Below are 144,179 nucleotides of genomic sequence, written 5' to 3'. Positions count from 1 at the left end.
TCCATCAACTTCGGCCCCCTACTTAATACCAATTCCAGAACGTAGACGCCGAAGAAAGCTTGTAAAAACAGCCGAAATGGTTCGTTCAAAGCCTGTCGTCCAAGATCTTCTTGCCGACATTCCAACTGACGCCGAAGCCGCACCAGCGCAAACAATGCTCCCACCCAAACAAAAGAGAGTAAAAAGGGCTCAGCCTAAGGCCAAGGCTACAGATGCCGAAGCTGAAGATACTGTGCCTATTTCAAAGCTGGCAGAAAGCAAGAAATCAGCCTCTGTCTCCACCAAGAGATCTGCTGAGGGTCAACCCTCAGGGTCTACACAAACAAAGCGGCCAAGGTCATCGTCTGCGACGACCTCGGCTTCAAAGAAGCCCGACGTCCCATGGGCCCCTGATCTATCTCTGGAGGACAGGCCCATTATGGCTAGCGAGAGTGCTGACGACATTAATGTTGCTGTCGCTCTTAGCACTGCTCTCCTCCTACCGAATGACTTAGAGCGAAATGCCAGTTTTAGTGAGTATGAAAATTATGCTCTTATGCTCCAACACTCTGCTCAAGTAAGTATTTCTGTTTGTATTTATGTTTCTTCCTTCTTTTTCTTTCTGAGAAAATTTTCTGATACTTCTGTTTTCATTCAGGCTATCCAACATGCCCATTCATTTTCAATGCAATCCTTTGAGAATCGTCAAAGATTGGTTGATATGAAGAGGGAAGCAACTTCAATGAAGAGAGAATTAAGGGCCCTTGAAGTAAAAATGAAAAAACTAGAGGATCAAGCCGAGGCTGCAACGAAGAACCAAACCTTAGCTCTTGAAAAGGCCGAAGCTGCTGAAGCCGTTAAAAAAGTAGCTGAAGCCGAGAAAAGGGAGGCCGAGGCTCAGAAGGTCCAAGCGCAAAAAGAACTTCAACAAGCGCTGGCCACCAAGGAGGCCGAAATCAAAGAGGCCGATGAAAAGGCCTATGCTCAAGGTATGGCCGACGTTGCAGAAGACTACAAGCTTCAAGTCAGGCAGGCATGCAACAGGGGATTTTCCCTTGGTTGGATGTCCTTGATAAAGAAGCTTGACCTTCCTGCTGACTCGCCATTGCGTCAGGCCGATGCTATTCCGTTACCATTTCCTCCACCTCCTCCTGCTGGTGAGTCAGAGTCCGAGGCCGAGGAGGAAGATGAAGAAAATGATGATGGTGAGGCCTTGGTGAGAAAACCCAAGAATGCTGCCGAAGTCAAGTCCCCTCCTCCTGCTGAACTGGTTATGGACTTAACTCAAGATGAGGGGGGTGATAATGCTGAGGAAGTGTCCAAGGAGTCTGTTCCAGGGTGTCTATCATCTGACCTCCTTCTGACTGAAAGAAGTCTTGACACAACTTTGGCAGAGATAGATGCCGAAATACAAGCGGAGAAGGTGGCCGAGGAGATTCCAGCTGAATCATCCGAGGTTCCAGTTCCTGCTGCTGCTGATGTTCAAGAGTCTTGATTTTCCCTTCTTTTTTTCTGGATTTTGGACTTTGTTTTTTCTTTCAATTCCCGGACAATGTATATTCCTTCTTATGGCCGATGTGCCTTTTTCAGTATGTATTTGCAACTGTTCTTGCTATGGATATGTCAATCTTATGATGTTCTGTTGTTTGCTTCTGCGTAGTTCTATACTTAGAAATTTTTGCTTGTTTTCTGCTTTCTTTGTGCAATCTTCTCGGGGTTACATACCTCGGGTATAACTGCAAAGCTTTTACTTCGGCAAGATACTGACCTGCAAACCTTGTATAAATTTTGATAAGCACAAAACATATACTACTCAATGTATACTTTTGCTATCTTTTTTTTCAAGTTTTCAACAAGTATTTAAATAATGATTTCGTTCTAATCTACTTGTAAATTGCTACAAATTTCAACAAGCGTCTAAACAGTATACTTAACCTTTGCTTCAACCCGTTAATTTTCTGTATACCTCAGTGGGTGATCATACGTCGGCTTAACATAAACTTGTAAATTGCTACAAATTTCAACAAGTGTTAAGCATCTTCTCTAGGGTTTAAACAACCCACATATTGCTATGAAAACTTAAGCAATAACCTCGGCCTATCTTCGACTTGTAAATTGCTACAAATTTCAACAAGTGAAGATAAGGAATCAGCTTAATTCCAACTTGTAAATTGCTACAAATTTCAACAAGTGAATTAAGGAATAACATCGGCTTATCTTCAACTTGTAAATTGCTACAAATTTCAACAAGTGAAGATAAGGAATCAGCTTGATTCCAACTTGTAAATTGCTACAAATTTCAACAAGTGGATCAAGGAATAACATCGGCTTATCTTCAACTTGTAAATTGCTACAAATTTCAACAAGTGAAGATAAGGAATCAGCTTAATTCCAACTTATAAATTGCTACAAATTTCAACAAGTGGATCAAGGAATAACATCGGCTTATCTTCAACTTGTAAATTGCTACAAATTTCAACAAGTGAAGATAAGGAATCAGCTTGATTCCATCTTGTAAATTGCTACAAATTTCAACAAGTGGATCAAGGAATAACATCGGCTTAACTTTGAGTTTGATATGCCTTCAAAAACGTCCATGCATAACTTTATCAATCGATCATGTTGAAAGGATTCTGAAAAGATTTTATTGATAACATCGGCCAAACAATGATGTTTTTCTAATGATAGAAGAATTTCAAATTACAAGTATTCCAAGGTCTGGGCAATGCTTTGCCCTCATTGTCTTCAAGCCGATATGCTCCATTGCCTAATACTGAAGTAACTCTGTAGGGTCCTTCCCAGTTTGGGCCAAGCTTGCCCTCCCTGGGATCCTTCTTGTTCCCGACGACTTTTCTTAGGACTAAGTCGCCAACTTGAAAATCCCTTGGATTAACTTTCTTGTTGTAAGCTCTGGCAAGCTGTTGCTGGTATACTGCAAGCTGAATTGCAGCCTTCTCTCTTCGTTCTTCTAGTAAATCCAGGTCTCGGGCTAAGAGTATGTCATTGGTGCCATTCTCTACTCCCTGGGTTCTGATCCCTGGGATGCCGATCTCCAATGGGATGACTGCTTCTGTGCCATAGGCCATGGCAAAGGGGGATTCTCCTGTTGATCTTCTCGGCGTAGTCCGATATGCCCAAAGTACGTTGGGCAGCTCGTCCACCCACTTTCCTTTTTGCTGCCTGGAGCCTCTTCTTTATTCCATCCAGGATTACTTTGTTGGACGCCTCTGCTTGCCCATTGCTTTGAGGAAAACTTGGGGTTGAGAAATAGTTCTTGATCTTGAATTTTGCACAAAAGTTTTTGATAAGTTTGCTGTCGAACTGTGTTCCGTTGTCGGCAACTATTGCTCTTGGAATCCCAAATCTGGTGATTATGTTTCTCCAGATAAAATTCTTGACATCCACATCTCGGATTTTGGCAAGAGGTTCTGCCTCTATCCATTTTGTGAAGTAGTCTGTTGCTACCAGTAAATACTTTCTTTGCCCAGTTGCTTGGGGAAGTTGTCCAACCAGATCCAAGCCCCATTGGGCAAACGGCCAAGGGCTGGATACTGGGTTTAGGTCGGCAGCTGGCTGATGTATCAGAGGTGCAAACTTTTGACATTGCTCACACTTCTTTACATAGGCTTCGGCATCCTTTTGCATGTAGGGCCACCAATACCCTTGGGTAATGGCCCTATGGGCTAACGATCTGCCCCCAGTATGGCTTCCACAAATTCCTTCATGAATCTCATAAAGAAAATCTTCAACCTGTAAAGGGTGTACGCACCTTAAAAGTGGTCCAGTGAAGGACCTCCTGTAGAGATGGCCTTCTGCTGTTAGACTGAATCTGGCCGATTTCAGCCTAATTTTATGCGCTTCTTTATGGTCTGTTGGCAGCTTTCCCTCTTTTAGGAATGCAATGATTGCATCCATCCAACTTGGTCCAAAGCCCACGCACATTGCTTCTTGTTCGATGTTCTGTTTATCTATGCTCGGGGCCGACATGTAGTCGATCATAATTGTCCTTGTTTTTCCAGTTTGAATTGAGCTGGCCAGGTTGGCTAACGCGTCGGCGTGGGTGTTGTCATCTCGGCTTACTTGGAGTAATCTGCAGTTCTGGAATAGGGCCGCCAGTCGGATGACTTCCTTTGCATATGCCGACATTCTTTCGTCTCTGGCTGCAAATTCTCCTGTTGACTGGTTAACAATTAATTGTGAATCACAAAAAACAATTACCTCGTCTGCCTCTGCTGCTGCTGCTAGCTTTAGTCCTGCAATTAATGCCTCATATTCCGCTTCATTATTGGAGGCTTTGAATCCCAGCCGGATGGACTGTTCTACAATTTCTCCATCTGGAGATATCAGCAGTACTCCTGCTCCTGCTCCTGCTCCCTGGCTGTTTGAACTTCCATCGACAAATAGTCTGAATGAATCGCCGATGTAGATGCTGCATGGTCTGAGCTTTTCTTTCTCTTGCTGTTTTGTCTTTGACTGGGTTTCTTTTTGTTTGTCGGGGTGATGCTTATCTCGGCTCGACGGAGCCTGAGGTGTGATGGCTTCAGGTGTGAGTTCTGCGACGAAGTCGGCCAAAACTTGGCCTTTTATTGCTGTTCTTGGCCTGAATTTCAGGTCAAACTGGCCCAGTGTTACTGCCCATTTTGCTATCCTTCCTGTTAAGTCTCCTTGATGTAATAAGGACTTCAATGGGTGTTCTGTTAGAATCACAATCTTGTGTGCCTGAAAGTAATGGCTCAATTTCTTTGAGGCCATTACCAAGGCTAGCATTAATTTTTCCAGTGGAAGGTACCTTGTTTCCGCGTTAGCCAAAGTCTTGCTTACATAATAGACAGCCTTCTGCTCCCCTTTTTCCTCTCGGATTAGCACTGCACTGACTGCGTGCTCAGAGACTGCTAAGTATAAAAATAATTCCTCCCCTGGGACTGGGTTAGAAAGGACTGGGGTTGTGGTCAGGTACTTTTTCAGGTCGGCTAAGGCAGCTTCACATTCTTCCGTCCACAGGAAGTCTGTGGCTTTTTTCACCAGGTTAAAGAAGGGTCTGCACTTGTCTGAGCTTCTGCTGATGAATCGGTTCAGGGCTGCGGCCCTTCCAGTGAGCACTTGAACTTGCTTTGCCGATGTTGGACTCTGTAGTTCCAGGATGGCCTTGATTTGGTCTGGGCTGGCTTCAATGCCCTTTCTTGTTACCAGGTACCCTAGAAATTTACCTGACCCAACTCCGAAGGCACACTTCGAGGCGTTGAGTCGGAGCCGATATCGTTTGAGTATGTCAAAGACTTCTTTTAGGTCGGCAAGATGACCTTCTGATTTCTTGGTCTTTACGACCATGTCATCGATGTAAACTTCCACCGTTTTGCCAATCAGGTGTTTAAACATCTTTTTCACTAACCTCTGATAGGTTGCTCCTGCGTTTTTCAGCCCGAAAGGCATTACCCTATAACAGTACAGGCCTTTCGGGGTGATGAACGCGGTTTTCTCCTCATCTGGAGGGTACATAGCAATCTGGTGGTACCCTCTGTACGCATCTAAAAAACTCATCCTTTCATGTCCCGAGGTGGCGTCTACCAGTTGGTCGATTTTGGGTAGAGGAAAGCTGTCTTTTGGGCAAGCCTTGTTGAGGCTGGTAAAATCTACACAAACCCTCCACTTGCCATTCTTCTTTTTTACTACTACTGTGTTGGACAGCCATGTCGGGTACTGAACTTCTCGGATGGCCCTGGCTTCAAGGAGTCTGTCTACCTCCTCTTCCACTGCTTCGACGTGCAATAACGTCGGCCTTCTGGCTCGTTGAATCACTGGTTTTGCCGATCTGTCGACGTTCAGACTGTGGCAAGTGACCTCGGGGTCAATGCCAGGCATTTCATAGGGTGTCCAGGCGAACGCCTCTATGTTTGCCCTTAAAAAATCTTCCAGTTCCTTTTCCTCTTCTCTGGCTAAGCCGGAGCCGAGAAGAAAAAATCGTTCTTCGTCGCCCTCCTGGACGAGGATTTTCTTTAGCGCCTCTTCGCTTTTCTCGGCTGGTTCTTTCCCAACATCTTCCAGGACTTCTATGTCCTCATCTTCAACTTCTGCTTTCTTTGGCTCCCGTATACTACAGGTGGACTTTATTGCTGCCATGGAGCAATTTTTGGCTTGTAGTTGGTCCCCTCTGACTTCTTCAATCCCATGCTCTGTTGGGAACCGGAGTAGTTGATGCAACGTTGAGGGAACTGCCCCCATTGCATGCAACCACGGTCTTCCAAGGATGATGTTGTATGGTGAGGGTGTGTCAATGACCAGGAATTCTGTCCTGATCTTCTTAGTGCCGGCTTGTACCTCCAAGCTTGTTGCACCCAGTGGCCATGTCGGCGTTCCATTAAAGCCGACCATCGGGCCGCTGGATTGCTCTAGGTCATCGGGGTGAAGTCCTAGCTCTTTGTAACATCTGACGTACATGATATCACAGGAGCTGCCTTGGTCTATTAGGATGCGTTTTACTTGGCACTCCCCAACCTGGAGGGATACTACCAAGGCATCATTATGCGGATGTTGGACCAATTCTAGGTCGGCTTCGGTAAAGGCTATCATTGGCCCTTGGCATTCTTCTGGCCGATGTCTCTTGTCCCCAACTTGGTAGATATGCTGTAAATGTCTTACCCTCTGGGTTTCTCCTCTGACTTCGTTTTCGTTGACCCTTGAGTGGATCACATTGACCACCCTTGGTTCTCCTGCCTGTGGTAGCTGCGCTGGGGGAGGGGGTGCTGCTGGCGCTTGAGGCAACCTTGCCTGTTCTTCCCTTGTTCTGGCCTCATCGACCAGGTCCCTCAGGAGGCCTTGCCTTACTAGGTCCTCCAAGTGTGCTTTTAAGGCTCTGCAACCTTGAGTTGGATGCCCTTCTTCATTGTGGTAGGCGCAACGTCTGCCGACGTTTCTTCCCATGTATTCCCCTGGTGCTCTTTCCGGAACCCTGAAATATGGTTGATTTCGAATCCGATCCAAGATTTTATGGATTGGGATCCGGAATACCGTGGTTACCGCCTGTTTATTTCTTAATTCTATTTCTTGCCTGGTGGGTCCATTGTTGACTCGGCCTCGCTTTGGCGAGCCGTTTCCCTTTTCTTGCTTCACCTCTTTGTTTCCCGACATATCTTCCTCGGCCCTGGCGTATTTCTCAATTCTTGCCATGAGTTCTTCCATGCTTTTTGGCAATGTTTTTGCCAAAGACTTCCGTAGTGGGCAGTCATCTTTCAGGCCGTTCTTGAAGGATACGACTGCTACTTCCTGGTTGCATTCAGGTATTCGGTTGAACACCTCGTAGTACCTCTTCGCATAGGCCCTGAGGCCTTCTTCTTTGGTGATTCGTAGAGCCATCAAAGCATCAACCCTCAGGGGTTGCAGCTTGTTGGTCACGAATCTGGCCACAAACATCTCGACCAAGCCTTCCCATGTCTTTATACTTCCTTTTGGTAACTTGTGGAACCAATCAGATGCAATTTCCCCAAAGGACGAAGGGAATACTTTGCAGAGCAACGGCTCGTTTCCGCTATATAGTGCCATTGAATTTAGGTACAACCCAACATGAAAGTTCGGATCTGATTTACCGTCATAGATTTGAAACCTCGGCATACTGAATCTTTTGGGTGGTTCAAATTTGTCCAGTTCCGCCGAGAAGGCTGTCTTTGGTTTCACTGGGGAGTTTACCTCGGCTTCTCCATTCTGTTGCCTCCTCTTGAGGTAGTCCCTTAGGTCTTCCTTGCTCCTCCCTGGAGCTCGGCTGTCTCTGGATTTTAATCTTTTTGGCACACTGCTTTCGGCCTCGAGGTGGGTCCGTTTGGGTCTTTCTTCATGGGTTGTGTCAAAGTGGAGTATTTGCCCCTGAACATGTCGATGTTCTTTGGGGTCTGGATTCTTCATGTGTTGCGTCCTTCGGGACTCTTCTTGCCTCGGCTTTTCTCGCCCGACTTCCCTGGAAGGCCGGTGAGAGTGCCTTCCGCTCCTGGTATGCTGAGGAACCTCGGGGATTGTTTTTCTTCCGCCCTTTTGGGTATTGGTCGCTGGTATCGGCGTATCTTGCAGCGGGTATGGTGGCTGCATTACATTGTTTTGCATCATGAAGTTGACGACTGACTGAAGGTCTGCCAACTTGTCCGCCAATTCTTTTACTTCCTCATCCCTCCGTAGGCACCTGTCCCTCCATGTCTGGAGGTTATCTTCATTGTAGTACGTTCCTTGGTTTGTTCTTTTTGACGTGTCGCCTTCCAGGTTTACGTCGTTTTCCCTGTGGCCCTGGCCACGGGCTTCTGAATTGTGGTTGTCTCCTTCAATGTCGAGGCCAATTGGTCTGCCATTCCCAGTGGGAGCGTCATCCCCAATATTTTCCTGTTGTCCGTTAGTGGCCATCTATTCTTCCTTCGTTCCCACTGACGGCGCTAAATTGTGTGGGTAAAAATCTGACCACACTGCCCGTTTAGTGATCAGCAGCAAAGCACCGGCAGAATAGATGGCTCCAACAACCTGTAACAGAAAGGAAAAGCTCCGGCGGTGGTTCTTCCACCCGGGGGCACTCCGACGATCAAGTCAGTATGTTTCTCAAGAATAATCAAGTATTAAACTGAATACTCAAAGTATGAAGTACATACCTTAGACCCACGGGGGTGCCTCTCTTTTATAATATACTTAATCCAAGTCCAACTAGAAATATGACTTCTGTGTACCCCAATCTTAGTACTTACTCTGGACTCTTTAGGAGATAGAGATAAACTCCCTAAGAGGTTTATCCTTATCTTAATTAAGTCCCCTCTTTGCTTCAGGACCCTTGTCCCTTATCTTCGGATTCCGACATCTTCGGAGATGACCTCGGCTTATCCGAGATTACCTCGGCTTAACTACCAGGACACGTGGCACCTCGGCTGACACGTCGGCGTCACCATGCCACGTGTTGGTATTCAGAAAATATGTCCCCCACAGTTAACATTTGCCAACTTGAAATTTACTTTCTCAATGATGCGTTCTCGTCATTTATTTGTAGGACACACAACTGTCTTTTGTCCATTGAAGTTGATACGACGGATTTGTGATTAATTATAAGTCTACCAAATAGATTATAAATAAAATTAAAAAAAAAAAAAGAAAAGAAAGAAGAATTGCATCATTTTTTCATTTTATATATGTAGTTTTTTAAAATCAATAATTATATTTTTCATAATTTTCATTTTCACTTCTATTTAGTAACTATTTAATTTATCAATTAGTGTGTTTCTTAGGTGTAGAGTATATATAAAATTAGTGTGTTTTGGAGAAGGAAAAAAAAAATGATCTAAGAGGCTTTAGGAATTCAAAAGATTAATTTAAATTTTTTTATTTTAATAGTTAAGAAATATAACTGACATAAAATTATTGGCAGATTTAACCGTTTCTATAATTTTAAGTTTAAAAATATATATATTTATACATAGAAAGTCAAATAAATAAATTTAACAATATCATCTAATTTGATATTTGAAAATCTTTAAAATGAAATTCTAAATTTAATTTTAGTATTATATAATTTAAAATTATAAAAATATATATTTCCAAAATATTATTCATTTTTTTATAAATATTTCGAACTAAAAAATATGTATAATTTAAGACTATTGACTTGTCTAACCATATCTAATTTTCAAATTCAAAAAAAAAAAAATGTACATAAAATGTCAAAAAATAATTTTAGCTATATCTTTTTTGGTTAGGTGGCAATTTTTTTTAACTATGTCTAAGCTATATTTAATTTTAAATTTAAAAATGAAGTCTAAAAAAATTTGAATCAAGTATAATTTTAAATTATTTTTTAGCTGTAAATCATAATTTATCAAATACTAAAAAATTTCAAGTACACATGCCAAAATCTTATTGAAAAAATAAAAAAGTTTAAAATTTTTAAGTACAAACTTCCAATTAATAATTACAAATATTTTTAAAAATTGACTTAAAATTTTCACTTCAATAAGTTCTATGATAAAACAGGCAAATCCATAAAATTTACCAAACAAATTATTCAAAACATAAAAAACAATGGTCTACATCTATTGTGAGTGCAGCTGACATCTCACTAATTTTAAACCTATATTATACACCCACTTTTATGATAAATTTTTATGATCCATTATATTTATATAATAGATATTAGTTGATTTAAATTGATTATTATAAAATATTTTTACTAATTGTCCAATCAATTTTTCTTCCCCCGGTCTACTGTTAGAGTTGGAACATGACTCATGATATGACTTGACCAATTTTAGATAATTTGTATTTATTTATATCTATGACATCGATTAGAATGTGGATTGACTTTTTAGTTATATTAACTTGCTCATTTGGGACAGGATTTTTGCTTTTTTTATTTGTGTGAGAGAAAAAAAAAAATGAAATGATTATGAGTTGAATGTGACATTTTGTTTCATTTGATTAAAATAGCTTATTTTGTCTTATACGACTATTTTAGCCCAAATTATCTTCCCAAACGAGCTCTAGGGTAAAAGGGTGTTTTCTATCACAAGTTACTCTATGGTTTATCCAATCTACAAAAAAAAAAAAAAAAAAAAGAAGTAAAAAAATCACAGTTGCTCAAGCTCTCACCAAATTAAAAAATATGATATTCAATTATTAAAAAATTTCAAGTTAGGTCAAGTTGCTCTGGTTGAACTTGCCAAAGTTTGCTACTTCAGCAAAGGGAAAGGAAGTTACATATAGTTCTAGGTTTGGCATGACCTAAAAAAATTAAAAAGTCAAAAAGTCAATATTCTATATAAGTCACATCATCTTGTTTAAGTCACATTACTTTTCTACCACATCACTTCAAACCAAACCTATATAATATAAAAAGTTAAAAAGTACACTTATTTAAATCATCCCAAACAACCCCTAGTGATAACTTAAAATTTGACACTTAAAATGCATATCATTATAGTAAAATTGTGAGTCATATTTAGAAAAAATCACTACAAATTGTCAATTAATTATCTTTACTTTTTAAGTGACATTTCATGATAAGTTAAAATATTATCAAAAAAAATCAATTTTCAAATAGGTCCAATTATATAAATGTCAATCTTTTTCATTTTCATATTTTGCATACAAAAGTTTAACTATTTCTATTATTTATATAAAACTTATGTTATTAATTTTTTTTATATTCCGTTCATAGCATGGGCTTACGCTAGTTTTATTTAGGCTTTGTTTAGTATGTCATATTTGGATTAAAATAGTTATAAAATGACGATATAGACTTTTTAACCAAATCATAATTATTTTATTTTTTTTCTTACTTCTTCCGTCCCAAAATATTAGTCCCTTATTTCATTTTTCATTATCTGAAAATATTAGTCTCTTTTTAAAAATTAAGTGCAAAAATAATATAAATTTTCTATTTTGCCCTTCTTTTAAATTTATTAACATAAAAAATACAATTATGACATTGATATTCCTTAAAAAATGTACTATTAAAGGGTAATTTTGAAAATTCAATTTTTTTAAAGTGTAATAATTAGTATTAAAAAAAGTTGGACTCTCTAGAAAAGACTATTATTTTGAAACGAAAGGAGTAAATAGCAAAAAAAAATTAAATTAAAAAATTAACTCATACCCTAAACGAAGGCTTAAAGTTAAACTTGTTGGGTTGTTGTATCCATTCAAGTTGACATGGCAAGAGTACTCTATCGTTGTTACCAATAAATATGGTTCACCTCCATTATTTAAAGCAGCGGTGATTTGTATCACTAATTTGTATCACTAAACTATCATTAATGAGGTGAAAAATCAACCAAAAAAAAAAAAAAAATCACAAGAGCAAAAGATCCCATCATGTGAGACCCATACCAACATTAGAGCTATTAGTGCTCTTCTTTTAATGGTCTCACTCATTTTTCTATTTAGGCTTGGTTTGGCATGTTTGAAAAAAGCTAAAAAGTTAAAAAGTCACTATCATATTTAAGTTATATCATCTTATTTAAGTCACATCATTTCAAATGCAACCCAAACCCAACATGAGTCTGGATCCTCGGCCACCCAATCCTGCAGCCACCCTTGCGGCACCCCCAAAACGACGTCGTTTTGGGGGAAAATTTCAAAAAAAAAAAAAGACAAACAGAACCAGAGGAAGAGGAAGGAAGGAAGGAGAAGGTAATGTACCGACCTGTTTCTCTTTCTCTCTCACTCTCCGCCGTCCGATTCTCCGACGTCTCCTCCTCCGCGTCTCCTCCTCCGATTCTCCACCGCCCGATCTCCTCCCACAACCCCCAACTTGATTCTTTCTCTCTCTCTCTCTCTCTTTCACTTTCTTCTGTTTGATGTTTGTTTGTATTTGTCAAATTTGAAGTTGGAGTTTGATGTTTGTTTCTTCTGTTTGAAGTTGGAATTTGAAGGTTAGTAAAGTAAAAAAATTGCAAATTTGTTTTTATGCATTTTGAGCCGAGAGAGATTTGGATTCAATGTGAAAAATGGGCAACTTAAAGGTGTGAAAAAGGGGGCACTTTAAGTGTTTGTTAATTTGCAGCAAAGAAAAAGTTTTAATGGTTTGAAAAAAGGAACTGAGAATTGAAGAAGAAGAAAGGAACTGAGAATTGAGAATTGAAAAAGGTTTTAATGGTTTGACTGTTAATTTGCAGCAAACGGTCAAAAATTTTTCTTCTCTTTGATTTTAGATCTCAAATCTTTCATAGAGATTCTGAAACTTCGTTTTTCTTCATAAACCCTGCCGTTAGTGGCGAGACCGACGAACCCATCTTCTTCTTCCCCTCTTTCTCTTCCTCTGGTTCTGTTCGTTTTTTTTTTTTTCTTCTTCTTCAAAACAACGTCGTTTTGGGGGTACCGCAGGATTGTGCGGCCGAAGATCCGGACTCAACCCAACCCATATTTCATAAAAAGTCAAAAAATACACTTACTTAAATCATCCCAAATAACCTCTAAAGTCAAAGTTGAGAGCTCTCTCTTTCGTGGGTCCCTGGTAATATGTGATTGTTAGAGAATATAAGTGAGCGGTAAAAGAGATAAAATATTAATTATTTATGTTAAGTAATTAAAAAATTGTAAAAAAGGTAGGTGTTTTGAAAAATTGGAAAAAAATTAATTTTTTGACTTTTTAAACTTATTGTCTTTTATGGATAAATTATGTGAGAGGTGATGTGACTCAAAATGGATAAAAAGTTGAAAGCTGACTTTTTACCAACTTCTCAAAAGACTCCATAATACTAGTGATTGTTGAGAAGATATGATATTATATAATTTTTCCTCTTTTACTAGTGGCCACGGGGTGTTTAGTAATATTATTTTAAGTCAAAAATAGATAATAAGATAATAGAAATTAAAAGTATTCATTTCACAATTTTTGAAAAATTAATTTTTTAAACTTATTTAAGTTAAATCTACATAATAATAAATAGAAATTCCATTAAATAATCTAATATAAAATTTTAAATTAATATAAATTATAAACTGTTTGTATAATCCCCTAAACACCCCAATAGCTTTTCATTTGTAAATTCAGTGTTTTAGGAAGATGATTAAAAATTAATTTTTTGACTTTTTAATTTTTTTTTATACTATTTTATGTGGGAGATGATGTGATTTAAAATGAATTAAAAGTTGATTTTTTACTTTTCACACATGTCCCAAAATGGCCCCTAAATTACAGCTACACTCCTCTGTTTGTAAATTAAATTACACTTACACTTTCTCTATATTTTGAAAGCACACTGACATTTCTTTTATTTTTGGAAATATTACTATTCTTTCCTATTTTATTTTTAGTTCAATAAGACAAAACATCACAATCAAATTATAATCATTTTATTTTTTTCTCACAAAAGTCAAAAAATCCAAAAGAGTCTATCACAAACGAGGTTTTTTTTGCCCCAAACTAAAATAGTTAAAAAGTTAAAAAACCAAAAAATCAACCCACATTCCAAACGAAAGCTTAAAGTTAAAGTTTTTGTGTTGTTGTATCTAGTAATGTGCGCAGTGCGGATCGGTGCGGTTTAGAAGTAAAATAGAAATCGAACGGCGGGTGACAGATTGATAATAGTGTCAATAGAAACTATAATTTTTCTTATAAAAAACTGACAGTTTGATTGGCAAATAATGGTGATTTTGACTTGGCAGTTCGGATGGATTGACAGTTTATAAAAAAAACATAATTGAAATTACAAAACTTGAATGAAAGAGTAAAAATATTTAATTTATAAATTAACTATGATGATACAGTTCGTTCCAGGTGGAACGGGTCGGACTGATCCACGCTCCTCGAGCCTATGTCCGAATGACCAAGCCCACCAGAAGACCTGCACAAGAGTTCAACGGGGAACAGGGAGTCCCCTAGTGAACCCTCCGACGAGCAAGTTAGAGAGAGAGAACTTGAATGTGTAGATGGATTAGAGATAGAAAAACTTAACCTTCTTCTTGTCTTCGACGTCTACTTATATCCTTTGGTAATCATTACGTTGTCCGTTCCAACCTGTCACCTTGGCCAAAAGTCTATGCTCTAGCTTACCTTGTTCAGAGTGAAGGCGTTCTGTCCCGACGGAGAGGGGTTATCGCAATAAATGCTGTAAGGGGCCTCATTAATGGCGATGTGCCGTGGCAATAACTTTGCAGATCTTTGTCTGCTGATGTGGCTTGTCCCTCTCTTGCCATGTGTCTTGATGTCATTGGTTCTTATTGCTACATGGGGCTTCAACAGTGCTGGGTTTTAGCATTTGAGTTATGTATTGGGCCCTAAATGGTGGGCTATAATCTTTATGGGCTTACCCATGTCAGTAGTCCCCCATTCCCAAGTGTAGCTTTAGTCCAACGAAGGGAATAATAAAGAAAATGAGGGTTGTGAGAGACTGTCAGGATAAAGGCCGACCGAGAGGGGTGACCGACCATGAAGAGGGCCGACCGCGTAGGGTAGCCGAGTGGAAAGACCGACCGCGAAGGGTGACCGACCGTGAGGAGGGCCGACTGCGAAGGCGACCGAGTGCTGGGGTCGACCCTGAGGAGGGGTGAACATGAAGGGTGGCCGAGTGGAGGGACCGACCATGAGGAGGGCCAACCGCAAAGGTGACTGAGTGGTGGGGTCGACCCTAAGGAGGGGCGAGCATGAAGGGTGGCCGAGTGGAAGGACCGACCGTAAGGAGGGCTGACAGCGTAAAGTGGGTGGTGTGGCGCGGGGCTCGAAAGGCGGCGGGTCACGTGTTGAAGTGAAGTGGAATAGATAGGGAAAGGGAAAATGGCAGTGGATCGTAGTCGTACAAGTAGCAGAATCTCGTAGTGGGGGGGAGAGGTTAGGCATTGGGCAATAAGTGAAATGATAGGTCATTATAGGGTGTTGAAAAGACAGTTTTGGCGGATTTTTGAAAATTTTCAAACTGGCGAAATTTAATTGTGACCCTTGGAATATAGGCAAACCTTGGGCTTTTGAGATTATCCGTTTTACGTATTTCTTTGCAAACAACCAAAATATTCCAAGTGTAAACTCCTTCGTTGCTAGTGATACACCCCTGTAACATTTTGTGAATTTTCTTACACCCGCATCCGAAGCCATTCGCAGACACACCACAGAAATGGCGTAAGAAGAAGCTGCAACCGCAAGGGTTGATTCATTAGGGGACGACGATGCGGTGGATTTGGAGGAGCAATACCGTATGGAGCGTGGGAGGGAGAGGAAGCGAGTCAGGCTGTGCGGGCTCGCCCTAGGACAATGATCTCAGCCGCGAGACCGATTAGTCAGGTGGAGCCGGACCATTGGCACACCAAACCGGACAGATCCGTACTGACAGTGGAGGAGCTGGAGGGAATAAGGAAGAAGTATCAAATTCCCTCGGAGACAGGGCTAAGATTGCCCAAATCCAAGGAGAGGGCATCGGATGTGCGGCCGGGCGAGTTCAGCCTGTACGAGGAGGCGCTGTAAGGGGGTTTGAGGCTACCTCTCCCCCCGGTGATGGTGGAGGTGCTAAACAAGTTAGGGGCAGCGCCAAGGTAGCTGATGTCGAACGCCTGGAAGATAGTAATGGCGTGCGCGAGTGCCTAGCTGCAGGCGACCGGGGGGACGGCAATGTCAGTAGACGAGTTCTTCTCCTGCTACAAGGCCTCCGGTCAGCAAGAGACCTGGGTGACTCTGCAAGCAGTGGCAGGGCGAGGGCTGGTGGGGGGTCTTCCATCTTCGGTGAAGGGGTGGAGGCCGAGATGGTTCTTTATGACGGCGAACGGTGGAGTTGGGGTTCACACGACGTGGAAGGTGCCCACCAAATCGGTCGATCCCAAGCTAGATAAAGCGGCGAAGGACCGAGTGAAGAGGGTGAGGGAATGGAGGGAAGAGAAGGGGGTGAGGTAGGACGAGCTAATCCTGCCTTCGAAGTTGTTTACCCTAAACTTGGGGCCGCAACCGTTGGAAGAAGATCCGACAAGGGAGGAGTTAGAGAGGCAACGGAAGGCAGAGGAGGAGGAAATGAGGTTGTTCGCCCGAGCGAACAAATACAAGGAGACCCAACTGGGGCTTGCTCCGAAGCCGATCGTGAGGGAGCGAATCCGACCGCACCCCAAGCCGTTGGGGGAAAAGGACTTGGGCAGTTTTGAGCCACGACCGCTGTGACAACCCTCACCACTATTTACTGATAAACCACTAATCACTGTTAAACTGAGACTGATTATGATAATTGACTGAATTAACTGAAATCACTAAACTGATTGATTGACTGTGCTAGTTTGAATGCATATCTATCTGTTGACTGTTAAATTATCTGTTCGTGTTTTATGCTTTAAACTGCAAATTGAAGGCCTTATCAGCGGCCGAATCTGAAATTGATTAGTGATATGTGTTAATCATAATTCGTGTGATTTTATGACATATTTATTTGAAATGTGATTTGGTATGATTTAATTAGATTAAATAAGGATAAATTGCAATAGTTGGCTTAATTACCAACATGCCATCCTAGTGGGCCACTACACCAAACATATTGAGACTTGAATACACTTAGACACACATTTGCTCAGCCATTTGTTTTCCTTGCTATAGCCGACTAGAGAGAGTGATAGGAGAGAGAGCTTGATTTTATCCCATATTTGCTTGGAAACTTGGAGAAATTGTAGGAAGATTGCAAGAATAGGACTTCCATACCTTAAATTGAAGACTTAGGTAAGGAATTCAACCTCTTAATTATGTCTTTAAGTTGGTTCTTGCATGGTTCATGTCATATTGAAGAGCTAAGTCATGAATTGGTTCTAGCATGTTGAATAGTAGCTCAAATCATACATGCATGTTGCCATTCTTGAGTTTTGAAGTTATTGTTCATGAGATTGCTTCATGCATGTTCATCTTTTGATCATAGTTCATGATTTTACCATGTTTTAGAGGAAATTGGCTCATTAGAGCATGTAATTGAAGCTTTGAATTGGTTTAAACTCATGCATGTCATGTTTGAGTTATGTTCATGAAAATTGGTTTGAAATTGGATTTAATTGAACTACCTTTGGGTTTTGATTTCTCAAATTGATCTTTGAAACATGTTATATTATGGGTTTTGAAGAGTTTTCTAGAAAATTGGCCCAAGAGGATCGAATTTGGTACATTGAAACTTGTTTTTGAGCTTGAGGTTCAAATCTGGAAATTCCAGATTTTGGACTCACGCTCGAGCGGAGTGTCTGGCGCTCGAGCTTGAAATTCGTGCATCCAGCACTTTACACTGTTTTACAGTTCGCTCGAGCGAGGACTTGTGTCACACGCTCGAGCGGGTATCGAACGCCCAATCGAGCGTGATTTTCACACATCCAGTACTTTTACTGTAGCTTGCTGCCCGCTCGAGCGGATTTATTCACGCTCGAGCGGAGACCCTTGTCTGCATGTTCGCTCGAGCGTATATAAGCACGCTCGAGCGTAACCCCTGTTTTCTGGAAATTCTGAAAAATGTTTTTAAAGTACATCTTTGCATCCTCATTCCATCCTAGGCATTCCTAGGCCTAGTTTAAGGCATCTTAATGAGGATATTGATGTAGAACCACACCGAGTCAAGTTAGGGATTAAGTTATTATTTTCCCAACTGTGTGGCTTAGTGTGTGTTCACTCTGTACCTGTGTAGGGTTGGCATCCGGAGACGCGTACTAGCTTATCTGTAGCCCAGAACTCTGTGAGTGACAATATTGTAAAGATATGTTCGAAAATGAATATTTTCTGAATGATCAATTGAACTGTTTTCTGAACTGTTTACTGTTAACTGAATGAATGTTTGTCCTCTATTCTGAACTGTATTGTGGCATCCTAAGCAACTACTGTTACTATTACTGCTACTGTTACAGAGATCTCTGTCGGTTCCCATGTTTGGAACCATTACTGATGGCCATCATTGACTGTTCGGTCTTTCAAGACCTACTGTTTACTATACTATTCTGCTAATGGATGTACCACATATGACTGTTATGACTGAATGACTGATACACTGAATCAATTGACTGTTTTCAATACTGAAAGGACATTCATTCTTAACCTCTTTACGCATTATGTTATTCACTGGGCTTTAGCTCACTGCTCATATATATATGTAGGTGTACAGGCACCGGACCGTTGCTAGAAGCGTCAGGGTAAACTCCAGTTTTGTCAAGCTAACTTTTGTACCTCACTTCGAGGTTCCTAATCTGTTCAAGCTGAGGCTGCTTGGGGAGTTTTAGATTTCCCCTTTTTGCTTATAATCTGTATGGCTTGAATGTTACTGTACTGTACTGCCCTAATAGGGATCAAGTCCCTGTCTTCAATGATTGTATATATTGTACATGTATGTATAGACTGTTCTGTTATTAATGTGAATATATATGAAAATTCTTTTTGCATACAGACTGTCACAGCTCATTGGACATATTTTAATTATTGTATTGGCTTCCGCCAGCCCCTGTACTCTGTAATTCTATTTGACTGTTAAGCAGGCCTTTGGTAATCTCGGATTACTGGCCGGTTACGGTGCTAAACCCATAGGGGCAGGTTTGGTCGTGACAACCGCCCCCAGTTGATCCGGTGCAGGAAAGGGCAAACAAGGAAGGGGAAGTGTTGAAGAAGAAAAAGAAGAAGATGAGGGGTGTCCCTGAGGGGGCTATAGATGTGCTTGGATCGAAGAAGGCGAGGGTCAGTGGGGAGGACACCCCTATGGCGGAGAAGTCAGGGGAGAAGGGAGTGGGGGCTACCCTAAAAACGGTGGTTGTCCCAGAGGTGCAAGAGAACAAAGGGCAGGGGGACCAGGAGGAAGAAGAGCGCATGAGTACCATGCCCAAGATGCAAGTGGAGAGTGGGTCAGTTGGTCCTGAGGGGGGGTGGAGCAGCAGCCCAAAGGGGGTCCTGCCCCCCGAGCAGAGAGGGTCAAGCTGAATACTGCCATCTACTATGCTCGCGTAGTGTCTGGACGACTGGAGGAAGAAGAAGGCCCAGCCAGGACAGCTGCAGATCGCCTTTTGGGGGTAATGGACGAAGCAGTCGTGCGCTCGGTGGCCAGGTTCAATGAGGCTGAGCTGCTAAGCGGGTTGTGCTCTGCCCAAATGGAGGCGACCACCTTATCAGGGGCTCTGCTGAGAAAGGCGGCGGCTGCGAAAGGTGAAGTGAAGCCTTTGAAAGCCAAGTTGGAGGATGCGAAGGCCCAACTTGAAAGTTTGAGGAGAGAAACTGCTAGATAGAGGAAGACCGCGCGAAGTGTGTGTACTAAGGGGTTGGAAGAGGCCCAAAAGGCCAAGAAGATGCATGTGTTGGCGACGGTGCAGGAGTACTCAGCCGATCGAGCCAATGCTGAGTTACTGGCGGTCAAGTTGGAACTGGAGACGGAACGCCAGAAGGTGGTGTTGCTCGAGTTCCAACTGGTTGGCGAGCAGAAAAGGCTGGAAGAGGCGCAAAAAGCCTGCACTGTCGCCAACGATCGATTTGAAGAGGCCATGACTAGCAATGAAGATCTGCGCGTTCAGTGGGTTAAAGAAAATAAAGAAAGAGACCAGAAAATCGCTGAGTTGGAACGGGATCTGGCAGACGAGCGTGCCAAGGCAACGGTAGAGAAGGCGAGGCTGGAGAAGGAGTTGGAGGAAGAGAAGACCAAGTCAGCATTTGAGAGGGCAGCATACCCCGATTTATGCGTCGCAGCAGTGGAACAGTTCAAGGGGTCTGCTGACTTTCAGATGGCGATCGATGCCGCGATCGCCAGCAACTTGGCAAGGGAGGGGGCTGGAGGGACTGGCCCGTCAGGAGCGACCGTTGAGAGCATGAGTGAAGAAGAAGTGATCCAAAGCTTCTAGGGGTCGGACTTCTACAAACACGAGATGGCTGAGTTCTAGGACAGCGGCTGGAAGATGTTTAAACACAAAGCAGAAGAGTTGTTCCCAAACTTGGACTTCAGCAGTGTAAAGATTGACGAAGACGACGTGGCCCAGACCCCCCTAGATGAGGGTATTGAAGAAGAAGACCTCGTCTCAAGTGAAGAGGAATGACTGGAGTGAACAAAATTTGTACTCAAAGTTTTGGTTGTTTTGCTTTTTGTTGTTTTTTGTTTTTGTTTTTGTTTTTTTTTATGGAATTTATGTAATAAACTTATGTATAAGTTTGTAAATGAAATAAAAGTATGAGTTGTATTTGTGTTTTTATGCTATTGCATGTATTGTTTTACTGATCTGCAAAGAATGAAAGTGGTGACTTATACAGGGCTTGTGTATAAGTTATTGTGAAGTTTAAAATGTAAGAAAACCTCAACGCAGAGTGAAGTTTGAAATGTAAGAAGACCTCAAAGCAGAGTGAAGTTTAAAATGTAAGAAAACCTCAATGCAGAGTGAAGTTTAAAATGTAAGAAGACCTCAAAGCAGAGTGAAGTTTAAAATGCAAGAATGTTAAAAACGTGAAGTTCTGAATCACGACCCAACAAGAAGCCAGTCTGACTTGTAAGGGTCCCAAAAATGAAGTTTTAAAGAGTGTTAAGAGGCGTAAAAACATGGACCTGGAATGTGACTAAGCATGGTAACTATTCATTCGTGCTTAGTTTGGGTTGAGCCATGAAAAGCCTCAGCTAGACCGAGCACGTAAAGCCTCAGCCAGACCGAGCACTTAAAGCCTCAGCCAGACTGAGTCACTTAAAGCCTCAGCCAAACTGAGCATAAAAAGCCTCAGCCAGACTGAGTATGAAGAACTCAGCCATACTGAGCATGAAAAGCCTCAGCCAGACTGAGTCACTTAAAACCTCAGCCCGACTAAGTATGAAAAGCCTCAGCCAGACTGAGCATAAAGAGCTCAGCCAGACTGAGTCACTTAAAGCTAAACTCATGTGACTGGCTCCTCGCGCCCCGGCAAGATATTGTCTGCTTTGGTGAGATGGCGAAACAACGTCTGTCGGCCTCACGGCTTTAAAACGCGTCTTGTTGGGGGTAAGTGGCCTATCAGCTCAGCCGGCGAGCAAGATACTGCCCGCTTTGGGGTTGAGGGACGGAGCGGGCTGCCCCCCTCACGGGTTTTGTACGCGTCTTGTCGGGGTGTGTAGACGTGCCCGTGGGCCTCACTACAGTTTGGACTCAATTTGTGTCACGGTCCTTAATCTGAACCAAAGAGTCCAAATCTGACAAATCGTTTTGAGAAATAGATTTTTGAAAAGAAGTGCCAAACATGGACTGCTTTGCCAGATACAGAGTCGCCACCTAAATATTTTTTTTTATGGGGGAATTTAGGAAACCCTGACTCAGTGCCAAAGGCTACGTGTCCGTCATCACCAAAGTTGCCTCGGCTCGGGAGCTTGGGTACGATTAGGGAAGGTCAGCTATGAGCACCCCCTCTCGCCCGATCCGAAGATCGACCTCTACTAACCGTGATATCCGTTTTTGAAAACGTTATGTGTTCTTATTCCGTTTATTAGCCTAGAATTACTATGTTATGCGCGCAGCAAACAAGTATAGACCAAATTGCCTAAATTGGAACAAAACATTTCATGCTTGTTTTGAAAATGGTTTGCTACTCGCAAGTAGGCTGAAATGCAAGTTTTGCCACCCTCAAGTGGGCTTTAGAAAAGATGATTTTGCCACTATCTAGTGGGCTCAAAACTCACAGTTTTAATGCGTTATCCCAATTTAGGTAATTCAACCTCCATCCACAGGCATTCAAGCAGTTATATCACATAAGCAGCTAGCCTCATGGTAATCATGTTGTTATGGCAACACTCACACGCATACGGTGTGCTAATGCATAAATGCTTACCGAGTACTCCGAGCCAAAACAAAAACTAGTTAGTAATCATATGCATGATCCTAGTTCATGTTAAGATGGCTAATGCAACACATGCAAAATGCAACTAAGATAGGCTCGGCTAATCTACAATGACATGTGAAATGCTACAACTAACACGTATTCAATTTGGAATTGAAATACAAATGTAGTTAGAATGATGCGCCGAGCCCGGTGTATGCAAGGCAAATGTATGAATGCACGCATGCATAGCATAAGGTATGCTAATTTAAATATGCCCTAGTCTACCATTATAAGCGGGTAAATAAAAGGGAAAAAAGACGTAGGGTTGGAAGACATACACACACTCACGCACACTTATTACACAATTGCCCTCGCTCAGAGGGTCCAAATAAATATTACAATCCGAATACTAAATTAATTATTACATAATTTCTAATTAATTAACAAATTAAACGCAGGATTAAAGTGGCCACAGCCCCTGCCTCGAAATGCGTGGATGATGCATGCTTGACTCGCCTTGCTCGGAAACCCGTGCCATGCCACTGTTGCCTCTGTTTACACTGCTCTGCTCCTCTGAAAATTGCGTAACTCCCAAGGTGCACTCTCTGGACACTGGGGAGCATCATCGACCAAGTGGGATCACCACCGGCCATGTCCGGATGGTTATCGGCCATTTATAAGTCCATCGGCCAACAATTAATGGCCGGTTGGCAGTATAGGTGGCCGGCCGGCCAAAGCTTCCTGCAGAACCTGTTTTTGACAGCAGCAGAGGGCAGACAGTGCATGGCAAGGAAATTCAAAGCAATGTATACATGGTCACTCTCCCTATCATGCAATGGACTCAAGAGAGCATGGCCCTCGACCCTCGAGCCACCAATTGCGCATTTCAATGCATGATGGCCGAAGAGTCAAGTATGCATTTCAATGTCAAATGCAATATACACAAAACATACAAGGGACCCAACCTCAATCATGGTTGATCAAGAGGCGAGGCAATGCACAACGATGCACATGCAACCTAAGCATGCAAGCAAACATACAAACATGCAATGCAACTATATAGCACATACAATGCAAATAACATGCACAACGCATTGAAACATGGCATACACAATGCAGGATGGACTTACACTAACATGAATGGACCACAACCACACTCACATCAGTAGCCATTAGGTGAAAATGAGACTATCGAAATGCGTGCACTCATGCACGCAAACCGAGGACCGATCCTAGGCATAACATGCAACTTTAACAAGGCATGGCAAGGCATGGAATATGGCATACAAGCATGTAGATTCCAGCACTGAAATATGATGCAAAATGGTCCCGAATTATGGAAAAATGGCACCCGATGCATGAGATGAAACTCGAAACACGAAACTAGGCACATGGAATGACTTATAGGTATACAAAGCATGTATTATTTGATCATGAAGCATGAAGACAGAGCCAAGGAAGTCCCAAAACATGGACATTTTCAGTTCAAATCATGGCCAAAAAGTGCTAGCAAGATGGACTAAAGTGGCATGCAACTTTGACTAGCGAACATGGTTTACATGGCAAGTATAGGATGCACATGGAATCTCACCAAACCAGCAAAAATCAGTGAATAAAACATGTGAAAATAGGCCCAAATAGCCACTGAAATGAAGCCAACACATGCAAAAATGATGAGTTACTTTAGAGGGCCATGCAAGGAGTGATTAAGCACATGCAAGATAGACATTTGGCATGGCATAAAAAATTATGAAAATCAAATATGGTAGTCCCAAAACTCACCAAATTGACCCTAGAAAGTGACTTCAAAGTATGCAAGATAGGGTCTCTTTGGAAGGCCAAAATGACCACCAAACAAGTCAAGGTGAGAAGGGGTCACCCCCTTCTGATTTGGAAGCTCAAAATAGTGTCTTAGCCACTGAAAATTCACTGGATTTCAGTGGCTAGAAGGCCAAACAAAGCATGCAACAAAGGCTTAGGTGTAAGGCTCAAAATAGGAGACAATCAAGCATACAAGGAAGCATATGACCTCAAAAAAAAATTGAACCTTAAACAAACTTGAAGATGAGATTAAAAAAAGATATTTTTCAGTTTATGACAACTCTAAAAAACAAACACAAGTAGGGCTAATCTATCATGCAAAAATGGCCCTAAAATAGATAATAGAGACAAGGGACAGCAGCTGGCCCTAAACAGTGAAGAGCCCTTCAACAAAGTTTAAGAGGGACTCAAAACAAGGCACTTTACAGTTTATGTCAAGCTTCTAAAATAATCACAAGTAGGCCTAAAATATCATGCAAGAAATAGGCCTAAAAGAGAGTTTAAACACAAAAGGTGAGGAGGAGACCTCAAACAGAGAAAGACCCTTAATCAAACATAGAGATGAGCACAAAATATGACTATTTACAGTTTGGGTCGGAGCCCAAAAATGTAAGCAACAAAGGCTAAGATTGCATGCAAAATAGAGCAAAAAGATAGAGAAATGAGGCTCACCCTTGTAGTCCAAACTTCCAGCAGCTTTTGGTCCGAGAAATGGTGTTCCTAAGCTCTGAAAAACAGCCTCAAGTTGTTGGAATAGAGTATGGAGGTTGTAGGCTTGGAGGTGTAGTGTAAAGGGTGCAAGAACCTTAGGATTTGAAGGGTTTGGGAGAGAGAGATAAGGAGAGAGCTGAGAATTTTAGAGAGAGGAAATTCTTTTTCCTCCAAGTTGTATCTCTCTTCTTTTCTTCTTCTTTTTTTCCTTTGAGAGAGCTTGATTGATATAGATATATCAATCTGCAGCCCCCTCAGAAGTCCCACGTCCAGGCATGGGCTGGGGTATGGCCTAGAATGACAGCTGCCAGCTGTCTACAGAAATATCTGTTGAAAACCACATTTGGCTGGCCGGCTATCAAAGTGGTCGACCGGCAGTCAAATTGGCCAGCCAGCCATAACATTTGGCCGATGGCAACATAACACAGCCGGTGGCCTCAAGCCATGGCCGGTGGAGTGTGGGGATGTCCCAAAAGCCATTCCCTGCCCTCCAAAGCAAAAACACAAGTGTTTGGTGCAAAACCAGACACAAAACGGTCGAGTCGAGAGATCCCGAGGCAAGGCGCGTAGCCGAGGCCTCCGGGAACTCAAGACGAACACAAACATGGATGATTACCGAGTGTTCAAGCGGTGACGTCTAAGTCTTGAGGACGGTAAAAAATGGGGTGTCTACAGTTGCCCCTCTTTGACAGAACTCGAAAGTCATAATAATGACGGGAGTGAATGTCAAAGCCTAGAGACGACCCATTTTTGACAAGGCCGAAGACTTAGACAAACATGCAAGACAGACAAGATATGCGCCCGAAGGCAGGGGCAAAATGCAAGACAATGCACAAAGCCGAACATAACTTATGATCATGCAAAGAAAACTGTAACGAAGCATGACATGTGACAGTTTTAAGCTAGCATACACCAAACTACACGACAATGCAGAAAGGATGTAAGATAATTATGTAATTCTCGATACGTCTCGCTCGGAGAATACAATACCTGTGCGGTTCGCCTGGTTGCACCAGCCTCAAATGAACCGTACATACAATATCGTGCCTGAAAAGAAAGCAAGCTTAACAGGTACAGATATCGTTAGCAAAATGCATAACATGCAATCGAAAGTGCGTGACAACGCAATTTGAGTGGGACGCATAACAATGCTGTGAAGGCACAAACACAAGTAAGTAAAGAACACGTGGCAACGTGCACAATGTGTATGAAGAAATTTGAACACATGTAAGCGAAGCGTGCGGTCTACGCAAGCAATGTGTATAGAAACTTGAAATTGAACACATGTAAGTAAAGCATAACGTAACAACGCATGCAATGTGTATAAAAGGAACTTGAACACATGTAAGTAAAGCATAACGCAACAACGCATGCAATGTGTATAAAAGGAACTTGAACACATGTAAGTGAAGCATGCGGTCTACGCAAGCAATGTGTATAGAAACTTGAAATTGAACACATGTAAGTAAAGCATGCGGTCTACGCAAGCAATGTGTATAAAAGGAACTTGAACACATGTAAGTAAAGCATAACGCAACAACGCATGCAATGTGTATAAAAGGAACCTGAACACATGTAAGTAAAGCATGCGATCTACGCAAGCAATGTGTATAAAAACTTGAAATTGAACACATGTAAGTAAAGCATGCGGTCTACGCAAGCAATGTGTATAAAAGGAACTTGAACACATGTAAGTAAAGCATAACGCAACAATGCATGCAATGTGTATAAAAGGAACTTGAACACATGTAAGTAAAGCATGCGGTCTACGCAAGCAATCTGTATAGGAACTTGAAATTGAACACATGTAAGTAAAGCATAACGCAACAACGCATGCAATGTGTATAAAAGGAACTTGAACACATGTAAGTAAAGCATAACGCAACAACGCATGCAATGTGTATAAAAGGAACTTGAACACATGTAAGTAAAGCATAACACAACAACGCATGCAATGTGTATAAAAGGAACTTGAACACATGTAAGTAAAGCATGAGGTCTATGCAAGCAATGTGTATAGAAACTTGAAATTGAACACATGTAAGTAAAGCATGCGGTCTACGCAAGCAATGTGTATAGAAACTTGAAATATGGTAAGGACCAGTTATTCATGATGTTGAAATGCCAAGCACTGTAACATGGTATAATTGAAGCGATTGGTGGAATTCACAAGATACGAAAAGGATACGGGAAGGGACGTTCCTTGCGCGTACCGAGCATCGCTCATAGAAGACACGGCTTGAGGTCAACTCGAAGGCCTACTAATGTTCCGAAAGTGTACTTTCTTGCACTGTCTCAAGTAATGAAGGTGCCAAATCACATAGTTGACCCGAACAAGGGTGCGGGAGATGCATTGCTCACAAGGGGAGGTTACTGGCATCAATTCCGATACCTTGCTGCCCTGCTCTTCTTTTGCTTTACTTTCCTTTTTACTAGTAGTTTAAACACATTGCACTGCCTTAAGCAAGTTTTACCTTTTCAAAAATGTGTATTTTGCAAAACACATGAGGGAAATGAAACAACCATTTTGTTCAAAATGATGTTACATTTGTGCTTTCTATGCATCGCATCGCATGGTATCACATAACAATGTGAATGAAATTGAACTTGGTTTGAAAATTGAGCACTCGCATCGTAATAATCAGGTAGTGAACTAACTTACAACTCGATAAGCAAAACAAGGAAACTCGATAAACTAGCTAAGTGCGAGTACAACTCGACAAGCAACGAAGACTTGAAAAGAGTGAAATACAACTCGATAAGCAAATTTACAACAACTCGATAAGCAAATGGGCGTGACGCCGCAAAATCCATCATCGGAGGGCCTTGGAAGTGGTGGCATTCCCCAAATTCTCAACATAAACAGTTCATAGAACAAGGAGGAAGACCACCGGCCAGGGGTGGAGGCCATCGGCCATGATAACTTGTCACCGGCCAAAAGTGGTGGTCGGTCGGCACTATATTTGGCCGGCTGGCCATGAATGAAAGAATCACCAGAATGTTGACACCTGTCCTCCACTCAATCTTATCCCCTACAAAAGGCCTCAGCTTCGTAGTTCTACTCAATTCAACACTGATTTGCTCGAAATTGAGGGATTTCTTGCCCAGAATCTCTCATCCTGGATTAACAACTTGGATGGCTCGGAAAAGCTGAATTTTCAGGGTTTCGGCATAAATGCACTATTCACTCTGAGTCGCACTTCGCTGCACTTTCCGTTTCTTCATGCCGCAGCGAGGTTTTGGAACCCGGTGACTCATGTCTTTAGCTTTAGCAGGCAAGAGGTATGCCCTACCTTCGAAGATTTTCAAGCTTTAATGGAATCCGAGCGTGACGAGGAGATCTTACCCCAGCTTAACTTTGGTCATGTTCAGACCTTAGGGCGAATGTGTGGACTCACTATGTATGACGCTCGATCTCTGATTTGTGACAGAATGCTAGATATTCCGAGTTTGATTCATCGGTTTTCGGATACCGGTGACCGCGGTGACCATCATTGGCAAGGCTTCCGGCGACATGCCCTCTGTTTGTGCATGCTATCTCATTTTCTGTTTTCCTCAGGCTCCGGGGGATCTAGCGTCCAATTGATCGAGGTTGCCCTAGGCTTAAAAGAGGGCAAGAGCTACATTGCCATGACCCTGGCAGAGACGTTGATGGGCTTAGACGCCTTTTATCATCGAGAGACGACCAGATTTGCGGGGAGTCCACTACTGCTACAGGTAATGTTTCCCACCCAATCTTACATATGTATTGCTCACATCACTCGACCCTCAAGCTCGGTTTTTTTTTCACAAAATCCATTTTCTCACTTTTCTCTCATCGTACTTTTCTCTATTCTTTATTCTCTCATTTTTCATCCCTTCCTAGGTGTGGTTGATAGATAAGTTGCAGGTTGTGGACTCTTGCCCAGCATACTCAGCTCGCGGCTACTTCTTCAGGCAACGTCTAGTCAATGCCTTTGACGAGGAATGGTGGTTTGATTGGATGTGCAGCCTATCTGCAGACCGCATTGCTTGGCGGTGCCCTTGGCTCAATCTACCGGCTATGGGCTACAGCATGTCCCGACAGATCGGGATTCAGTTGATTGGCTTGACCCACTACGTATTCTATTTCCCGTTCTGATTCCAGCGCCAGTTTGGCCACGACCAGATTTGCCCCGCAGAGGGGATAGAATATCCAGCTGCCTTTCCGTTTCGAGGTGTGCAGCTTGTTCGGCAGGCCACAGCGTGGAGGACAAGAGAACTCCTGGCCCCCGCTCCTACTTTCAGTTGTACTTTGCCTGATGAGTGCATAGATTGGCTTAATGAAGAGGCACAGATCGGGCCCAGCTTAGCACCAAGGGTTTCGACCAGCTCTGGGAGGGGGCGCAGGAACACCTGACTTGGCTATGTCTCGGATTTATTGCTTTATTAGTACTTTCAAGTTTTCCTTATGAATGTAATAAACAGCAACTTCAATTTGTATGCAAGAGCAGGAGGACTCTGTACTGAATTCAATGAACTTTGAAGGTTATGGTACTGAAAATTTCCCGTTTTGGTCTAGAGATGGTCTTAGTTGTAAAAAGATTAATTTGAACAAAGTCAACTTTTATCAAAACTTTTCAAAACTATTTTCGATATGGATCAGAACTGGACACGCCTGAAATCTGTCACTGAGATGCACAACCCCGGATCCCTGCAACTGGAAAGTTGCCCCTAGTCTGAATAGTACCGCAGCATTGCATGGCAACGGAAAGTTGCCCCTAGTCTAAAAAATACTGCACCGGAGATCACCACCGAAGCTTTTGAATGCTGAATAGACAAAAATGACCGAGATGATCAAATGGACAAAGTTGATCGGGGAAAATTTTATGGCTGAACTTCAGGATGAAGTTGCCTACGTATCCCAAAGATGGGAATCAAGCCTTACGTAGTTCAGGCTTGGGTTCACTCGAGTATTTTCACTCTCCTTTTACGCTCTAACTTTTGCCAAGGCCGCCCTTTGCGGGTTTTCAACCTTGCGAGCTCAGTTTTTATATTTTCCAATTTTCTATGCTCTAACTTTTGCCTAGGTCGCCCTTTCGGGTTTTCAGCCTAGCGAGCCTCTCAAGGGTAATATTTCTTCAACTTGTCCATGTTGATTGGTTGGGAGAACTCTAGGCCATCTAGATACATCAAAACCACAGCTCCACCTGACCAGATAGCTTTGATGATGTAGGGACCGGTTCAATTGGGTCTGAACTTGCCCCTTGGGTCGTGGATGGGAGCTCGGTTGTCCTTGAGCACCAAATCTCCTTCCTTTAGATTCCTGGACTTGACTTTCTTGTTGAAAGCCCGGGCAATTCTGCGCTGATAACCTTGGACATGGTACAGTGTTTTCAGTCTTCTCTCATCAAAGAGCATGAGTTCCTCAAACCTGCTCTGCTACCAATCTGCTTCGGCTATTTGACACTCAGCCAATGCTCGTAATGACGGAACCTCAATCTCGATAGGTAGAATAGCCTCCATCTCATAAACCAATGAATACGGAGTCACTCCGGTAAAAGTTCTAATTGAAGTCCTGTAGCCCCACAGAGCAAATGGCAGCTTATCTGGCCAATCCCGGTAGGTTTCCACGATCTTCTGCAGTATGTGTTAGATATTTTTGTTGGCGGTCCCGACCGCTCCGTTGGTTTGCGGCCGGTATATGAATGACTTGTGAAAAGCCACGTTGTATTTCTCCAACAAGTCAATCACTTCCTTCTTGAAGTGGGAACCGTTATCCGAAATAATCTCGTTTGGGACCCCGTAGCGGCAGATGATGTTGTTTCTAATAAACTTTGCAACGTGCGACGCCTTCAACACGGCATATGATTGGGCCTCGACCCACTTTGTAAAGTAATCTATCGCGACCAGGATGAACTCATGCCCATTCGACCCCTTCGGAGTGACAGCCCCGATCACATCAATTCCCCAAACTGAAAATGGCCATGGCGAAGTCATATTGTACAGCTTTGATGGCGGAATGTTCATGCGATTTGCATGGATCTGACACTTGTGGCATCGCCGAACAAAACCGATACAATCCTCCTCCATGGTGGAGTAGTAGTAACCCTGTTTGAGGATCTTTCGTGCTAGCATTACTCCATTCATATGCGCACCGCATTCTTCTCCATGGATGGCCTCCATCAGGCGCTTCGATTCCTCGGCTTCAACACACAGCTTATGCATTCCCAGATGGCCTCTCTTATACAGCTTACCCCCACAGATGATGAACTGAACGGCCATTCTTCTGATTGCCCTTTTATCCGTGGCATTTGCCCCTGGTGGATACACCTCTCTCTCCAAGAAGTTCCAAATGTCGTAATACCAGGGGTTTTTGTCTTGAACCTCATCTATAACAGCAATTGACTCGTATGCTGGCGCAAACTTCTGGTCAATGATGACTGGACGCATCCGGACTCCGAACGGGATGTCTATCATGGAAGATAGAGTTGCTAAGGAATCTGCGAACCTATTATTCTCTCTTAGTAAATGAGCAAAGTTTAGCTTCTCAAATCGAGGAATTAACAAGTCCAAGGTCTGGTGATACATCATCATCTTTTCTTCTTTGACCTTCCAGTCTCCTTTTGCTTGAGACATAACAAGGTTCGAGTCCCCGATGACGTCCAACCGTCTTGCCCCTAGTTCCAGGGCTGCTTCTAGACTGACAATGCATGCCTCATATTCTGCTTCGTTGTTCGAGACTTTGAACCAGAGTTTGAAGGCTAGAGGGATACGAGAATTGTCAGGTGCTATCAGCAACACTCCTATCCCATACCCGTATTGATTTGACGCTCCGTCAAAATACATCGTCCAAGTTTCATCTTCGATGTACCAAATGGCCTCGTCTGGGAATAAGTACTCAACTGCTTCACCCCCTTTCACTGGATGATCGGCTAAGAACTCTGCCACTGCTCTTCCCTTGACTGACTTGCGCGTCACATACTTTAGATCGAATTCGGAAAGCAACAGCAACCAACGAGCTAGCCTACTTGTAAGTGCCGGTTTCCCGAAAAGATATTTGATGGGATCAAGTCGTGAAACCAACATTACGGAGTGAGCTAACAGGTAGTGCCGCAACTTCCTGGTAGCCCATACCAAAGCTAAGCAAGCCTTCTCCAACGGTGTGTAGCGCGTCTTATACTCTAGCATCTTCTTGCTCAGATAGTAGATGTCTCTCTCCACTTTGTCATCTAATTCTTGCGCGAGCATGCAGCCCATTGTGGTCTCGGTTACCGAAAGATATAATATCAATGGTCTCCCCGGCTCTGGTGGTGACAACACAGGCGGGTTCTGTAAGTATTCCTTGATCTGTTCAAAAGCAGCTTGGCATCAGCCGTCCCATTGGAATTTTTTTCCTTTCTTCAGGAGACCAAAAAGTGGTTCACAAGTCAAGGTTAATTTTGAGATAAACCGTCTTATGAATTGTACTTTACCTAGAAAGCCTCACACCTCCTTTTCAGTCCTTGGTGGTGGCATTTCTAGGATGGCCTTGATTTTGGAAGGGTTGACTTCGATACCTCTCTGTGTAATAAGAAACCCCAGCATTTTTCCGGCTGTAACACTGAACGTACACTTTTGAGGATTCAGCCGCAGTTGGAATTCTCTGATCCTTTGGAAGAACTTTTGCAAGGCAGTGTAGTGGCCTTCTCTTTCTTTGGACTTGACAATCATGTCGTCCACGTACACCTCCACCTCTTTGTGGATCATGTCATGCAATATCGTGGTCGCGGCCCGTTGATATGTAGCTCCAACATTCTTCAACCCAAACGGCATCACTTTGTAGCAGTATGTCCCCCACGGGGTGGTGAAGGCAGTCTTTTCTCGGTCTTCTGGTGCCATCACTATTTGATTGTAACCTGAGAAGCCATCCATAAACGAAAGCAAGGCATGCCCTGCCGTGAAATCCACCAACTCATCAATATGTGGCAAGGGGAAGTCGTCCTTCGGACTAGCTCTGTTCAAATCCCTGAAATCCACACATACTCGGATTGTGCCGTCTTTCTTCGGCACTGGAACAATGTTGGCCAACTAGGTCGGGTATTCGGATACCAGCAGAAAGCCTGCATCGATTTGCTTGGTGACCTCTTCCTTAATTTTGATGGCCCAGTCTGGACGAATCCTTCTGAGTTTCTGTTTGACAGGTCGGGCCTCGGGGTCAAGAGGGATCCGGTGCTGTACAATCTCAGGATCAATTCCAGGCATGTCTTCGTAGGACCACGCGAAAACATCTTTGAAATCTTTTAATAAAGCGACTAATCGCTTGCGTTCCTCCGAAGACAACGTGGACCCGATTTGGACCAGCCGCGGGCCCTTCTCAGTACCAATATTCACAGTAGCGATTTCATCAACTAAAGGTTTAACAAATCTTTCCTGCTCTTGATCAATTAATCGTTGCAAAACCGGAGGAATTTCTTCCTCGTCGTTTTCGTCAAAATTTTGAAAGTCCTGATTTAAGCAATATATCAAAGGCACAGAAAAGTACTCGGAAACCACATCCACATTATTCTCATTAAGTACTTCCAAACCGTCCGATTCTTTTGTTACAACAGACTCAAAGGAGAAAGAAAAAGACGACCTGGACAGGACTGTGGCATCCGGGTTATCACCCCCAAGAATACCGGACTCAGACTCAGTCGAGCTGGAACCTGATTCCAACTCACAAGACTCGGTGGAATCAGATTCCGGCTCACTACCTGACCCGGTGCTGCTTAATAAAAATCCCTCTTCATACTGCCAAATGAGAGAGGGTGCGATAGATACATCCAAAATAGTTGATGGTAGGCCCGCAGCTGTTTCATTCCCTATCATGGACACCGAGAAGTTATCCTCCAAGCACTTCTGTTCGATCGGAGGATCTGAAAGTAGACATGCCAGCGCTACCCCCATTTCATTTTCAGCGTCCTCAGACTGCACTTCCTTACTCTGCTCAGCCTCAGCTAATGGGTCTGTCTGCTCTTTGGCAACGTCATCCCTAGGTAATTGCAGGTCAAAGAAAATCTCAAACCCCGGCACGCGCTTCCTCTCCGCGTTCAGCCGCGGCTCTGGAAAACCACAGAATGGAAAATCCTCCCCCTCCCGGACGAAGCGTCCATTTAGGGTACCCTGAATGGGCCGGTGCATTAAGTCAAAAGGCTTCCCCATCTGTTTCGCTCTGGCTTTTCCTGCCATTTCCTTTCCTTTCCTTACCCAATTCTCCTTGGTGGGCAGATAACCTCAGCCAAAGGTATGTGGGTTATGTGGCACCTCGGCCAATGCTGCGACGCCCTTCCGGCCGCTCTTTCCCAATCCCATCCCGGGGATATGTTGAAGCTTGTTCATGAGGTATACCGCTTGAGCACTGACATATACCCCCTCGTTAGCAGCCATGATGTTTTGTACAACCCGAGCCTCAGCAAGGGTGAAACCTGACATAAACACGTCCTCCATGCCGTGCTCAATTTCCAAAACTAGCGTAGATACTTCCGGCGGTAGATGGATCGATGAATTTCCAAAAACAATGGCTACTCCCTTTCCATAGGGCTATTTCACCAGTTGATGCAAGGTAGAAGAAACTGCCTTGACTTGATGCAGCCACGGCCGCCCCAAGAGTAGATTAAAAGTGACGGGAACCTCTAGGATGTGAAAGTCAATTTCATGCTGCCCTGGCCCAACCTTGGTCTGGATCTTCACTGTTCCCATGACTTCTCGGCTTGTATTGTCGTATGCTCGAATCACCTGGGCTGTTGGTACGAAGTCCGCAGTTTTCAATCCAATTGCATAGGCAGTCCTCGCCAGACATACGTTGATGGCGGACCCTGTGTCGACAAGCACCACGGGTATCCATTTATTTCTGTACTCCACGAAGATGTAGAGTGGCTTGTTATGGTTCGCACCCTCAGGTGGCAGTTCTTTGTCAGAAAAGGTCAACATTGGGGTAGCTCCTCTCGGAAAAACTAGGCCCACCAGCTGTTCCGGCGTGGTGTCTATAGAAAGCTTGGCTTTGTCCATGGCTGATAAGACAGCTTGTCGATGTACTCGCGATGCCATAAGCAGTCCCCAGATGGAGATGTCTGCTTGTATCTTCTTTAACTGCTTCAATACAGCCTCTTCTTCGACTTGCTTCTCTTTCTGTCTCTCAGCTTCCTTATCTTTCCCAGATGCCTCCGGCTGGTCTTGGTGCGGGGGCTTGAAATACCGTCCGCTTCTAGTCATATGATCGACTTCTCCAAGGTACCAGGTGCCATCGGGTTGGTTGTTCCCCCAATCTTCGTCCGTATGGGCAAGACATAAATCCTCATCTTCCCACCACATTCCATCAGCAGCCGACAGACACCTGTCCGGTTCTGGTATGACTGTTCTCGTACTTACGGTACCTTCCACCCCTATGCTCGCAGCATTCTCTGTTCCTGCGCACACAGCAATTTTAGTCCCCACATGGGCCTTTGCCTTTCTGATTCTCGCGGGATCTTCAAATCTTTCTTGTTCTGACCGTATCAACACAGCTGGCTGCTCAATAATTCCTGCATTCAGAATGCTCCAATCCCGAGTGAAATTCTTAACACCGGCGCTCCCCGGCGATGTATTCTGTTCTCTGACTCTCTCGACTATCACCGACATTCGTGCCCCTGCCGGACTCTGTCCTGGTTGGAACTCTTTCACCACATCCGGTTGATCATCCAACCATCCAGTAGCCTCTGCTGATTCCTCATAATCAAACCAGTTGACTGCTGCGCCCTCTGGATCTTGGTCACTGTAAAACTGGAGATTGGCAAGGTCCTCTTCCACAGCCCTTAAATCATCTGTTCCCTGTCCCAGACTATCCCCTTGGATCACACACAGTTCTCCCTCTGTTGGCAATTCCACATCTGGCCCATCCCGGCCTATTGATGAAATGTAGTCACCCGGACTATATGTCTTCTCAACACGACTCCCGGATTCTGCAGACTCTGACTCGACAAGCTTCTTCTCCTTTGGGATCTCTTCTCTCCTGTTCTCGATAGTCACTACCGTTGGCTTAGGTCGGGTCACGGAGATGTCCATCATGCACAAGTCGGTGCAGTCGGGAAGGAATATCTCCGGCTTAGGCAGGTGGGAAGGAGTGATATAGATGCTAGGATCGTAAGGCACGACCCCAGTTTGGATGAAGTTGATCCTTTTAGGCGGTGGAGCTTGGTTATGTGTGGGGAGAGGGTTTGTTGTAACATTGGGTTTCTCAGAAGGCAGAATCACCCCGTTATCGATGAGATCTTGAATCTCATGACGCAATCGGAAGCACAGATCGGTGTCATGACCGTGCTGTTGGTGAAATGCGTAATATTTGGTTGGGTTGTGGGTAGGGGGAAGTCTTTCTGGTAAGGGCCGCGGTTCTAGGGGCTTCAAATGCCCTTTTCAGATTAAAACCCCCAGAGCTTTGGATAGGGGAATATACAGTGGAGTTAAGGTTCTTGTGTTTTTGGGTGGGTATTTGGCTGTTTGAGTATGGCTTCCGGACGCGCCGGAGAATGGCGCAGCTGCCATGGTTCTTGGAGGGGGGTTGGTGGTAACCATGCTCACTTCGGAGGCTCTTGTAGTTATAGTACCGCTCGGGCCTGCATTAGTGTTACGGTTGAAAGTTCTTCGAGGTTGCTCCCGGTCATTATCAATTAAGCCTTGCTTTAAGGCATCCTCAATCTGCACCCCCATTTTATGTAGATCAGAAAAGGTAGGGAAGGGGAGTACAACCATCTTTTGCATCAACTTCGGCTGAAGATTGCGCACAATCATCCAAATCTGGTCTTTGTCTGTAGGCCTTAGGGTCATCATCGAAGCCTTGGCCCTCCATCTAGTCACGAATTCTGAGAAGCTCTCTTTAGGCTCTTGCCTCGTTGTCTCGAGATCACGGGTTGTAATCTCGATTTGTGTATTGTATGAGTATTGCGTAATGAAGGCCTCGGCCATCTCGTCCTAGTTTCTCTTGACATCATCTTCTAATTTGGCATACCATATGGCCGCCACACCCGACAGGGTTCAGCCGAACAGAGACAGCTTTTGAAGTCTGCTGAGGCCCATTGGTCTTAAGATGTCTGAAAACAATCTTAGGTGCACCATGGGGTCCCCAGACCCATCAAATCGATTAATGTGCGGCATTTTGAATCTGTCAGGCAGAGTCACAGCTGCATCGGTATATCCATCTTCAATGTCAGGGATGGTCTTGACTCCCTGGGATCTCTTGAACAGCTTTTCGAGCTTGCTCAATTTTAATATTGTGGGATCGGTCTCGAACTCAAAGGGAGAGTCCGGTAGGTTGGTGGGTGTTTTGGATAACTGGGGTTGGATTTGGGGTAGGATCGGGGGTGGAGGTGGTCCCGTGGGAATGTCCGTATCATTCTGAACATTAGTTGTCTCCTCGGGGGTTGGAATTCCTGGCGGGGGAGGAACTTGCTGCGAAGCAGATGCTCCGGTTTGCTGCTGTAACCTTACGACTAACTCTGCTTGTTCATTCATAACCGTGGCCTGCTGCTTGGCGAACTCTGCCTGTCGGACAGCATCCTGCTGCATCATTTTCATACTATCTTTGAGCTGGCCCACCATCTCCTCTAAATTGGCCATACTGTTCTGCTCTGACTGAATTATCGGTATATGTTCCCTTTCTGTGGGAGAAGCAGAATCCTGATCCCTACTGTACACAGGTGGGGTAGACAAAGCTCTCTGTACTGACTGCTGAACTGATACCCTCTGCCTAGCTGTCCTCCGTCTAGTAACCGGGGGTAGAGAGTGGTACACTGGTTGTCCGTCTACCAGATCCTCAGATCAATGGAGCCGACAACCTCTAATCCAAAGTGCTTGGGGAATATCCACTGGGTCAGAAGCAATTGTGCTTGACTACCTAGTAAAAAGATAAATAAAGCATATAAATAAACAGGTAATTGGACAGCGTAACAACGTAAAATAAACACAACACATAGTTGGGTATCACAACAAATTACCAACAAGCTGAATGTACTGTTCCTTAATCACTGATCACTGTTTCCAAATCGTTGCCCCAAAGTCTGAATCTGATACCCGTAGATGACTGATTCCCAAAAACACTGATGCCCGCAGGCCTGACACTCAGACTTGCGAACTGATATGTGTGCTCCCTGCATAGATACATTCTAAAAACACGTAACAAGTAAAAGAGAGCCAAAACACCCCTAAGTTGGGGTAGGGTTTCCCTGTCCTATTTTTGTCAGGAGCTAGGGTTTCACTATGCACGCAGCAGTTTTCAAACAACCTATCATTGGGTAAGCAACCTGTCCTAGTTTGGAATAGTCACTATGGATTTCGATATGCACTAGGTCGAATGGTCGAAAATGGTGCCCCGGTAAAACCGGGGTTTGTGTTCCCATACTGTCAGAGCCCACAACCGGTCAGCCTTATGGCATGCTTTGACAAAGTCAAGCCTCTGGCAAACTGTTCAGGAATGGCAGATGGCAAACACGGTGTCCTAGGCGCACCAATGCACATGCAATGCAAAGAAACACATAAATGAAATCAAAACAGGATATCACGAGTTCGAGTCAAGCTCTCTAACATCCCCAGCAGAGTCGCCAGAAACTGTAGATGCGCCCGTGGGCCTCACTACAGTTCGGACTCAATTTGTGTCACGGTCCTTAATCTGAACCAAAGAGTCCAAATCCGGCAAATCGTTTTGAGAAACAGATTTTTGAAAAGAAGTGCCAAACATGGACTGCTTTGCCAGATACAGAGTCCCCACCTAAATATTTTTTTTTATGGGGGAATTTAGGAAACCCTGACTCGGTGCCAAAGGCTATGTGTCCGTCATCACCAAAGTTGCCTCGGCTCAGGAGCTTGGGTACGATTGGGGAAGGTCAGCTATGAGCACCCCCTCTCGCCCGATTCGAAGATCGGCCTCTACTAACCGTGATATCCGTTTTTGAAAACGTTATGTGTTCTTATTCCGTTTATTAGCCTAGAATTACTATGTTATGCGCGCAGCAAACAAGTATAGACCAAATTGCCTAAATTGGAACAAAACATTTCATGCTTGTTTTGAAAATGGTTTGCTACTCGCAAGTAGGCTGAAATGCAAGTTTTGCCACCCTCAAGTGGGCTTTAGAAAAGATAATTTTGCCACTATCTAGTGAGCTCAAAACTCACAGTTTTAATGCGTTATCCCAATTTAGGTAATTCAACCTCCATCCACAGACATTCAAGCAGTTATATCACATAAGCAGCTAGCCTCATGGTAATCATGTTGTTATGGCAACACTCACACGCATGCGGTATGCTAAAGCATAAATGCTTACCGAGTACTCCGAACCAAAACAAAAACTAGTTAGTAATCATATGCATGATCCTAGTTCATGTTAAGATGGCTAATGCAACACATGCAAAATGCAACTAAGATAGGCTCGGCTAATCTACAATGACATGTGAAATGCTACAACTAACACGTATTCAATTTGGAATTGAAATACAAATGCAGTCAGAATGATGCGCCGAGCCCGGTGCATGCAAGACAAATGTATGAATGCACGCATGCATAGCATAAGGTATGCTAATTTAAATATGCCCTAATCTACCATCATAAGCGGGTAAATAAAAGGGAAGAAAGACGTGGGGTTGGAAGACATACACACACTCACGCACACTTATTACACAATTGCCTTCGCTCGGAGGATCCAAATAAATATTACAGTCCGAATACTAAATTAATTATTACAGAATTTCTAATTAATTAACAAATTAAACGCAGGATTAAAGTGGCCACAGCCCCTGCCTCGAAATACGTGGATGATGCATGCTTGACCCGCCTTGCTCAGAAACCCGTGCCATGCCACTGTTGCCTCTGTTTACACTGCTCTGCTCCTCTGAAAATTGTGCAACTCCCAAGGTGCACTCTCTGGACACTGGGGAGCATCACCGACCAAGTGGGATCACCACCGGCCATGTCCGGATGGTTATCGGCCATTTATAAGTCCATCGGCCAACAATTAATGGCCGGTCGGCAGTATAGGTGGCCGGTCGGCCAAAGCTTCCTGCAGAACCTGTTTTTGACAGCAGCAGAGGGCAGACAGTGCATGGCAAGAAAATTCAAAGCAATGTATGCATGGCCACTCTCCCTATCATGCAATGGACTCAAGGGAGCATGACCCTCGACCCTCGGGCCACCAATTGCGCATTTCAATGCATGATGGCCGAAGAGTCAAGTATGCATTTCAATGTCAAATGCAATATACACGAAACATACAAGGGACCCAACCTCAATCATGGTTGATCAAGAGGCGAGGCAATGCACAACGATGCACATGCGACCTAAGCATGCAAGCAAACATACAAACATGCAATGCAACTATATAGCACACACAATGCAAATAACATGCACAACGCATTGAAACATGGCATACACAATGCAGGATGGACTTACACTAACATGAATGGACCACAGCCACACTCACATCAGTAGCCATTAGGTGAAAATGAGACTATCGAAATGCGTGCACTCATGCACGCAAACCGATGACCGATCCTAGGCATAACATGCAACTTTAACAAGGCATGGAATATGGCATACAAGCACGTAGATTCCAGCACTGAAATATGATGTAAAATGGTCCCGAATTATGGAAAAATGGCACCCGATGCATGAGATGAAACCCGAAACTCGAAACTAGGCACATGGAATGACTTATAGCTATACAAAGAATGCATTATTTGATCATGAAGCATGAAGACAGAGCCAAGGCAGTCCCAAAACATGGACATTTTCAGTTCAAATCATGGCCAAAAAGTGCTAGCAAGATGGACTAAAGTCGCATGCAACTTTGACTAGCGAACATGGTTTACATGGCAAGTATAGGATGCACATGGAATCTCATCAAACCAGCAAAAATCAGTGAATAAAACATATGAAAATAGGCCCAAATAACCACTGAAATGAAGCCAACACATGCAAAAATGATGAGTTACTTTAGAGGGCCATGCAAGGAGTCATTAAGCACATGCAAGATAGACATTTGGTATGGCATAAACAATTATGAAAATCAAATATGGTAGTCCCAAAACTCACCAAATTGACCCTAGAAAGTGACTTCAAAGTATGCAAGATAGGGTCCCTTTGGAAGGCCAAAATGACCACCAAACAAGTCAAGGTGAGAGGGGGTCACCCCCTTCTGATTTGGAAGCTCAAAATAGTGTCTTAGCCACTGAAAATGCACTGGATTTCAGTGTCTAGAAGGCCAAACAAATCATGCAACAAAGGCTTAGGTGTAAGGCTCAAAATAGGAGACAATCAAGAATACAAGGAAGCATATGACCTCAAAAAAAAATTGAACCTTAAACAAACTTGAAGATGAGATTAAAACAAGATATTTTTCAGTTTATGACAACTCTCAAAAACAAACACAAGTAGGGCTAATCTATCATGCAAAAATGGCCCTAAAAGGGAGAATAGAGAGACAAGGGACAGCATCTGGCCCCAAACAGTGAAGATCCCTTCAACAAAGTTGAAGAGGGGCTCAAAAAAAGGCACTTTACAGTTTATGTCAAGCTTCTAAAATAATCACAAGTAGGCCTAAAATATCATGCAAGAAATAGGCCTAAAAGAGAGTTTAAACACAAAGGGTGAGGAGGAGACCTCAAACAGAGAAAGACCCTTAATCAAACATGGATATGAGCACAAAATATGACTATTTATAGTTCGGGTCGGAGCCCAAAAATGTAAGCAACAAAGGCTAAGATTGCATGCAAAATAGAGCAAAAAAAGAGAGAAATGAGGCTCACCCTTGTAGTCCAAACTTCCAGCAGCTTTTGGTCCGAGAAATGGTGTTCCTAAGCTCTGAAAAACAACCTCAAGTTGCTAGAATGGAGTATGGAGGTTGTAGGCTTGGAGGTGTAGTGTAAAGGGTGCAAGAACCTTAGGATTTGAAGGGTTTGGGAGAGAGAGATAGGGAGAGAGCTGAGAATTTTAGAGAGAGAGGAAATTCTTTTTCCTCCAAGTTGTATCTCTCTTCTTTTCTTCTTCTTTTTTTCCTTTGAGAGAGCTTGATTGATATAGATATATCAATCTGCTGCCCCCTCAGAAGTCCCACATCCAGGCATGGGCTGGGGTATGGCCTAGAATGACAGCTGCCAGCTGTCTACAGAAATATCTGTTGAAAACCACATTTGGCCGGCCGGCTATCAAAGTGGTCGACCGGCAGTCAAATTGGCCGCCCGGCCATAACATTTGGCCAATGGCAACATAACACAGCCGGTGGCCTCAAGCCATGGCCGGTGGAGTGTGGGGATGTCCCAAAAGCCATTCCATGCCCTCCAAAGCAAAAACACAAGTGCTTGGTGCAAAACCAGACACAAAACGGTCGAGTCGAGAGATCCTGAGGCAAGGCTCGTAGCCGAGGCTTCCGGGAACTCAAGACGAACACAAACATGGATGATCACCGAGTGTTCAAGCGGTGACGTCCAAGTCTTGAGAACGGTCAAAAATGGGGTGTCTACAGGGTGAGTAGCCTATCAGCTCAGCCGGCGAGCAAGATATTGTCCGCTTTGGGGTTGAGGGACAGAGCAGACCGTCTCCCCCTCACAGGTTTTGTATGCGTCTTAACAAGTGGAGGGGGCCAGTACGTTTATATGTTGGTTGCAAGTGTCCCTCCCAGGCGATGTGGGATTGCCTCAACATAACCCCCCAACGGACTGGGCTGCGAACAGCGGGAGAGTTTGCCGGACGACCTGCATGGGCCACCAAACTCACGTGACTGGCTCCTCGCACCCGGCAAGATATTGTCCGCTTTGGCGAGGTGGCGAAACAACGCCCGTCGGCCTCACGACTTTAAAACACGCCTTGTCGAGGTGAATGGCCTATCAGCTCAGCCGATGAGCAAGATATTGTCCGCTTTGGGGTTGAGGGACGGAGCGGGCCGTCCCCCCCTCACGGGTTTTGTACGCGTCTTGTCGGGGCGAGTGGCCTATCAGCTCAGTCGACGAGCAAGATATTGTCTTCTTTGGGGTTGAGGGATGGAGCGGGTCGTCCCCCCCTCACGGGTTTTGTACGCGTCTTAACAAGTGGAGGGGGCCAGTATGCTTATAAGTTGGTTGCAAGTGTTCCTCCCAAGTGATGTGAGATTGCTCCAACAAACTAAAATAGTCAAAATTAAAATAGATGTTTATTCATCTAATTTAGCATTAAACATTGACAAACTAGTGAACTAAAAATTCAACAATCTAAACAAATTATACAATAACAAGTGAATATAAATAAATAATAAAAAATTATCATCAAAATTATTTAAAAAAATAAAACCAATACAACAAAATAATTTTGAGTATAGACAATTGGATTCCAAAACATAAGTAGGTGGAGTATTGACCAACAATTGGAGGTTGGGGAAGGTGATTAATGTATATTTTTATTAGTTGGGGGAAGACCCAGGTCAAGTCAATTTGTGGGCACTTAATTGTCTACCCCTTCTCTTCTCTCTCTCTCTCCAAGATTCTGAGCTATCATATTCAAGAATGTCTGAAACTAGAGACATTTATATAGGTCTTGATGATAAAAAGCGAAAAAGGATAAAGAGCGAGAGTTATGTACCAGTGAAGAGCAACGGCAGCGACGAGCAACGAGTGGTGGCAACGAGCGAAGAGCAGTGGCGGTGGCAGGAAGGCTAATGGCAAGCGGTGGCGCCGATCGGCAAGGCAAGGTAAGGAGGAGGAGCAACAAGGGAGGCGCATAGCAGTCCATGAATGAAAGAGATGGATTGGGGTGTGAGTTAGGTTTAATTGAGAATTGATTGTGTGTGTGTGAGTGTGTGTGTATTTACTTTGATAGATTTAATCCAATGGTTGAAATTAAATCTGGATATATATATATATATTTTTTCTGGAAGGAAAAATGAAATCAATGGCTGGTCGGTTCAGTTTATAATGATTCAAATCACTAAAAAAGAAAAAAAAATTATTAATAATGTTTTAAGAATGTCAAAAAAAAATCAAGACATAGGCAGTGAACGAAATCCACTGCCGCATAATGGTGCTATTAGAATATCCAAACCATTTTTCGTTCAATTTAACTGACGGATTGACTTTTATAAACCGTCACCTGAGCCGACCTGCCCTCCTTGAACCCTCCACCCGCCCAACCCTCTGCCAGAAGTAAAAAAGTGCTCGATTTGGTACGATTCAGTGCAACTCGATGTGATTTCGACAATTTTAGTGATATTATGGCGGTGTTTGGGAAGCGTGGGTAGAAGCCAGGGCTGTGCAAAATACCGCTCAATTCGTTAAAATCGCATCGATCTGTATCTATTCACACCGCTCTAACCGCTAATCGCGGTTTAAACTTTAAAATTTATAATCCGCCAACCGAACCGCTCCGCTCCGCTATAGTTAATACATATATATTTTTTAACCTCCAATGAAATATCAATGTAAAAATGAATATGAGAGATATTTAAAATGTGAAATTTATTACAAATTAATGGTTATATATGTGAAACATATTATGTAAAATTACTTTATGTTATATATCTAAAAAATATTATACAAATTGGTGTTATATATTATGCAAATGTATGATAATTAGTTAGAATATTCTTCAATCCGCCAATCCGCCAAAAACCGTCCAAACCGTAATTTGTCAATCCGCTAATCCGCTAACCCGCCAATCGGTTTGTAAATTTACTCTCAAACCGCCCGAACCGCACCGCGCACACCACTAGTAGAAGCTATTTTAGGAGTTATTTAGGGTGTCTTAAATAAGTGTATTTTTTATTTTTTTGGACTAAAAAGTAGAGAAAAAAATATGAATGTTTAAGTTAACTTTTAAACTTTTTACGAAAAAATGTGTATTAAAACATTATATAAAATTGTAAAATCACGAAATTACCCTTGCTGACCCTCGCTGACACAAGCAGCAGCACTAGCAGTGCACTTTCTTTCTCTTTTCAATTTTTTTTTTTTTTTAATGGCATGTGTGGCTACAAGTGTGTCACGTTTTCCATTGACTTGGATATGTGGCTGTACAATTTTGTGCAGCGCTGTTTTCCCTTCTTTTTTTTTCTTTCTTTTTTTTTTCAATTGATAGATTTCCCGCCAAAAAATAGGTAAATAGTATGAATTTTTTTACTTTTTTAGTGATTTTTTGAATTTTTTTGATGATACCAAACCAACCCTGCATCTCAACAATTAAAAAAAAAAAAAAAAAAAAGTCTTTTAGCCCCTTAGACCATTGATTTAAAAAATAAATAAATAAATAGCCTGGTTGTGGGCTGTCATAGTGACAGTGTAGGACTGTCACTGTGACAGGTTGGTTAATTATAATTTTATCCCTTTAAATTAATTTTGAAAAATGTGAAGTTAGGGACAAATTTGTCATTTTAACTTCAAATATCATTTCAACACATTTTTCAATACATCAACTCAAATAAAAATTCATCTCATCTTTCCAAACACAAAAACTAAATAATCAACTAAAATAACTAAAAAATTAAAAAAATTCTAAAATAATAACTTACCAAACACCCACTATATACCGCCCAAGTTGTATCCATTCAAGTTGACATGACAAGAGTACTCTATTTTCAAGTTGACATGACAAGAGTACTCTATTGTCGTCACCAATAAATATGGTTCACCTCTATTATTTAAAGCAACAAAAATGTTATAAATTTAAAAAGTTCTTTTAAATATCTTAATGTGAGATCTACGTAGAACTCACATGATGTAAGTTTCATTTCTATACGAGACATTTAATAAAAAATTTAGTAGAACTTTTGTTGAGAGCTCTCTTTTTCGTGAGTCCATGATAATATATAATTGGTGAAAAATATAAGTAAGTGGTGAAAAAGATGAAATATTAATTATTTGTGTTAAGTAATTAAAAAATATAATAATAGTAATTGATGAGAAAATATGATCTCGTAATATTTTGAAATTATTATATAATTTTTCCTCTTTTAATAGTGGCCATTGGGTGTTTAGTAATATTATTTTAAATTAAAAATTGATAATAAGACATTAGAAATTAAAAGTATTCATTTCACAATTTTTGAAAAATTAATTTTTTTAACTTATTTAAGTTAAATCTACATAATAATAAATAGAAATTATATTAAATAATCTAATATCAAATTCTAAATTAATATAAACTATAAACTGTTTGTATAATCCCCTAAACACTCCCAATAGCTTTTCATTTGTAAATTGAGTGTTGTACGAAGATGATTAAAAATTGACTTTTAAACTTTCTAAATTTTTTTTATTATGTTATGTAAAAAGTAATGTGATTCAAAATAGATTAAAAACTAACTTTTGATTTTAAAACAATGTTCCCAAATGGCCCCTAAATTACAGTTTCACTCCTATATTTGTAAATTAAATTACACTTACACTCACTCTATATTTTGAAATCACACTGACATTTCTTTCATTTTTGGAAATATTCACTTTTCTTGATTTGGGTTTTTTAAAAATACTTTCAGAAATTCATATTTTTTTGTTTTTACTAAATTTTTTTAATATTTTAATCAATCTTTTTTAAAATTTTTAGACGCAACAAATATAACTACGCTTAAAAAGTATAATTTTTTGAATTTTTTTTTAAAAAATACAAAAAATATGAAAATTCAGTATATTTTTCGTACTTTTGTGTATTTATTAATTTTTTGAAATATTTTTTTACAAATATTTTACTTTTTAGATATATTTAAATAAAGTGCATATAAAAAAATATAAAAAATGCTTAAAATTTTAAAAATATTTATTAAAAACAAAAAAAATATGAAAAACAAAAAATTCAATTTTCAAAAAATTGAATTTAGAAAACTGAAACCAAACACACTGATTACTATTCTTCTCTATTTTCTTTTTAGCTTAATAAGACAAAACATTACATCTAAATCTAATCATTTTATTTTTTCTATCTTAAAAATTAAAAAAACCAAAAAACTTATCTCAAACAAATTTTTTTAACCACAAAATTAAAATAATAATAATAAAATTAAAAATTAAAAGATTGAAAATCAACTCACATTTTTCATCCGTTCAAGTTGACATGACAAGAGTACTCTACCGTCGTCGGTACCAATAAACAACGTTGCTACACACCCCCACTGGGGGGTCGACCCCAGTGACGTGAAGGGCCTCCATTGGCCAGTTTTTTGCTTTTTTTTTTTCTTTTCTTCCAATCCTGCAGTGCCACGTGGCACTGGGGGTTGGTGGGGGTGGGGTTTACTGGGATCCGGCGCATTTTTGACCAATAAATATGGTTCACCTCCATCATTTAAAGTTAAAGTTGAGAGCTCTCTCTTTGGAGGGTCCATGATAAATCAACAACAATGATTCATCCCATTAATTTGAGAGTATTAATTGATCATTAATGCTGTGAAAATTTTAAAAAAAAAATTTAAGACCAAAATATCACATCAATAAGTGAGACCCACCAATTAATGCTCTCCTAGTGCTCTTAAATTAGTGGTCCTAAAACATTTTTTATAAATTAATATATGTTTGGTGGGTAATATGAGAGAGCGGTGAGAAAGAGGAAATATTAATTATTTGAATTAAGTGATTAAAAAATATAAAAAGACATAATAATAGTAATTGATGAGAAAATATAATCTCATAATATTTTAAAATTATTATATAATTTTCTCTTTTAGTAGTGGTCATGGGGTGTTTAGTAATATTATTTTAAGTTAAAAATTGATAATAAGACAATAGAAATTAAAAATATTCATTTCACAATTTTTGAAAAATTAATTTTTTGAACTTACTTAAGTTAAATCTACATAATAATAAATAGAAATTACATTAAGTAATATAATACAAAATTTTAAATTAATATAAATTATAAACTGTATGTATAATCCCCTAAACACCCCCCCCCCCCCCCAAACAGCTTTTCATTTGTAAATTGAGTGTTTTAAGAAGATGATTAAAAATTGTCTTTTTGACTTTTTAAACTTTTTTTATTATGTTATGTGAGAGGTGATATAATCTAAAAGAGTTTAAAAGTTGACTTTTAACTTTTAATCCATGTTCTCAAATGGCCCCTAAATTACAGTTACACTTCTCTATTTGTAAATTAAATTACACTTGCACTCACTCTATATTTTGAAATCACACTGACATTTCTTTTATTTTTGAAAATATTATTCTTTCTTATCTTCTTTTTAGCTCAATAAAATAAAATATCACATTTAAATTATAATTATTTTATTTTTTCTTTCATAAAAGTTAAAAAATTAAAAAACTTATCTAAAATGAAATTTTTTAATCTTAAATTAAAATAATTAAAAAATTAAAACATTAATAACTCAACTCACAACTTAAAGGAAGGCTTAAAGTTCTTGTCTTGTTGTATCCATTCAAGTTGACATGACATGAGTATTCTATTGTCGTTGCCAATAAATATGGTTCACCTGTATTATTTAAGGTTACGGAAGGGATTGAGATGCCCTCTCCCCACCACTCCATACACATACACATGTAGGGTTGGTGATTGGTGAAGGATAAAAAAAATAAAAAAAATTGACCAATCACGTGTCAGAGGAGATTGTGGGATGTCCTCTTGTGGAGTTCCAAATCATTTTTCTTAAAGTTAAAGTTGAGAGCTCTTTCTTTCGTGGGTACATGATAATATATGATTGGTGATGAATATAAGTGAGCAGTGAAAAAAATAAAATATTTATTATTTATATTAAGTGATTAAAAAATATAAAAAGACATAATAATAGTAACTGGTGAGAAAATATGATTTCATAATATTTCGAAACTATTATAGTAGTGGCCATGGGGCGTTTAGTAATATTATTTTAAGCTAAAAATTGATAATAAAATGATAGAAATTAAAAGTATTCATTTCATAATTTTTGAAAAATTAATTTTTTAAACTTATTTAAGTTAAATCTACATAATAATAAATAGAAATTACATTAAATAATCTAATATAAAATTTTAAATTTATATAAATTATAAACTGTTTGTTTAATCCCCTAAACACCCCAATAGCTTTTCATTGATAAATTAAGTGTTTTAGAAAGATAATTAAAAGTTAATTTTTGACTTTATAATTTTTTTTTACTATTTTATATGAGAGATGATATTATTCGAAATAGATTAAAAATAAACTTTTAACTCATATCGACAAATGGCCTCTAAATTACAGTTGCACTCCTCTATTTGTAAATTACACTTACACTCGGTCTATATTTTGAAATCACAACATTTCTTTTATTTTTGGAAATTTACTATTCTTCTCTACTTTCGATTTTAGGATACCTGTCTCACCCATCTGTCAGTCAATTATTTGTGGACTAACGAATATTGCTGATTTTGCCTTTATCCTTAAACCACAACACCATCCAACTTTCATTGCAAGACACCAACTGTTAAGATAATTGTGTATATTGAGTAATGGTGTATATTGGCCTTCTTTAGGGAGTTACTATTTTAATAGGTTATTTTAGTAAGTTAAAATTTTTGTGTTTGGGAAGATTGTGAGATTTTTTTATAGTTGGATGTGATATTTGTGAGAAAAAAATAAAATGATTATGGATTTGATGTGACATTTTGTCTAGTTAACTATTTAAGTTTATTTTACCTTTTTGTGAATTTTAGCCTAAAAAGCCAATTTGCAAGAGATGGTTTATATATAAAACTTATATGGAGTGTTAATTAAAAAATCATGAAAATAAAAAAAAAAATTATAAAAATATAAAAACTTAACAAATATGAAAAGTAATATATTTTAGGATAAATTACAAATACGTTCTTGAGATTTGTTAAAAATACGAATTGGCCCATGTGATTTGAAAAATTACAAATACCTCCCTGTCAGAATTTTTTATTTAACAGGATTAATTAAAAAAGTAAAATTTCTAACCATTCACTTATAGAATAATAAAATTATCTGAATTATTAATTGAAATAAAATTTTAACATTATTAAAAACTGTAAATTAACTTGGTGATTTATTAATAAAAGGACCTATTTGTTAAGAAATTATAAACCTTAGGGGGCATAATATAATTTCTAGAACCACATGAGATAATTTGTAATTTACGTAAACCTTAGGGGGTGTGTTTGTAATTTATCCTATATTCTATATATGCTTCAACAGTCCCTCAAATTTAAGTAGGTAAATTAACTTGAGTTTGGAAGAACCAAAAATAAATAAATAAATAAAATAATGAGAGTTTATTATGTGTGACAAATGAAAATGTTTGCTAGGAGCGATTGAAAAGAGTGCTGTTAGGGAAAACGATAAAGATCTACTAGAGTCCGTTGAAAAGAGTGTTGTTAGGACAAACGATAAAGATCTGCAAGAGGCGGTTGAAAAGAGTATGTTGTTAGGGGCTATTGAAAGGAGTTTGTTGTGTACAATAAATTAAATAGTCAAAAAGTTAAAAAAATCGACTAAAATAATTTATTCTCAAATAAGACCATCATCTATATCCTAATATAAAGTGGTTCTCACTTCAGAGATGCTTGGGAAGTTGGATTTAGGCTAAAATAGGCAATAAAGACAAAATAGACTAAAATAACTAATAAAACAAAGGGTTTAAGGGTTGCACACCATATGCACCTTCATTATTGGCCATTCGATTACACAAGTTGATCCTGACCATTAAATTATTTAATTTTGAAAAATTGGACACCGGAGCAACCGGTTGATCGATCTATATTCTCTCTTCTTGCGTAGTTTATTCTCTCTACTTTCACTTTCGTCTGTGTCGCCCCCCCTCTCTGCTACCCCTTCCTTCCATCTCTTCCTCTGCTCCTCTTACTCTCTTCTCTCTCTACTGCGCTCATTTCTTTCTCTTTTTCTGGCTCGACTGAATGTAGACCGAAGTGGTTGTTCTGTTTAAAACCCTAATCTAACCCAGTGAGCCTCTGTTTGGTTTCCAAGAAAATAAAGAATTTTTTTTTTTTTTTTGAAGAGCAATCAACAAGGTATGCCTCCCTCTGATTATTTCTAAAACCCTCTCTCTTCTAAAACTCTTTTTTTTCCCATTTTTTACTCTGTTTTCTCTCTCTGAATTTGTATTCCAGTCTCTCTTGGCTCACACTGATTCGAAATTTGTACGAATGAAGCAAGGCTTTGTGAGGATTTTATTCTATTTTGCTATTTATATATCTCGGTTGACATTTGTAATGAAATAATCTTTTTTTACATTAATTGATATAGTATTTTGTAACCATTTTGTTGCTTCCATGACTTGTTCTTGATTTGTTGCAAAATATTTCATCTTATTTTGCATTAAAATTATAGGGCTAATTATGTTATTTGAATGTTGATTGCATTTAAGATGTTTGTAAAAATGCTTAGTTTGTTAGCAATTTAAACAAAAGTATTTGGAACTATATTTTCATTGCATTTAGATGTTGTTGAAAACTTGTGATTGATTTAACATGTTCTCCGAAGATTTATCCGAAAATATATTTAGTGATATTCACATGAAGCAGCTATAACTTGTGGTTAGGGCCTCCCAATTTGTAAGTTAAGGCAAATAGTTATTCTAAGTGTTTTTGGTAATATGTAGTACTTATTGTTCTGGTTGAATTAAATAGCCATTTGAATTAAATCTTTTGTTTGATTGGTTTTTAAATATATATGTATATATATATGTGTATGAATTGAAAAGCAAACGTAGTTCACATACAATAGAAATACTTCAAAAAGTGCTAATCAAAATAGTACTTGAACTTCACTTGTATCCTTCTTTAAGCATGAACAGTTGACAAGATAACGAGAAAGTGACTCTAACCAACAAAACAACTTTGAAAAGCTAAAAAGAATTGAAGTATATGATTTTAAATTTTAGCTAAAAGGTAGTCAACGTGAAGCTTATGCTTAATAAAATGAATTTTCACATCCTTTTTCGAAAGTATATTGATGCTAAGAGAATTCATGAATTATTATTTTCCCTCTAAGCGTGGAGGCTTTCCTAGCAACCATGAAAGATTAGTGCGAAACTTTAGAATTGAAGTAGTGGGTAGTATGAGAAAGGGAAAATTTTGAATTTTTCTTCCCTCGTTTGTTTGCATGATAAATTTATCATGATAATGTTAGAAAATGTAAGATTGTTAAATTTTGTATACAATCCATAGCAACATAGTAAGTTGCTTTACAATTTCTTGTAAAAAACAAAGAATGTTTTTTTTTCACTATTTTGTCACTTTTGATTTCCTATCTAAACATGCAGCTTTTTACACTTGGTTAATTTTGACCTAACGAATTGTACTTTGTTTTTTGAGTAATGTTCTTATGATAAGGGATGTGCATAGTAGCATTTCCTTTATATATGTATATTATATACTTGTAAAGTTTATCTGATAAATGCTATATTTTTTGGGACAAGTATCTTAGATGATTAGTTTCAGTTGGACTGTTTATATTCATATGCCTAAGAGGAGGGACGAATATCATTAGGATAGTGTAATTTAGTAATTTCAATTTGGGAAACTACATCCCAAGGACATTAGGGCTACAATTAATAAATCAATGAGAAATTTTTTTATAATTACAACTAAAATGAGAAGGTGAAAAGTAAATATAAAGAAGTGGCAATCGCCTATTTGATTTACCAAAATATCCTTCTCTTCTTCCTTTTTCCTTCCATTTTCTTTGGAAATTTGGTCACTGAGTCCCATACAACCAATTTCCTTCCTCCTTGACCAACCCCAACACCTTGCCTGCCACCACCAACCCCTCACCTACCTGTCCATTCCTTCCTCCACCACTTGAAACCCCTCCCCACCCATTTCCATCACTTCCTCACGCTACTCTTGTCTACCTGTTCTATACAAGCCCCTTCCAACCCCACCCAACCTAACACCCTAATCAACCCAAGCCCAAGCCATCAGAACCCCCCAAACTCATCTAGTCCCTCCCCATCTCTACTCTGCACCATCTCTCTCTTCACTATTGTTAAAAGATACAAGTCCAAACTATGCAAGGTGGTGATGATCTACACCTAATGTTTTGGCCTGATAATTACATGATATGTATGGAGTCGGAGAATTATATGTACCCAAGAAATTAGTCCAAGCAAGGCCTGACACTCTGGTGGCCCAAAAAAAAAAAAAAAAAAGTCATGAAAGAATATGTATCAAACTTTCAAAAACAAAGAATAAAAGAGAGAATATTTGTGTTATGTATTTCTATGAATTATTAAATGGTTGAACCAACAAGTAAAACGATAAAGAATGTGAGTTTTGCCAAGATTGATTATTTGGTATCTAAATGTTTTGACTTGTGCATAAAAATCTATACAAAAATTGCTTGACACTTAGAGCTTATGTGCCCCACTTTGACGTAAGTTTCCACACTAATGGCTAGACTCAAGAGTTATATCCATTCACGTTTTGAAAAATTCGTGAGAAAAAATAATCTGTTTCGATATGCTACCCCTTAAGGGTTGTATATAATATTCTCCCTAACTATTGGCTCTTTTTATTTATTTATTTCAATTGCTCAAAGGGTTGGTTTTGGTACGTTACTATGTCTTTACATAATGGCTATTGATAATTCAAACAAATGTATTAAAAGTTTCATTTCTTGTATGCTTATGTGGTTTGTTAACATGAAAGCATATGTGCAAAATGATATTTGTTTGCTTTTAAATGATAGCATGGCACTGGCGGGTGTGCTAATTTATTTATTTGCTTTTAATTGATAACAGGATACTGGTAGATGTGCTGATTTATTTGTTTTCTTTTGGTTGATAATAGGGCATTACCAGGTGTGATACTTTTTTTGTTTGCAATTGATGATAGTTAAGGATTGGAGATGCTCTAAAGTGTACTATTATTGTCAATCATACTCTATTGAGGTGTGAATTTATTGGGTTTTATGCCATGCTTGGGACTATTACACCATATTGTGAGTCCCAAACATGGTGTAAAATTCTATGAAATTAAATCTCACATAACTAGAATTAACATATCAAAAAATATATACTTAGAATTAAATTACAAAAAAATTACTTTTGTGAAAATAATAAGTATATCAAGTGAATGAAGATATCGTAGGTATACTCTACTGTCTTGATGTGCATATTTTTATATAATTTTATGTTATTAAATTTTGTCTATGTAGACTTAATGAAAATTTTACACTTCTTGATGATGCGGTTGAAGGTATGGTCATAATGTGGTTTAAAGTATAGTCTTGCATGTGTGTTTTTTAGTTATTTGAATGAAGTGTGTTCTTTGATCTAGTTTATACCCATTGGAAAAAAATAAAATAAAAAAATTCTAGCGTTGCCACTAATTATACACTGTTTTGAAATGTGAAACACATAGGTGGCAATTACACTCTATTTTCAAGTGTCTCTAGTTATTAGGCCTTACATTTTTAATTTGAGTTTTGAAATATAAGTAGTTTCATTCATATGCAATTTGTAATATCCTTAGTAGTTAGTTGCCATTTGTAGGAAGCTGCATTGGTTGCATTGTCATTGATTACCGTTATACAAGGAGGACATGATAATGTTCATATAGGTGTCAATCATAGTAAAATTGAAAATATTTGTTTGGATTTGGTCCTTGTGGCTACATTGTCATTGCTTGAACTAACACCAGTGTGGTTTGAACTCCATATTTTGCAAGGCTACCATCCTCTTGGCGCAGGATTTTGCTGCATTGGCGCAGAATCCCTTGGACTTTGCCTGTCAAAGCCCTAGGTCACAGCTCTCTCTCTTTCTCTCATTGTAATGACTCGGATTTTTAATTCATATTAGAATTGGTATCAGAGCATTCGGTTTGAATACCTTAGGCTCGTGGGAAGTGACTTTTGTCACAATGGGATTCCTAGGCTAGGATGGGATGTTTACATGCCTTATGTGCCTTATGTATATATGTGGTTATATGTGTATGGGGTTAACTTCTGAGATATAGCTTTTATCCGTTGCACTCATCGAGATCCTTTTGGAAAGGCATCTGATCAATGCTTTTTCCACTTGGAGGTCCTTGATTGCCATGGGACTGGCTAGTATCTTAGGAGGGTAGCCTGTATGTGCTTTACGTGATTGCATGATTATGTGGATTGTGAAAGTAGATATTTGTGTGAATGCTTGTTTGGATGATGTGTAGAGCATAAAATCATGAGCGGGAACCTTGGTGTGTCACATGGGTTAGGTGTTAGCATTGGTGGGGAGTTGGTATAGATTTGCCTTGGTGGTGGTTGGTATGTCTTGAGAGGCAGTAATACTTTCGAATCCTTTGTGGCAGTGTGAGTGGTTATGGCACGGTAGGGATTATAGTGGGTGCACAAAGAATTTTTTAGAAAGTGAGTTAAATGTAGAGTTTTGAGGTAAATTAGACTGTGGAGAATAAATGAAAAAGGTTGTAATTGTGGTGTTGAATCTTTGGTAGTGGAGATGGTGACTTGAGGGTTGGTGATTTGTTATTAACTATTGAGATATTGAGTGCTAGAATTGGTTGCTCTCTAGAAATTATGGTCTAGTGCATAAGTAATTGGTCTTGATGCTTGATTATTAGAGTGCTTGAGTAGTGTAGTTATTATATCGGGGGTCGTGATGGCATAATAAATGTTCTTAGAAGAAGCCCTTGGAGTTAACTTGGGAGGCTATTATGGTTCAATGGAGCATGTGACTAAAGTGTGTTGGATTGATCGGTGAAGTCGGATCGGTGTGTCCTCATGCAAATATGTGCCTGATGGTTTGAGAATCATTGATGTTAATTCTTTGGTGGTTGCTTTTGACTATGAGATAAAAGTTTCGTAATGGCTAAAGGTGTACGTAAGTATTTCGATCGGGTTTAGAAGTGTTTGTGATGACATAGCTTCTAATATTGAGGTAAAGACAAACTTTGGTGCCTGTATCTCATCTATGTGGTTGAGTTATGTTAAGTTAGTCACTAGTTAGGATGTAAATGTGGAGATTTCCTCAAGTAAGGGTTATCTTAAATTTTCTTTTAGGAGTTTAAGTTTTTGACTTAGTTATCCGTTATACTGTGGACGTGGAGGAAATTTTAGGGTGCTAGTAGGTCGTTATAGTGTTACCATTGTGCTTGGTTTTGTGTTTACCCCATCTTGAATGTTTGGAGTTAGCTTCGATTCAAGGGTACTTGGTTTCCCTTGGTAAAAGAGGACGATATATTCCTTACCTTTGGTTTTAATTAAGAGCATCTGTTGGTGATGGTATTTTGTATCTCTCTTAGTTAGACTATTTCCTTGGAGGAAGGAGCTAGCGTGGAGGGTGTTTTTGTTGTTGTTTTTAGTTTGTTTTGTTGTAATTGTACGCTCTAGAGGCTTATATTTTGTAAGGTCACCTAGTTCATTGAACTGCAATACGAATTCAGAACATTATGGGAATGTATATGGTGAAATGTAACCTCTTATCTCTTAGTTCAGTGAGAAGGTGGACTTTTTGGGTATATTGTCGTATTTGTTTCGGCATATTCTTGTGGAAAATTTCAGGGCGTTACACACACACACACTCTCTCTCTCTCTCTCTCTCTCTCTTTGTATTTCTTAAAATCTAGTAGATATTTTGGTCCATTTTGTGAGCCTTATTCCGGTTGTGCTTGTGTTAATATATAGAAGTTGAAGTACCTACATATTCTTTTGCTCATATATTCTCTCTTTCTCTCCTTGCATTATGTGAACTTTAGTTGCTGATTTTTGCTTCTTTTAAGTTCATTGTTTGTGGGGGTGAAACCCATATCACCTATTTATTATAATTTCCACTAACCCTTCATTTTTGGCTACTTGGAAAACCTAATACAAAGAAAAGAACAGATCCAAGTTTCGATACTTCTGTTTGCTGAGTTGCAATATGCTTACTTGTGCAGATTTTATTTATTTATTTTGTTATTTTTTTCTTTTTTTGTTAAATTTTTCATATTCTAAACTTGAACTTTTGTGCTTTTCTCATATTTTCTCTGCAATCTAACACAACATATATATATATATATATATATATATATATTTATTTAACTGATTACTTGGGAATTAAGCAAGTTTTCAGATGTTAGGAAGATGTTTATGTGGCCACTCACTCTACTACTATGTGTCATTACTATGGACTATTATTAATTAAACTTGTTAATGTCTACTTAAGTACTCAAGGAAAACATGAAGTTCTCCATAATTTCTATTTAAAACCAGTGAGATTTAGATTTGTCTAGAAATTATATTTTTTAATAATGAAATCCTTTGCTCCTGTAACGCCCCGAAATAATTCAGCATGAACTGACCACATTAATTAACATTCGCTGAACCATGACAACAAACCTGCCATCTTTACATAGCCATTAAGAGAGTTTATACAAAAGTCTCACATGCAGATATACATTCAATGATAAAAATACACATGAATCTATAGCATGTGAAGCACCTAGTCTCAAAACAATAAAATGCCCTTCAGGGCTTACATCTTCCAAGGCAATAGCCCGGTTACACAAAATAGTCTCTCGGACCCATACACGTTTAACCCTTGGCTTTACAAAATTTACAACAAAAATAAGAGAGCTATTTACTCTTCACAAAATATCCACGCCCCTCAATTCGACGGGATCACCACATCTTTACTTGCACCAAATCTCATAGGGGTGAGCATAAAGCCTAGTAGAGAATTCTCACAAAGTATATACAGTTATGCAAACTCTCAATAGAAATGCAAATGTCAATGCCATGCCATGCCATGCCATGCTCTTTTAAAAGAAATTTCATTTCACGCCCTTCTTGAAGATTTTCATTTCTCATTAAAAGCTTACAATCTCAACACATTTCAAAACTTCCAATTTTAATCAATAGGGGGGCGGTAAATTCGACACTGGTAATCCCTAAGCTGGTGTCTGCAAGTAGACTCTACAAGTGCTACCAAACTGTTATTTTTACCAATATTATCAATAGGGGCGGTAAATACGACACTGGTAATCCCTAGGCTGGTGTCTGCAAGTAGACTCTACAAGTGCTACCAAATTGTTATTTTTACCAATATTAACCGGAAGGCTCAACACCTATCCGCGCGGATTTCTGGTCTTTCACCATGGACACTCAGGCCAACTTATTAAAATCATCTACACCCCCTAACTGGACTTACCAACGTATTTACCCCTTTCACATTTCCGTTAATTCTCATTACAATATAATCCCTCTAGTTGTAAACTTGATGAGAATGCAACAATGGTAATAATTCATTTCATGCACATTAACGATAATATATCAAATGAGAATGAGATGCAATAATTACTATTTCACAATATTTCTCTATTTTCAAAATACCTCTACAACAATAACAATTAATCCCATCTCTCATTTCTTCTTTTCAAAACTAATTCACAAAACACCCATGTGCCACCCATTTATAGTAACAACAACTCCCATCATGCACAAACCACAACAAGTTAGCCTCTTCAAGGCAATATAATATGTCTTCAACATAAAACCCAAGGTTTTACAACTTTAACATTTCATGGTACATAATCATTCACCACTTTCCAACAACACATGCTCAAGTAATTTAACAAATATGTTGTAATAACATTCCATTTCGCAAACCTTTAATAGATTTCCATTTTTTGCCAAACTTGTTATGAGATTTACTCTCAATCATCTTCATGACACAAAATAATAAAGGATTTCATAAGTATTTTCTTATTTTCCAAAATCCCCAAGGTCTAGGGTTCTTCATCACATACAAAATACTTTTTCCCATTTCTTAGTGAAAACCCTAATCAAAACATCTTTATTAGATTAATAAGATGAAACCCTCAAAGATTAACCAAAAATTTTAAAAGTTTAAAGCCCTTTTGTGAAAAATCTCTACATTTTTAAAATCACAAGGTTGAAATCATCAAAACTAGAAGGAAACTCTTAAATCATCAACAAAATAGCAAAACTTGTATATATAACTTAAGAATGTCCCTACCTCAAGGTCCTTGAGAAGATGGAGAAGAGAAACCCTAGTTTAGATGGATGCTCCTTCAACCCTCACTACACCAAGAGGAATCCTAGTTCTTGATCGTCAAGATTTAGAGGAAGATAATGATGATCTTCGTTCAAAGATTGCAAGAATCAAAGAGTTTTAATGCTTGAGGAAGTTTTCTAGAGAGAAGGGGAATAAAAATAGGGTTTAGAGTGAGAGAGGAATGTGAAAAATGTACATTTGGACCAAAAAGAGAAGAAAAACAGAGATTCGGACTGGCCCGACTGCCGCACGTGCGGCGCCCCTCCCCACACGTGCGGAGCGCCCTTCCCGCACGTGTGGCCTTCATCCCCGCACGTGCGGGGTTCCTCTCCCGCACCACTCTCCACTCGTGTATATTAGACAGAAGGCACCCCAAACCTCCCCTGTATTCCGTACGTACGGCCTCACTCCCCGCACGTGCAGCCCCCACCCCACACGTGCAGCCTTGGCCCAACAGCCCAGAAAAATCTGTTTCGGTCCCCGGGCACTCCGGACTCAACCGCGCACCTACCGAAGTGAAAAGAAAGTCGATTCAAAATAAGCAAGGATGAGAGTTTAGCAAAAAGGCATCCAGACACAACAATCCCAAAGAAAACGGGAAAGGAGGGACGTGTAGCAAAACCGACCATCATAGCTCCTTTCTTTCTTGGATTTTTTTTTGCTCCCTTTTCCGCAATTGTCACATGGATGCTCCAAATATGCAATTATAGTTAGGAAAATCAACACCACTTATTAATAGCTCATTATTTGTGATTTTCTTTGATGAGATTATTTGGTTTCCTCTGCCTATCAATTTCGAGTTAACTTTTAGAGCAATAAAGAAGGTTTGATTGCTTTCTTGTAATGAAATAATTTGTGAATATGTTCATATATTGGCATGTATACATTTGTTGTATTTTGGAACCATATTTTTGCTTCAATCTTTTTGAACAAGAAGAAGTATATAAACTAAAGCTTAATTTTTCCTTTTCTTTTTTCTTCTAATTTTTTATGCACAATGAAATAGCTACATTTTTTTTCCTTCTCTTGAGAAGATAGTGAACTTCAATACACGCGTGTGCACTCACAAACAAATGGACAAAAATTGAAGCCATGAGGATATGAACTAAGGTAAAGAAAAAAAATTTCATCGTAAACTTTTTTTCTATAATAATTTTGTCGATTGAGGGTTGTGATTTTTCTCTTGATTTCAAATTGGTTTTGTTTTGTTATGTGTTAATGCAACTTTCTTAAAAGATAATAATGTAGTTATATCTTGTTGTATTAGTCATGGGGTGGGCTATATACCAATTGATCAGTGTTAAAAGGGTGGAAATCTTGACTTGCCAACAAAGTTGATTTTTATCGTAGGAAAGTTGGCCCTAGTTGTTTCAATGGGTTTCCAATGAGAGAACTTGAAATATGGGCTTCATGACAAAAAATCGAATAAAGCATTTGAAGTGCTCGATAGGCTTGAAGGAGGCCAATAACTATTGGTGGGTTGAAAAAATTGGAGTTCGCTTAGGGATCCCTTTTGGATAATTAATATATGGAAACTTTGACTCTAAATAATTTTTTTTTGAGCTGCTTTTGCAATGTTTGATTGAGTGCAACATATTCTCAAGAAAATATAAGCAGCAAAATAGTAAGTAGATTTTGATGATCAACATTATGAAAGAAACCTGCACTGCGTACTTAGATGGTCCTTAAAAAATAATAATTTAGATTCTAAGGTGTCGTTTGGCAATGACTTTTTTAGTTGGCTTTTTGGCTTTTTTGACTTTTTTAGCCTGGGACTTTTTTGTTCGTTTGGTATTCTTGTTAGGCTTTTTTGACTTTTTTGTATTTTAAGTGGTGTGTGAATGAGTAAAATATCTAAATTGCCCTCATGTGGGCAAAATCCAACTACACCTCCAAATTATACACATTGTGACCCAATAATTTTCTCTTTTTTTTTGTGACCCAATAAATTTTTTTTTTAATTTCCCTTTTTTCACAATTTTTTTCAATTGCTTCATCATGCTAGAAGGGTTTGGTAGTCTTCTGCTCCCCATGATAGCCAAGTAACCAAACAAACCAATTACTCCCTCCACCCAGTGGACGTAAAGAAGCCAAAATATGTTTTCCAACATTTGTGCAAAAGGCTGTACACTCTCATTTTCACCAAGCCAGTGTTCCAAACAAAAAAAAAAAAATTTAAACATGAGAGCTAAAATACATTAATAAAATAAAATTTTCAACTCCATAATAAAGGTATGTCCGAACAATATATTAATAAAATAAAATAGTCAACTCCATAATAACAAACATTCGTTGGTAATTTGATCGAAAGACAATAACCAACTTCTTCGGCGGACCATAACGGGAACGTACAAACCTAATTACATAACGTACATACACATAAGACCATAAATACTAAATGTGATCTTACAATTCCCTACATATACAAACAGCAAGAACGGCCGAACTTGGGTTACCGACTTTGTCCTATATATTTCCCAACATGTTGTGATTGCACATGTGTACCAAACGATGTCGTATGACATTTCTGACAAGTTCCATATCTGGATCATCATCCCCAATGATTACTCCATCCCCTCCAGGAGAAGCAAACAACGGAATGCCATTGATTATGTTTGTTGCGTCGGCCTCTGTTACTATGGGTTGAACATTGGTTGGATTTCCCCTATTTCTCCGTATGTATTTATGTAATGCCATCGACGCACCAACTAACTGCACTTGCGCAGTCGCAAAATCATAACGAAGCATATTTTCCAGAAAACCCCATCGACTTTTCCACAACCCAAAGGTTCGTTCCATGACACTGCGCACTGACGAGTGTGCCTTGTTAAATAATTCTCGTGGGTTCACTGCATTCCTTGCACCTCACCGAAAATCTTCTTGGTGGTAACGGTGGCCCTTGTATGGAGCAAGGTAACCCATTCGATTAGGATAGCCCGAATCAACAATATAATATTTCCCTGTCGGATGTGAAGAAAATATGGTTATTTGAACATACTGTGCATATTTGTACATAGTGAATTTTGAAATGATAATTCTGCATTACCTTCCTCCAGATGTGGAAACGGCGCATTTTCATTGTTGATTATTTCAGCAAAAACTCTACTGTCATGCATACTGCCTTTTCATCCAAGTGATACAAACATAAAACACATGTCGAAATCAACAACCGCCATGATGTTTTGTGTGTGACAGTATTTGCGTCCAAAATAGGTCGCTGCCTCAGGCCCCGTCACTTTCGCAACATCATACGTGCCATCGATCACGCCGATGAAATCCTAAAAGCACAAAAGTTGAGCAAAATTTTGAAAAGATGATATGGCCCCAAACTTAGAACATTTTCGTCAATAAGTTGTACCTTGAATGGTAGGTATTTCATTTTTGACCGCAAGTGAGGATGTCGCACATTTTGATTTGTTGTTGGCCTACAATGCACAACCGTGAACTTCTTCATCACCTCCAAAACATTATGCACGTGACGTGATACGGTTTCACCTGAATGTTGAAAGCGTTCTTGGATGGCTCTATTCTTAAACCCTCTTAACACATGTATGAATATTGTTATGCTTTCTTCCACGGCTAATCCATGGGTACGTTGGTTAACACATAAACCAAAATCTCTAACTAACGCGTCACACAACAAGGAAAATACATGTTTTGGCATACAAACATTTTCTTCAAAATGACCAACGTGTCCGTCATACAATTCACATATCCATGCACCTCCAATCAATATTGATGTTCGATATGGTGTTTTTGACATGTAGTTTGGGTAATATTGTTGTACGTACCGACATGCTTGCACGTACGTCCAGTTATTTTGTTCTTGTATCTGAATAGCCATTTAGTTAATTTGCTCGACGAAGTCAGTGTTGCTGCTACCTTCCCTGTTAGACATGGCCACCATTTTGACGAGGCCTACAAGACATATGTCCAACGTTAACTAACATGACATATATACATGAACAACAGACCATGCATAAGAGTATTGAAAAAGCAAGCTAGCAACTACTGGACATGCATAAATTAGCCATTCCATCCAAACCAACAAATCAAAACGAAAAACATAATAAACACAACACAACCTGGTCATATTGTTCCACCAAACACATAAACATCCAACTTAAGCAAACCAAACAAACCCTAATCAAAAAGTTTCAAAAAAAACAAGAAAAATAACATAGACGTCCTAAATATCCGACACTGTAACAAGTTCGCCTTAAAACATTAACACATAACACGGAAAGAACCCATAAGTTCCCAGAAGTCGCCCAACCCCGTGGCCTATCCCAGTATCCATCAAACCTGCCGTGCACTAAAAAGGTTCGCAAATGGAGCTGCAGTGCTGCTTTGTAGTTGCTTATGCGTAAGCCACCTGATAATATGGTCATCATCGGGCTGGCACATCATAACCACTCGATAATCAGCGTTGTCCATAAGAGATGATGCAAAGTGAAACAACGGTGTACCGACCAAGGTAGGAATGGATTTCAACCTGTCCATGCACTCTGAAATGGTGTACAAGGACTCATTCCCAGTTAAGTGCCTCACAATAACTTCTTGGTTTTTAGTACGAACGACATTGCTCAGATTGTTAACGCTGTCAGCTAAGGCAGATGCTCCACTAGTCGGCTTTCTCGACTTTCCTGAACTTGCGGGAGTATTTCTTTTCCTTTTTGCGCCAGGGTCAACCGCAGGTTCAACACCTTCCATTGACGACTTAGCATCTACGCCAATACCAACAGAAGGGATTAGATCTGTGAAAGGCCGCATACCAAGGCTTTGAACTGAATTAGAAGATCCCTTGTTATCTTCGATAGTCCTTTCCCCCGGTGTCCAATGATGTCTTCCTGTTGCAGCTGCGCCTGTGAAGACAATCTCCATCAACTCCCGGTGCTCCAAAGTCTTAGTCCTGAACTTTGCACAACTCTTATTTATCTGCAGCAAAGCAAACACAAACCATTAGTGACAATATGTTACAAAAAAAAATTTAAAGCAATGTAGAAAGGTAACAAAATAGTATAAATAATTTACCAGTTCCATACGATCCCACCATTCATCGGAAGCCTGAAACATGCCTATTTCAGCGTCAAAGCCAATTCCAGTTATGCCTTTCGTATGGTCCATCAACTTCATCCAAGCAGTCCATTCTCGTTTCAGGCATGCGCATTTGTTCTTCAACTGCTTGACATCATGTTTTCGACCAGTTTTTTTTTTCAAACTTCTTGGCCAAAGACTTATACCCAGCGCTACTCAAAACCATGAATCGTCGGTTGCCCTCAACAATCTCATCGGCAATAAGTTGTAGGAAAAGCTGTGTGGATTCATAATCCCATACAGCTTTGTGAACATCTTGGCTGTCGGCAAGAACATTAGCTCGGGTACTTCCAACCCCTTTATTTTTGGCAACCGTCCGCGGTGAAGTTCATGTGGAATCCATACCGACAATGCAACTGATAAATTAAAGCATAAGTACCTTATAAATGTTCGCGTATCACTCACCCAAACAAATTGGCGCAAAAACTTATAAACTTAACAATTTTCACAATCGTTTACACATAAAATTAAGATGAACTACCAACAAACAATTTTGTAGATCGAAACCACCATTCCATTACACGTCATTGACAATGACTTGTAGGTATCATGTCCATAACAAACATAAGTCATTACAGTATTAGGTTTGTTAGGGTGTTACAAGACACTTTTCACATTTTCACATACGCAACAATAAGATTACAACAACAATGCATAGCACAGAAACAATGGTTTTCAAGATACGCAACGTTTGTTGAATGTGAATGACATCATCCCGTAACTGCATGACAATGTCATCATGGCGGAGTCAGACTCTGTGTTCAGTCGCCTAGGTTCATCGCACCAACCAATCCAACTTAAACATGGGTGACGAAATGTACGTACAAAGCTATTAGTAAACTGGTGTAAAAGAAATGACAATATGTTACCAAAAAATTCGGTGTACTCACCACAGGATTCAGACACGCATAGTAAGCCCGTCCTAGATTTTTGTGAGATTTGGAAATCTTGACAAGACATTGACCGTAGCCACAGGCACATGTACGACGTGGCCATGGAGTATATGTGCCACTTGACATGAATGAAGCCATGCTTTTTTTTGTAACATAGATGAATAGTAGACAAACATAAGGTGTAGGAAATGCTGTTTGATACATTTTCGCCAATAAGTTATGTGGTTGTCGTATATGATATGTGTGGTAATGAGATGATTATGTTAAATAGTTAATTGTTAGCATACACCATGTTGCACTAAACTACATAATTGGTTTACCAGTACTGTTTATGGCATAAATACAATAACACGCATACAAAAATAGGATTGCATACACATAAGCAACATTCTTCAATGGACCCAATCCAAGAGAATTGAAAAACAACGCTCACTGTTTTTTGTTTAACAGTTAAGAAAGCGTTACTAATCCAACATAATTGAAACGACTAAAATTAACACAGTATAATTACAAAAAAGAAAACCACCATTATCAGCTAGGGCATATGTTCAGTTAGTTAGTTGGCCATTTAATTATGATTACATTGAAGACCAGGCAGAAACACATATAGAAAGTAATAGACAGTTCAGGCGAAGGCACAACTATTTGTTGGTGAAAGAGCAAACAACAACAAATAGTCACAGATTTTTAAAAAACCAAGAATTGCTAACAGATTTGAAAGACAAAATAGGAAAAAAAATAAAATTAAATTAACAAGTTCAAATGTTGTGCTCTGTTTTGTCTGTATTTCATAAAATGCTTCTCCAACCAAAATCCGGATACAACCAACTATACTGCTCTGCTCAGTTCAACAAATTAACAAATGTAACAAATTAACAGATAAATTGAATTGCCTTGTAAAAATATATTGCTCTGTTCAGTTCAACAAATTAACAGATAACATTCCAATTGCTCTGTCTACTCCAGCAACAAGCAAAACCATTTTGTAGTGTGAGTTAAACAAAAATTGTGTTCAACGAGTAACAAGAAACAGGGGTAAAAAAAATCGAAAATAAAAATAAAAGAGAAAGGAAAAAAAATTAAAAAAAAAAAAACAAACTAGTTTGACGTCGACTGAGTTAGAAAAAAAATTCAATAAATTCCACAAGAACACCGAACAAAACCGAACAAAAAAATTAAGAAAAATTAAAGAAGAAAAAACCGAAAAAAAAATTTAAAAAATAAATAAACCAAATGAACACTACCATCCAACATTGCTTCAGTTCATCCACAACAGATCAGAATCAAGTAGAACATTTTCAGTTTTAAACCACCATTGACACCAAAATACATGTTTTACCAATGATCGAACTCCAGAACCACAGATTTTCAACATACACAGCACAAATAAGTGACATCTCGTGCAAGGAGACGAAAACCCCAAAATAGAGCGAGTTATGCGTACTAGAGATGCAACGACGACACAATGTTACGCGTGAAGGATGGTCGACCCGTTGACGAAGCACTGTAGGCCTGGATCGATCGTCGGATGCTGTGTTGCCCTCTCCCCCTCTCTGGTTCTATGTCGCCGTGAAGTTGAAGTGTGTTTCATCAGAAAACCCTACCAAATACATGTAAACCAAAATCCAATTGAACAGGGGGTATTTTCATCATTGTCCATTCGGTCACGTGCTTCCCACCACACGGGTCCATTCTGTTTGTTTGCTTGTGATTTTGTAGTGCATTTTTGTCGTGTTGTGCTCATGTAGCTCCAAAACGATTGTCAAACCGCAGCTAAGTAACATTCTTTAATTGTGACATATACTATGAACATAACCTTAAATTAGCAGCCACTTGCCAGTTTTAAACCAAAGCAAAACACCAATTATGTGACTCATGCGAAAACCAAATTTGAAGAATTCGCAGTTAGGCACATGATGTGAAAATGTGTTTTGCCCTCTTGTTTTGTATAGTGGCCTTTTTTTTTATTAAAGGTACTAGCATGGCCTTTCTCCTGGAGCACTCTTCAAATAATAGGCATGATGACTGTTGTCAAATGGTTTTGATTTATGTGAAATGGTTTTGAAATGGATTTCTATGAAATGAAATGGGTCTATTTCTATTAAATGATTCTATGAATTTCTTTGTCTAACTATATAGATGGGTTTTTATGAAATGGGTTTGATGGGTTTCCAATAAAATGAAGAGGTATGAATGAGGGATGTCTATTACAAATAAATTTTCTAAGGAAGTAGTGGTTCTTGAATGATAGGTTCATGTCTATTTCAAAGTCAAGGTTTTGGGAATTGATTCGTTTAGATCACAACTTTCAATTAAGGTTGGGACTCACCTTTTGCATCAAAATTCAAATTTCGCAAAAGGTAGAATGTTGGAGGTTTTAGAGTACTTGATTATCTTACTAATTTTATGAAGCATAATTAAGAGATGTATTTCTAGGAATAGACTCGTGCACTTGGGGTAAGTGTTTCAAAAATGGTAGACTTAGCAGGAAAACATGGCAGTTTTTTCGGAGTTTTCCCTCCCTTTGAGTCTTCTTATAGGTTTTGCTATTCCCTTTGTATTATGTCAAATAGTGCCTAGATTGGTTTATGAGGGTGCTTCATGGATTAAAGGGAAAACAATTAAATATTGTGCAATTGCACACTTACAGGCCAAAAAAAAAGAAAGAAGAAGAAGATGTTTTTGGTTAGGCACTCTAGTTCTCTGGATTATCTCAGAATTTTGAACAAGAGTTAGTCAAACTAAGAATTAGTTTTTGGTCAAGCACTCTAGGGTTTTTGCCAAAATTGGTAAAAACTTTATACTATTTTTGTCGATAGGGTTAAATTAATGTAGTAACTAGGAACCATAATTTACTTTTAGGGTTTTTGCTAAATTGGTAACAATTTTATATGTAGTTTCATTCATATACAATTTGTAATGTCCTTAGTTGTTAGTTGCCATTTGTAGGAAGCTGCATTGGTTGCATTGTCATTGATTATTGTGATATAGGGAGGACATGATAACGTTCACATAGGTGTCAATCATAGTACAATTGAAAAATGCTACTCTCCAAAAAATTGTTTGGTCCTTGTGGTTTGCATTGCCATTGCTTCAACTAACACCAGTGTGGTTTGAACTCCATATTTTGTAAGGCTACCATCCTCTTAGTTTGTTTTTGTTTCTATTTTTATTTTTTTATTTTTTGGTTTATATGTTTCAATTGAAATGTTTGGTCTTACTTCAGAAAATGTTGTAAAAAGGGTTCTAGGTTCTAGAAAATTGTGAGGCATCTTGCTTTATCATTTTTCGTTATCAAGAATATAAAATAGCATTATAGAAGATTTGATTAAGAACAATAAGTTGTTGAACTGACCCGAGTAACTTCTCAGTTAGCTTGTTCAGAAGGGCTTTAATGAAATGTAATAATTCTTTGGTTGAATTAATTGTTTAACTGTTGAAACTAGTCTATGTTTTTTTTCCTTTAATTGGATTGATCAATGGAATGTTAAAATTGTTCTTTTTTCTTCCTCCTAATTGCATTTTGCTTCTTATTTTATTTTACGTGACAATAGGATCTAGACCTTCCAATATTTATATACGTAAGCATCACACATTGCTTCTACAACATATAAAGGATATAGCCTTGCCTAACAGTTAGTGAAAAAATTGAGAGTAGATGTCAAAAATGAGCAAATATGTAAATGTGTAGCACATCCAATTTGTAAGGAGAAAATGCATAACATCTTTCTCATATATTTTTGTTGGATATGTCATTTGATATTTGAGCAATTGGTGGTTGTTATTTGCTATAAACTCTTGATTGTGATGTGCAAATCCATGAGTCTTCTTTGTGGTAATTGAGGCTTCTTTGTAGCATTGATTTGGATTAGGTGAAGTCTTCTTTTACTTTGAAGGAGGTGTATCATTGTCTTATTAATTATTTATGTTTAAATTTCTTTCTTTCCTATTTAAAAAAAAATAATAGATTGATTAGTCAAAACTTCCTCTTTGGCTTTGAAGCTAGAAAAAACTAGCTTTTAATCAAAAGCTGCTACAATGCACGCTTGCTATTAGCTTATTCATTTACTTGAGGCATAGGCGAGATAGAATAGGACTTATTTTTAGCCTCAAAGCATGTCTTACTCAGTTAGTATACACAATTATTCTGTCCAGGACTTGGTCTCTGAGCTGAGTCAGATCAGGTATGTGAGAGTAGCAAAGGTTTGGGCACCATCTAAGATACCACTTGCACAAAACCCACCGTAACAATTTAAAAAATAAATAAATAAAATCATCATGCATTCAATTTTCAATCTGCACTAGCCCATGACTTTATTTTGTCATCTTTAGCAAGTATAGCCATTTGGATTGGTAAGGCCCTTGATGTGGTGAAGCGGTTGGAAAACACCCGAGGTTGTATGGACAAAAGGCAAGTCTAGATGATGCACGAGGAACTAAAATCTGTGTAAGTGACATTGAACGAATGGACAAAAAAAATGTAGATAACCCTCACGGGGATGGAGGACAAGGTGAGGATGAAGGACACGAAGAAGAGTTGGGAAGAGATGAAGATGATGATGATGAGGGAGATGAAGAAGAGTCGAGAACAGAAGATGTTGAAGACGGAGATGAATTTTCTAAGGAGCCTTGACCTTGGCCTTTTCATTATTTTACTATGCTTAGACTAAATTGATAGTTGAATATGTTACGGGTTTTGTGGTTGTCCCAATTTGTTTATGAACACTTTTTTGGTTACTTTTGGGAGTTTAGTATGATACGTTTCATGTGTAAAAAAAATTCTTTTGGTTGGTGTTTTGATAAATATGACCTCACCAGGTTGTTTATTGTTTGAAATATGGTAACATATTGCCTTTTTTTTTTAATTATTTTTTTTCTTCTTCTAAATTTTTGAAAATTGTCAATGAGGATGAGTTGCTTGATGTTTGAAATATGATGTATTTTGCTTGATTTTAATGTATTGGATAGTAATTTATGAGGAGATTGTGAATGATACAGTTTGTTAACTCCAGACCTTGTCATTATATTCATTTCTAATTTGGAAGCCCATAGCCTGACTAAACACTCAAGATTTTGGCTTTTAGCTTTTATTTGGATTATGGCCAATGGATTAGCTAATTGATTTCTATCAAGGCAGTGCATTTTCCAATTGATTTGAAAATTGATTGGGGACCATTAGTCAATCAATTCTTGTAAGAAAGTGAAAACACCAATCAATTAGCCAATCATTTTGAAGCCCATGGCCATGACAAACAAAAAAAAAAAACATGCCAAAGTTTGGCAACCTTGTATAATTTGCTTGAATATTGTTTACAATCAAATCATAGTGAATCTATTAGACACTAGGCATGTTCCAATCTCACAATCAATTGGAGCAAATTTGTATTGTTTAGACTTGACTGGCAATGGTATACAATCAATTGTGCAATCAATTGCTCTGTACTCTTGCAATATGGATGCATTTTGATTAGCTAATTGATTTTTATCAAGGCAGTGCATTTTCCAATTGATTTGAAAATTGATTGGGGACCATTAGTCAATCAATTCTTGTAAGAAAGTGAAAACACCAATCAATTAGCCAATCATTTTGAAGCCCATGGCCATGACAAACAAAAAAAAAAACATGCCAAAGTTTGGCAACCTTGTATAATTTGCTTGAATATTGTTTACAATCAAATCATAGTGAATCTATTAGACACTAGGCATGTTCCAATCTCACAATCAATTGGAGCAAATTTGTATTGTTTAGACTTGACTGGCAATGGTATACAATCAATTGTGCAATCAATTGCTCTGTACTCTTGCAATATGGATGCATTTTGTACCGAATAGATTGGCATCCAAAATCAAAATTACAGCCTTACACATCAATAATCTACACATACATGGATTACCAAAATCAAATTTACATCCACATTACATCATCCATAAAGAAGCCATCCAAATTACATCACGTTTATAAAAAAGACTGGTCACTGATCACTTTTGGTGAAGGGGTTAATCATCCATATCCATTTGTTGGCCTTAAATCATCACCGGAACCTTCATCTCCATCAAATTTCTCCCCACTATAGGAACATGAAATGGCCCCATCCACATATAAATCATCAAAAGTATATGCTTCATTATGAAGGTCCACATTAGGAAGATAAGGATATTGTTATCGTGTCACGTACCAAATATCTAAGATTTTTGAGATAGGAGACATGCTCTCATTAGAAACTAGACACATTTTTTTTTTGCCTTGTTAGAAACTGGATCTTTATACCACATGTAGTGATTCTCATCAACATGCTGATTGACCACACCAAAGTATTCATAATGAAAAGGAACATCGATACAATTTTTTTAGTGTGAACTTGAAATGGCAAGCATCCAAATCTACAAATTTAAAAAAAAGAAGCAACAGTATAAAATATCAGTTTCCATTAACTACTAAAGTAGCAATGAAATAAATTTAAAACTAAAAGCAAGAATAAAGAGATTTTTACCATGTGAAAAGTGCCGGCCGATATAAAAGGACATGCGGGAAAGAACAAAAGCACCACAGGAGTCTTTCAAAACATGAAAACTGTAAGTGATAGGAACTACCATTAAAGCACCTTACATAACCAAATAAAAAAGTTATATCAGCAAAATAATTAAAAAATAATTCAAAAGTATGTAATTTCTCAAGGGCCAAGTGAAGTTGAATAAAGACACAAAACCAATCAAGTTCATATTGTTTAAATCTCTACAGTTAAATCTTCATAATTCTTCAAGCTAAATATAAAGTTCAAAGTTACAGCCTCTATTAACATCAAAAGTATTTCACAAAAGCCTAAATATATACATTGACAAGTCTCTTCCTCCAAAAACAATGTTTAACCATCCACCTCTAGAAAACCATCCATATAACCAACCATACAAAAAGATATTACAATCTTAATTGGGACAATTGACTGCTTTTTGCTTCTTTCCTAATAGCACCCAAATTAAAGTGTCACGTACAGTGTTTTTAAAGGCTCAAGGCGCACTGAGGCGCCGAAGGTCTCTTGGAGCCTAGGCGCAAGGCGAGGCGCGGGCTTTATTAAAGTAAGGCGCACAGTATTCGTCAAAAATAGAAAAATTAATATAGACTAATCATTCATAGTACTAAGACAATTTTTTAAAAAATAAAAAGTAATCAAGATTCAAGACAAAATATAGAATAATTCTCAAAGCCATGAAAGTGCATATTACATAACATTTCAATTTTCAAAGATCAAATAATCCACATTCAATAAAATAAAAACATAAACACTAAACATCCAAAACATAAATATCCAACAAATACTAATATATATCTTAACACTTAAAAACATCAATATCAAAAGAAAGGGTAGGTTAGGTCGGTGTCAGTCAATCATCATCCTCAACATCAATGGCAAGCAAACTATCATCTTCTCCTCCATCAGTTGATTTGTATCCCTCAACATCTTCCTCCTCTGTGTCATCTGAGCCCGCTTCCTCTTCATCTATTAATTGAAGTGGAGTCAATGTTGATGATTTAGATATCCTCGGTTGTGCCTTTGAGCGTGAACTTGTTGCTCTACTTGCATGGCTACTTTCTTCTACTCCAGAAGCTCTAGCAACAGTGGCCCACGTCAAGCCATCATCATCATCAAACACAGGCTCATTATCTTCATCTGATTCTCCATCCATCCTCCCAAGCAACCACTCATTGCTTTCATCAATATTTTGCAAAGATATGGGATCAAGAGTGTTGCACATGTCATACCTAAATCTCAATGTTCTATTGTATTTGACATACACTAAATCATTGAGACGTTGTTGTTCCAATCTATTTCTTTTCTTGCTATGAAGCTGCAATTATTAAAAAGATATTAAATTCTATATAATGAGAATAAAAAATATTTGAATTGAACGAAAAATTAGTTAGAATGTTAAATACTCACATGTTCGAATACACTCCAATTTCGTTCACAACCCGATGAACTACATGTTAGGCTAAGGACTTTTATGGCAAAAGTTTGCAAGTTTGGAGTATAAGAACCATATGATGCCCACCAATCAGCTGCGATAATCCACTAGTTAGAAATAATTGTTACCAAGTATTAAGTTTTACTAAAAGTATTACTAAAAATAAACTCTATGAGTCTATAATATATTACCTGGTGCTCTTGTATTTCTTTGCCTAATCGCAACAGACTCGCCAAAAAAACTCTCATCCTTCATATAAATACTCATCTCATTAGTGATCAAATCTTGAACAGTGACATCCGGGACCAACCTTTGCATGCATTCATAAAACCCATTCATCACTTCATGATCTCTTTGCACCTCTAACGCTTTTGGGTAAAAGAATTCTGGGTTAAGAAAATGCGCAGCTGCATGTAAAGGTCGATGCAATTGAACATCCCATCTTTTGTCAATGATTTCGAAAATTTCATTATACTTCTCTTCTTTATGATCAAATGAACTTGCAATGCATTCTTTTGCCCTATCCATTGCCTCATAAATGTATCCCATGGGAGGTTTCTTCTCGGTATCAACCAGTCTAAGCACTTTGACAAGAGGACCCGAGACCTTAAGGGCAAACACAACAGTATTCCAAAATGAAGGCATCAACAAAGTTTGTGCCATTCTTTTACCTTGTGGCTCCTTTGCCCATTTGCTTGAGGTCCAGTCTTCGGAGGTGACCATCTTTCTCAAATTGTTTTTTTGTTGATGCATCCTAGACAGTCAAAAAGGCGGTTGCAAATCTAGTTTTTGCAGGCTTGATCAAATTCTTCAAATTTGTAAAGCGCCTCGTCATGTTTAGCAACGTAGGCCGATTGTAAATGTAGCCATGTACTGCAATACCCCTTTCAAATGTCTTTTTCAGTCTAGGTATCTTGAAAATGTCTTCTAACATCAAGTCCAAACAATGAGCAGCACATGGTGTCCAATACAAGTGTTCATACTTAGCTTCCAAAAACCTCCCTATAATGTAACAATAATGAAGAATTATTATTTTCAAGTTTTTAAATTTTAAATACAAAACAAACTATGAGTAAACAATTTTGATGTAAGGAATGAGGAAATACTCTTACCCGCCAACATATTAGCTGCAGCACTATCAGTGATAACTTGCACCACATTATCTTTTCCAATTTTCTCCACAAACTTGTCTAGTAATTCAAATAGCTTTTGCCCATCCTTTGAATAGCTAGAAGCATCAACCGACTCAACAAACATGGTTCCTCTTGGACAATTAACTAAAAAGTTAATCAATGTCCTTCCTCTCTTATCAGTCCAACCATCTGCCATTATGGAACACCCGTATTTTGCACAATCCTCTTTATGATACTTCATCAAATCTTCAGTATGTTTCACTTCTTTTTTGAGTTGGGTAACCCGCACTTCATGGTATGTCGGTGGCTTCATACCAGGACCATATTGGCCAATGGCTTCAATCATTGGTCCAAAACTCTCATAATTTACTGCATTAAAAGGGATGCCAGCATCATACATCCACCTTGCAAATCTTTGCAGTGCCCGAGCTCTCATTTCTTTTTTGTAAGAGTCATTTGCATCAATTTTGGTTTGTTTCCCTTTTGGTTGGTCTTTTCGATTTTTCACCACTGATTCAGGATTGGGTGTGAAGTAAACATCCATAAGCCCTTTTCTCTTTGGCATTTTTGATTTGGATTTGGATTTGGATGAACCTTGGCTACTACTTGTCAACTTGTGGTGTTGATTGACATTGATCTCAACGACATCATCATCTTCATCTTCATCTTCCATGTCCATGTCATCGAAATCAGGCAACATGTTCATTTCTTCTTTTTGTGTCTTTTTTTGGACATGAACTCTCTAATCTCTTCTCTTACATGAGAAGGACACTTCGGGCAAGCAGTGACATTCCTATAACCTCCCGCAAGGTGTTGTTTCACCCGATAAACACCTCCATTTGATACTTTACCACAAAAATTACACTCAAACTTGTTTAAATTATTCTCCTCCACCAAATGGGCATATTGCCACGCCGGATCTTTTCTATTACTTTCCGATGTCATTTTCTACTTAGTACTTACTACACAACACAAAAAATAAATAACAAAAAAACAATTTCAGTATAATGAATGTAATGCATGTTATGTGATGAATTAATTAATGAATGTAATGTATGAATCAATTTTCTATTTTTTTTATTAATGATGAATTAATTAATTAATGTACATTACATTCCATTACATTTATTCCTATGTTACATTCAATTTTCTATTAATGTATGAATTAATTAATGTATGTAATTTAATGTATGTAATGTATGAATTAATTAATGTTATGAATCAATTTTCTATTTTTTTAATTAATGGTGAATTAATTAATTTCAGTATAATGATGAATCAATTTCAGTATAATCATAATAAATGTAATATATCTATTTTTTTATTTATGTATGTATGTATGATTTAATTAATTTATTTATTTGTTTATGTAATAATTAGGGTTATGAAAGTCAAATAATTGAAAAAAAAAAATTAGTTATTTATTTATCATAATCAATTTATTTATTTATTTATTTATTTATTTATTTATGAATTAATTAATTTGTGAATTAATTAATTTATCATAATCAATTAATTAAGTTATTTATGAATTTATTTATTTATTTATTTATTTATTTATCATAATCAAAAGAAAAGAAAAGAAAAAAAAATAAAAAATAAAAACAGATCAGCTTACGAAGGTAAAAGAAAAGAAAAAAAAAAAGAGCAAAAAAATTCATCGAAGACGAAGAAGAAGGAGAAGGGGAGAGAAAGTCGAACCTGCGAAGCCGAACCTGCGAGAAGTCGATCGAAGTCGAACCTGCGAGCCTGCGAGAAGTCGATCGAAGTCAATCGAAGTCGAACTCGAGCCTGCGAAGTCGATCGAGTACCTGCGAAGTCGAACCTGCGAGAAGTCGATCGAAGTCGTAGTCGCAGAGGAAGAGGAAGAGACGACTTCTTTTTTTGAACACAGGTTCGTAATCGATCGATTAGGGTTATCTGAGTCCTATTTGTCTCATATGGTACATGGGTCGTAATCCTCTGTGATTACGAGCCATTCGAAAGGTTATATGAGTCGTTAGATCAGATCTACGACTTGAACACTTTGTCGCGCCTAGGCGATCGCCTTTCGCCTCTCTCGCCTTGATCAAGTTGCGTCTAAGGCGAGTGCCTGGTTCAATTCGCCTCGCCTAGTACCTGTACAGGCGCAGATGCTGAGCCTTGACTCGCCTTGTGCCTAGGCGCCCGCCTAGGCGCGCCTTTGACAACACTGGTCACGTATAATAGAACTATAAACAAAATTTGAAGCTTGGGAGGGACCTTGACCTCCCTTCGCCACCCCTTCGGTTCGCCACAATACATACATATGTATTAAGAAAGTTAATAGACATACATTTTCAAGTTATATGTACAAAAAATCTATAAAGCAATCAAGATTCTCTACTCCTGTTTAATTGAGTTAGCCATGGTGTTGCTTTGTGATAAGTTTGACAAACATGGTTATTTTAATTTAGGGAGGGTGGAGTGTTGTTGATGGTTCTAGTGATGGAATGTATTGACAAGAGTACTTGCACAATTCTTTTTCACAGTTTTTCCAATGAAACTTTTGTATGAAGCACATGAAATGCACACAAGGTAGTGTCATTAGGGAAATTTAGCATTCCAACAAAGTAGTGTCATTAGGGAAAGATCCATAACAATACGCTTGAATATATCACATTTATAAGCTTGAATATATCAAGGCAAATACAAAAACATTAATCCAATTGATTTAATATATTGCATTATATAACAAAGATACCTGCTCATTGGCCAGAGGGAGAAACCTACAACTCATTGTCATGGGTGTCATCACCAAAAATTCCCCAATTCGTTGATGTCCACTAGAAGCATGAAGTATCTGCACAAATCGATATCATTTCTTATTAAATATAAAATATATAGAAAAAATATAAGATATTAATCTGGATCTCCTCTGGGACCACAACACATTCAACTATTCCTTCCCTTGAAATAAAATGCTATGTTTTTTCCTAACAAATTCCTTCCTTTGAAATGGGCTAATTTTCTCTCTATTTAACGTGTATTACTCTTTGTGATTCAACACACATCATATTGATTCAACAATATTTGTATTAGTTTTGTCTTTAAATATTACATTTTCTAATATTATAGACAATATCGATAATAGGTAACAAACTCAATTACAAAATAAAAAATAAGAATCGTTCGTAAATAGTTCAGCAACCACAATCTCCATTGAACAGTCTACCTAATCAAAAAGTTAGATCTAAAAATGAAATCTACTCCTCAAGCATTGCAATTTTTTCCACAAGATTATTTCAATTAATTCATTTATGTGGATGACATTCTTACAATTTTCAATTAAAGCACAAGAAAGAAAAGAACTCATTTAAGGTTTCAACATCCTAATTGTTCCCGATGTCATTAGGATTATAATCCTCATATTTACAAAAACGTAAATTTAATATTATTCAATTACACAAGCATACAACAATCAAACTTTTGTGATAGGACTATAGAAATAACTAACCTTTAGGCCATTAGGAAGAATAACATGGTCCTCTACATTAAATAACTAAGGGTTACAACAATAACAAAACATAAAAATTAGAACTTCAAAGATGGACAATTATATAAATAGATCTACAAATATCTATAGAGAGAACCACTGATCATAGAGTTGGAAACAACAGCACCAAAATACAAACTTTTTTATTGTACAAAACATAAACATAGCTAGGGTCTAGAAATTGGGAAAAGGAGAGGGAGTTAGAGAGAAATCGCATTAACCGATGTTGGGTAGAAATTGAGATAGGGGTTGGTGTAGAAATCAGCGGGGTAGCGAATATGGATTCCGGGGAAACTTCCAAATGAAGCGGGTACAGTGGTAGTGTGTGGGTGTAGATAGAATGGAATGAAGAAATCGCCAGAGAATTGCCTACAAACTACCATTTGAAATCACCGAAGAAGAGTTGGGAACAGAAGATGATGATCCCGATTCTATAACGATCCCAATCCTAACAATTTTTTTTTTTGTTATTTATTTCTTATATATATATGTATGTATATGTATATAAAAAATTGACTATAAATGTGTACATATGTGTACATCCATAAATTAACTAGAATTGCATAGATATATGTGTATATCTATATAAAAAATTTGACTATAAACACTTTTTCCAAATGTCTCTTTTGACTATAAACACTTTCCAAATGTCTCTTTTAATTGATGTTAACATAAAATCTGCATTATATCAAATTTAACATTTTTCTTTAATATTTTTAAAATTACGTAACATATATTATCATTATCCATAATTTTTCATTTTATTGTACATTGAAAGTAGAATCTTACAATCCTCGATCTGATTTTACCATCCGATCCACTAGTCTCTTCCAACGATCCCATATAGGATCCCAATTTTAACAACTTTGCCAATAAGCTATATTGCATGCAGCTGGCCTCTTTTCTATTGAACGAAGATGGTTCTCTCTACTCACCCTCCAATATTCACTAAGAGACTAATATTCAAAAAGAGATGATACTCATGTCTCAGTTTTTTTTGTTCACTACTGCTAATAAATTTAAGATTTCATAATCATTTTTAATTGGAGCAAGTTCATTCCAAGATTCCAATAACAAAAAATTCAAAAAAAAAAAAAATACAGCCATTGTCAGAAATGATTAAGACCCTAATTCAACACAAAATAAGTTTGTTGTAGTGTTGGCTTTGAGCCCATTAATCCAGCTATAGCCTATAGTTAGAAAATTACACATCAAATTTGTCCAGATACTGCAAAGACATATTCAGTGAAGAGGAAGCTTTAACCAACGGATACACATTCATCTATAAAAAAAATTAAGTGTATATCACAAAGAAAGGCAATTAGAAACAAAAGCATCATCAAATCAAGCATTCATTAATAGGAATATAAAAAGTACCTGAAGCAGACTCACTCTTAATCTGAATCTCATTCTCTTCAATTGGTGTGTATGCTCTTGGTTTCCATCTTCTACCCTCAAAACATATAATAGATAAGTAAGGACATAACAATTCACCAAACTTTCATAGCTAACATACACTGAAAGTAGAAACCAACAACAAAATTTGTCATGTAAAACTCTTGAAAGGGCCACAAACTACTTTCACCAAAACAAAATTGGCAAATAAAAAGTAAAAACAAAGAAGTCATAGTCAAAAATACTTTGAAATCTATGACCAACAATTTAATTCAAAAAAAAATAGGCATTTGTCTAACCTATAGTCACTACAGTCATTCAAGCTTAACCTGATAGAGGCAACAACAATGATCAAACTGAGAAAGAATACAGACATACATATATATATATATAGAGAGAGAGAGAGAGAGGGGGGCCAAACTTGCTAAAGAGTGATGTCCTTCATAAATAAAAGTTTTCCAAACATACACACACACATATACACAAGTAAATCAACAACAAATTGTAGAAGAGGTAATAATTTGAAAACAAAAGAGCAAAAACAATAGCAAACCATTCAAAATTTCAGTCAAAAATCAAAGAATGTAGCCTATTCAAATCCACAACTCAACAAAAAAAATTCAAAAACATTAACATTAACATACACTACTAATGAAAAACATGGAAAATAAAAAATAAAAAACCCTAAACAATTACGATAAATATGACAATGTTTATCTATTGCAACCATTCAATTACCTTGAAGTCCTGAGCAATTTCACGAACAAGCCTTTTCAACAGAAGCTTCCTGATCAGGAGCTCAGTACTCTTTTGGTACTAGCAAATTCCACTACATATCAATAAAGATAACAAAGAATCTGAAAAACATAAGAATTGTTATAAATATAGCAACCATAATTCAAGCTTCAATTCACTAGGTAGAGAAGAATTTACTTGCCTAAAGAGGTGACTTCCTAGTTGTAAGAAGGGCTACCAAAAGAATATGTTTATTTAGAAGAACAGAAAAAATCAATGAACTCAACACTATCATGAAGAGCCAAAGACAAAGGCATGAAATTTGCTTCAAAAACTGTGAAATATAGCAGCTGAGGATTTGCATACCATCATTTAAAAACCAATGTAACCAATGCTGTGAAGCCACAATCTAACAAAAGCGGAGTTACTATTGAAGCAACACCATATATAACATTTTTTTTATTTGATATTTTGTGAGAAAAATTTGAAAAATAGCAGAGTAACTACTGAAGCAACATTGCTAAACTCTAGTATTTTGTCATTATTCATTACTAAAATATAGCAATAACCATATTGCGTGGATAATCTGGGAAAACATAAATCAAAAGAAATTAGCAACAACCAAGACTCCAAGATATTATCCTTGAAAGATAAGAAGAATATAAGAGACATTACTTTTCATAATAGCTGGAAAAGAAAGCTGGAAGTTAAAGAGGGGCCAACATTGATATATCTCCAACTTTGTGTTGGTTACTTACGTTGGTTTGAAGGTATAAATCACTCACAATGCAATTGTAGCTATATACAAAATGCAATTCTATCCATCATCTCATCCATTAGAATACAAAAAAGATTTTTAAAGTTCTAGAAAAAACAAACCAAGCACACTTGCTAGTGTTATTGCATTGACCCCACATAAAATAAATAAATAAATAAATAGATAAAAATCCAAAGAGAATGAAAACAGAGAAACCACATGGGTAAATTTCTTTAAAGTATAAAAAACAAACCCAAAATAACCCAAAACAGAACACACAAATCTATAGAGCAATGAAAAATAACCCCAAAAAAAAAAAACATTTTAATTCAGATAAATCATTCACAAACAAACCCAACAACCCAAAACAGAGCAATGAAAAAAATAAAAACTAAACTAAAACTAACTTGGGGTACTTTCTCAGTAGAGGAAGAGAACCACGAAACAACTCCATTGAGGCTCTTACATTCTTCAAAATTTTAGACCTGCAAAATAAAATAAAAAAGATAATCAAAATGAGTTACCCAAACATAATCAAACCTGGTTGTGGGCTAAGCTAGAGTTAGGAATTGATGGAAATGAGGATTCATTATGTGTTGAGGATCGGGGGCACACCAGGGAACTCAAACAAGCAATAACACACAAGTTTTAACGTGGTTCGGCAAGTCGCCTACGTCCACGGGCAGCGGATTCACTATATTGAACAAAATGGTGAATTACAACACTCTCTGTAATTCTCTCTCTCTTTGCTCTCAACTCACACCTCTCAGCTCCACATCTGATATCTATATCCTCTCCCTCCCGTCTCTATTTATACACAAAGGAGTAGGTGGGAGAGCCCTCATTCTTTGACTTTTGACATGGTTGGTGGCCTTCCATTGTTGACATGAGGTTGGTGGCCTTCCATTGTTGACATGAGGATCACCCCTTTCACATGGGGTGACCTCCAGAATCTGTAGCCAATTCAACAAATCTCCACCTTGGCGAGGATTCTCTTATCCAACATAGTGATCGATCAACACTGCCATGCACCCGAAGGTGCTCAGTTCCGAGAGATGTTGACCAAGTCCAAACAATGTTGGAACTTGATCCCAGAAACTACCTTTGTGAGCATATCGGCCGGATTATCTGCAGTACCAATCTTTTGAAGCAGAATATCCCCTTCATTCACAATTTCTCGGATGAAATGGAAACGGACATCAATGTGCTTGGTGCGGGCATGATGAACCTGGTTCTTTGCCAAACAAATGGCACTCTGACTGTCACAAAACACCTCAACGTGCTTCTGAACAATTCCCAAGTCTTTAATCAACCCATGTAGCCAAATAGCTTCCTTAAAGGCTTCCGTTACTGCCATGTACTCTGCCTCTGTAGTAGACAAAGCCACCGTTGACTGAAGCGTTGACCTCCAACTTACCGGCCCTTTAGCAAGCGTAAATAAATACCCTGTTGTTGACCGGCGTTTGTCTAAGTCACCAGCATAATCTGAGTCCACATATCCTTCCAAATTCTGCCCGAGTCGGTTATCTCTCTCGAACTTCAATCCCAGATTGACCGTGCCATGTATGTACCTTAGGATCCATTTCACTGCCTGCCAGTGATCTTTTCCTGGATCATGCATATACCTGCTTACCATACTCACAGCATGCGAGATGTCAGGCCGTGTACAAACCATAGCATACATTAATGCACCAACTGCATTTGCATATGGAACCTGTGCCATATGCTTCCGTTCTTCTTCTGTGCGTGGAGACAACGAGGCACTAAGCTTGAAATGAGAGGCCAATGGTGTACTTACAGCTTTGGTTTTCCCATTGATGCCAAATCTGTCTAACACCTTTTTCAGATACTGGGTTTGTGTCAGACAAACCGTGCCCTTCTTCCTGTCTCTCTTGATCTCCATGCCAAGAACTTTCTTTGCTTCTCCCAAATCCTTCATTTCAAACTCCCTTGCTAACTGTGCCTTGAGTTTGTCAATCTCCACCTTGCTCGTAGATGCAATCAGCATATCATCTACATATAAGAGCAAATAGATGAAGGAACCGTCGGGAAGCTTACGGAAATATACACAATGATCAAATTGACTTCTTGTGTATTCTGTCTCCATCATGAACCGATCAAATCGCTTGTACCACTGTCTCGGGGATTGCTTCAATCCGTACAACGATTTGTTCAGCTTACAGGCCCAATTCTCTTTTCCAGCAATTTTGAAACCATCTGGCTGGGACATGTATATCTCCTCTTCAAGATCTCCATGTAAGAAGGCAGTTTTGACGTCGAGTTGGGCGAGCTCGAGATCAAACTGTGCAACCAAAGCTAACAAGATGCGAATAGACGTGTGCTTCACAACAGGTGAGAATACCTCATTGTAGTCTATTCCTTCCTTCTGAGCATAGCCTTTAGCTACCAATCTAGCTTTGAATCTGATGTTGTCTCTGCCTGGAATGCCTTCCTTCTTGGTGTAAACCCACTTACACCCAATTGCTTTCTTGCCTTTTGGAAGTTGCACCAACTCCCAAGTCTGGTTCTTGTGAAGTGACCCGATCTCTTCATCCATAGCCTCCTTCCATTTGACACTTTCTACATTATGCACGGCTTCTTTGAAAGTGCAAGGAATATTGTCTTCAATGATTGGAAGTGCATAGGCTACCATATCGGTCATCCAACTGGGTTTCTTAGTCACCCTTTTCCCTTTCCTGATTGCAATGGGTTCTGATTGATGCGGAGCCTCTGGATCTTCATTTTCATCTGAACTCTCTTCAGAGCTATCCTCTGAGACTTCTTCAGGATGGTTGATTGGCTGACTAGTCTTTGTTGGAGTCTCAAACTCCACCTGCACTGACTTCTTCAATGCTTCCTCATTCTGTTGAGGATCTGATTGCTTCAGCATTACAGACTCATCAAAGGTAACGTCTCTTCTGATGAGAACTTTCTTTGATTCAGGGCACCACAGTCTGTATCCCTTGACACCGTCACCGAAGCCCAATAAGATGGCTTTCTTGGCTCTTGGATCCAACTTAGATTCTGTAACATGAAAATATGCTGGACATCCAAAGATACGTAACTGATCATAATCAGTAACTGGGACTCCTGACCATACCTCCATGGGAGTCTTCCCATCTAATACTGCAGTAGGTAGTCTGTTGACAAGATGACGAGCATAGTTCAATGCCTCACCCCAAAATGCCTTGCTCAATCCAGACTGTGACAGCATACACCGGACTTTCTCCACCAAAGTGCGGTTCATGCGTTCTGCAACTCCATTCTGCTGCGGTGTTCCAGGAACTGTGAAATGTCTCACTATCCCTGCATTCTGGCAAACCTCAAAGAAGGGATCTGATGTATATTCTCCACCATTGTCAGATCTGAGCTTCTTGATCCGTCTGCCTGTCTGGGTCTCAATCATCTTCTTCCACGTAAGAAAGATGTTTAAGACTTCATCTTTGTGTTTCATTGTATAAATCCAAACTCTTCTAGAGAAATCATCAATGAACGACACAAAGTAGTGTTTACCTCCCAACGAAGCAGTCTTGGAAGGACCCCATACGTCGGTGTGGACGTAGTCTAGAATCCCTTTGGTACGGTGAATTGCAGTACCAAACTTGATTCTTGTTTGCTTGCCCAATACACAATGCTTGCAGAACTCAAGCTTCCCCGTCTTGGCGCCTTTCAACAGGCCTTGCTTTACCAATCCTTGTAAAGCCTTCTCACCGACATGCCCTAGGCGCATGTGCCAAAGTTTGGAAGTGTCTGATGCATCATCTTCTGAGCTGGAACTGGTGGAGACAGCCACTCTCCCTGTGACTGTAGAGCCATCTAGGAAATATAAATTTCCCTGTCGAGTACCCTTCATTACAACCAATGCTCCTCGAACAACTTTAAGGACTCCACCTTCCATGGTTATTCTGTAACCTTTGGAGTCTAAAACTCCCACTGAGATGAGATTCTTGGTTAGATCTGGTACATACCGTACATCTTCAAGAATTCTGATTGTTCCATCATGGCTCTTCAGTTTAATTGTTCCAATCCCCTTTGTCTGGCAAGCTTGGTCGTTGCCCATCAGCACAACTCCTCCATCGAACTCTCGTAAGCTCGAGAACCACTGCTTGTTAGGACACATATGGAATGAACATCCGGAATCTATTATCCATTCATCCGACTGGCCATATGATGAAACTGTGAAGGCTCCTCCTTCATCATTATCTCCATCTCGTGCAATATTCACCTTCTCTTCTGTCTTGTCTTTATTTGGACAATCTTTTGCCCAATGCCCCTTCTGGCGACAAGCTGCACACTCGTCTTTTGCAAGACGTCTTTTGTCTGAAGGTTTTCCCCTGGATTTTGAGCGAGACTTTCCTCGCCCTGTATTTCTTCTGTTATTTGTTCTGCCTCTGACTGTTAATGCCTCGGATGTTGAGTCCCTGTTTGCAGACTTATCTTTCCTTCTGAACTCATTGTTCACCAAGGCGTTTGCAACATCAATATACTTGATCTTCTCTTTACCGTACAGTAAAGTAGTAGTGAGATGATCATACGAGTCAGGCAAGGAATTTAACAATAACAGTGCTTTATCTTCATCACCAACATGATCATCCAAATTCTTCAAATCCGTAATAATTTTGTTGAAGTTATTTAGGTGTTCGTTCATCGAAATACCTTTAACGTAGTCGAAACGAAACAACCTCTTCCTCAAGTAGAGCCGGTTCTCAATGCTCTTTGTCATGAACTTATCTTCCAGCGCCTTCCAAAGCTTCTTCGCAATATCATATTCTGTAAAGGCATACTTCTCCTCTTTTGCAAGGCAAAGTCGGATGGAACTACAGGCCAGGAGATTCACCCTCTCCCATTCTATCTCGTCCATGTCATCTGGTTTGTCTCCCAGAGTGAAGTGCAGGTTCATTTGGACAAGCATATCCTTAACTTCGCATCTCCACATGCCGAAGTTGCTGCTTCCATCGAACTTCTCTACCTCGAACTTGGCATGGGACACCGGGGTCCAATGCCTAGAAGTGCTTGTACTGGCTGGATTACTTACGGACTCGGATGCTCTAGATTCTGCCATTTTTTAGAAACTTCAATTCAAAAAACTGACCGTACAGATGTGTCCGGAATACTCCAAATAGTTGGGAAGCACTATTGGATCGTCAAAAACGGACTCCGAATGGCTCCGATCTGGCAAAAATACTTTGGACGGGTCAGATCTGCGGAATCTGGTGCGCTGAGATGCACCGGATAATTTCTCCCGTCAACGGCTGGTCAACGGCTCGGTCAACGGCGCAGGCGGCGCGGTCAACGGAGGATCGGCGGCGCGGTCAACGGCTTGACGGCTGGTCAACGCGGCTGGTCAGCGGCTCAGGCTGACTGGGCTGACACGTGGCTGACACGTGGCTGACACGTGGCCTGACTGTCGGACGCGTGGCGATGACGTGGCGGATGACGTGGCGATGACGCGGCACTGACGTGGCGCCACGTGGCTCGTCTTCTCCCTGGAGACGCGCGTGTGGCGCGTGGATGAGACTGGGATCACGCGCCGGTTGCCTGAACGGCGCGTGGTGGCGCGTGGTGCGACTGGGGCTGACGCGCTTTGTTCAGAGAGCGCGTGAGGGCGCGTGTGAAGGCTTCTGGGCTCTGTTTTTGCTGTTTTGGACTCCTCTCGGGGAGTTCTTCCTCCTGGTATGGTCAAAAGTGGATTTTGAGCACTTCGAAATCTGGGCACTTTCGGGAAAAATTCGATTTTTCGCAACCCGAGCTCTGATACCAATTGTTGAGGATCGGGGGCACACCAGGGAACTCAAACAAGCAATAACACACAAGTTTTAACGTGGTTCGGCAAGTCGCCTACGTCCACGGGCAGCGGATTCACTATATTGAACAAAATGGTGAATTACAACACTCTCTGTAATTCTCTCTCTCTTTGCTCTCAACTCACACCTCTCAGCTCCACATCTGATATCTATATCCTCTCCCTCCCGTCTCTATTGATACACAAAGGAGTAGGTGGGAGAGCCCTCATTCTTTGACTTTTGACATGGTTGGTGGCCTTCCATTGTTGACATGAGGTTGGTGGCCTTCCATTGTTGACATGAGGATCACCCCTTTCACATGGGGTGACCTCCAGAATCTGTAGCCAATTCAACATTATGATGGTGGGTATTGGAAGACGTCAAAGAATGAGTGAATGAATGAGGGGGAGTTATGAGCTGAGAAACAGACACACACACACACAGAGAGAGAGAGAGAGAGAGAGCAAATAATGAATAGTGATGAGAGTGTCAACTTCAGACAGGATTTGAGTTTTGAATTTTGAACTTATCTCAACTTGAGCCCTACAATTGAAGCAAATAATGAATTTGAGCCGTGAAAGATGGATCCTCTAACATACAGTTTAAATTTGTAATGTAACGGTGGAAAGCTGAAAGAAAGAAAGACAGAGTTATCTCAACCATTGAATCAAATGTCCATATAGGATAACCATCCCATCAGCCCCCTTGTTTTGTTATATATATATAATATATATATATATATATATAATATAAATCAACAGTAAATTATAAATGCTTTGGAACAAATTCATTGCAAGAGATAGTCGACAACTTTTATCAGTTCTACTACCATTTTGTAAATAAGTTTCAGATATTAATCACTTGGTTTCAACATTTAAATAAAACTTAAATCACTATTTTAAGGAACTTAAATCACTATAAACCTTCCCCAAACTATGAACTTTTAAATCAATGCATTAGAAACCCACTTCTTGTAATGATATTTGGAAGATTCAATCCGAAGCATCATACCAAACCAAAACAAATAATAATAATAATAATAATAATAATAATAATAATAATAATAATAATAATAATAAATAAAACTAAAAACCTAAAACCATATTTGAGCTACTACCCCTTTATCCTTAACCATTAATCAAGAGGTTTTAAGATGATTAATGTTTGTTTTGGTGCTAATTGCATAGATTTTTTTTGTTGTGAGGTGCCTTGTTAGTTCTTTTCCTCTTGTTCAAATAATATACAAAACCAATCGTACATAAGAAACTATACACATTATAGCAATGCAAGTCAATAAATTGATTAAATAGACTACAACACAATACCCAAATTCTTAGTTCACATCACACTAGGTTTTTTCTTCCAATAATTCGTGTGTACATCCAACATAAATATATTGGGTGTTTAATTGAATTTGCAATTGATCAAAGAAATGTAAATGTAAGCTACCAACACAAAATACTCCTCGAATTACCAAATCTTGAAATTAACATATACCCAGAACGAAATATGGTGGCTAAGAGAGAGATAGAGAGAGAGAGAAAGAGATTAGGGCACGATGGCAGGAAGCAAGAGAGGATGTAGAGGGACAACAAAAGCAATGGAAAGCGGGCTTACCGGTGGGATTGGCTGGCGGTAGCGATGGGCCGTGCGAATGTGGGGACTGTGGGGTTCCGCTGTATTCAGAGAGACGGTGCCAAAGGTGGCCTGGTGCGGTAGTGATTACAGGGCGGTGAAAGTGTGTGAGGTAGAGATTGGTAAGAGAGGGAGTCGATTTGTGAGAAATTAGGGCAAAGAATAGGATCCAGAGAGAGAGAGAGATAAATCAACTTACATGTGAGAATGAAATAGTCCAAGTTCGTGAATCGGTGGTGTCGACTTTGGATTTCAGGCGGTACAACGGTGGAATTGGAGCAACAAAATCGTCTGTGAGGGAGGAGGAATGAGAGGAAGTAGTCGTGTGAGAAAGAGAGGGCGAGAGAGGGACATGAGACACGTAGGAGGGATTAGGGGCAAAATTTGGAGGGTCCTAAATTTTGAGAGGGAATTTCAAATTAACGTAAACTTTTGTGAAAAAATTTGTTCCTAAATTTTTTTTAGATGTGAAAAATATGTTATGCTTCTTAAATTAATATTTTGTAATTATTATTTATTGTTTATAAAAAAAAATTATTGAAATTTTATGACTCAGTTTGAGGAAGGAAAAAAAATATTATAAAATTTCGATACATTTAAAAGTATAAATTTTATGAAAAAAATTAAAATTACACCAAATACAAAATTATCATTTATTTTTTATTTTTTTATTTATAGGTTTTTTAAAATAAATAATTTAATTTTTAATTATATCTAGATTAACTGCATTTAAAAATTCAATTTTTTAATTAAAATATTAATAAAATTCACTTAAAACAAAAAAAAATATATGTATTGAAAATTAAAAAATAACTTTTGCAATTCTAAATCAAACATAGTATTAGTTTTTCAATTTTTTTTTTTTTTAAAAAAGATATAATTAGTCTAAGGTCTCTTTCCCATTTTTAGTAATGGAATAAATCCACAATATTATATTTTGATGTCTAAGATCCCTAAACCCACACCCATCTATCACAGAAAAATTTGATATATCTCACGCTCTCTATCTTTCTCTCTCGCCGCTCCTCTCTCTCTCTCTTGTTGATCTTAGAGACGAGATCACTCCGTTCTTGTCCTGATCATACAACTCGAAGGCATCCTTCAGCCTTGCTGTAACGCCCTCAAAATAAACCCATAAATCATACATTCACGACATCCATAAGCTTAAGAGAATAAAGCATACTTCCATTCATCAGAGTATTAAGTACAAAAGTATTACATGTTGACAATAAAAGTAAATGCCCTACGAGCTTACAACTTTCCAAGTCAACACTTGGGTTCAACAAAAGAAGAGTTCTAACTCTTTATACAAAATAAGCCCTTGGCTTGAATTTACATGTAATACACAAAAGATAATAACAAAAGTTCTTCAGCCTCTAAGCCTCCCAAGCTACGTCCTTGGAGGTGGCATATCACCTGAACCTGAAAATGGTGTCCCATATAGGGTGAGCCAAAGCCCAGTAAAGATATACTAAACCAAATATGAGCAGTAACTAAAACATTAACATATGATAAATGGCTAACACTTGTACAACCAACTCACAACACAATTCAGTTCCATGACAAATATGTACATGTTTCATTCCACTTTCCTTTACTTAACCAATTCAATTCATAAACATGGCTCAGAACCTGGCTAAACAACTTAAATGAGACTACATCTCATATTAAACCACTTCCTTTATTCACAATTCAAATGAGACAACAACTCATAATAAAAACACTTCCAATACTTCAATCATCCACGTTATGCAAACGTAATTAGAATTTCGGGACTTTCACCCTGGACACTCCGGCCAACTTAGTTATCAATGGAGTCCATCTCCTGTCTCCTCCCAATCAAGTTTGAGAGTACACCCCCTATCTTCCCTCAAACCATGGAGTACATCCCCTATCTCCTCCAAAACAAGATACATATACAATGTATTTAAATATTCAATCATATACAATGATCAATCAATACACATATTCGATGTATTATTCCAACCGTCATATTTAATGACATATTCCAGATGATTAGTTTCAGTTTTTCCTAATCAACATACAGTGTCTACAATCAATCAAGACTATCCTCCACCGATAGCCCAAAGCAGTTATTTCTAAACAGATAATAAATGCATCAAACAGATATAATATCAACATTTTCATTGGTGAGTGATTAATTTATCCAACTACACCAATCAACCTCATAATTTCCAACTCAATTTCACAATTTCCCAAATTAATTATTCACATTAATTACTCAACATAATTAGGGCATTTTCTCCCTTTTTTCCATTATTAACCCTAGGGCTCAATTTCATCAATTTAACCACAATAATCCCATTTTCCAAAGTCTCACATACACATGGAGTTTAACATTTGAAAACCCCCTTTTTCATAACCTCAAAACAAACCCTAGCTTTCCCACACTCACCATAACCCACCATTTATACAAAATACATAATATCTATGTCAAAACCCATAAAAAAGAGTAGGTTATCCCTACCTCAAATAGAGAGACCAAATGGAGAAGATGAGAAACTCGAATGTGCTCCAAACCTAAAGATTTTCGGCTCCAAATGAAGATCAAGCCAAGCTCCACACTTTATAAAAAGGAACTAAGGTAGAAGATCACTAGAGATAGATGATTTCGTAGAGAGAAGTTGTATTCTAGAGAGAGAAGCTCTCAAATGAGGGTTTTGAAAAGTTAGAGAGAGAGAGTGGGTCAAAAAAGTGACTTAAAATGAAGATTCAGAAAAGTGACTTAAAGTTAGAGAAAGACGCTAGAAATTTACGAGATATCCGTAGAGATGCTGAAAGAGATGACTGGCAAGCAAGATCACCCAGAAACAATAAAGGCTTTGGAAGCACAGGCCTTAGAAGAAGTACGGGCAAACAGAAGCAATTGGCCCTGGAGTACAGAGATGAAGATTCAGATGATTCCTTGGAGTATCATGATCCTTTGGGATATCAACATGACGGAGAAGAATCTGATTCAACTCTCAACGTAATTGCTATGGTGGAAGAAGCAGAGACTGAGTATCCGCAGATAAAGAAATTGGAGGAATTAATTGCTCGGCGGCGACAACAACCTCAATATGTCTTATCTTCATCCTCAGCAGTTACCTCCCATTATAATCCTCCGCAGGATTCAATTATGGGTCCCACAGGATATCCACCAGCAACAGGACAGGGTCCTTCCATTAATATCCCTGAAAGACCCTCATACACTGGAGGAAGATCAAACCTAAGGCGAGGAGCTCACAATGAAATGTGGAATTTACCATCCGCTATGCAACATACGGGAGCAATGTTCGTTATTCCTCAGACCCTTGGGAAGTTTGAGTACAGGATCTTCAAAACAAAGTAAAGAACTAGATAGAAACTTTACTTACAAAAAACTGAGCGGAAGCTTTGTTACAAAAGATGAAGACTTAAAAAGACTCACAAGACTCTGAACTTCTCAAGTATCAAGTGTAGTTATTTGGACTTGTCTTGATGCTTGAAACTATAAGCTTAGACACCTATTTATAGAGAAAATATCAAGGATGCATACAATAATGCCGAGTGCACTGTTAGCCTCATCGACGCATTATTGGTGTCCTGATGATTCTCCACTGACACAACTTGACAACCAGGATATGACAGGTTCATAACTCTGGTTCACACAATTATATTGATAGACGAGCCAGATTATGACAGATTCATAATTCAGGCACATTATTGCAATAATACGACAAACTAATATTATTCCAACAGTTTTTCTCAGATACCTGAGTATTGATTAAAGTGGAATAATACTGACCGACACTATTTGATACTGACATTTAGACTGGACCATGCCCACCACGTTCTTCCCAAGAGATAAGCATGGAATAAGATCAACTTGTTGATCTTATCAGTAACGAAACCTTCTCATCAACATGACGAGATCAAATAGTTCTCCGTCGATTTCATTTAGTTCACACGTCTGCTGGTGTACTTCTGGCAGTTGGTCTGAGTAGTGGTTGTCACTGCAGGCGGCTCTAGCGACAGCTTCAAGTTTAAGCTGTTGGATCTTGCGTAACTGTTGGATTGCGGTTCTTGCCTGTTCAATGGCATTATCTTCTTCTTCGGCGAGACTGGCCTGGATTTCTGCCATTTCATCGAGAGGGATTCCTGAGTCGTAGGTGAACCTATCTTCAATTTGCTGCAGAAGAGATTGGTATCGTACAGCAATGGGATGAAATTGAGGATCAATCCAGCGACTTGATGGCTCTGTCTGGGAGAGGATGATACGTTCATGTCTCTGAAGGGCTGGATAAGTTCTTCTAACTGCTGCAGGCCGATTAGCACCTCCATATCGTCCGGCTCCTCCTCGGTTGGCCATCCTGTGACAGAAAACAGTGAATATACTAGTCTGGATAATGCATCAGCAAGAGTATTATCAGAACCATTGATATGTTCTAAAGATACTTCTATGCCTAGACCAGTGATGTAGTCCGTAAATGCTATCCATCTAGACCGTGACGGTTTGTGATCCACTGTCTTATTGAAAAAGCTAATTATAGCTTGGCAGTCTGTTCGTAGGGTTAGCTGTGGCTTGTCAAGATAATATATTTGTGTGAACCAGAGTTATGAACCTGTCATATCCTGGTTGTCAAGTTGTGTCAGTGGAGAATCATCAGGACACCAATAATGCGTCGATGAGGCTAACAGTGCACTCGGCATTATTGTATGCATCCTTGATATTTTCTCTATAAATAGGTGTCTAAGCTTATAGTTTCAAGCATCAAGACAAGTCCAAATAACTACACTTGATACTTGAGAAGTTCAGAGTCTTGTGAGTCTTTTTAAGTCTTCATCTTTTGTAACAAAGCTTCCGCTCAGTTTTCTGTAAGTAAAGTTTCTATAACAAAGCTTCCGCTCAGTTTTCTGTAAGTAAAGTTTCTGTAAGTAAAGCTTCGACTAAGTTGAAGGCGTTTTCTGGTCTAACTCCAAGCCTACGCGTCCTAATTACATTCTGTCAGTTGTCACAAATCCTATTTGTCAAAGGGAAGCTGTCCGTGACAGCCACACGATGGTTCTGGGGCTGTTTTGAATTTTCGACCCCAAAACGCCCTTTTTCGACTAAGTTTAAGGCATTTTCGGGTCTAACTTTAAGCCTACGCGTTCTAAGTAAATTCTGACAGTTGTCACAAGTCCTATTTGTCAAGGAAAAGCTGTCCGTGAGAGCCACACAGTAGTTCGGGGGGCTGTTTTGAATTTTCGCCCCTGGAACGCTCTCTTTCGACTAAGTTTAAGGCGTATTTGACTCTAACTCCCAACCTATGGGTACGAATTACATGCCGTCAGTTGTCACAAGTCCTATTTGTCAAGGGGAAGCTGTCCGTGAGAGCCACACGGTAATTTAGGGGCTGTTTCGAATTTTCACCCCCGAAACGCCCTCTTTCAACTAAGTTTAAGGCGTATTCAGCTCTAACTCCCAACCTATGGGTCCAAATTACATGCCGTCAGTTGTCACAAGTCCTATTTGTCAAGGGAAAGCTGTCTGTGAGAGCCACACGGTGGTTCGGGGGCTGCTTTGAATTTTCTATCCCGAAACGCCCTTTTTCGACTAAATTTATGGTATTTTTGGGTCTAACTCCAAGCCTATGCATCCTAATTACATTCCGACAGTTGTCACAAGTCCTATTTGTCAAGGGGAAGCTATCCGTGAGAGCCACACGGTGGTTTGGGGGCTGTTTGAATTTTCGCCCCCGGAATACCCTTTTTCGACTAAGTTTAAGGCGTTTTCAATTCTAACTCCCAGCCTATGGGTCCGAATTACATTCCATTTGTTGTCACAAGTGGTGTAGGTTACATAAATGTTTTTCCGCCATATCGTATAATCTTATTACATAGGATATTGTAAATGATTAGAAATTTACTTTAAATTAAACAAGTTCAAAGAAATAGAATTTACATCTCCAATTCATGAAGCCAGAAATGTTTTTTAACTAGCAACAAATGTGAGTATCTTCTTCTTTAAACATCATACAAAATTAGAGAATCCAAGTGTCTAAATTAGGTGTAGGTGTCTGACACATATCCCACACCCTTACCCTTGTTGTATACAGTGGACATAGGGGCACATTGAGAGAAGTAGAAGAGTCCATGTGACAGGTACTACAAGTTAACCAATTTGAAAAACTTAGTTATTCTATTAACCATGTTGAAGTGCTATAAATCATAACTCTCAAACAAACCTGGCATAATGTGCAGCAAGGGCATATTAGATGGTAGACACAATCATCCAGTGACCCATCACTACCCTACGAAACAGCAAAATTAACCAAATCATGTCAGCATGATTGAATTGTGATTAAGACAGTAGATTAACCAAAAATGGAAATTTTGCTACGATGACATTGGATCTGAGAATACAGGTCAGTGAGCTAAGTTAGGAATTCAAGAAGTTACGAGTCAATCTCGGTCTATTAAGAGATTGAAATTAAAGCAATTTTGAATTGCTTTCAATGCAAGAAGCGTAATTTTTATAAACAAGAAATTTTTTTAAATATTTCGGAGAATAATTTGTTATCCTAGATTTCTGTTCCAGTACTTTTTCACACCAAAGATATTGAGTTCATGAAAGTGAGTACAACTATGCACACAGAATGGATTGGACTCGTAAGAACGAGTAACCAACATTGGTACAATTTCGATGATAAACATGTGGCATGTATCAAAGAGCAAAGCACTCATGAAACTTTGTGAATTTGTCAAGCCAAACTGAAGAACATCAAACCCTCTATCAAATGTCCACCAAGAACAACTGGTTTAGTTTGGCAGGACTTTTTATTGTTTGACTCATTATTTAAAGAAGAAGAAGAAGAAAAAGAAGAAGAAGAAGAGGCAAAATGATAGAAAAAGCCCTTAATCAAGACAAAAATGTCAAGAAAGCTAAATGAGGAAGAATGCAGTATGCAAACAGAGTAAGTTCAACAATAAGGAAGACAAAAGTAAATCATCAGGAATGTGAAATCTAATACAAGAACCTGAATTTCTAAAAGGACTAAACCAATATTGCGTTATACTATCTTCCCTTTCCTTTCCTTTCATTATTTTCATTTTTTAAAGTTTTTTTCCATCGCCAAAGTTGTCATAGTCTCATAGAGCAAAGGTGGTTTGCAGACTTGGCACAAAATGGACAAATAATATGGAGTCAATTGTATTGATAAGAATATGTAGTCAATGATGCAACCAACAAATTGATTATAGAAATAAATATCACGAGGATGAGACCATTCATTGGAATCTTGTATGCGGTGAAAATAGACATCAATCATTTTAACAGTTTGAGAAAATCACTTAGTCATCTCAAATAGTACAAAGACACACAACACGCTAATTCAATTTCTTGACAATGCCTAAGACCCCAGTCAAAAATTGCTCCCTGAGGGTCCCTCCATTCAAGATAAAAGAAATTTTACATAACCACAGTTGAAATAGCCAAAGGGGCAAAACTTGCAGAAGCTGTGGAAAAATCGAGAAATGGTGGAGGTCATGGATCAAATAATCTATTGCTTCTTGTGGTGAAGTAAGGAAAATAAGTTAAAAACCCAAGCACATCATGCTCTCTTTTACTACAAAAATATTGGAGACTGTCCCAGAGTGAAACAAAAATAGGAAAAAAATATATTAAACAGAGGCCACCTAAAAAATAGGAGTCAAACAATGTAGAATCATAAAAATATATTTTGTCTGTTGTCCCAGGTCCTTTTTGTCATGGGGAAGCTGGTTGTGACATCCGTATAGTGGTTCATGGGCCGTTTCGCATTTTCACCCACCTAACGCCCTTTTTCGGTTAAGTGTAAGGCGTTTTCAGCTCTAACTCCCAACCTACACGTGCTAATTACGTTTCGCCGGTTGTCACAGGTCGTATTTGTCATGGAGAAGCTGGCAGTGACATCCATATCGTGGTTCGGCAGCTGTTTCGCATTTTTGCCCTCTTAATGCCCCTTTTCGGTTAAGTTTATGGCGTTTTTGGCTCTAACTCCCAAACTACACATGCTAATTACATTCCGTCTATTGTCACAGGCAGTGTTTTTAAAGGCTCAAGGCGCACTAAGGCGCTGAAGGTCTCTCGGGGCCTAGGGGCGAGGCGAGGCGCGGGTTTTATTGAAGTAAGGCGCAGAGTCTTTGTAAAAAATAGAAAAATTAACATAAACTAATCATTCATAGTACTAAGACAATTTTTAAAAAAATAAAAAGTATTAAAGATTCAAGACAAAATATAGAATAATTCTCAAAACCATGAAAGTGCATATTACATAACATTTCAATTTTCAAAGATCAAATAATCCACATTCAATAAAATAAAAATATAAACACTAAACATCCAAAACATAAATATCCAACAAATACTAATATACGTCTTAACACTTAAAAACATCAATATCAAAAGAAAGGGTAGGTTAGGTCGGTGTCAGTCAATCATCATCCTCAACATCAATGGCAACATCTTCTTCTCCATCAGTTGATTTATATCCCTCAACATCTTCCTCCTCTGTGTCATCTGAGCCCGCTTCCTCTTCATCTATTAATTGAAGTGGAGTCAATGTTGATGATTTAGATATCCTCGGTTGTGCCTTGGAGCGTGAACTTGTTACTCTACTTGCATGGCTACTTTCTTCTACTCCAGAAGCTCTAGCAACAATGGCCCACGTCAAGCCATCATCATCATCAAACACAGGCTCATTATCTTCATCTGATTCTCCATCCATCCTCCCAAGCAACCACTCATTGCTTTCATCAATATTTTGCAAAGATATGGGATCAAGAGTGTTGCGCATGTCATACCTAAATCTCAATGTTCTATTGCATTTGACAAACACTAAATCATTGAGACGTTGTTTCGATCTATTTCTTTTCTTGCTATGAAGCTGCAAGTATTAAAAAGATATTAAATTCTATATAATGAGAATAAAAAATATTTGAATTGAACAAAAAATTAGTTAGAATGTTAAATACTCACATGTTCGAATACACTCCAATTTCGTTCACAACCCGATGAACTACATGTTAGGCTAAGGACTTTCATGGCAAAAGTTTGCAAGTTTGGAGTATAAGAACCATATGATGCCCACCAATCAGCTGCGATAATCCACTAGTTAGAAATAACAGTTACCAAGTATTGAGTTTTACTGAAAGTATTACTCTGAGTCTATAATATATTACCTGATGCTCTTGTATTTCTTTGCCTAATCGCAACAGACTTGCCAAAAAGACTCTCAGTCTTCATATAAATACTCATCTCATTAGTGATCAAATCTTGAACAGTGACATCCAAGACCAACCTTTGCATGCATTCATAAAACTCATTCATCACTTCATGATCTTTTTGCACCTCTAACGCTTCTAGGTAAAAGAATTCTAGGTTAAGAAAATGCGCAGCTGCATGTAAAGGCCGATGCAATTGGACATCCCATCTTTTGTCGATGATTTCGAAGATTTCATTATACTTCTCTTCTTTATGATCAAATGAACTTGCAATGCATTCTTTTGCCCTATCCATAGCCTCATAAATGCATCCCATGGGAGGTTTCTTCTCGGTATCAACCAATCTAAGCACTTTGACAAGAGGACCCGAGACCTTAAGAGCAAACACAACAGTATTCCAAAATGAAGGCATCAACAAAGTTTGTGCCATTCTTTTACCTTGTGGCTCCTTTGCCCATTTGCTTGAGGTCCAATCTTCGGAGGTGACCATCTTTCTCAAATTATTTTTTTGTTGATGCATCCTAGACAAAGTCAGAAAGGCGGGGTTGCAAATCTAGTTTTTGCAGGCTTGATCAAATTCTTCAAATTTGTATAGCGCCTCATCATGTTTAGCAACGTAGGCCAATTGTAAATGTAGCCATGTACTGCAATACCTCTTTCAAATGTCTTTTTCAGTCTAGGTATCTTGAAAATGTCTTCTAACATCAAGTCCAAACAATGAGCAGCACATGGTGTCCAATACAAGTGTTCATACTTAGTTTCCAAAAACCTCCCTATAATGTAACAATAACGAAGAATTATTATTTTCAAGTTTTTAAATTTTAAATACAAAACAAACTATGAGTAAACAATTTTGATGTAAGGAATGAGGAAATATTCTTACCCGCCAACACATTAGCTGCAGCACTATCAGTGATAACTTGCACCACATTCTCCTTTCCAACTTTCTCCACAAACTTGTCTAGTAATTCAAATAGCTTTTGCCCATCCTTTGAATAGCTAGAAGCATCAACCGACTCAACAAACATGGTTCCTCTTGGACAATTAACTATAAAGTTAATCAATGTCCTTCCTCTCTTATCAGTCCAACCATCAGCCATTATGGAATACCCGTATTTTGCACAATCCTCTTTATGATTCTTCATCAAATCTTCAGTATGTTTCACTTTTTTTTGAATTGGGTAACCCGCACTTCATGGTAAGTCAATGGCTTCATACCAAGACCATATTGGCCAATGGCTTCAATCATTGTTCCAAAACTCACATAATTTACTGCATTAAAAGGGAAACCAGCATCATACATCCACCTTGCAAATCTTTGCACTGCCCAAGCTCTCATTTCTTTTTTGTAGGGGTCATTTGCATCAATTTTGGTTTGTTTCCCTTTTGCTTGGTCTCTTCGATTTTTCACCACTGATTCAGGATTTGGTGTGAAGTAAACATCCATAGGCCCTTTTCTCTTTGGCATTTTTTATTTGAATTTGGATTTGGATGAACCTTGGCTGCTACTTGTCAACTTACGGTGTTGATTGACATTGATCTCAACGACATCATCTTCATCTTCATCTTCCATGTCCATGTCATCGAAATCAAGCAACATGTTCATTTCTTCTTTTTGTGTCTTTTTTTTTACATGAACTCTCTAATCTCTTCTCTTACATGAGAAGGACATTTCGGGCAAGCAGTGACATTCCTATAACCTCTCGTGAGGTGTTGTTTCACCCGATAAACACCTCCATTTGATACTTTACCACAAAAATTACACTCAAACTTGTTTAAATTGTTCTCCTCTACCAAATGGGCATATTGCCATGCCGGATCTTTTCTATTACTTTCCGATGTCATTTTCTACACAACAAATTTAATAAATGGAAAAATAATTGTATTAAAAGAATAAATGGAAAACAAATTTAATCCCTAACAGATAAAAGGAAAAAAAAAAAAAAAAAAACCAATACCACATTGTATTAATTAATTATTTGTGAATAATTAATTATTTGTAATTTTTTTTTCCTAATAGATAAATTCTTCTTACATATTACAAATAATTTTTTTTTCAATAGCATATTACAAATAATTTTTTTTCCCTAATTTTTGTAATTTTTTTTGTAAATTCTTCTCTTACACTTTTTTTCAAAGACTCAACTCAAATAAATGAAAAAAAAAGAAAAAAAAAAAAGCAAAACAGAGCACTGAAGAAGGAGAGAGAGGAAGAGTCGAAGGCAAAACAGAGCACTGAAGAAGTCGAAGCCCAAAAAAAAAAAAAAAGCAGAACTGAAAGTCGAAGCAGAACTGAAAGTCGAAGACGAAGAAGGAGAAGGGGAGAGAGTCGAAGTCGAACAGACCTGCGAAGCCGAAGTCGAAGTTCAGTGTCGCAGTCGAAGTCCAGCTCCAACGTCGAAGTCGAAGTCGATTGCGAGGCGAAAGAGGAAGAGACGACTTCGATTAGGGTTCATCTGAGTCGTATTTGGCTCATATGGTACATGAGTTGTAATCCTCTGTGATTACGAGCCTTTCGAACACACCCTTAGAGCCGTTAGATCATATCTACCTCTTAAACAATCAGTCGCGCCTAGGCGAGAGCCTTGCGCCTCTCTCGCCTAGTTCAAGTCGCTGCTAAGGCTCGTGCCTAACTAAAAGCGCCTCGCCTGGTACCTGTTCAGTCGTAGACAGTGCGCCTCGCCTCGCCTCGCCTCGCCTCGCCTTGCGCCTAGGCGCGCGCCTAGGCGTGCTTTTCACAACACTGGTCACAGGTCCCATTTGCCATGGGGAAGCTAGTTGTGACATCTATACAGTGGTTCGGAGGCTATTTTTCATTTTCGCCCCCTTGATGCCCTTTTTCGGTTAAGTTTATTGCGTTTTTGACTCTTAACTCTCAACCTAAACGTGCTAATTACATTCCGTCTGTTGTCACAGGTCCTATTTGTCGTGACAAAGCTGGTTGTGACATCCGTATGGTGGTTCGGGGGCTGTTTTGCATTTTCGCCCCCTTAACACCCTTTTTGGGTCAACTTTAAGGTGTTTTTGGCTCTAACTCTCAACCTACGCGCCCGAATTACATTCTGTCTGTTGTCACAGGTCCTATTTGTCACAGGAAAGCTGACTGTGACATCCGTATAGTGGTTTCGGGGGTTGTTTCGCTGTTTCGCCCCCTTAATGCCTTTTTTCGATTAAGCTAAGGCGTTTTCGGCTGTAACTCCCAACCTACACGTGCTAATTGCATTCCGTCAGTTATTACAGGTCCTATTTGTCACAGGGAAGTGGCTATGACATCCATACGGTGGTTCGGGGGCTGTTTGGGAATTGGGTTTGTTTTGATATGTGGGTGATGTGTTGCCTTAGACAATTCAAATATCTTAAAAGGCTTATATGCATGCCAATATCTTAAAAGGCTTATATGCATGCCAGATTTAAAGTACAGACAACAAAATTAATTAGTTGCCTTGGCCAAACAGTCTGACAAAAGATTTTAATTAGACATGAATTTTCCAAAAAATCTTATTTTAGTTAAAAGTCAATTTGATGCTCCCATGGCATTCTCTATGCAATCTAAAGGTGTGGTACACAACACATGCTGTGCATGGTAAGTAATAAAGGCCAGTGTCATGTCAACCGGCACATACTGAGACATAGGCAAGAATAATACACTGATTGATCAGTGGATTCTCTCATCTCAAGTTAACAACAAAGTTATTCATGACTAGAAAAAGAGTCCACATCTCTACTCTAGGTTCAGAAGCCATAAATAATTAATTCGTTGAGCATGCTGTTGTAGGACAGCAGTGTGAGCTAAAATGGCATTATCTGCAGTTAGTTATAGGGAAGGCTAAAACAACTGAGTGTTAAGTCTATGATTTGGTTTGATGATATCCATTATACATTGGTTGGTTGTGCTTAACTGTGATATATGCTTGAAAAACCTCAACACAACACAACACAACTAGCCTTACATCTGAATCTGATAAACTTGTGCTTTGAATTGCTAAGAGGCTTTTATAGCTTTCAATAACTAATACTGATTACCTTAACTGCAATTATGGCATGATCAAGAAGTGGAAGCAGATTGGGATGGGTAAACAAGGACGAAACACAGATCTCCTCCCTCACCACGTCTAACTGCTCACTATTCTGAGTGAGAACTTTCTTCATTGCATAAGTTCCATCATCTGCATCAATCCAAATAAAAAGCAAGATCGGATTATATTTTTCCTTCTTCATCAAGCCATCAGCAAATGTTGAAACCATTATGGAACTCCATATGACAAGACAATCACATCATCAAAACCAAGGATGGACCAAGAGGGGGGGCAATCCCTACGATTTAAAAAATAAAAATAAATAAAAAACTTTACTACAATAGTATTAGCTATTACTTATCTCCAAATTATAAAAGCTCGTCCCCACCAGTTTTTTTTTTTTAAAATTTTAAATGATTGTCCCCTCTGATTTTTTTTAAAAAAATTGACTGCCCTCCATATCTATTAAACATAGGGGTCAAATTTGAAATTTTTTAAAACAAAATTGACTAAAATATATCCCAAGAAAATCGTTTATCATAACTAGTGTCAATGACAAGCATTATTTTGTAGGCTGCAAAGAAGAAAAGAAGGTGAATGAGAAGTTAGCAAGTTACTTGATCATATTCATTCAAAAAGACATTGTTTGGGATCTTAATGTCTATTCTACCATAGATTCATTTAATGACATGAAAGTGTGTGGAATACAACTCAAGATGCCTCATTTCAATAGAAATATTGTCTTACAATTGCAATTTTTTCTAACTCACCGTAGATACAAGCAAACATGCTTATTATATATGTTGTAATCCATACATTTTAAAAGTTCTGTTAGTATATATTTCCCTTAAAATCTTAGGTCCCTCCCTGGTCAAAACTATACATCAGATCAATCAACATGAACCAAGCAATAAACACATCACCCACATATCCGTACCTTGGAAGCACTTCCCTTAGACCACCCAATGCTTAGCCCTCCACCAAAATATCGAAGTTGTCCACATGTCTTTCTTGTCATGACATCATACATATAAAATGCCATGAGCAAAAGCATGACTTATACGTATGTTCAAATAATCGCTCGGATCCTCAGGTACCTGTTCACAAGAAAAGTAAATTTCATAAGTAAATTGCCATGGCTTACAAAATCTAATTAGCACAATGAAATCCAATAAATACGAGCTACCATGAATTAACTTTGTCTGTGATAACCAATGAGAATGAATTTAAAAAGAAAAAAAAACAAATAAAAAAAAAAAGACATGATCAATAGTTCAACAATGGGGGAAAATCAACATTTTAATGTACACCTAGAAATTAAATAAAAAGAGATCTTGAAACAAATCATGAAACTACTAGTTACTAGAAACCATAACAAAGAGGATGAGATTATGATGAATGTTCCTCTAAAGACAAATGCTGATTTCAAGGAAACAACCAATGAAGCTGTTAGGCTTTCTCTAAAATCAAGCCGTAGTGAAAAAAAATAATTTAATAACAGTGAATTAAATAAAGAAAGCTAGTCAGGAAACAACAAACGCAGGACAAAAACGGAGAAAACACTCGTAACAACCATTACAAATGCAAATATATGTTCCTATAGGTCATATTTGGCACGGGGAAGCTGACCGTTACATCACAACATTGGTTGGCGGGCTGTTCTGTATTTTCGCCTCTCGAATGTCTCTTTTCAACCAAGTTTAAGGGATTTTCGACTCTAACTCCCAACGTACGTGTCCTATTTACGTACCGTCTATTCCTGCAGGTCATATTTAGCACGGGGAACCTGCATGTTACATCACAACATTGGTTGGGGGTCTGTTTCACATTTTCGCCACCCGAACGCCTTTTTTCAACTAAGTTTAAGGCATTTTATTAGCTGCGGATCCCCTGTACCAATTCTCTGTCCTGACTTCCTGTACCATGCCTCTTCTCTCACCATGTCGCCTATTGAAACCAAACCTAACTCTATCACTTAACAATACGAAACTCTTTTACATATATTTTTTTATTGTTAAATATAAAAATCCAAAGAACCCTGATGCATCCATTCTTTCTACCTGCCCTGTGTAATGCACCTTTAGATTTCCAACAACAACACTCTACATATATGACATAATAGAGAAAGAAAGTAGTTGGAGAAATGGAAAACGTTGCCAATTCAGCACAATGTTCGCAAGTTGCAGAGGTGAATTCACGCTATTAATGGAAAATACATTGTAAATTAAGGGGATGGACATTTCATAAGACCATTTCCAACTTTTATTTTAATTTGATTAAAAAAATGATTCCCTTGATTTGATGAAAGGAATAGAAAATGTGAAGGATAAAAGATACTCTAAGGAGAAGCTGGACAGTTCATAACACCATTTCCAACTTTTACATACCGTATGTTCCTATAGGTCATATTTAGCACGGGGAAGCTGGCCGTTACATCACAACATTGGTTGGGGGGCTGTTTCGCATTTTCACCCCCTGAACGCCTTTTTTCAACTTAGTTTAAGGCATTTTCGACTCTAACTCCCAACCTACGTGTCCTATTTACATACTGTCTGTTCCTACAAGTCACATTTGGCATAGGAAAGCTGGCCTTTACTTGACAACATTGGTTTGGGGGCCGTTTTGTATTTTTGCCCCTCAAATGTCTATTTTCGACTAAGTTTAAGGCATTTTCGACTCTAACTCCCAACCTATGTGTCCTATTTACGTACCGTCTATTCCTACGGGTCATATTTGTGTTTTTTGTATTTTAATGAATATTTTAAAAATAATTGATCGTGAATATTTGTGTACTTACTATAGGTAAAAGTGAATCAATAGCCTAAAATAGTCACGTGTGTGCTAGCAGGTATGATATTCAGTTAAAAATATTAATCTCGTAAAATGTTGTAAAGTGAACTGATGTTAATAGTTTAAGGTGGAATTTTTGCAAAATAATAGTTCAAAATGACATAGTTTGAGGGGGAAAGTGAATTTTTTCATAAGTGTTTTTATTGCATGATTTTTAAATTAACAGTGGAGGGTGCTTGAAGATGATGTTTTCATTGTTGTTCATTCTAATCTACAGGCATAAATCAATTAAGGACCCAAAAGATGAAATTTTCAAACGCTTCCTGAATCTGAAGCAGATAGCTTCTAGGTTAGTTCATTCTCCCAACCTTCCTCTTCTCTATTTTGTTATTGAATTTTTAAAGTTTTGATTAGAGTTAAGGTTGTTGTGCGTGACTTCTTTCCATACTTCAAGCTTAGTATTTTATAAAGAAAGGATCACTAGAGGCAGTGTTGGTTAATCGGCTACCATTTGTTTGTAAAATTGTCTATCAAATTGTTTTTATTTTCTTGTTTTTTATTTGGTGAGAATGATTCTGTTTTCTAGTTTTGTTCTGATTCTGTTTTTCTGTTGTAGATTTGAATTATTGGGCTCACACCGCCACATCGGGTGGATTTCATGGAATGGGCTCCAGGTTCGGTATAACCCATTAACATTGATTAGTATTTTTTTTTCTTTATTAATCTGCAGTTTTTGAACAGGCCACAAATTTTAAAAAGTTTTAGCTATCTGATCTAGTTTTGCTTTGTTGAATTTATAAAGATCACATGGCTAAATAATGAAGTTGGAGAACTACATGAAAATAGTGCCAAACACACAAAGTCCAGTAGATATACATTCCAATCAATGGAAATAACCAAGACAACATATAATTTGCAAAGATATTAACATGCAAACCACTTAATAATGCTTAAACCAACTGCTATTTAGTAGCCAGTCAAATATTTAACCACATGAAACAAAATTTCTTGTTCAAAGCTATGCAGAAGGAAGAAGAAACTGAAGAGAGAAGAGAACGTGTGAGGAAGCAACAAACAAACTTTGGGAAAAAAAAAATTCAATAGCCAACCTCCATAGAGAAATGTTTATAGAATTAGTTTGAAAAGCGTTACCATCTGTTAAGTCACTAAAATCGTCTTGTGACTAGCTCATGTCCATTAAGCACCACATCATATGCTAGAAAATAAAATAACCAAAATTAATCCCAAAATAAATCAAGGAAACTAAACCTTAACCTAACATTTCTTAGTTTTTCTTTTTTTATTTTTTCCCTTCTTGTTCCTGGTTTTATTTTTATTTTTATTTTGTATTATAATTCTTTGTGCAAGTCTTGATACTTTAACCATGATTTGGACTTGATACAAGTAGTACTATTATCATCATCAAAAGCCAATTTCCATTTCACGTTCATTTTGAATTTTATTTGTTACATATGAAGGTTTAATTTGTTCAATACACTAGTTTATAAAATAAATAAAAAATAAAGACAACTGAAATTAAGGCATCAAGAGGTTAAGTATTTGTAACATCTGAATAGAGGTTTACAGGAAGAAAAAAATTTCAACATTTCAAGTATTTTGTTCTCAACAAAAACCACAACAACACACACACAGGAGTTACTGCGTGAGCTGATCAACAAATCAGGAAAAATAAATTGGTTCATAAAATAAATAAAAAATAAAAACAACTGAAATAAAGGCATCAACATGTTAAGTATTTGTAACATCCGAATAGAGGTTTACAGGAAGAAAAAAACCTTGATTAGGCTCTAGGAGTTATAGCGTTAGTCGTGTGTGTCAAGTTTCAATGACATCCGACGCCGTTTAGTGTGTCAACCGGTTCAAAATATAGTTTCTAAACAAGTTTTCACAAACGGGAATTAGGCTCTAGATTCAAAATCAGGAATCGATTTCGAGTCCCGTCTTTTCCTACAAGTCATTTGTGCCTAGTTGGTCATGTGTGTCATGTTTCGTTGACATCCGATGCCTTTTAACCAATTTAGTGTGTCAACCGATTCCGGAAAAGAGTTTTTAAATTACAAGTTTTCACAAACGGGAATTATGCTCTAGATTCAAAACCGGGAACCGATTTCAAGTCCCGTCTTTTCCTACATGTCATTTGTGCCTAGTTAATCGTGTGTGTCAAGTTTCGTTGACATCCGACACCGTTTGACTATTTTAGTATGTCAACCAGTTCAGAAAAATAGTTTCTAAAGGACAAATTTTCACAAATGGGAATTAGACTCTAGATTCAAAACTGGAAATTGGTTTCAAGTCTCTTCTTTTCCTACAAGAAAGCCTACAATAGTTATTCATCTCCACAGTACATGCAATATGAAATCACTTTAACAAATAATGACAAAACATAAATTTAACAATCTTGATTTCAATTAGACTTTCAACTTTAATTCATGGGATAAGAACACAACTAACTGCATTAGAATATGTAACAAAACAACCAATAAAGTTCAGTTGGAGGTACATTTTACACAAGTCCCACATAAAGTTTGTGCAAACATAACTGGTGAGCATAGAAGAAATTGAAGACATGTATAAGTGAATAAAAATACCTTTAGATTTTTATATATGAATCCCTTAGTGTTCTGTAGGTGGTAAAACACGATTTCCAAAATTAGTAGAAAATGATGAAAAAAAATTCTTGAGAAGAGCTTAGAAGATGATCTAACACAGAAAACAAGAAGTAACTTCCAAAAAATAAAATTCTAAATGCACTCTAAGATTGAGAAAGAGTTGAAATGATGAAGGACAAATACTTCTATAATCAATATTAACCTTCTAGATTTATTATCTTTGCAGAAAAAAGGATACAATAGGGATGGCTTTATTCTATAATGATTTTGTCATTTCAATTTGCTTGTTTAGAAAGTACATATATCACAAAAAGAGTTGTAATTGAGAGGATTAGAGTGTAAGATTAATAATTGGAATCACATCACAGGCTATCTTGGGAAAAGATTGATATTGATAAGTAAAAAAATAAAAATAAAATAAAAACCAGAATATTTACCTGTATGGCAAGTTCCCTAGTTGGGCAGATGACAATTACCCCTGTTCAGATTTGATGTAACAACTCCACAGCAGGTATCAAAAAGGCAAGGGTCTTTCCAGAACCTGTCCTTGCAGCTCCAAGAACATCTTTGCCTTCCAAAAGTGGCGGAATAGATCTAGCTTGGATCTGCAATTGGAATCAGAAGTTAACTCAGGGATATATGTTCTATCTAAGGATATCCACATAAAGTAAATAGTTATGACAATACAAATATAACAATCTGCATATCAAATTTACATAGAAATAATTCATGCACTCTGTTTATAAAGAGATAGGTAATTCATTCTGTCAAGAGCAAATTATGTTAACAACAATGATCAAACTCAAAGATTCATTTACATACGGGAAGCGTGTAATAACATCACGGAGTGCTAGAAAATTCAGTCAACTAGGTTTCTTTGTTTTCTGTCAATGACAATAGGTGAATAATGGTATGCCACTTTTATAATACATGAGAACTGGGAATCCATTAACACGTTGAGACCTAGAAAAAACATTTCAAATCTTTTCCTATCACCTCCAGGCATATAATTTGGGCACACATATTTTCTGAATTTTAATTATTAATTCTCCAGTTACTACTAGAACGGGGAAAAAAGGAAAACAAACATTCATATATATTTGTTTTTTCCTTTGAAAACTGTACGAATGTGAATATCTAGTTAGTAAACCATGTTAGTAGTATCTCAGGATATTCTTTCAGTCTCAAAATACAATGAATATGAGCTACGAGTCCTCTGCAACCAACAGAGTACAGCATAAGGGCATTCAACAAGGAAAGTCCCAGAATAGCAAATAGGGATCAAAACCAATCACACTGCTTCATTCAGCAACCAAATTTAGTTGCCACTTGACCTTAAGATATGTGACAAACAACCAAATCCAGCGTTCCTACCTTGCACGAGAAGACCAACAAATTACATGGATTTAATAGATGGGAATCAACAGCATTCTAGCAATGTCAGTAGTTAGTGTTGCAGAGAATGGAAGCATTTGTTTTTGGGTTGCTGTTTCTTTTACTCCAAAAATTGATGACATGAAGATTTCTACCAATTAAGCCACTATTTTTTTTTTTTTTTTTATTTATTTTTTTTTTGGAACTAGGAAATGCCCTCAAGCTACAAGGGAAAATAAAAAAGTAACAAGTCCTAAAGATAGGCAGGGGGATTCTGAACCCAATCTAAAGGTAAAACTCCCTTGAATTGAGCAGAAGCTAGCCAATGGGCAGCTCAGTTGACAATCAAGCCACCTTGAACTAGAAAATAGGCTAAAAAATAACCAGCCCACTAAAACAGGGTTCCAAACACCACAAAGATGAGGTCAAATGTATGGGAACCCATATCATTGACAGAAATTTATGAAAAAGTAACCATTTGTCAAAAAGTTTTGCATAGCATGATATGACAAACTGTAACATTTTATAGAGAAACCACATTTAATTGATATAGATACCTCCGTTCATATATTGAACAGGTAAATAATTACTATAAAACCGCAGGTGAAAGACAAGTTGAATTTAATCTTGGTTAAAAATAGATTACCTGGGACAAAATTCGCTGCTTGTTCCTAATTTGAGTCCTTGCCTTGTTCACGACTGAGTTAGGTGACTTCTAGAACCTCTGTATGAAAGAGAAAATCAGATTAGAAGGAAACTAATAAAATATAATAAAGAAAAAAAATAGATGTGTGGCCTCTGGGTTTTCAAGAAACACAGAAAGCAAATAACAATGGGCTCAGGTATGTGTAATCTGATATATTTATTTATTTTTAAGCATATTTTTTGGGGTTTTCATATTTCAATTGTATAAGGAAATGGGGTTTTCTTCAATCCACGTCAATCAAATTAATTACAGGAGGCAAAAACTACAGGTTTAGCAAATTCAAGGTGAAGAAACTCTTGAGAGGTTGAACAACGAAGGGGCAAAGATTTGACAAGTTGAAAATTATAGTTAGGGTTTGGAATTGGGGGAATGAGAGAGATAGATTCGGAGCTCAATGTTGAATTTAAAAATTGAAACAATCAGAATTTCAGAACTGCAAAAGATTGTATTTAAGTAATTAACAAATCTAATTCCCATATTAACATATCAAACAAAAAAATGAGACGATCAATGAATGAAAATGATCACAAAAATGATTAATATAGCTAATCTAACAACATAAAACCCTAATTCGGATAGATTCGGAGCTCAATCTGTGTTAAAACAACAAAATTGAGATCCAAAAACCCAAGAACGAATCAAACCCAGATCTGAAACAATCGATCAATCACCACAATTCGGAATTGAAGCAAACCCATATCTAAAAGAGAGAAGCAGATATCAAACCTGATCGAATTGGAGACAAGAAGGTACCCAAGTCCAGATCCGTTGATGCTTTCGGGTAGAGAGAGAGGAGCAAAAATTGCGAAGAGCTCCTAAAATCGAATCAAACTGTATTTGTGTTGTTCAAATAATGGCAATGTGAGAGAGAAGAGCCGTTTGGGAGGGCTTGGAATAACTAGTCCAAGTCCAAATCCAACCAAGTATCTCAATGTAAAAGAGAACCTGTTTTTAATATAGAGGAAGGGAGAGAGAGAGAGAGACCGAGATCGACAGAGAGAGAGAGAGAGAGAGAGCAAGAGCGAGATAGACAGGGATCGACAGAGAGAGACCGAGATCGATAGAGATCGACAGAGAGACACCGAGATCAACACAGAGAGAGCAAGAAAAAAACTTGTGATTTGCGGCAATGGCGGTGAGCAACGGTGGCCAGCGACGGTTGGGTGGTGAGCAAGGGTGAGGTTTGGTGGTGACTATTCTGTGTGTGTGTGAGACAGAACAGAGAAAGTGTTGGTGTGAAACAGAAGAAGAGGGGCGTCGGTGGTAATAAAATTTTCAACCTTTAGCAACTAAACTATTATTTGTCGATAAATATTAATCAATAATAACTAATTTTTGAAAAGTTACACCTTTTGTGAAATAATTTTTTTCATAAAATTTACACCTTTTACTAAAACTTACACACTTTCTGAAAATTTACACATTTTTGTAGAAATGCTTACACCTTTTCTGAAAAGTTACTCCTTTTGTGAAATAATTTTTGTCATAAAATTTACACATTTTATTGGAACTTACACCTTTTGTGAAAATGAAACTCACACCTTTTGTGAAGCTACTTACATCTTTTGTGAAAAAACATACATTATTTCTGAAAAGTTATACCTTTTGTGAAATAATTTGTTTCATAAAATTTATACCTTTTGCTAAAACTTCCATGTTTTCTGAAAATTTACACATTATTGTGAAACTTACACCTTTTCTGAAAAGTTACTCCTTTTGTGAAATAATTTTTGTCATAAAATTTACACCTTTTATTGGAACTTACACCTTTTGTGAAAACGAAACTTACACCTTTTCTGAAATTACTTGCACTAATTCTGAAAAATTACACCTTTTGTGAAATAACTTCTTTCATAAAATTTACACTTTTTACTAAAACTTACACATTTTTTGAAAATTTACACCTTTTTGTGGAAGTACTTACACCTTTTTTGAAAAGTTACTCATTTTGTAAAATAATTTGTGTCATAAACTTTACACATTTTATTGGAACTTACACCTTTTGTGAAGCTACTTACATTTTTTATGAAATAACTTACACTAATTCTGAAAAGTTACATCTTTTGTGAAATAATTTCTTTCATAAAATTTACACTTTTTGCTAAAATTTACACATTTTTTGAAAATTTACACCCTTTCGTGGAAGAATTTACACATTTTCTAAAAAGTTACTCCTTCTGTGAAATAATTTTTTTCATAAAATTTACACCTTTTGTGAAATGAGTTTTGTTTTCACAAAAAGGTGTAAGTTCCAACAAAAGGTGTAAATTTTATGAAAAAATTTATTTTACAAAAGGAGTAACTTCTCAAAAAAAGTGTATGTATTTCTATGAAAATGTGTAAATTTTTAGAAAAGGTGTAAGTTTTAACAGAAGGTATAAATTTTATGAAACGAATTATTTCACAAAAGGTGTAACTTTTCAGAAATAGGGTAAGTTATTTCACAAAAGATGTAAGTAACTTCACAAAAGGTGTAAGTTTCGTTTTCACAAAAGGTGTAAGTTCCAATAAAAGGTGTAAATTTTATGAAAAAATTATTTCAACAAAAGAAATAACTTTTCAGAAAATGTGTAAGCATTTCTACAAAAAGGTGTAAATTTTCAAAAAGGTGAAAGTTTTAACAAAATGTATAAATCTTATGAAAGAAATTATTTCACAAAATGTGTAACTTTTCAGAAATAGTGTAAGTTTTTTCACAAAAGATGTAAGTAACTTCACAAAAGGTGTAAGTTTCGTTTTTACAAAAGGTGTAAGTTCCAATAAAAGGTGTAAATTTTATGAAAAAAATTATTTCACAAAAGGAGTAACTTTTCAGAAAAGGTGCAAGTATTTTAAAGAAAATGTGTAAGTTTTCAGAAAAGATATAAGTTTTAACAAAATGTGTAAATTTTATGAAAGAAAATTTTTCACATACGGTGTAACTTTTCAGAAAATGTGTAAGTATTTTAACGAAAAGGTCTAAGTTTTCAAAAAAGGTGTAAGTTTTAACAAAATGTGTAAATTTTATGAAAGAAAATTTTTCACATATGGTGTAACTTTTCTGAAAAAGTGCAACTTTTTTCAAAAAAGATGTAAGTATTATGTGTAAGTTGTCAAAAGTTACACCTTTGGTAAGTAATTTCACAAAAGAAGTAAGTGTTCACAAAAGGTGTAAGTAATTTCACAAAAGGCGTAAGTTCTCAGAAAATGTGGAAGTAATTTCACAAAAAAGCGTAAGTTTTCAGAAAATGTGTAAGTAATTTCACAAAAAAGCGTAAGTTCTCAAAAAAGGTGTAAGCAATTTCACAAAAAAGTGTAAGTCTTCACAAAAGGCGTAAGTTTTCCCAAAGGGTGTAAGTTTTCAAAAATCACTTAAGCCTTTTTTTGAAATTACTTATGCCTTTTGTGAAAATTTACGGCTTTTGTGAAAACTTACACTCTCTTGTGAAATTATTTACAACTTTTTGTGACAATTTACACATTTAGTCGTATAACATATTATTTTATTAATTTACCTGGAAAGTGACCTGTTTAGCAGGTCGCCAATGTGTAAATTTTCAAATATTTTGGTATAACCCAATACAGAGAAAGGTGTAAATGCAAAATAGAAAGGGTGTAAGTGCCTTGCATATAATATGCAAGACACACCTAAGAAAGGTCCTAAAACAAAATGTCACATCTAAATCATAATCATTTTACTTTTTCTCTCACAACTATTAAATCAATTATAAAAAAAAAAAAAAACCATCATCCAAACACAACTTTTTAAACCAAACAAAAAAATATCTAAAAAGCTAACTAAAATAACTTATTCACAAACGGGGCTATCAACTGTTAAGATAATTATATATGCATATATATATAGAGAGAGAGAGAGAGAGAATCTATCTATATTGACTAATATTGTATAATATTGTGTATTGAACTATTACAAGAGGTAACCTATATAAGATTTATATGTATTGTTAATCAAACAAATCACTGATAATAAGGAAACCTATAGAAATATAAAAATCTAACAAATACGGAAAGTGAATTTAACCAAAACCCTTCCATTGGATCCTTATTCAGTAAAAATAACAACCCAATTTATTTTGCTTCATAAACCCCTTAAGGAAGAAACACATAATTGAGCAAGCACAAAGTAAAATATATATTTTTTTTTTCCTTGGACAATATTGTCAGAATAATACATTACTGTGAACCAGAGTAACATGTTACTGTCAAACAGAGTAACACGTTATTACTTACATCAATTTTGACGATAATAATTTTTTTTCCCCCTTAAGAATTTCATAGTCAATATAGATCTTATTTGATAGATTTTAATGAGGATTCTAAAAATATTAATTTTATTAAAAATCGGCATCTAAATCAAAAGTTATATTATTTTAAAGTTCAATATTTTGATAATAGTGCTATGTGTTGAACTTTTTAAGAATTTTTTTTTGTACTTATCCTTAATGCATTAAAATTTTATTATAAAAGGGTTTCAACCAAACCCCCATATTCTAGATAATGATCAAAAAAGAATGCAGGAAGTGCTAAGTGATCAAATTAGCAAGGAAAAGAGAGGTTGTGGTTCAATTTCATCTATATATATATATATATACATACTAGTCGTGAAGTGCCATGCTTCACACGATAGCCTATGCCCATGGTTTAAGCAACTTCAAATTGCTTGATTTGAAATTTACATCCATTCAATAGGATCCTTAATCTTTGATCACTAATTACTAACGTTACCCTGTTGTGCGTTACTTGTAGCTTGCTGTTTTGTACGTTCAGCAATAACTGTGAGCACTACAGATGGAACTTTAGGGTCCCTACACAACAAATAGAACAAAAATACATAAGCAAAAGAATAAAAATAACTCAACTACAAAGACAAGTTAAACGAGAGAGAACAAGGTATAGAAATATTTTTGGGGTCTTAGATTAACATAAAATAATTGATTATATGAACTATAGAACTGGTTTTGGAAAGTTCATGTCCAGATATTCAGCCATACTTGAACTTCAGCTTTTGCAAATTTCATCCAAAGATGCAAGTAAAAACATAATTGTTAAAACTATTTTGTCATTCATTTTCCTCCCAAAATCCAAATGTTTTGAATCATCTAAATCATTTTATCTTATGAAACTATTATTAGAATTCTATCCACAATACCAAAGAAGTAACAATGTCAATGTCCAAAAATAGAAGAACAATAAAATATATAATCAAAATTTTGAAGGCTATTAATAGTGTTATGTATCTATCATGTGTTACATACGATTCTACAAGCATTGAAAATGCAAGCCACAGACAAATTTTTATTATTTTTTTTTATATTAAAAAAAAAAGAAATAAATTTGTCTGACAGTTATCTTTTTATTAATTTCTTTATAACACAACTAAGATGCTACCATATGATTGTAGTTATTATTTCCCAAAATTCAGAAACACTACTTGTATGGTTCTGGTATTCCAATAAAAAAAACTACTGATCATTCAACAGAACTACCCCAATATGATTGTAGTTATTATTTCCCAGAATTCAGAAATACTACTTACATAGTTCTGGTATTCCAATAGAAAACTATTGATCATTCAATTAAAAAAGATAAGCCAACCCCAATATCGCACTCTAGTCCAAACTAATCTCTTGATGCAATACCAAAAAACTTGGGACTCTTGGAGGACTCTTGGAGGAGCAACATTGCACTAAACTAATCTCAATGGAGTTTGAGAGAAACCACTTGACATTTCGAACACCCTACACAAAGAATTAACCGAGAATAAAAATAAGATAATGATACATCTAAACCATTTTATCTTCAAAACAACTTACGAAAGAAATGGCTTTAAACTTGTTCAACTACCTTATTTTTCTCATGTTCCTCCCACACCAATAGATCTCCACAATAGTAAGTACTGGTTATATCATTTAGATTTTAAATCTCAAAGGTTTGACATCAATCCAGGAATCCAATTAGAAAATTGGGCTGATATTGAAATTTGAGATGAATAGGCTTTAAAAGACATTCAAAAAATAGTATATAATTAAAGCAAAAACAAGCTTATTTTTGGTATCATCTTAATAAAACTAATTTGTATAATTTTCCACACTTATAAATCAAGTCTTAGGTCCTAACAAGTTAAGAATAAAGAAATAAATAAAGATTTATATGCTGCTGTAGAAGCGAACAATCAATAGTTGTATTACTCTGCACAGAACAATGTGCATGAATATATACTGGAAAATAGATAGCACAAGAAGTAGATCTATGTTTAACCCTTAATTAGGTAAGGCACATAGCCAGGCCAAATAAGCAAGAAGGAAGACAAATATGAAAATGTTATCAACTGCAAACAAAATCAATGAAGAAGAATGGCAACATTGCCTATGAAATTTGTTGAAGACAAACCAATTGCTATGAAATGCCAATAATTTCATTAACAAATAGATGCATACGTACGTACAGATAGATAGGCGGAAATCTATAAAATCAATGAAAAAACTACAAATTTATTTATTTTTCGTATAATTATAATTAATTTCAATAACTACCATATCTATAAATTGTAAATATAATGAACTAAGGTTCGTATAAATCACTCAATTTTTATGCATATTTACAAAGATAAACACTTTCTATGTGCACTCTCAAAAGGGTGCATACGGTACGTACTTCATAACTTTTTCACAAAATTTTGTATCATAGACCACAAAATGTCATAAATTTTCTCAACACAAAATCGCATAACTTCACCATTTGTTACATTAGAGTGCATACCATAATTCAATATACGCAACTTTAACAAGTATCATAACACCATAAATATTCATAATTTTCATAACAAAAAATTGTAATCTTCTTACCATGTACACCATTTTAGGGGTGCACATTAGAGATTTCTCCTATAAAAAACCATACGATTAAACCTCAAAGCATTTATAAACTAACCAAAAGAGCCGAAATCTTATGACAAAAACAGTCAAATAAAATCAAAATTGAGAGATGCAAAATTATAAAAGATGAACAATTCTCTATATTTCCAAACACCCTTCACGAGATACTAAGGCTCCGTTTGTTTTGGGGTGTAATGGATGGGAGGAGATTAGGATGGAGGGGGGATTATTTAGTGTTGTGTTTGTTTGTAGAGTTGGGGAAGGGATTAGGATGGAGGAGGGGATATAGATGGAGGTTGGAAGGGGGATTGGGATGGAGGAGGTGGAGGTGGAGGTGGAGGTGGAGGTAGAGGTGGAGGTGGAGGTGGTATTAGAAAAATAGTGAGGGGATTAGAAATTTTTTTATTTTTTTTATATTGGGAATTTTTTTTTTATAATATTAATGTTATATTTTTTATATTTTTTTATTTGTTTTATTATTTTATATAAAAATAATTTAACAATTCCTACACTAACAACTATCATCAAAACAAACACAATTTTATTTAATCCCCTCACTAACAATCCTCTCACTATTAATCCCCTCACTATGAATCCCCTCCATTCTACCTCTCTGAAAACAAACTGGGCCTAAGGATGTAATAGAAGACACTTTTATTACATAGCATTATTGAACATAGCAAATAAAGAGGGAGCTCTTTCTTAAACTGGAAAAAAAAAAAAAAAAACTTGAGTTAATAAACAAAAGAAAAAAGAAAATCTAGTTTTAAAAAAAAACCTGAACAATAAGACTAAAAGCTTTTCACAGAAATGAACATTTGATTTTGCTGCAACTCTTTACCTTATAATCAATCGACACCACACATTATTCACACGCAAATTATTGAGAACTGTGGATCAAAACAAATGGCTCATGAGAAGCTTAGGAGGAAAAAAAATTATAGGGTAAATTACAAATACACCCCCAAGGTTTCCTTAAAGTACAGATTGCCCCATATGATTTGAAAAATTACGAATACCTCCTTGTCCGAATTTTTTATTTAACAGAATTAATTGAAAAAATAAAATTCATAATTACTCTCTTATACAATAATAAAATTACCTAAATTATTAATTGATACATATTTCTAACATCATTAAAAACTGTTAATTGACTTGATAATTTATTAATAAAATGGGCAATTTGTTATGGAATTAGAAATCTCAGGGGGTGGAATGTAATTTCCAGAACCACATGAGGCAATTCGTATTTTAATCAAACCTCAGGGGTGTATTTGTAATTTATCCAAAATTATATTTTCTCTGAATATGCTTTTCATTCACAAAATTTTATCACTGAGGTTATAGACAAACCTAACTATTACAAAGAAAATAATACATACCATAAAAAATTTAACAAGGACAAATTAAAAGACACAAGACCATGTATAACAACAATAAATATTGAAAGCTAAAGCACCAAATAAAACGGAAACAAGGAGGTGAAGAAGACAAGATATAGGGAGCAAGAAGTTTCATACCTTATAAAGCGGCAATTAACACCCTATAACTGAGATCTCTCTTTGTTCCCCTCATGTAAATCTGCTTATGCTCTGTAATTTTCATTTTCCAAGTGAGACAAATGAATCAAAGCAATGATAAAAAGAAAGCACGAAAATAGACATAAAAAGGTCAGTAAGTATCCTAAAAATTAGCAAATACAAAAAGAGTTTTCACTATCAATACAAAAATTAATAAGATCAACATTTACAAAAATAAGCATGTCAATGTGCAATAAAGATACACGATATGCGCACGCGCGCACACATATATATAGTTGAGAATGAAACATAAACTGACTTCTTGGCAGATTTGCAGATGGCTTTGGTGGCGATGGAGTTGTGGACTTTCTGGTCCTCTTCCTCTTCGATGGAGTCGGGAGTTAATCTGACATGTCAAAATCTGGAAGAAATAAAAGGAGAACAAAGTTTAAGATGTATGATAACAAAATGTATCTTATAGAATTTCTACATGAATGGTCTACAACTATAAGGGATTAATTTCAACATTTTTAACAATGTGCACTTTTGCATATTTAGTGCACTGTTATAGAGTGAATAAAGCACATATATACATTACCTTGGGAAGAAATTTTTTTAAATGTATTAGTCAAGCTCGATAAACTCAATTTAAATTTTGCCAAAATAATTTCAAATGTTAGCATGTATATAGCCTTACAGATTAAAAATTCAGTGAAAACTTTAATTTCATATGAATATTTGTCAATAAATAGGACAAAATAAAGATGATATAATAATCTTAATACTTCCACAAACTTAAATAAACTACTGTAAATGGCCTTAGCCAAAAAAAGAAAAATAAAAAGGAAACATAATCATATATCTCAAATCCTAGTACAAAACTACTTGAAAGAAAGAACACAAGTGCAAAAGGCAAAAGCATAAGTTGTCCTGCACTTGCTTCCACCTAACTGAGCTTCAGCAAAATAGAGTAACGAGAACACCAACACAAACAACTACCTTGAGGCTTTTTTAAAGTACCAAAAAAAAGCAGCCAGATAAATAAGCTATATGACAACCATAGCCATAGGCTCCAAACTCCACCTGCTTTCATCATATAACCAAAGAATCATAATAAGTTATATATCCAACTTTCTTAAATAGTCTAAGAGACTGTAAAAAAAAAGACCAAGAAATTTCACGGATTGAATTCACATTTAAGGACATCTGACTACCAGTTTCGCAATAACACGTGGCTATAATTTTCTGACAAATCTCATGACTGGAACAATTTTTCAAATACATGGTGTGCCACTTTGAAGGGTGGCTTCAATCTACTCAAGGTCCACTTCCTTTTGATTTGTAAAACATAATGATACATATCATTGTTGTATATCAACCCAGGTGGGTCAAAGTTATCTTGCTTTAAGCCAGTCAAAATTCTCCTTTCTCTTCAACATTCAGCGTCTATCTATCTCTAAATTTCAACATTCATTGTTGACGCAGTATTTTTTTTTTTTTTTTGGAGAAAAATTAGAGAAAACAAAAACCATAGTGTTTGGTCACTTGCTACGCACCTTGATGTTTGAATTTGCCATTTTTTATAAAGCAAAAATCAAAGAAAGTTGATTACAAACACTAGATTCTGATATTTCACCCAACTTTTTTTTTTCTTTCCAAATCCATACCCAAATACATGATCCGAACAATTCAAATTCCTAGTTAAATTCATGATCCAAGCACACTCTAAAATACAAAAGAAAGAAAATTTTATCTTCGTCTCTTGCATAAAGTAAAAATACAACAAAGTTCTGGTAACATCATCACTCACCTGAACCGCAAACAAAGTCAACGAACCTTTCAAACCCAACTATCTAAGTAGCGATTGAGAGCAATTGAAGAACAACGAGAGCTGGTATTGATGATCGTGACTCAGTTTCAACCCCAGCAATCTGAATAGAGCCGAAGTGGAGCTGGGTTAAGCTTCTTCTAACATTGCAATCCTAACTAAAACAACATTGCATGCAACAACGAAGAGAATTACCGGTACAAAATAGGATGAAATCTCGAACAAGCTTCAACGGAGGACCAAGGGCTTCAATTTTCGAAACAGAGGTCACCGATCAAGTATTTGACGCCATCGATCTGGTTGGACCTATTTCTGGTAGGCTTGGAGAGTACAGATACAAACTGCAAACCCATATTCGGTAGGGTTTCGACATCATCGTTGTGAAGATCTCGTTTCACCGTCATTTAGATCGTCATTTCAGTATCGTAGAGAAACACAGAGAAAAAAAAAAAAAAAAATTGAGGCGCAAGCGAAAGAGAAGCTGGGAGTCTTGCTATTATTACCTGTCAAAATTATTTGAATCCCCTCATTCTATAAAAAAAAAATTATTATAAGCTAGGTAAAATTTTATTAAAAGGTATTATTAACCTCTCAATAAGAATTAATATTTTATAATATTGGATATTCACTCTCACCTCCAATTCTAACTATACGTATTTTATGTTTGTAAATCCTAAACTTATTTTTTTTCATAACCAACTAATATAAATCCTAAATTTATTATTTTTCATAATCATCTTAATCCTGAATGTGTCATCTTTATCACCATCATCAACTCTATTAAACTTGAAAGTTTTGCTTCAAGTATAACGTATACTTCATCACTTATTTCACTGTATAGAGCAATGGAGGACGAGGACAACAATTCTAGTGAGACCGGCGTTCCATTAATAAGTTTATCTGTCTTGTATTAACATTCTCGGTCGTTTTCGGTCGTTCTTGTTTCGTTCGAGCTGTTCGGTACTGGTTTGCTGACTATTAGAATTATGTTCGGTAATACAGTACTGAATATAATCCTTTCATTCAATACATAGGTTCCGAACATTAATGCAGATAGTCAGTTATGTAATTTTATTTGTTAAACTAACTTAGAATGAAAAAAAAGTGAATTGGAATGGATTTAAGTTATGTATTTTGAATGGATTTAATTCATGTTATTTTAAGTTGTGAATTGAAATGGATTCAAGTTACACAGTGATGAACAAATTTTGTTCGAACATACAGTGCTGACAGGATCATTATTGTTCGACAAAACAGTTCTGAACAAAATACATTTTTTCGGCTACACAGTGGTAAACAAATTGTTTTGGGCTACATTCAGAATTCTGATGGCAATTCAGACGATGATTTTGATGGCGATTCAGACGATGATTTTGTTTTTTCTCATCTTGCAAACGGCTATGCAAATCCCGTAGAAATTGGAGTATCTTCGATCGATCTCAGCGATGACGAAGATACAAAAAGTCACGAAGAAGATAATGATGAGAGAGGTTACTGATTCGGCGATACGGAGAGCGTTCAGAGAAGATGAGAGTCGTCGGAATGCTCCGTTGACAGCCGAGACGGCGACGAGAGTGATTATAGCGATCCCGATTTCCCTTTTCTTTACTTGTTATATCCGGACTTAGGTTCTGTGGAGCGGGTTGTTGTGAGTATGTTGTTTGCACCCTTTAATCCTTATATTGAGCCTTGGGTTGTGTTGGGAAGATTTGGAGCAGGTTGGTTGAGCTTAGGAACTAAGTCTAGTTGCCCAGATTTTGGCTTGTCCGCTCGAGCGGGGGTTTGGGCGCTCGAGCAGGGATTACACCCATCCAGTATGTCCTGTGTAGTGTTGGACGCTCGAGCGGGGGATTGGCCGCTCAAGCGGGAGGTTGTGAGTGACGCTCGAGCGGGGAGTTGGGCGCTCCAGCGGGGACCTGTCTGCAAAAAACTTCTGGGAGTGTGCATCCGCCGCTCGAGCGGGAATTTGGCCGCTCGAGCGGGAGTCTGTGAGTGGCGCTCGAGCGGGGGTTTCCACGCTCGAGCGGGGCGACTATTATAAAAATCCGAGACCCGACTTTCTGGATCATTTTTCATCTCCCTTTTGATTCTAAAACCCTAGAACCGTCTTCTCCCTCTCCCTACACACCTTCTCTCTTAGGTTCGATCTACTTAGAGTGTATTTCTACCTTAGTTCCTTTGGAAGAAAGGTAGAGCTTCGCGAGAGCTTCCTTTTAATCTGAAAAAGAGAGGATTTGGACCACTTTGGACTTCCGTCATCTTCTCCATTCGAGTTCTTCACTTCAAGGTAGGGATTTCCTACTCCATATTATAGGTTTTGTTCTAAGTTTTGGCATTTTGATATGTTGGGGGTTGTTTGGTAATTTTGGGAAAAACCCTAGTTGTTGTAATAAATTAATTTATATAATTAATTTAGGGAAAATTGGGGAATTTAGTTGAATTCATGGAATTTATGAATTTATTAATTAAATGGTGTAGTTGGTTAGTTTAATCACTCACCTATGAAAATGTTGGAATTATGTTAGTTGATACATTTATTTCCTGTTTAGAAATAACTATTTTGGGCTATCGGTGGAGGATAGTCGTGATTGTTGTAGACATTGCTTGTGGATTAGGGAAAACTGAAACTAATCACATTGGTTAAGTAATTGATTTAGCCTGTTGAATTAATACAGAAAATACATGTATTGATTGTGTGTTGTATGTGACAAGTGTTTAATACATTGTATATGCATTTTTGTTTGGGAGGAGATAGGGGATGTACTCCACGGTTTAGGGGAAGATAGGGGATGGACCTCTAAACCGGATTTTGTTTGGGAGGAGATAGGGGATGGACTCCATTAGCACCACTATTATGTGTGCTTATTGATATTGAAGTGGTTTGTTATTGATACAGCACTAAAATGTGTATCAAACGGGAAGTATGAAGTGTTTTGATATGAGCCTGAGTCTCATTTGTTTTGTTGATGTTGAAAATAATGTGAATATGATATATAGTTCACTGCTGTAAGTTTGGCCGGGTTCTGAGCCATTTTGATAATAATGGAAAGTGAGACGTGTCATTGACATTAGTGTCATGAGATTGTATAATAATATAATTGATTATCCTGGTTAACCATCTATTGAACGCTATTGCTTTATCCAATGCTTATATTTGGTTTAGTATATTTCTACTAGGCTGTGGCTCACCCTATACGGGAACATCATTTTCAGGTTCAGGTGATAAGCTACCTCCAAGGACTTAGCTTGGAAGGAATTGGAGTTGAAGACTCTATTTAGTTTAGTTGTCATTTATTTTATTTGATATTACATGTAAACACTCAAGCCAAGGGCTTAATTTGTAGTTCAGTTAGTACTCATATTTTGTGTCCAAGTGTTGGCTTGGAAAGATGTAAGCCCGTAGGGCATTTACTTTTGATGTTACATGTAATGCTTTTCAATAAGAATACTCTGATGAATGGTATAATGGTTGGCTTTCTTTTATTAATGCATGTCAATGTTATATATATTATGGGTTTATTTTGAGGGCGTTACAACTTGGTATCAGAGCGTACCGGGTTCGAATGCTTTGGGTACGTGGGAAGTGATTAGTATCACAAAGGGTTCGTCTCACTTGATAGAGACTTAGATATACTGTTATGTGCTTATATGATAACATGTTTATGTGACTATTTGGGTATGGAATGTAGTTTCTAGAATATTGGTTGGACCCTTGAGTTTCTGATAGTCTTGTTGGAAAGGCACTTGATCAATACTGCTTCCAACCGGAACTATAGTGACGCCTCGGGACTGTCATTATCCGGGAATGAAATTCGTAGGTGCTTATATGATTATGTGCTTACGTGGAATGAATTATTGTTGTCCAATGCATTAGGACGCGAGTGTTTAGTTTCGGCACATTTATTAATGTGCTAACGTCTTTGTTTTCTTTATTAGGATGTCAGGACGAGGACGAGAACGCGGTAGGCGTGGTAGGCCGGGTAGGTAGGAGGTGCCTGTGCCAGAGGAGATTCCGACAGTACAGGAGGGAGTTGGCCAGGCCAATGTGGCCGAGCCAGTAGGCCAGCAGGCTATGGGCGCTTTAGCCCGAGACATAGCAGGGGCATTCAGGGAGTCAGTAGGCATTCTCAGAGCTGAGAATCAAGCTCAGGTAGTTGTTGCGGATGCTGGACCTGCCTTTCTGAAGAGAGAGTTCTTCCGGTCTAATCCGGATGAATTTGTGGGTGATCCTAAAGAGCCGCTTAAGGCAGATGAATGTCTCGAACAGACAACGAAGACGTTTGAGATGCTTGGCATCGAAGACGAGGGGTTGAAAGTGACCTTGGCATCGTTCCAGCTGAAGGGGGATGCGGGTCAGTGGTGGAAGTTCACAAAGGGTCGTATAGGAGGTACGTGGGAGGCTTTTGTAAATGCTTTCCAGGAGAAGTTTTTATCTCCAGCGGTCAGAGAAAAGCTGAGAGACCAGTTCTGTCAGCTTAAGCAGTCGAGTTTGAGGCTGCATTTACTAGTTTATCCAGGTTTGCACCTGAGTTGGTGGCGTCTGAGGAACGTCGTTGTATTGAGTTTGAGAAGAAATTGAGGCGTGGCCTCAAGTTGAGAGTTGGAGGAACTATGATTCGGGATTATGGGCGTATGGTTGATGCTGCAGCCCATATGGAGATCATGATGCAGGAGGAGGAGGAAGGGCAGAAAGGCTCCAAGAGGAGTCAGGATGGCCAGAGTGATGGCAGGAGACAGAGAGGTTTCACTCCTCAACAGTCTCAGAGTAGCTTTTCTAGGTCAACTTTTCCAGTGCCGAGTGCAAGTTCGGGGAAAGACAGTCAGGGAGACATTATCTGTTTCAAGTGTGGCCAGCTGGGCCACAAGTCTCCAGTTTGTCCTCAGCAGGGAGGAGTACAGAGAGCAGCATCATCTTCGGCTCGATCTCAGAGCCAAAGTCAGAGTAGAGGCCAGCCGCTCTCGTGTTATCAGTGTGGTCAAGCAGGGCATATGAAACGGTATTGCCCGCAGTTGAGTGGCACATCTGGTGCATCTGGTTTGAGGCTCTGTCACGACCCAAACCCGGCCCTATGGGTTTGGCACCGTAACCGGCCAGTAATTCGAGATTACCGAAGGCCTGCCTAACAGTAATCCAGTAAAACAGAGTACAGGGCCTGGCGGAAGCCAATACAGTAAATAAACAATGTCCAATGAGCTGTGGCAGTCTACACATACAAGTACAATCATTCAGAACAGGGATCTAATCCCTAATAAACGGTACAGTAATAGTCTATACAGTCTATACGGTAAACAAAACAGTTACAGGGACAGACGGGGAATATTAAAACACCCCAAAGCCGAAGCTTGAACGGCTTAGAACCTCACAGTGAGGCACAGTGGTTGGCTGACAAAACAAAAGCTTGCCTGACGCTCCTAGCAGCGGTCCAGTGCCTGAACACCTACATATATATATGAGCAGTGAGCTAAAGCCCAGTGAATAACATAATGCGTAAAGAGGTTTAGGATGAATGTCTTTTCAAAATTTAAACAGTTCATTGATTCAGTATATCGGTCAGTCAGTGTGTGGCTCATATTGATGCCGTAACAGTCATTTAGAAATCATAGTAATCGTACGTGGCACATCCGTTAGCAGTACTAGTAGCAGTGTCAGTACAGCAGCAGTAACAGTAACAGTACAGTAGCAGTAGCAGTAACAGTAACAGTAACAGTACAAGCAGTACAGTAACAGTAACAGTACAGTAGCAGTACAGTAACAGTAACAGTGCAGTAGCAGTACAGTAACAGTAACAGTGCAGTAGCAGTACAGTAACAGTAACAGTACGGTAGCAGTACAGTAACAGTAACAGTGCAGTAGCATTTCAGAAAACAGTACAGTTCTTATGGATTCAAGAGGTGTCTCGCACAGACTCTAGAGGTGGCTCACTCTGTAGCACTTAGTTCCGTGCAGCACTTTGCTCCAAGTTTCATAGATTATAACAGTCATATGTGGTACATCCAATAGCTAAACAGTACAGTAGGTCTTAACAGACCAGGTCTTAATAGACCAAACAGTGAATGATGGCCATCATATCAGTAAACAGTAGTGGTTCCAACATGGGAACCGACAGAGATCTCTGTAACAGTAACAGTAAGCAGTAGTTGCTAAGGATGCCACAATACAGTTCAGAATATAGGTCATACATTCATTCATTCAGTTAACAATAACAGTTCAGAAACAGTTCAGTTTAATTGTTCAGAAGATAATCATTTTGAACATATCTTTACACAAATGTTACTCACAGAGTTCTGGGCTATAGTAAGCTAGAGCGTCTCCTCGGAAGTCAACCCTACACAGTCAACAGATCGAACACACACTAAGCTACACAGTTGGGAAAGATAATAACTTAATCCCTAATTTGCCTTGGTGTGTTCTACATCTTTATCCTCATTAAGATGCCTTAAACTAGGCCTAAGGATGCCTAGGATGGGATGAGGATGCAAAAATACACTTAGAAAACATTTTGCAAAGTTTGCTGAAAATAGGAACCTCGCTCGAGCGAGACTTTCTTCGCTCGAGCGGGCTTCCAAAATCAAAGGCTTCGCTCGAGCGAGGAATCCTTCGCTCGAGCGGTCTGTCGAAACAGTAAAAATACTGGATGCTGTGATTTTACGCGCGATGGTCGCTCGATGGTCGCTCGAGCGGAGCCCTGGACAAAGGTGCTCGCTCGAGCGGGGAACCATTCGCTCGAGCGAGGAAGCCAAATCTGGAATTTCCAGATTTGCCTCCCAAGCTCAAACCAAGCATTCAACCACTCCAAACTCGACCTCTTGGGCCCAAATTCTGGAAAACATAACTAAATTCAATGTATGACAAGTTTCAAAGCTCAATTTATGAATTCAAGCCCCAAAGGTGAGTCAATTAAAACCATATTCAAACCCATTTTCAAGAATATGAAGAACATGCAAACATGCATGGATTCAAACCAAATTCAACCTTCAAAGCTTGTTCAAATGGACTCATTTCTTCAAGAACATGATGAATTCATGGAGTATGACCAAAAGATGGACATGCATGTGAGGAAACATGGACTTACAACCTCAAAACTTCAATATATGTACATGCATGCAACAATTAAGCTTCAATTCAACAACAATGAACCAATTCATGACTTAGTTCTACAATGAAGCATGAATCATGCAAGAACTAGCTCAATGACATCATTAAGATGATGAATGATCTACCTTAGGTGTAGGATTAGAAGTGAGGGAGCTCAAATTAGTAATCAACCTTCAATTCTTCAAGTAATTCTAGCCAATTCACAATGAAGCAAGTTGAACTCAACTCTTCTAGCTCCTCTCTCTCTCTAAGGTCGGCTAGAGCACAAGGAATGGGCTGAGGAAAATGTTTTTGGCTCAAGTATAATGAGCTCAAGGTATAGAGGTAGTGGCCCACTCAAGGGCAAAACGGTAATTAAGTCCAACTCTTTAATTGGCTTATTTTAATCTAATTTAATCATACCTAATCAGTTTTCAAATAATTATACCATAAAATCACATTAATTATGAGGATCATAAAACACTAATCAATTCCGGATTCGGCCGCCGATAAGGCCTTCAATTAGCAGTTTAAACATATAAGCATGAACAGATAATCATACAGTCAAACAGATAGAATGCAATTTAACTAACATATATTCAATCAATTCGGTTTCCAATTTCAGTCAGTCAGTTCAGTACTTTTACCAGTCCAATTATCAGTCATAATCAATTCAGTTTAACGGTAATCAGTGTTTATCGGTAAACAGTAACGAGGGTTGTTACAGTCTTCCCTCCTTATAAAGAGTTTAGTCCTCTAAACTCGGATTAACATACGGCAACAGAGATAATGCCTAACATAACAGTAGCTTTTACTCTTTAAAAGGAGCATAGTCATAATCATAACAGTTTCATGACCCAATCTCAATCTTAGCGGTGCACAGAAACAGAATCATAAATCGCATACAGAGATTAGGGTCCGAATTATAGTGGAGTCTTAGACCTAGTCAGGTTTTAGAGTCAGGAACAGGTTCAGATACAGAGCAGAAGCTGAGCCCTCGTGACGAGGCCTCCGCTACGGGTAACAGAGTGCAGACAAATATAAGTTCCATAAGGAACCTCCAATACCGGGCAGCTAACATATACCACATAATATTAAGAGTCACGAATACATATCAGAGGTTGACCCCTTAATCAGTATACAGCATATAGCATTTCAGAAAACAAAACTTATTTTATAACACAGAACATGAATACAGTTGCACACAACTTTACTGTAGTAGTAATCCACTACTTATATCAAGTACTTATCGGGGTTATAGATTGCACTAGCTTCATTTCATAAGTAATTTCCCCCGTTAAGTTACAGAGATTCGATTCATTCACTTCTGAGTCATTCATCTGGTCTTTGTTCAATTTGTCCTCAATTCGGCAATCCATCACAGTCAGTCCAGTTCATTCGGGAGTTATTGGAAACATAAGGCGAATTTGTACATTACTTCCATAGCAGTAGGCAGAGTTCTGAAGTAATCATTCACATACTATTCATCAGTTTCAGTCCTTACAGATTCGATCATATTACGTATCAATACGGAAGCAGTCATACTGACTACATATACTTCTAGATAGTGAGGGTTCATAATCAAAACCAGTCTGTTGTCAATAAATCCCATCAGTTCTGAAGCACGGTAATCACCAAAACAATCATTCCCTAGTCAAACAAGTTCATAATCATAACGGTAATACCGGGTAAGTAATCACATGTCATGTACCCAGTTTCTCCATATTGTAAGTAAATCAGGTAATAGCTCTCAATGAGAGTTTTCTCAAGTCAAATCGATGAAAGTTAGACTAGGTCATTTCAGATGCCAATTCTGCCCAATCATAATAAGTAAGAGTTCGAAGCACAAGCATCAAACAGAAGTTCTATTAGTTACACAAAGGGTTTCATCAACCCATGGTTCTATCAGATCAGATCAGGTAGCAGTTTCATACTCCAGTCATTTCAGTACATAGTCAGTAGTTTCGCAATTAGTCAGAGTCCATTTATTGTCAAACTTACATCAGGGTCTGGTATCATTATAATTCATATCGAAGCAGTACAGATCACATACAACGTGTTCCTCCCATTAAGTTTACAGGCAATGCAGTTATTCACATCGAGGGGTAAACATCACAGTTAGTATAGCAACTTCCAAATAAATCTTTCATATAGGCATATAGCATACAGTAATACATTACGCGAGATTCTCGGACACATAATAGGGAGTTGCCCTACGAGGGTTCCAAATCAGTCATACAGTCACTAGAGCATAGGCTCGCAGGCCTATTCCAACAGTCAAGAGTTTATTCGTCGGGGTCTTTATTCAGTCACACAATTCTGGAGTCATAGTCCCAACGGTTAAGTTATCAACAAATTATACACCAATCAGTCCGAGCAAAGGTACAGTCATATATGTGCACTCTTAGAGTCCACTAATATTCCCAATACGGATGCATAAGTTCAATGTACAATACAAAATAGTTTTCCCCAGATACGATAGTTAAGGTAGCAAGTCATAAGTCTACCCAGTCTAGTGACATCCTTAAGCAAAGGTATACGAACATGTACATGAGTCCAAACAGTTTTCATAGCATAGGTGATTGTTAACATAAGGCGTTACGGTGTTGTACATAGTCCACATCAAATAGTAGATCTCGAAAGATTCATTAACCACAGTCCATACCTGACAGTCCTAATAGTATTACAAGCATGGGAACATATGCACAGGTGTGAGTCTAAAATCAATTAGCATGTGAGCATTCGTTCGCGAATTCATACGCAGTAGTTCATCTTTACAAGCTAATATGGGTTCTTAATTTCAGAAGTCCCACACACAAGCAGTTCACGTATATAATTCGAGTTCAAGGGTCCGTTCATTCAATGATGCCCGTCAATATATAACAGTTCAGTCCGAATCATAGCTGTACAGATTTCTCGAATTACAGTCAGTCATAAGGTGTTCCCACGTTCAACAGTTCTAGCACAGTTCAAAAGGTCATGCTTAATAGTTCACATTCAATTATTGCAATATGATACAAGGACCTAACTCAGTAAACTCTCGTTGGTCACAAGTCCTGACAATTCTCATAGTATAGGGTTCATAATTTCAGTAATTCAGTTGGTTCAGTTAGTATGTTCACAGTCTTTATCGGATTAAGGAATGTACGATTCCCACACAAATGTTCGTATAGGCAATTACACATAATTAAGGTAATACCCGCACCAGTCATTTCAGTGTTCTGAGCATTCTCTGGAACTAGGGTCTAGATTTAGACTCAATGTCGTTCGGTTGAGTTCGTGGGCAAGATTTAGGCAAGTGTCCTTCCTGTCCACGTCTAAAGCGAGTTTTAGACAGGCGGTGGCCACGCCCCAATGTTATTTCCCACAATCGGTACAGATAGGTGTATCATTGGTCAAGACTATTGCCCAGGGTTTTCCATTCGCAGTGGTCATTTTCACTTTCTGTTACTTCCGTTTCATTCTTTCTGATTCGGTCGACGATGTTGATTTGGATATTTCAATGCTGCTACGTTGTCTCAGGCATTAATACTCTATCCAGGACATCTACATGCTTTGTTGGGTTTTAGCACGTCAATTCAGTCAAACACATCTAGGTCACGCCCACCTTCAATTCTTTTGTAGACAGTATCTAACATGTGGGGTGCCTATCGAATTAGTTGGGTAAATTTTACCTTGTATTCGACCACAGTCTTATCACCTTACTCGAGTTGTTCAACTCGGATACTTCCCTATCTTGGATGCATTAGGGGAAAGTATTTTTCGAAGAACACTTCACCTATTTTCTTAGTTACTGAACCCATGCCTCAGTTTTCAGTGGTTCGGTACTTCCCAGAAATTCCGGTGGTTTCAGTTTGTTGGATTTCTGTATCAGTGTCATCAGTTCATATTCAGTTGGTTCAGGCACGTACGTCTGCCTTTATTATCTCAGATTTTCGATTAAGCCTTCAATCATTCATTCTAGCCTATTAATCCTCAGACCAGAAGATTCAGTTTCGTTCACAATCCTCGCCCTTTCCCTTGTTTACTCACAACGGGGTGATTATCAATCCAGGAGAGGTTCTTACTGATTTCACGTTTTATTTCCTATCAGACGTGTGTATGCTTTCAATTCAACTCAGGTACGGTCATATGACCCTTTACTACCACGCGTCCATAATCACATAGATTCCATATTCGGCATTAACATTCACATTACATGTTATACCACTTAACTTCTTTAAGTGTGCATATAGGTTGCGTTCATTTCACCATAGACAGTACAGTAATCATAAGCGTAGACAGTTGCATACTTAAACACATTAACACATTTATTCAAATCATGGCCACACACACTTCTCAAGTTCATGCGATGCCCTAATTACTTTTCTAGGACATCCAATAGCTCATTTGGACACGTGTGTGCAGTATAACTCGTGGTTAAGTATCGCTCTGATACCACTCTGTCACGACCCAAACCCGGCCCTATGGGTTTGGCACCGTAACCGGCCAGTAATTCGAGATTACCGAAGGCCTGCCTAACAGTAATCCAGTAAAACAGAGTACAGGGCCTGGCGGAAGCCAATACAGTAAATAAACAATGTCCAATGAGCTGTGGCAGTCTACACATACAAGTACAATCATTCAGAACAGGGATCTAATCCCTAATAAACGGTACAGTAATAGTCTATACAGTCTATACGGTAAACAAAACAGTTACAGGGACAGACGGGGAATATTAAAACACCCCAAAGCCGAAGCTTGAACGGCTTAGAACCTCACAGTGAGGCACAGTGGTTGGCTGACAAAACAAAAGCTTGCCTGACGCTCCTAGCAGCGGTCCAGTGCCTGAACACCTACATATATATATGAGCAGTGAGCTAAAGCCCAGTGAATAACATAATGCGTAAAGAGGTTTAGGATGAATGTCTTTTCAAAATTTAAACAGTTCATTGATTCAGTATATCGGTCAGTCAGTGTGTGGCTCATATTGATGCCGTAACAGTCATTTAGAAATCATAGTAATCGTACGTGGCACATCCGTTAGCAGTACTAGTAGCAGTGTCAGTACAGCAGCAGTAACAGTAACAGTACAGTAGCAGTAGCAGTAACAGTAACAGTAACAGTACAAGCAGTACAGTAACAGTAACAGTACAGTAGCAGTACAGTAACAGTAACAGTGCAGTAGCAGTACAGTAACAGTAACAGTGCAGTAGCAGTACAGTAACAGTAACAGTACGGTAGCAGTACAGTAACAGTAACAATGCAGTAGCATTTCAGAAAACAGTACAGTTCTTATGGATTCAAGAGGTGTCTCGCACAGACTCTAGAGGTGGCTCACTCTGTAGCACTTAGTTCCGTGCAGCACTTTGCTCCAAGTTTCATAGATTATAACAGTCATATGTGGTACATCCAATAGCTAAACAGTACAGTAGGTCTTAACAGACCAGGTCTTAATAGACCAAACAGTGAATGATGGCCATCATATCAGTAAACAGTAGTGGTTCCAACATGGGAACCGACAGAGATCTCTGTAACAGTAACAGTAAGCAGTAGTTGCTAAGGATGCCACAATACAGTTCAGAATATAGGTCATACATTCATTCATTCAGTTAACAATAACAGTTCAGAAACAGTTCAGTTTAATTGTTCAGAAGATAATCATTTTGAACATATCTTTACACAAATGTTACTCACAGAGTTCTGGGCTATAGTAAGCTAGAGCGTCTCCTCGGAAGTCAACCCTACACAGTCAACAGATCGAACACACACTAAGCTACACAGTTGGGAAAGATAATAACTTAATCCCTAATTTGCCTTGGTGTGTTCTACATCTTTATCCTCATTAAGATGCCTTAAACTAGGCCTAAGGATGCCTAGGATGGGATGAGGATGCAAAAATACACTTAGAAAACATTTTGCAAAGTTTGCTGAAAATAGGAACCTCGCTCGAGCGAGACTTTCTTCGCTCGAGCGGGCTTCCAAAATCAAAGGCTTCGCTCGAGCGAGGAATCCTTCGCTCGAGCGGTCTGTCGAAACAGTAAAAATACTGGATGCTGTGATTTTACGCGCGATGGTCGCTCGATGGTCGCTCGAGCGGAGCCCTGGACAAAGGTGCTCGCTCGAGCGGGGAACCATTCGCTCGAGCGAGGAAGCCAAATCTGGAATTTCCAGATTTGCCTCCCAAGCTCAAACCAAGCATTCAACCACTCCAAACTCGACCTCTTGGGCCCAAATTCTGGAAAACATAACTAAATTCAATGTATGACAAGTTTCAAAGCTCAATTTATGAATTCAAGCCCCAAAGGTGAGTCAATTAAAACCATATTCAAACCCATTTTCAAGAATATGAAGAACATGCAAACATGCATGGATTCAAACCAAATTCAACCTTCAAAGCTTGTTCAAATGGACTCATTTCTTCAAGAACATGATGAATTCATGGAGTATGACCAAAAGATGGACATGCATGTGAGGAAACATGGACTTACAACCTCAAAACTTCAATATATGTACATGCATGCAACAATTAAGCTTCAATTCAACAACAATGAACCAATTCATGACTTAGTTCTACAATGAAGCATGAATCATGCAAGAACTAGCTCAATGACATCATTAAGATGATGAATGATCTACCTTAGGTGTAGGATTAGAAGTGAGGGAGCTCAAATTAGTAATCAACCTTCAATTCTTCAAGTAATTCTAGCCAATTCACAATGAAGCAAGTTGAACTCAACTCTTCTAGCTCCTCTCTCTCTCTCTAAGGTCGGCTAGAGCACAAGGAATGGGCTGAGGAAAATGTTTTTGGCTCAAGTATAATGAGCTCAAGGTATAGAGGTAGTGGCCCACTCAAGGGCAAAACGGTAATTAAGTCCAACTCTTTAATTGGCTTATTTTAATCTAATTTAATCATACCTAATCAGTTTTCAAATAATTATACCATAAAATCACATTAATTATGAGGATCATAAAACACTAATCAATTCCGGATTCGGCCGCCGATAAGGCCTTCAATTAGCAGTTTAAACATATAAGCATGAACAGATAATCATACAGTCAAACAGATAGAATGCAATTTAACTAACATATATTCAATCAATTCGGTTTCCAATTTCAGTCAGTCAGTTCAGTACTTTTACCAGTCCAATTATCAGTCATAATCAATTCAGTTTAACGGTAATCAGTGTTTATCGGTAAACAGTAACGAGGGTTGTTACAGTCTTCCCTCCTTATAAAGAGTTTAGTCCTCTAAACTCGGATTAACATACGGCAACAGAGATAATGCCTAACATAACAGTAGCTTTTACTCTTTAAAAGGAGCATAGTCATAATCATAACAGTTTCATGACCCAATCTCAATCTTAGCGGTGCACAGAAACAGAATCATAAATCGCATACAGAGATTAGGGTCCGAATTATAGTGGAGTCTTAGACCTAGTCAGGTTTTAGAGTCAGGAACAGGTTCAGATACAGAGCAGAAGCTGAGCCCTCGTGACGAGGCCTCCGCTACGGGTAACAGAGTGCAGACAAATATAAGTTCCATAAGGAACCTCCAATACCGGGCAGCTAACATATACCACATAATATTAAGAGTCACGAATACATATCAGAGGTTGACCCCTTAATCAGTATACAGCATATAGCATTTCAGAAAACAAAACTTATTTTATAACACAGAACATGAATACAGTTGCACACAACTTTACTGTAGTAGTAATCCACTACTTATATCAAGTACTTATCGGGGTTATAGATTGCACTAGCTTCATTTCATAAGTAATTTCCCCCGTTAAGTTACAGAGATTCGATTCATTCACTTCTGAGTCATTCATCTGGTCTTTGTTCAATTTGTCCTCAATTCGGCAATCCATCACAGTCAGTCCAGTTCATTCGGGAGTTATTGGAAACATAAGGCGAATTTGTACATTACTTCCATAGCAGTAGGCAGAGTTCTGAAGTAATCATTCACATACTATTCATCAGTTTCAGTCCTTACAGATTCGATCATATTACGTATCAATACGGAAGCAGTCATACTGACTACATATACTTCTAGATAGTGAGGGTTCATAATCAAAACCAGTCTGTTGTCAATAAATCCCATCAGTTCTGAAGCACGGTAATCACCAAAACAATCATTCCCTAGTCAAACAAGTTCATAATCATAACGGTAATACCGGGTAAGTAATCACATGTCATGTACCCAGTTTCTCCATATTGTAAGTAAATCAGGTAATAGCTCTCAATGAGAGTTTTCTCAAGTCAAATCGATGAAAGTTAGACTAGGTCATTTCAGATGCCAATTCTGCCCAATCATAATAAGTAAGAGTTCGAAGCACAAGCATCAAACAGAAGTTCTATTAGTTACACAAAGGGTTTCATCAACCCATGGTTCTATCAGATCAGATCAGGTAGCAGTTTCATACTCCAGTCATTTCAGTACATAGTCAGTAGTTTCGCAATTAGTCAGAGTCCATTTATTGTCAAACTTACATCAGGGTCTGGTATCATTATAATTCATATCGAAGCAGTACAGATCACATACAACGTGTTCCTCCCATTAAGTTTACAGGCAATGCAGTTATTCACATCGAGGGGTAAACATCACAGTTAGTATAGCAACTTCCAAATAAATCTTTCATATAGGCATATAGCATACAGTAATACATTACGCGAGATTCTCGGACACATAATAGGGAGTTGCCCTACGAGGGTTCCAAATCAGTCATACAGTCACTAGAGCATAGGCTCGCAGGCCTATTCCAACAGTCAAGAGTTTATTCGTCGGGGTCTTTATTCAGTCACACAATTCTGGAGTCATAGTCCCAACGGTTAAGTTATCAACAAATTATACACCAATCAGTCCGAGCAAAGGTACAGTCATATATGTGCACTCTTAGAGTCCACTAATATTCCCAATACGGATGCATAAGTTCAATGTACAATACAAAATAGTTTTCCCCAGATACGATAGTTAAGGTAGCAAGTCATAAGTCTACCCAGTCTAGTGACATCCTTAAGCAAAGGTATACGAACATGTACATGAGTCCAAACAGTTTTCATAGCATAGGTGATTGTTAACATAAGGCGTTACGGTGTTGTACATAGTCCACATCAAATAGTAGATCTCGAAAGATTCATTAACCACAGTCCATACCTGACAGTCCTAATAGTATTACAAGCATGGGAACATATGCACAGGTGTGAGTCTAAAATCAATTAGCATGTGAGCATTCGTTCGCGAATTCATACGCAGTAGTTCATCTTTACAAGCTAATATGGGTTCTTAATTTCAGAAGTCCCACACACAAGCAGTTCACGTATATAATTCGAGTTCAAGGGTCCGTTCATTCAATGATGCCCGTCAATATATAACAGTTCAGTCCGAATCATAGCTGTACAGATTTCTCGAATTACAGTCAGTCATAAGGTGTTCCCACGTTCAACAGTTCTAGCACAGTTCAAAAGGTCATGCTTAATAGTTCACATTCAATTATTGCAATATGATACAAGGACCTAACTCAGTAAACTCTCGTTGGTCACAAGTCCTGACAATTCTCATAGTATAGGGTTCATAATTTCAGTAATTCAGTTGGTTCAGTTAGTATGTTCACAGTCTTTATCGGATTAAGGAATGTACGATTCCCACACAAATGTTCGTATAGGCAATTACACATAATTAAGGTAATACCCGCACCAGTCATTTCAGTGTTCTGAGCATTCTCTGGAACTAGGGTCTAGATTTAGACTCAATGTCGTTCGGTTGAGTTCGTGGGCAAGATTTAGGCAAGTGTCCTTCCTGTCCACGTCTAAAGCGAGTTTTAGACAGGCGGTGGCCACGCCCCAATGTTATTTCCCACAATCGGTACAGATAGGTGTATCATTGGTCAAGACTATTGCCCAGGGTTTTCCATTCGCAGTGGTCATTTTCACTTTCTGTTACTTCCGTTTCATTCTTTCTGATTCGGTCGACGATGTTGATTTGGATATTTCAATGCTGCTACGTTGTCTCAGGCATTAATACTCTATCCAGGACATCTACATGCTTTGTTGGGTTTTAGCACGTCAATTCAGTCAAACACATCTAGGTCACGCCCACCTTCAATTCTTTTGTAGACAGTATCTAACATGTGGGGTGCCTATCGAATTAGTTGGGTAAATTTTACCTTGTATTCGACCACAGTCTTATCACCTTACTCGAGTTGTTCAACTCGGATACTTCCCTATCTTGGATGCATTAGGGGAAAGTATTTTTCGAAGAACACTTCACCTATTTTCTTAGTTACTGAACCCATGCCTCAGTTTTCAGTGGTTCGGTACTTCCCAGAAATTCCGGTGGTTTCAGTTTGTTGGATTTCTGTATCAGTGTCATCAGTTCATATTCAGTTGGTTCAGGCACGTACGTCTGCCTTTATTATCTCAGATTTTCGATTAAGCCTTCAATCATTCATTCTAGCCTATTAATCCTCAGACCAGAAGATTCAGTTTCGTTCACAATCCTCGCCCTTTCCCTTGTTTACTCACAACGGGGTGATTATCAATCCAGGAGAGGTTCTTACTGATTTCACGTTTTATTTCCTATCAGACGTGTGTATGCTTTCAATTCAACTCAGGTACGGTCATATGACCCTTTACTACCACGCGTCCATAATCACATAGATTCCATATTCGGCATTAACATTCACATTACATGTTATACCACTTAACTTCTTTAAGTGTGCATATAGGTTGCGTTCATTTCACCATAGACAGTACAGTAATCATAAGCGTAGACAGTTGCATACTTAAACACATTAACACATTTATTCAAATCATGGCCACACACACTTCTCAAGTTCATGCGATGCCCTAATTACTTTTCTAGGACATCCAATAGCTCATTTGGACACGTGTGTGCAGTATAACTCGTGGTTAAGTATCGCTCTGATACCACTCTGTCACGACCCAAACCCGGCCCTATGGGTTTGGCACCGTAACCGGCCAGTAATTCGAGATTACCGAAGGCCTGCCTAACAGTAATCCAGTAAAACAGAGTACAGGGCCTGGCGGAAGCCAATACAGTAAATAAACAATGTCCAATGAGCTGTGGCAGTCTACACATACAAGTACAATCATTCAGAACAGGGATCTAATCCCTAATAAACGGTACAGTAATAGTCTATACAGTCTATACGGTAAACAAAACAGTTACAGGGACAGACGGGGAATATTAAAACACCCCAAAGCCGAAGCTTGAACGGCTTAGAACCTCACAGTGAGGCACAGTGGTTGGCTGACAAAACAAAAGCTTGCCTGACGCTCCTAGCAGCGGTCCAGTGCCTGAACACCTACATATATATATGAGCAGTGAGCTAAAGCCCAGTGAATAACATAATGCGTAAAGAGGTTTAGGATGAATGTCTTTTCAAAATTTAAACAGTTCATTGATTCAGTATATCGGTCAGTCAGTGTGTGGCTCATATTGATGCCGTAACAGTCATTTAGAAATCATAGTAATCGTACGTGGCACATCCGTTAGCAGTACTAGTAGCAGTGTCAGTACAGCAGCAGTAACAGTAACAGTACAGTAGCAGTAGCAGTAACAGTAACAGTAACAGTACAAGCAGTACAGTAACAGTAACAGTACAGTAGCAGTACAGTAACAGTAACAGTGCAGTAGCAGTACAGTAACAGTAACAGTGCAGTAGCAGTACAGTAACAGTAACAGTACGGTAGCAGTACAGTAACAGTAACAATGCAGTAGCATTTCAGAAAACAGTACAGTTCTTATGGATTCAAGAGGTGTCTCGCACAGACTCTAGAGGTGGCTCACTCTGTAGCACTTAGTTCCGTGCAGCACTTTGCTCCAAGTTTCATAGATTATAACAGTCATATGTGGTACATCCAATAGCTAAACAGTACAGTAGGTCTTAACAGACCAGGTCTTAATAGACCAAACAGTGAATGATGGCCATCATATCAGTAAACAGTAGTGGTTCCAACATGGGAACCGACAGAGATCTCTGTAACAGTAACAGTAAGCAGTAGTTGCTAAGGATGCCACAATACAGTTCAGAATATAGGTCATACATTCATTCATTCAGTTAACAATAACAGTTCAGAAACAGTTCAGTTTAATTGTTCAGAAGATAATCATTTTGAACATATCTTTACACAAATGTTACTCACAGAGTTCTGGGCTATAGTAAGCTAGAGCGTCTCCTCGGAAGTCAACCCTACACAGTCAACAGATCGAACACACACTAAGCTACACAGTTGGGAAAGATAATAACTTAATCCCTAATTTGCCTTGGTGTGTTCTACATCTTTATCCTCATTAAGATGCCTTAAACTAGGCCTAAGGATGCCTAGGATGGGATGAGGATGCAAAAATACACTTAGAAAACATTTTGCAAAGTTTGCTGAAAATAGGAACCTCGCTCGAGCGAGACTTTCTTCGCTCGAGCGGGCTTCCAAAATCAAAGGCTTCGCTCGAGCGAGGAATCCTTCGCTCGAGCGGTCTGTCGAAACAGTAAAAATACTGGATGCTGTGATTTTACGCGCGATGGTCGCTCGATGGTCGCTCGAGCGGAGCCCTGGACAAAGGTGCTCGCTCGAGCGGGGAACCATTCGCTCGAGCGAGGAAGCCAAATCTGGAATTTCCAGATTTGCCTCCCAAGCTCAAACCAAGCATTCAACCACTCCAAACTCGACCTCTTGGGCCCAAATTCTGGAAAACATAACTAAATTCAATGTATGACAAGTTTCAAAGCTCAATTTATGAATTCAAGCCCCAAAGGTGAGTCAATTAAAACCATATTCAAACCCATTTTCAAGAATATGAAGAACATGCAAACATGCATGGATTCAAACCAAATTCAACCTTCAAAGCTTGTTCAAATGGACTCATTTCTTCAAGAACATGATGAATTCATGGAGTATGACCAAAAGATGGACATGCATGTGAGGAAACATGGACTTACAACCTCAAAACTTCAATATATGTACATGCATGCAACAATTAAGCTTCAATTCAACAACAATGAACCAATTCATGACTTAGTTCTACAATGAAGCATGAATCATGCAAGAACTAGCTCAATGACATCATTAAGATGATGAATGATCTACCTTAGGTGTAGGATTAGAAGTGAGGGAGCTCAAATTAGTAATCAACCTTCAATTCTTCAAGTAATTCTAGCCAATTCACAATGAAGCAAGTTGAACTCAACTCTTCTAGCTCCTCTCTCTCTCTAAGGTCGGCTAGAGCACAAGGAATGGGCTGAGGAAAATGTTTTTGGCTCAAGTATAATGAGCTCAAGGTATAGAGGTAGTGGCCCACTCAAGGGCAAAACGGTAATTAAGTCCAACTCTTTAATTGGCTTATTTTAATCTAATTTAATCATACCTAATCAGTTTTCAAATAATTATACCATAAAATCACATTAATTATGAGGATCATAAAACACTAATCAATTCCGGATTCGGCCGCCGATAAGGCCTTCAATTAGCAGTTTAAACATATAAGCATGAACAGATAATCATACAGTCAAACAGATAGAATGCAATTTAACTAACATATATTCAATCAATTCGGTTTCCAATTTCAGTCAGTCAGTTCAGTACTTTTACCAGTCCAATTATCAGTCATAATCAATTCAGTTTAACGGTAATCAGTGTTTATCGGTAAACAGTAACGAGGGTTGTTACAGTCTTCCCTCCTTATAAAGAGTTTAGTCCTCTAAACTCGGATTAACATACGGCAACAGAGATAATGCCTAACATAACAGTAGCTTTTACTCTTTAAAAGGAGCATAGTCATAATCATAACAGTTTCATGACCCAATCTCAATCTTAGCGGTGCACAGAAACAGAATCATAAATCGCATACAGAGATTAGGGTCCGAATTATAGTGGAGTCTTAGACCTAGTCAGGTTTTAGAGTCAGGAACAGGTTCAGATACAGAGCAGAAGCTGAGCCCTCGTGACGAGGCCTCCGCTACGGGTAACAGAGTGCAGACAAATATAAGTTCCATAAGGAACCTCCAATACCGGGCAGCTAACATATACCACATAATATTAAGAGTCACGAATACATATCAGAGGTTGACCCCTTAATCAGTATACAGCATATAGCATTTCAGAAAACAAAACTTATTTTATAACACAGAACATGAATACAGTTGCACACAACTTTACTGTAGTAGTAATCCACTACTTATATCAAGTACTTATCGGGGTTATAGATTGCACTAGCTTCATTTCATAAGTAATTTCCCCCGTTAAGTTACAGAGATTCGATTCATTCACTTCTGAGTCATTCATCTGGTCTTTGTTCAATTTGTCCTCAATTCGGCAATCCATCACAGTCAGTCCAGTTCATTCGGGAGTTATTGGAAACATAAGGCGAATTTGTACATTACTTCCATAGCAGTAGGCAGAGTTCTGAAGTAATCATTCACATACTATTCATCAGTTTCAGTCCTTACAGATTCGATCATATTACGTATCAATACGGAAGCAGTCATACTGACTACATATACTTCTAGATAGTGAGGGTTCATAATCAAAACCAGTCTGTTGTCAATAAATCCCATCAGTTCTGAAGCACGGTAATCACCAAAACAATCATTCCCTAGTCAAACAAGTTCATAATCATAACGGTAATACCGGGTAAGTAATCACATGTCATGTACCCAGTTTCTCCATATTGTAAGTAAATCAGGTAATAGCTCTCAATGAGAGTTTTCTCAAGTCAAATCGATGAAAGTTAGACTAGGTCATTTCAGATGCCAATTCTGCCCAATCATAATAAGTAAGAGTTCGAAGCACAAGCATCAAACAGAAGTTCTATTAGTTACACAAAGGGTTTCATCAACCCATGGTTCTATCAGATCAGATCAGGTAGCAGTTTCATACTCCAGTCATTTCAGTACATAGTCAGTAGTTTCGCAATTAGTCAGAGTCCATTTATTGTCAAACTTACATCAGGGTCTGGTATCATTATAATTCATATCGAAGCAGTACAGATCACATACAACGTGTTCCTCCCATTAAGTTTACAGGCAATGCAGTTATTCACATCGAGGGGTAAACATCACAGTTAGTATAGCAACTTCCAAATAAATCTTTCATATAGGCATATAGCATACAGTAATACATTACGCGAGATTCTCGGACACATAATAGGGAGTTGCCCTACGAGGGTTCCAAATCAGTCATACAGTCACTAGAGCATAGGCTCGCAGGCCTATTCCAACAGTCAAGAGTTTATTCGTCGGGGTCTTTATTCAGTCACACAATTCTGGAGTCATAGTCCCAACGGTTAAGTTATCAACAAATTATACACCAATCAGTCCGAGCAAAGGTACAGTCATATATGTGCACTCTTAGAGTCCACTAATATTCCCAATACGGATGCATAAGTTCAATGTACAATACAAAATAGTTTTCCCCAGATACGATAGTTAAGGTAGCAAGTCATAAGTCTACCCAGTCTAGTGACATCCTTAAGCAAAGGTATACGAACATGTACATGAGTCCAAACAGTTTTCATAGCATAGGTGATTGTTAACATAAGGCGTTACGGTGTTGTACATAGTCCACATCAAATAGTAGATCTCGAAAGATTCATTAACCACAGTCCATACCTGACAGTCCTAATAGTATTACAAGCATGGGAACATATGCACAGGTGTGAGTCTAAAATCAATTAGCATGTGAGCATTCGTTCGCGAATTCATACGCAGTAGTTCATCTTTACAAGCTAATATGGGTTCTTAATTTCAGAAGTCCCACACACAAGCAGTTCACGTATATAATTCGAGTTCAAGGGTCCGTTCATTCAATGATGCCCGTCAATATATAACAGTTCAGTCCGAATCATAGCTGTACAGATTTCTCGAATTACAGTCAGTCATAAGGTGTTCCCACGTTCAACAGTTCTAGCACAGTTCAAAAGGTCATGCTTAATAGTTCACATTCAATTATTGCAATATGATACAAGGACCTAACTCAGTAAACTCTCGTTGGTCACAAGTCCTGACAATTCTCATAGTATAGGGTTCATAATTTCAGTAATTCAGTTGGTTCAGTTAGTATGTTCACAGTCTTTATCGGATTAAGGAATGTACGATTCCCACACAAATGTTCGTATAGGCAATTACACATAATTAAGGTAATACCCGCACCAGTCATTTCAGTGTTCTGAGCATTCTCTGGAACTAGGGTCTAGATTTAGACTCAATGTCGTTCGGTTGAGTTCGTGGGCAAGATTTAGGCAAGTGTCCTTCCTGTCCACGTCTAAAGCGAGTTTTAGACAGGCGGTGGCCACGCCCCAATGTTATTTCCCACAATCGGTACAGATAGGTGTATCATTGGTCAAGACTATTGCCCAGGGTTTTCCATTCGCAGTGGTCATTTTCACTTTCTGTTACTTCCGTTTCATTCTTTCTGATTCGGTCGACGATGTTGATTTGGATATTTCAATGCTGCTACGTTGTCTCAGGCATTAATACTCTATCCAGGACATCTACATGCTTTGTTGGGTTTTAGCACGTCAATTCAGTCAAACACATCTAGGTCACGCCCACCTTCAATTCTTTTGTAGACAGTATCTAACATGTGGGGTGCCTATCGAATTAGTTGGGTAAATTTTACCTTGTATTCGACCACAGTCTTATCACCTTACTCGAGTTGTTCAACTCGGATACTTCCCTATCTTGGATGCATTAGGGGAAAGTATTTTTCGAAGAACACTTCACCTATTTTCTTAGTTACTGAACCCATGCCTCAGTTTTCAGTGGTTCGGTACTTCCCAGAAATTCCGGTGGTTTCAGTTTGTTGGATTTCTGTATCAGTGTCATCAGTTCATATTCAGTTGGTTCAGGCACGTACGTCTGCCTTTATTATCTCAGATTTTCGATTAAGCCTTCAATCATTCATTCTAGCCTATTAATCCTCAGACCAGAAGATTCAGTTTCGTTCACAATCCTCGCCCTTTCCCTTGTTTACTCACAACGGGGTGATTATCAATCCAGGAGAGGTTCTTACTGATTTCACGTTTTATTTCCTATCAGACGTGTGTATGCTTTCAATTCAACTCAGGTACGGTCATATGACCCTTTACTACCACGCGTCCATAATCACATAGATTCCATATTCGGCATTAACATTCACATTACATGTTATACCACTTAACTTCTTTAAGTGTGCATATAGGTTGCGTTCATTTCACCATAGACAGTACAGTAATCATAAGCGTAGACAGTTGCATACTTAAACACATTAACACATTTATTCAAATCATGGCCACACACACTTCTCAAGTTCATGCGATGCCCTAATTACTTTTCTAGGACATCCAATAGCTCATTTGGACACGTGTGTGCAGTATAACTCGTGGTTAAGTATCGCTCTGATACCACTCTGTCACGACCCAAACCCGGCCCTATGGGTTTGGCACCGTAACCGGCCAGTAATTCGAGATTACCGAAGGCCTGCCTAACAGTAATCCAGTAAAACAGAGTACAGGGCCTGGCGGAAGCCAATACAGTAAATAAACAATGTCCAATGAGCTGTGGCAGTCTACACATACAAGTACAATCATTCAGAACAGGGATCTAATCCCTAATAAACGGTACAGTAATAGTCTATACAGTCTATACGGTAAACAAAACAGTTACAGGGACAGACGGGGAATATTAAAACACCCCAAAGCCGAAGCTTGAACGGCTTAGAACCTCACAGTGAGGCACAGTGGTTGGCTGACAAAACAAAAGCTTGCCTGACGCTCCTAGCAGCGGTCCAGTGCCTGAACACCTACATATATATATGAGCAGTGAGCTAAAGCCCAGTGAATAACATAATGCGTAAAGAGGTTTAGGATGAATGTCTTTTCAAAATTTAAACAGTTCATTGATTCAGTATATCGGTCAGTCAGTGTGTGGCTCATATTGATGCCGTAACAGTCATTTAGAAATCATAGTAATCGTACGTGGCACATCCGTTAGCAGTACTAGTAGCAGTGTCAGTACAGCAGCAGTAACAGTAACAGTACAGTAGCAGTAGCAGTAACAGTAACAGTAACAGTACAAGCAGTACAGTAACAGTAACAGTACAGTAGCAGTACAGTAACAGTAACAGTGCAGTAGCAGTACAGTAACAGTAACAGTGCAGTAGCAGTACAGTAACAGTAACAGTACGGTAGCAGTACAGTAACAGTAACAGTGCAGTAGCATTTCAGAAAACAGTACAGTTCTTATGGATTCAAGAGGTGTCTCGCACAGACTCTAGAGGTGGCTCACTCTGTAGCACTTAGTTCCGTGCAGCACTTTGCTCCAAGTTTCATAGATTATAACAGTCATATGTGGTACATCCAATAGCTAAACAGTACAGTAGGTCTTAACAGACCAGGTCTTAATAGACCAAACAGTGAATGATGGCCATCATATCAGTAAACAGTAGTGGTTCCAACATGGGAACCGACAGAGATCTCTGTAACAGTAACAGTAAGCAGTAGTTGCTAAGGATGCCACAATACAGTTCAGAATATAGGTCATACATTCATTCATTCAGTTAACAATAACAGTTCAGAAACAGTTCAGTTTAATTGTTCAGAAGATAATCATTTTGAACATATCTTTACACAAATGTTACTCACAGAGTTCTGGGCTATAGTAAGCTAGAG

At 38.3% G+C, this 144,179-nt stretch overlaps 3 protein-coding genes and 1 long non-coding RNA gene across 44 annotated transcripts; all 4 read right to left on the bottom strand.

Annotated features, from left to right (window-relative positions):
* Positions 1–62,886: 62,886 nt before the first annotated feature.
* Positions 62,887–63,714, bottom strand: LOC114284454 (uncharacterized). The gene is made up of 2 exons (XM_028227351.2): positions 63,622–63,714; positions 62,887–63,525 (listed from the first exon to the last, which is right to left on the bottom strand). The coding sequence occupies exons 1-2, from the start codon at positions 63,712–63,714 to the stop codon at positions 62,887–62,889; spliced, it is 732 nt and encodes a 243-aa protein (XP_028083152.2).
* Positions 63,715–70,808: 7,094 nt separating this feature from the next.
* LOC114284449 (uncharacterized) lies at positions 70,809–118,990 on the bottom strand. Of its 41 annotated transcripts, none has more exons than XR_014361326.1 (17): positions 118,651–118,990; positions 118,438–118,558; positions 117,627–117,710; positions 116,947–117,048; positions 116,628–116,699; positions 113,769–113,970; positions 112,953–113,037; positions 108,173–108,250; positions 106,590–106,757; positions 101,670–101,829; positions 100,740–100,882; positions 80,481–80,558; positions 79,320–79,438; positions 78,564–78,634; positions 76,395–76,493; positions 71,069–71,148; positions 70,809–70,958 (listed from the first exon to the last, which is right to left on the bottom strand). It is a non-coding gene; the product is annotated as an uncharacterized LOC114284449 (long non-coding RNA). The 41 variants fall into 41 exon arrangements; XR_014361308.1 differs by lacking the exon at positions 113,769–113,970 and adding an exon at positions 93,701–93,766 and having other exon boundaries at positions 112,958–113,037; XR_014361314.1 differs by lacking the exon at positions 113,769–113,970 and adding an exon at positions 93,701–93,766 and having other exon boundaries at positions 78,564–78,631; positions 112,958–113,037.
* LOC145788808 (uncharacterized) lies at positions 71,740–74,636 on the bottom strand. Its single transcript, XM_082915049.1, has 4 exons — positions 73,652–74,636; positions 72,731–73,541; positions 72,515–72,633; positions 71,740–72,422 (listed from the first exon to the last, which is right to left on the bottom strand). Exons 2-4 carry the CDS (start codon positions 73,290–73,292, stop codon positions 71,958–71,960), a joined length of 1,146 nt encoding a protein of 381 aa, XP_082771175.1. The 5' UTR covers positions 73,293–73,541; positions 73,652–74,636; the 3' UTR covers positions 71,740–71,957.
* Positions 95,712–98,337, bottom strand: LOC114284453 (uncharacterized). Its single transcript, XM_028227350.2, has 4 exons — positions 97,600–98,337; positions 96,675–97,489; positions 96,472–96,590; positions 95,712–96,379 (listed from the first exon to the last, which is right to left on the bottom strand). Exons 2-4 carry the CDS (start codon positions 97,234–97,236, stop codon positions 95,927–95,929), a joined length of 1,134 nt encoding a protein of 377 aa, XP_028083151.2. The 5' UTR covers positions 97,237–97,489; positions 97,600–98,337; the 3' UTR covers positions 95,712–95,926.
* Positions 118,991–144,179: the final 25,189 nt, after the last annotated feature.

Source organism: Camellia sinensis, chromosome 2, assembly GCF_055761805.1.
Source record: "Camellia sinensis isolate YWXY chromosome 2, ASM5576180v1, whole genome shotgun sequence".
In the NCBI taxonomy this organism is placed as follows: domain Eukaryota; kingdom Viridiplantae; phylum Streptophyta; class Magnoliopsida; order Ericales; family Theaceae; genus Camellia; species Camellia sinensis.
The sequence above is the reverse complement of the archived record's forward strand: the minus strand, read 5'-3'. Positions and strand labels throughout refer to the sequence as shown.

Bases quoted from the DNA above. Each gene is read 5' to 3' on its own strand.
- LOC114284454 (XM_028227351.2), bottom strand. From the start codon at position 63,714: ATGGACCATACGAAAGGCATAACTGGAATTGGCTTTGACGCTGAAATA. The intron at 63,526-63,621 runs GTAAATTATTTA...GCTTTGCTGCAG, and splicing joins GGTGGGATCGTATGGAACTG to ATAAATAAGAGTTGTGCAAA.
- LOC114284453 (XM_028227350.2), bottom strand. From the start codon at position 97,236: ATGCATCAACAAAAAAATAATTTGAGAAAGATGGTCACCTCCGAAGAT. The intron at 96,591-96,674 runs GTAATATATTAT...GGATTATCGCAG, and splicing joins AAGAAATACAAGAGCATCAG to CTGATTGGTGGGCATCATAT. The intron at 96,380-96,471 runs GTGAGTATTTAA...TAATACTTGCAG, and splicing joins ATTGGAGTGTATTCGAACAT to CTTCATAGCAAGAAAAGAAA.
- LOC145788808 (XM_082915049.1), bottom strand. From the start codon at position 73,292: ATGCATCAACAAAAAAACAATTTGAGAAAGATGGTCACCTCCGAAGAC. The intron at 72,634-72,730 runs GTAATATATTAT...GGATTATCGCAG, and splicing joins AAGAAATACAAGAGCACCAG to CTGATTGGTGGGCATCATAT. The intron at 72,423-72,514 runs GTGAGTATTTAA...TAATAATTGCAG, and splicing joins ATTGGAGTGTATTCGAACAT to CTTCATAGCAAGAAAAGAAA.